Source organism: Vulpes vulpes, chromosome 10, assembly GCF_048418805.1.
Source record: "Vulpes vulpes isolate BD-2025 chromosome 10, VulVul3, whole genome shotgun sequence".
Lineage (NCBI taxonomy): Eukaryota > Metazoa > Chordata > Mammalia > Carnivora > Canidae > Vulpes > Vulpes vulpes.
The window spans coordinates 18,180,468-18,324,646 of NC_132789.1; the positions used below are offsets into that span (position 1 = coordinate 18,180,468).

General features: G+C 47.5%; 1 protein-coding gene across 2 annotated transcripts; it reads right to left on the minus strand.

Annotated features, from left to right (window-relative positions):
* Window positions 1-23,138: 23,138 nt before the first annotated feature.
* CMKLR1 (chemerin chemokine-like receptor 1) lies at window positions 23,139-71,330 on the minus strand. Of its 2 annotated transcripts, XM_072723011.1 has the most exons (4): window positions 70,916-71,330; window positions 70,662-70,796; window positions 27,335-27,410; window positions 23,139-26,777 (listed from the first exon to the last, which is right to left on the minus strand). In XM_072723011.1, the coding sequence occupies exon 4, from the start codon at window positions 26,772-26,774 to the stop codon at window positions 25,677-25,679; it is 1,098 nt and encodes a 365-aa protein (XP_072579112.1). In that variant the 5' UTR covers window positions 26,775-26,777; window positions 27,335-27,410; window positions 70,662-70,796; window positions 70,916-71,330; the 3' UTR covers window positions 23,139-25,676. The 2 variants fall into 2 exon arrangements, with proteins under 2 accessions (XP_072579112.1, XP_025842433.1); XM_025986648.2 differs by lacking the exons at window positions 70,662-70,796; window positions 70,916-71,330 and adding an exon at window positions 58,782-58,965.
* Between the last annotated feature and the right edge of the window lie 72,849 nt (window positions 71,331-144,179).

The following is a 144,179-nucleotide window of genomic DNA, read 5'->3' on the forward strand; positions in this document are numbered from 1 at the left end:
TAAAAAAAAGAAGCCCAATCTCTACGCTACCCACAAAAGACTCATATCAGACTAAAGATACATGCAGATTGAAAGTGAGAGAATGGAAAAACATTGATCATGCAAATGGAAGTGAAAAGAAAGCTGGGGTAGCAACACTTTTATCAGACAAAATGGACTTTATTTTTTTTTAAAGATTTATTTGTTTATTTTGGGGGGTAGGGGCAGAGGGTGAGGGAGAGAGAGCCCTAAGCAGACTCCACACTAAGCAGGAAACCCAATGCAGGGCTTGATCTCACCACTCTTAGATCACAACATGAGCCGAAACCAAGAGTGGATGCTCAACTGACTGCACCACCCAGGGGCCCCAGACAAAACAGACTTTAAAACAAAGACTGTAGCAAAGAAGGACATTACATACTCATAAAGGGAAAAATCCAATGAAAAGATATAACAATTGTAAATATTTATGCACTCGACATGGGAGCACCCAAAACGTAACGCAGCTATTAACAAACATAAAGGAAGAAACTCATAGGGATATTATAATAGTAGGGGACTTTGACATCCCACTTACACCAATAGATAGATAATCCAAACAGAAAAATCAACAAACAGTGGCTTTTAATGACAAATTGGACCAGATGGATCTAACAGATATATTCAGAACATTCCATCCCCAAACAATGGAATATATATTCTTTTCAAGTACACATGGAGCATTCTCCAGAAAACATCACATTAGGCCACAAAACAAATTTCAACAAATTCAAAAAAGGTTAAAATTATATCATGTATCTCTTCTGACCACAACACTATGAGACTAGAAACTACTTTCTATGAAACTAGAAATCAACCACAAGAAAAAAATCCGGAAAAAAACACAAATACATGGAGGCTAAATAACATGCTATTAAACAATTAATGGATTAAGAAATCAAGGACAAAATAAAGGAGGAGGAAAGAAATCAAGGAGAAAATAAAAAGTACATGGATACAAAAGAAAATGAAAACACAAGAGTCTAAAATCTTTGGGATACAGCAAAATTTGTTCTAAGATGGGAGATGAGAGTAATACAGGCCTACTTTAAGAAGAAACAGCTCAAAAGAAAAAAGAAAAGAAAAGAAACAGCTCAAGTAAACCTAACCTTATACCTAAAGGAGGTAGGAAAAGAAAAACAAAACCCAAAGCCAGTAGAAGGAAGAAAATAATAAAGATATGAGTAGAAACAAATGAAATAGAAACTAAAAGAATAATAGAACAATGAAACCAGGAGCTGATTCTTTGAAAACAAAATTAATAAATCTCTAGCCAGAGTCAAAAGAAAAAACTCAAAATCAGAAATTAAAGCAGAGAAATAACAACCAACACCAAAGAAATATAAAGGGTCATAAGAGAATATCATGAAAAATTATATACCAACAAATTGGGCAAAATAGAAGAAATAAACTCCTAGAAACATATGTCCCCAAACTGAATCATTAACAGACCATTTAAACAGATGATTACCAGCAATGATATTGAATGGGTAATAATAATAATAAAAACTCCCAACGAACAAAAGTTCAGGATCAGACGACTTCACGGTGAATTCCACCAAACATTAAAGACTTTATACCTATTCTTCTCAAACTAGTCCCAAAAATAGAAGAGGAATGAAAGCTTCCAAATTCATTCTAACAAAGCCAGCATTACCCTGATACCAAAAATCAGATACACTACACTACACTACATTACACACACACACACATACACACTCTACAGGCCAATATCTCTGATGAACATAGATACAAAAATCCTCATAAAATATTACCAAACCAAATCCAACAATACATTTAAAAAAATCATTCATCACAATCAAGTGGGATTTATTCTTGGGCTGCAAGTGTGGCTCAATATCCACAAATCAATCAAGGATAAAAACATCCTTGAAGGATAAAAACATCACATCAAGGATAAAAACCATAGGATTATTTTAATAGATGCAGAGAAAGAATTTGATGAAGTATAATATACATTCATGATAAAAACCTTCAACAAAACAGGTTTAGAGAAAACCTATCTCAACATAATAAAGGTCATATATGAAAAATCCAGATATTCAATGGTGAAAAACAGAGCTTTTCCCTAAGATGAGGAACAAGAAAAGGATGTCCACTCTTACCACTTTTCTTTAACATGGTACTGGAGCTTTTAGCCACAGCAATCAGACAAGAAATAAAAGGCATCCAAATTGTCAAGGAAGAAGTAAAACTCCATTTTCAGAGGACATGATACTATATATACAAGACTTCACCAAAAAAGTACTAGAACTGAATTCAGTAAAGTTGCAGGATACAAAGTGAATACACAGAAATTGGTTGTATTTCTATATGCTAATAACGAAGTAGCAGAAAAAGAAATTAACAATCCCATCTACAATTGCACCAAAAATAAGATACCATGGAATGAACTTAACCAAGGTGAAAGACCTATACTCTGGAAACTATAAAACACTGATAAAAGAAATTGAAGATGATACAAACATGGGACACCTGGGTGGGTCAGTGGTTGAGCATCTGCCGTTGGCTCGGGTCATGATCCTGGGATCAAGTCCCACAATGGGCTCCCTGCAGTAATCCTGCTTCTCCCTCTGCCTGCATCTCTGCCTCTCTCTCTCTCTGTGTGTGTGTGTGTGTGTGTGTGTGTGTGTGTGTGTGTCTCAGGAATAAGTAAATAAAATCTTTTTTAAAAAATGAAGATCACACAAACAAATGGAAAGATATATCATGCTCGTGGATTGGGAGAACAAATATTGTTAAAACGTCTATACTACCCAAAACAATCTACAGATTTAATGTAATCCCTATCAAAATTCTAACAAAATTTTTCACAGAATTAGAATTATCCTAAAATTTGTATGGAACTATAAAGATGTCCAATAGTCAAAGCAGTCTTGAAAAAGAACAAAAATTGGAGGCATCATAATACTGGATTTTAAGATATACTTCAAAGCTGTAGTAATCAAAACAGTATGGAACTGGCACAAAAATAGACACATAGATCAATGAAACAGAATAGTGAGTCCAGAAATGAACCCACAATTATATGGTCAATTAATCTTCGACAGAAGTAGCAAGAATATGCAATGGTTAAAGTCTCTTCAACAAATGGCGTTGGGAAAACTGGTCAGCTACATGCAAAAGAATGAAACTGGACCATTTTCTTATACCATACACAAAAATAAAATCAAAACAGATTAAAGACCTAAATGTGTAAACTGAAACCATAAAAATCCTAAAAGAGAGCACAGGCAATAATTTCTCTGAAATTGGCCATAGAAACTTTTTTCTAGATAGGTCTCCTAAGGCAAGAGAAACAAAAGATAAACTATTGGGACTACATCAAAATCAAAAGCTTCTGCATAGCAAGGGAAACCTATCAACAAAATAAAATGACAACCTACTGAATAGAAGAAGATATTTGCAAATGATGTATCTGAGAAGGGGTTATTATGCAAAATATATAAAGAACTTATACAACTCAGCACCAAAAATCAATTAAAAATGGACAGAAGACATGAACATATACTTCTCCAAAGAAGACCTACAGATGGCCAACAGATACATGAAAAGATGTTCAACATCACTAATCATCAGAGAAATGCAAATCAAAACCACAATGAAACATTCTCACATGTGTCAGAATGGCTAAAATATAAAACATAAGAAACAACAAGTTTTGATGGGGATGTGAAGAAAAAGGAATCCTTGTTAACTGTTGGTGGGAACGCAAACTGGTGCAGCCACTGAGGAAAACAGTATGGGGGTTCCTCAAAAAAAAAAGTATCACTGTATGATCTAGTAATTCCACTACTGGGTATTTAAGCAAATAAAGTGAAAATACTAATTCAAAAAGATATATACACCCCTGTGCTTATTGCAGCATTGTTTACAATAGCCAAGGTATGAAAGCAACTCAAATGGCCATTCATAGATCAATGGATAAAGAAGTTATGGTACGTACACACACACACACACACACACACACACACGAATATTACCCATAAAAAAGAATAAAATCTTGTCATTTGCACCAACATGAATGGATCTAGAGGATATAATGCTAAGTGAAATAAGTCAGAGAAATACAAATACCATATGATATCACTCATGTGGAATTTAAGATACAAAACATAAAAAGCAGACCCTTAACTATAGAGAATAAACTGGTGTTTGTCAGGGGGGAGGAGGGGAGATGGTTGATACAAACAAAGGGGATTGTGAGTAGATTTATCATGACGAGCATTGAGTACTGTATGAACTTGTTGAATCACTATATTGTACACCTGTAACTAATGTAACACTATGTGTTATACTAGAATTTAAAATAAAAATATTCTACCCCTTAAAAAATTGTGTTATCTTCTTATGAATTAGAGCATTCTTTATATATTCTAGGAATAAGGGTTTTACTGCAAGTCTGTGACTTTCCTTTTCATTTTCCCAACATTATCTTTGAAGAGGAAGAATTGTTCATTTTAACAAAGCCCAACTTATCAGTTCTTCTGTTTCAGTTTGTACTTCTTGTATCCTATTGAAGAAATCTTTGTGTAAATTTCACATACAAACTCAGGCATATTGAGGCCTAATTCCTACCACCTTCCACGAACACCACTGTTTCTTCCATCGTTCTCCCTCCAGTTCCTCCTCCTTGACCTGACTTCATGCTTTGTGTTTTGTCCCTCCAGCCCACCATCAAAAGACATCTACACTCATCTCATTCCCTCTCCCAGTTGGCAGACAGTTTGCTAATCTGTTGCTGGACGTGTAACTCTCATTGTGTCTTTGTTCCTAGTAACTTAAACACTTTTTCAAGGGGATCTGCAAAAGGAAGTGCCTTACTTCAAGAGAATGGTGCTCATGGAAGCATTTTTGCCCAGCCATCACAAGACACTGGTGGGAGCTACTTGGATCATCTCCTGATGCTAAGTTACACAATGTGGGTTACTCATCAGGCCTTCTGATGAGGCCTGACACTGTACTTGGGAATTAGTGTCAGATCAGTAGAAAGTGTAGTGTTGACAATTTAAAACTAGTACCTTCTTGATTTCATGGCTGTTGCTTCCATTGTTACTACTGTGTCTTCAGACTGGATATCACAAACTGAGGGTTGTTTCTAACACACAGGATGTGTTAGAAGCACCTGATCACATTGCCTTCATTGTTGACCAATGGAGAGTTTCCAATACTGTTTTAGGTTCATGCCTCTTTTGATGATTTCAGACATACTCAGAAGGGGGATTCCTAGCTTCACTTTGTACATGAGCAGAGTGAGGACCAGTGTGGTTAAATGACCTGCCCAGGCTCAGACAGCCAGATCTAAGTAATATACCACTGATCTTCACATCTCCTCCTGACAATGACGACCTCGAGATCCAAAAGGAATGGTACCCATACTTCACACAGGCAGTTTTAAATGTCTTACATGATTTGTTCTACTTCTATTGGTCAGCTACTGCCTCAATAATACCACATAGAAGATACCCCTAAAACTCAGTGATTCAGTCTATCAATCATGTATTCTCATTGAGTTTAGGTGTGGGCTGAAACTTGGTAGGGATAGACTGGACTCCAGGCTCTATCCTCCAGACTGAGGGTTGAGTTCAAATGTGTTCCCATATGTGTATTCCAGGGCCTAAGCTGAGGAGGCAGCAACTCCCTGGGGGAAGCTTTGCCCATGGTAATGACAGAAGCGCAAGAGAGTATTTCCAAGCATATTTGTGGTCACTGTTTACAACACATCTGCAAACATCCTACAGGCTGAGCAAGCCATACAGCCAAGGTCAAGTGGCAGGCTTTGACTCTTGACTCTTGCAGAATTAGCTGCCAAGTTACATAGCCTGCAACTCAGTAGGGATGAAGGATTGGGGCCAATAATTCAATGTACCATTCCATTTAATCCTGACAACTCGAGGAGTTGACACCATTAATGATTTCTATTTTACAGATGAGAAACAACTGCCGAGTCACACAGGAAGAGAGGGGAATGCTGACAGAATTACACTCAGATATTCTAACCCCAGATTCAAGCTGTTAACCACCGAACAATCTTTGGATGAGATGGTACCCTACACAGAGGAAAATTAAACAACAGGTTTGCTCTCTACGGGCTGCATTGTAGGCATACCATATCTAGAGTGGGCGGTGCTCTGTCCGTGGTTCTGAAACATCATTTATGCCTAAGGAACAACTGTTCCTCTCAAGACTCCCATAACTTCAAGCCAACCCTCCTGGGAATTTTAATCCAGGTAAAAGAGAGAATGAGAGACATGAATAAAAATAAGATCCATAAATGCACAGAGGCAGACAGTTCCCTTAAAAGACCAATGAAGGGAAGATAGATTTTTGTTTGGACAAATCTTTCAAGTGGCAGCAGCTCCCAGGCAAGAAACCACATGGGAGCAGGTCTAGAAAATCAAGTATATGAAGCAGAGTAAGAACACATGCACCCAGGGGCACAAAGCTGTGTGGGTGCCACACAAAGAAGTCCCTGGGGGCAGGAAAGTAAACCAAGCCCCACACCAAGAGCGCATAATTGCTGTGCCAGCCTCTGTTAGTTATACAAGCATGCTTGGAGTTTTCCTTTTCATCTTGATGAAATTATGCATCACAGAACAAGTCGAACTGTGCCTTAAGTTTCACTATTTTATATGGCTGGTTTCATGAATGTTCGATAGTCCTTCCATGTGTCTGAACTACAAGTCACCTCCCTCCACTCGAGGTAATTTGAACAGAGGTCACAAGCTCTTTGATCTCCCTAGAGCAATGCTTCTAGTCTTCTGCTTAGAGATACAGATGGTGAATAGGTCATATTTATAGTCATACAAATAGGGGAACTGATCAACAACTAGCTGGCCTGAGCATCTGAGAGCTCATAATTTTTGCAGCACAAGCCCTAAGAAATAACCCCCAAAACCATGTGGCCCAGCCAGTGAAATAGAAAAAGCTGTCTTTTTAAGGTAGAGTTTAATGGAGCTTTCAAGGTCATGTGCTTAAAATCAGGAGGATTTAACTGGAATAGGGCTAGTTTTCTTTTTACGTGTTGAAGTTTTGTGCAGGGTTTCATATGACAAAACAATTACCTGCCTTATCCGTTTGGAATGCTTTGGACAGTAAGTACTAGAATATCTAACTCATAGCATATGTGTGTTTGTATATATATATATAGTAACACATATCTTTATATGTATATCTGTATTATATATTATATATTTAAAAGGCAAAAAAAATCTCATAGAGCTAACTGCCTTGAGGTGCCAACTAACTTATTTCTAGGAATTTGGTGATTCTCATTGGTAATGATGGCTTTTATTATATTTTTCATTTCTCTCTTTAGCTCAGTTACCATAGAATCCTTCTGAGCTTTACTATTTCCCATATAGTTCACGTCAAATATGCCAAGATATTTGATGATTCACAGCAGCTCTACAAGGGAAGTTTTATTCTTATCCCATTTTACAGACTGGGAACGAAAACCTAATACCCAGGTGGAGGAGGGTGACTTGCCCAAAGTCACACAGCTTGGAGGTACATGGAATTCAACCTTGCTCTGACCCCCAAAGCCTAGGCTTGCAATACTTTATACAATAACTATTATCCCATTTAACAAGAGGGCCGGAGGTAGAGAGTTTCAGGTCCAATTCAATGTTTCAATGAGACCAAGGATTCGAATTTCTTTGTTTTCTTTCTTTCCTTTCTTCCTTCTGCCATTCGTAGTGTGTTCATCTTTTAATAAACTCATGTATGTTGCCTCATGGCCTCAAGATGGCTACCACAGCCCAAAGCATCAATGCCTGCATTTAGGGCAGGAAGAAGGTGGAAAGGGGCTGCCAGCCAACTCTTCTTTCTCTCATATCTGTTCCTTTTAATCAGAAAACAAGCTATCTTTCCTAGGATCACATTGCTCTGTCCTTGCAGGCTTCCTCTTATCCTCTATTGGCCAGATCTAGACTCAGGTAAACCCTGCTGGCTGTAAAGGAGGCTGAAAAGAGTAAATATGTAGTACAGGAAAAAGGGAGAGGGATGAGAGGCTTAACAGGTCAAGAAGCATCCCAGGGGCTGGACGTGTTGCTGCCCCAAACAAAATCAAGAGTCTATAGACAAGGAAGAGGTCAAGAACAGCTGTGGGGTAGGGAGGACTCTGGAATCTGCTGCCTCCCTTCAATACACTCTTTCAGTAAAGGCCATGACCTCAGCTATTAGCCCCTTTAAGGACTGATTCAGCTGCAGAGAGCCACCTTGCCTAAGGCCACACATCCCCTTCCTGGGGTAGCCCACATCCAACAAAACTGACTAATGTTGGGTTTAAAGGTTTGAACACCTTAGCCCAACTTGGGACAACCCCCAAAGGCTATCTGATCTTTCTATGGGGTCAGCTGGCTGTCACTGAACCTGGCATGCAGATTGACCTCTTTCTGCTTCCTTCCCCACCTTCCCCAAGTGGTGATCCAAAAGCATGCTTTAAAGAATGTCCTGCACATTCAGCTCCATCTCAGAGCCTGCTTTTCTGAAAACCCAAGGTGTAACAGAACATGTCCCCTATATCAGCTAATTAGAGTTTTCACTGCACTGGAGTAGATCAGTAAACATTTTATGTGAAGGGTCAGATAGCAAATATATGAGGCCTTATGGCCATAAGGTCTCTGTTGAGACTGCTCACCTCAGTCTTTGTAGCATGGAAGCAACCAGACAGCACATAAAGGAATGGGTATGGTTGTCAGCCAATAAAACTGTACAGTTGATGCTTGAACAACACGGATTTGAACTATAAGGGTCCACTTATGTGTAGATTTTTTATAGCACAGTAGAGTAAATGTAGTTTCTCTTGTGATTTCCCTAATAACATTTTCTTTTCTCTAGCTTACTTTATTGTGAGGATACAGAGTATCATACGTATAACATACAAATGTGTGAATCACTATTTATATTATCACTGAGGCTTTTGACAAAGTTATGTTCAAACTGTGATAATATGTTCAATGAACACTTAAAATGAGCAGGTGTATGTTCATTCTTGCATCCCCCTTTTTCACTTAGGCCTCATAACAGAGCTCCAATTGACTGACAAGGTCAAAGGCACAGTGGGGCACCTGGGTGGCTCAGTGAGTTAAATGTCCTACTCTTGATTTTGGCTCAGGTCATGATCTCAGGGTTGTGAGACTCCTCCCACAACCTCCTCTCCCAGCGAGGAGTCTGCTTAAGTGTCTCCCTCTCTCCCTCCCTCTCTCCACACCTTCCATGTCTCATCACTCTCTCCTCCCCTCTCTAAAAAAACAAAGACACAAATTTTCCATCAGAGGCATGGTGCTGGGATTTTCCTATAGAACATCCTCCCAATGCTAGATTCCTGAATTAACAAAGCCTACCACATGTGTCTCAGGATACATGCCTCTAGGAGTTAATATAGTCAGGCTGAGATGGGGCCCAGGGAAGACCATACAGGCCCAGGAAGAGCCAGTAAAGAAGTGCCTACCCAGCAATCACACATGACCATCACTCATCAGAGGAACTGTATGGTGGAGTTGCTGCTTCCTGGAGCATCGATTTTACTAAAATATAAGAATCTTCATGGAGGGGACTGTGATTTTTGGTTCTAGGTACTTTTGCCAACAGCATCTTTGCCACAAATGTTCTCGCTGCATAATTCATTAGCTGTAAGGCAATTTTGCTGTAAAAGATTTAAAAAAAAAAATAGTTGGTGGACAGTTTCTTGGTTTCTCCACCGACACAGTGCTCCCATTTGTATATTCTGTAAATCTCAGCTCTCCTAATGGTCTACACACTGGCACTGAGTTTGGAACCCACATTTCCCACAGAACTTTAAAAGATCTATCAAGGAACATGTGACAATGTACCAAGAAACAAACAATGGTGTAGATGGCTTTCACAACGCAAACAAAGCTCAGTTACAAATACGTATCCTGATATTTGGAAGGTGATACCTCTCTTAACGAAGGAAGAAATTTTAGTGAGAAAAGAAAAAGCATGATGTGGAACATGACAAACCCAGGGGAAAAAAGTATAATACTATTAATGAAAGACTTTGAAGTCAAGTGCTTAGGTACAGCCCTTTAAATAAAATTCGTCGTTTCCATAGCATTGCCACGAATCTACACACACTTGAAATGCACTCACATATTTTGTTATTCCACAATAGAGCAGTTTTAATTTTGTTATTCATTTTTTATGTTTCATGATGTCTTTTTTAATGAATGCCCTCTTTTATTTCTCGTGATTTTATCTTTTACGGCAAAATTGTGCTATGGCCAATTAGTTACATGGAAAAAAAAATGCTTGCAGCAAAAACATCGGGCATGGTTCTTTTTATACCAGAAGAGGCTCGATCGCAGCACAGAGTCAAATGTAAAACAGCCATAGAAGATAAAATAAAGAAAATAAAGAGAAAATAAAGAAATGCCAGTGAAGGCTCCTAGACTACAGCATCCCTGGCCCACCTCCCCTGCCAGATGCCCCCACATACCTGTTCTCCGTCCTCCTGCTGGGCTCAAGAGAAGGCAGGTTTTGAGGTCAGACTGACCCCAAAGCTGGCCCCCATCAACCCTCTGGCCTCTAGCTATTCAAGATGTGGTCCTCAGAACAGCCTCAAAGCATCACCTGGGAGCCAATCAGAAATGTGAAATCAATCTCAGGTTCTATACCTCCAACCCATGGAATCGGAATCTACATTCTAACAAGAAGACCCCAGGGATTTGCACCTGCCATCAAGTCTGGGAAGCATGGTTGCAGGCAGCTCCTATTCATTCCTCAAGACCCACCTGGAAGCTGTGAAAAGCAAAATAAAGCAGGGTCACTTATGTCAAAGGTCTTTAAAACAGAGCCAGGGAGGCCATAAGGATGTGGGCCTTATGGCATGTCCTCCCCCATTGGTGCCATGAACTTTTGAACCAGGTCAAACCATATACCTGCATCTTGCTACCATAAGAGACTTGGCTTTGAAACTGATTATAGTCAGCCACGATTAGCTTTCTGCCACCAACACCAATCAGAATTCCTTATAAACAACATACCCCAAAACCAGCATTCCCTTTTATCTTTAAAAAGCCTTGATTTTTGTTCTGGAGGTGGGTGGGAAGAAACACTATTTGGGAAGCTTCCTAAATCTGTGCTCCCCAAATTGCAATTCTGAGACCCCAAATAAAACCCTTTTTGTTTCAGCTCTGCCTCTTTTCTCCATCGACAAAGCTGTCCTCTGGGTCTCCTAAGCTGCGTTAGGTGAGCCGCTACTTAGCAAGTGTCATACCCGCTGGCAGCTGCTCCTTTCCTTGGACTGTGATCCCTCCCTCATCCTGACTCTGGTTATCAGCGGCTGCCATTTTGGTGAACGTTTTATGTAGCAGGTAATTAACCAGCACGTAATTCTCGCACTAACCCTACAGGATAGAAACCACTATGATCCCCTTTTATATAAAGCTGAGGAAATCGGCCTCACCAGATTAAATTAATTGCTCAGGATGAGCATGGAAACAGGCAGGGCAGGACTTGAGCTTCAGTGGGTCTGAGGCCAAGCCAGAGGTTTGCACCACCTGTCACACAGCACACAGCACAGCAGGTGAGGAAGGAGGTGGAGGAGAGACTCCTGTACAATGTGTGGGACAAGGCAGGGACACAAACACACTGGCACACAGTTCCTGGGAAGGAAATCAGTGCCTTGCTCAGAGTGCTATGGGGGTCCAGGGAAGCAGAAAATCTGAAATCTGAGACCCTTTTTCTCCAGTTCCTCCATGGTTTGCAGTCCCCAAGCCAAGGCTTCCCTTAATCCAATTAAAACGGACTTGTTTATGCTTATCGGCTCTTTATTTGGTTTGTTAGAAACGTGCAAATTACCCAGAAGCCTCTTTGTCCCCTGAACCAAAAGGCATCAATAAAACTATTAAGTTAAATCCAATTAAATGCAACTGCTGGAACTTGAGTGTGGCAGAGCAGAACAGAAATGAGGGAGGGGAGGGCGGGATTTCACTGGGAGAGACGGACTCCTCTGGCTTCCTGGCTTTAGTGTGGCTCCTCTAAAGCATCCCCTGAATGCGGGCAAGGACAAGGGCAGAAGGTGCCACCACTTTGAGCCTGAGTGTGGACTTGTAGCGGATTATTGAATTATCCCAGTAACTCTGTAGAGTGGCCCCGATGAACCCATTTTGCAGATGAAGGAACTGAGGTTTAGGGAGGCGTTGTCCAGAACGTCACACAGCTGGGAAGCGGCAGAGGCAGGATTGAAACCCTGATCGGTCTAAACCCTCTGCCTGAAATCTTGGAAAACCAGAGCTTATAGGGTCCTTAGAGGCAGTCCTGCCAAGAGCAGGTCTTTGCAAACCCACAGACCTGAGTCTCCGCACCCAGAAAATGTGTATAACCATGCTGGCCCACCAACCAGGGCTTGGAGAGGGGTCTGTGAAATGTTGTGTGTCTTAAATGCCTGGCACATAGTAGGTACTTGGTATATGCTAACTTCTGATCTCTGCACTCTTGTCAAAGCCCATCTCCTGCTTTTCAGAAGGGAAGGCTGAGACCCAGAAAGGGAACAGGACCTCAAGGTTACACCAGAGACCCTGTAACAGAGCTGGAACTCAAACACAAGTCTCCTGTCCCCTGTTGGCTTCTCATTTCAGAACCTGAGCTGCCTCTCCATTTTGCAGATGAAAAAACTGAGGCACATAGGGTAGCGGCCACGCAGTGGCCAAAGTCACCCAGTTGGGGGCTGAGCACAGCAGCTCCACAACCACCATGTCCTGGACTCGGGTCTTGGCACCACCATTCTGTGGCACTGCTTGGGCACATACCTTGACCTCGTTGAGCACCTGGCCCCTCCTCTTTAAAAGTGGGCCTCATTACGCCATCCCAATGGACATCTGGGGTGGTGTGAGGTCAGCAGGTGATGTGAGAGCCCCATGTAAGCCAGAACAACTACCTGGAGACAGCACAGCACGTTTGAGGAATGGCTGGAGCATCTGTTCCCTTTCCCGTAGCCTGCAAAGGGCCAGCGTGGGTTCCTCATTCCTGGCAACCCTCAGACCCAGGAGACACAGACTGCTCAGGAAGGGAGGGCAGATGCCCAGCATTCCAGGCAATGCTAATCCTATTACAGATGCATTATGAACCTTAGGGGATCCAACGAAGCACCACCCTCCCCATGGAGCTTTTCCAATCCTGTTGCTGGCCCATCCCCAGCTTCTTAGAAGTCTAAGCAATTTGATACAAGTGAGCAGAAACATGATGTGCAACTGTGCACAGGAGCTACTCACAGCCGTGCCAACACCCCACCGGGATGCCATGATGCAGCCTTGAGGTGAGAAGATAAGCAGTTTGACATCAAGACAAAAGTGGCTCCCACGCCCATGGCCACCGCAGCTCCCAGCTGGCGTACCTTGGGCAGGTGACTCACCTCTTTGAGGCTCCACGTCCCCATCTGGAAAGTGTGGAATCCTCATCAGTAATCATTAAAGGATGGTTAATAATCATCTTAATAGTATCATTCTGACTTTTTCATTTCAATGTTTAAGCCCCAAAGCCTGTTGGGAGCAGCACAAGAGTAGAGAAAGAATGGTAATGGGTGGCTTTTCTGGATATTATGAGGAAGCTGTTCTTATTAGTGTTCTGATCTGGCCAGCTGGCCCCGAGAGCTGGGGAGGAGGGCAGGCTCTGCTACAGAAGAGGAACTACAAGGATGGGGCGGGGGGGGGGGGGGGGGGGGGGGGGGGCGAGGTACTCAAGTCAGACCACTGTCTCCAGGGCAGATTTTTCCAATTCCTTTTATTCTCCTTTAACACACAAAAGCAGTGCCTGGAAGGCCAGCTCCTGGATCCTGCCTGAGTGAGCAGCAGACCCCCTTCCCAGAACAACTCTGAGGCTTACCACAGGACAATGGGAAAGCACAATGCAGACAGAGGAGAAGAAAAGCTGCTGCTTCTCCAGAACCAGGATTTGTAGAAAGGGGAGAAGGATTCTGGAGAGAGGCCTTTGCTTGGCGTTCCCTCTAGCAGCTGTTCTCCTGGTACATGCAGGATGCCTCATCCTCATCCCAGCTGGGAGGAAGGCAGAGCCGGGGCATGGGCGGGGGCGGTGGAGTTTGCATGAGAGGGGCGCCCAAGGGGAAACTAGTCAGCCATGCTCAGAGCCAGACCCCCGTTCCACGGGTTTCCACTTGCCTATGCAGAATATCTCTCTGCACTAGGAGGCAGAGGGCCCCAGTGAATTCTATGCCAGGCTCCAGAGAGATCATACCAAACCCTGCCCATGTGCCCCAGCTACCCCAGGAGAAAAGCAGGGGAGGGCAGCACCTGGGAGAGAATGAGTATGTTTATCTAGGAGTGTCTTAGCTTAGGAACCTGTAAAACCGACATTTGAACTAAAATGTTAAAACTGGTTATATTAGTTTGCAGGGGCTGCTGTAACAAAGCATCACAGATGGGTAGGGTGGAGGGTGGGCTTAAGCAACAGGAATGTCCCGTCTCACAATTCTAGAGGCTGGGAGTCCAAGGTCCTGCGCTGGCAGAAAGGTTGGCCCCTTTCTGAGGCCCCTCTCCTTGGCTTGTCCATGGCTTTCCTCTGTCGGTGTCTCTTCATATCTCCTTGTACGTGTCTGCACTCAAATATCCCCTTTCTCTAAGGACATCAGTCATACTGGGTTAGGACCCACCCTAATGACCTGATTTTAACTCAATTACATCTATAAATGTAGATTTACATCTACATTTATAAAGGGTCTGTCTCCAAAGCAGGTCACATTCTGAGGTGCTGGGGGTTAGGATGTCAACACATGAATGAGGGGGGCAATGCAATGCATAACATAGGTGAAGCTTAATTTTTTTTGTTTTGTTTTGTTTTCTGCCAAGGTGGGGTGAGGGGTGGGAGGGGTTGGGAGAGATCTCGCAAGTCAGACTATGTGAGCTACAAAGAAATTACACTTTCTTCACATAGCCACATAGCCAGACTGTAGCAAGCATTCAGTGTGCAACCCCAACATATAATTTAGGCAGATTTGTGCAGCCTACCGAATCACTGGCCTGGATTAAGCATGGCCCCCAGAGATAACAAAGCAAATGCTGTCTTGTAGTCCCAGTAAGGGGGAAAACTGGAATCGAACATTGCAACAGCGAGCTCTAACAACTTTTTAAGCACATAATATTTTCTGAGTGCCGTGGTAAGCTCTTTGCATGGATTATTTTACTGAATCCTCCTGCAACCCGACAAGGCTTTTTCTATTAGACTCCCGATCTTTCAAATGGGTAAACTGGGGTTCAGAGAACAACAGTTATTTTTGCCTGATCCAACTGGCCCGATTCCAGAGCCTGCATGTGCGATCACTGCCCACTCCACCAGCCGCTCTTTCCTGAGCTGGGTGATGTCTTCTTAAAGCCTCAAGAACACTTCCCTTTGCTTTGAGGGGAGAAGGGCATACAGGGAGGGACCCAGAGGCTGAGATAGTGGGCAGCGAGCTCAGGTTAGATCTGTGGGCTACCCAAGGCTTGAGCTCTAAAGAAGCTTTTCCTGGGAGAAACCATCAGGGGATCACAAAAACAACAAAAATATTTCTGAAAAGGAAGTAACCTACATTTCCATCAATAGGGGATTGACTAAATTAACTGTGGCACTTCGGCTGGGTCTGCCTGGCAATCAATCAATATTATGTAGGGAAACATTGGATGACCTGATTTAAAAAAAAAAAAAAAACAGACAAAAATGTTATAGAACAGAATATATACACACAAATCTTTTTGCTAGATTGATATTGTCAAGATAAAAATAGACTAGACTGTAGACCATCAACCGAAAGGCTAGTAGTGATTATACGTGGGTGATCTCGGGGATCATAAATGATTTTCCTTTCATTTTTCTTTTCCTTTTGCTCATTCATATATTTTAATACTTTTTGCCAACGATCATGCATTACTTAATATAAAGAACAGGAGGAGCTCATTACTTGCAAGGAATAAAGCATTCTGATTTTCTGAGAAAATATTTAATTTCTAAGAGCTGCCCTCCCTCCCTAACCCCCTCTGTAGTTTTAAAACACTCAGATCTGAAAATTTCTGGTTCCTCAAGACAGGAAGTCAAATCTGCAGGCTGATCAATTTACATCTCCTGTCTTCTCTGTGGGAGACGCCACTGGATGCCTGCCCCTAATCCCTTCCCCTTCTTGGGGGTAGAACATGATTGCATTTGAATGTCCTCTTCTCTCCTATGTGGTTCCTGGGTGGATCCTGATTGGTCTGAGCCATCTCCTTTGCCTGCCACTGATTGGTCCAGCAGCAGCGTGTGAACCAATTCTGGCCAAAGAGATGTGAAGTTTGCTTGCTGGCGGCTCTTGGAACATTCTGAAACCTTCTCTCCCTTCTGGGTGATGTCATGTGCATGGAAACTATCTTATGACCAAGAGAGATACCATCCTGGGGACAAACCCTAACCTCTGAAGATAGCAGAGCAGAGAGTAGGAAACACATTGTGCCCTTGACGTTATCACTTAGCAGCTGAATTCCCAACCTATAGGTGTTCCCATCGCATGAAGAACACGCCAGACGTTTTGAGTTGAGGTTTCTGTTACTTGCAGCCAAATGCAACCTGACTGATATAATTTTATTTCTTTCAACCTTCACTTGGTTTATTTCACACAGGGAGTCTGAAAATGAATGCCAACCAGCATGGATTATTAGGACTTTTATTTGTGTTATTTGTATATACAGAAAACCAGATACACTGATTTTGTTTCTCTCCTTCTCAAGTTTACAGGAATTGATGTGTCTGAACCAAAATGTGACAAAAGACCAAGCTGTTAAAGGGCGCATATGGTCACGTGTGAGAGCAAGGAACAAAATCACTGGGCATGGGGACTACTGGGTTCTTGCCCTGGCTCACCTCCAATGGATGTGGGACTAACTTCCCTCCCCTGGGCAGAGGTTTGGCTCAACTGACTGCAAGGGCATGATCATCTGCCATATTAAGATTAAATAAGCCGTTTCCATCGATCTATCTGCATCCTTAAAGATGCCATGGCCAGGGGATCAAGACGATGGTTACAATCCAGGATCTAGAAAAGGTGACATTTCAGATTAAAAACCTATTGATCCTATAGTGAGTCTGGAAGGCGACCATGGAACCCCCTCCATCCCAAATTTCTTGTTCTGCCAATCTGCCCGGTTCCTGCAATTCCACCTTGAGCATGCCATTGTCTTGGGTTAAGCATTGCTGTCTCCCTGCTGGTCTTTCAAAGGAGGCAAAGAGCTGTGGGGATCAATCACTGTCCTATTTTGAGGAGTCAGGGAGGGGAGAGCAGTTGCTGACAGCTGCATCCTGGTTCCCAGAATCGATCTCAATTCCCAGCCAAGATGTGAGTTTTCTCTCTCTAATTCCCGAGAGGTTTGAGGCGTTACAACAGAAAGCCCTTCTCTCCATTCTGTACTGATTGCTCTGCACCTAGGTTCTGTAACTCAAAAAGCAGCATACCTAGTGGAGGAGCATAAGAAGCCACAAGGCAACCCAGACGTGGGTTCCAATCCTAGCTCTTATACGTACTAATATGTCATAAGATTTGTGAACATTAGGGCAGTGGCTACTGATGTATCCCCAGAACCCAGCACAGTCCCTGGCACATAGCAGATGCTCAATAAAAATCAATGTGAGGCTATCAGTGTGTTTTTGGGAAATGTCTTCAACCCCTTTGAACTTCAGCATCTTCGTCTCTAAAGTGAAGATGGTTTTACCCAGCAGGTTTTTATGGAGGATGAAACAAGATGATGGATGTGACATCGCTTCTGGCTGCTTGTCACTGTGCCTGAAAGGCCATCACACATCATTCCTTCCCAATCAAGCACCAGGGTCTGGGCCATCACCGGTGCATAGCAAACTGCCTGCCATCGACTAGAAACTCACCAGCTGTTACCACCCACCAGCCACGGCTGAAACTCCACCCTTTCCCAGCTCCCCATGTGTATGTGACCTTGGTCCACAGCTCCAACATCTGGGAGCCAACCAGAAACTCATTCAGTTATCCAGATATTTGCTGTATGGGCGCCAAACATCTGCACAGTGGGAACCATGGAAAAGATAATCCTGGGATCCACCTCTCCCAGAACTAGGCATCTGGGTTGTGGGGGTATTCGGGCATCAGGTGTCACTGGACTTTCTGCCCTTAGCATCGCCCAGTGCCCACCACAGACCTGGCGCCCAGTTCCTTGCTCCCTCCAGGATTTCTAAGTGGAAGGATAAACACAGGAAGTTTGTGGTCACGGTCCTACCAGCCAAATCCTTAACAGAGTCCTGGTCCGGAAAAGAACTACAAAACAATGCAGGGGCGTGTGGTGGGTGGGAGGGGAGGCATCTGGTTCCTTTATTTTCAGGCTGCAATTAATCAGACAAAGAGGAAAGGGGGAAAAGGCCAGGGGAGATAAAAGCACTGAATGGAAACCTCCTTGGTTTGGGAGTGCTTCTGATGGTGCCAGGGCAAGAGCTACATAGGGGCTTTTCCAAGTGAGCTGGGGGCCTCAGTATCCACATCTGTTAAATGGGGATTGTCTTCTCCCACACATTTCATCAGGATAGGAAAAAAAGTGTGAGAACACTTTGGAAACCGTGTACTGCAAATAGTGATTGTCTTTAAACTCGATGATGATGATGATGATTTGAGAAAACCAATGTTAGCTTATGGTAATTTCTCCATGTGCCCAACAAAGGATCATGAGCACGGTTCCTGGGCTGAGCACCGCTCTGGGTGCCGAGGATACAGAGGGGCACCAGACACACAAGGACTCCTCCACCCTGATGGAGCTCCCGGCCCCATAAAGGGACAGACTTAAGGCAGCTAACACAAATACATAAAGGTCCAGATGGCAGGAAGTAGTGTAATGGATGGAAAAGGGGGTCTGGTAGTGAATAGGGATGGGGCTGCTTTACCTGCAGGGAGGGCTCAGGAAAGGGCTCACTCAGGAAGGCTGGGACCTGAAGGAGGAGGGGGATCCGGCCATGCCATCAGCAGTCTGGGAACAGCCAACGCAAAGGCAGGGCGGGGTGCCTCAGTGGGGAGCAGTAGATGCTGAGGATGGAGGAGGCAGTGCCGAGCCTCTAGGGTTTTGTAAGCCCCTATTAAGGGGTTTGGCTTGGTGTGCTCTGTGACGGAAGCTCACTCTGGCTGCTTCATGGAGCGTGGGTCATGGGGCGTGAGGCTAGAAGCGTGGAGACCAGTGGGGAGGCTGATGTACTTCCATATGAAAGTGGGTGATGTATGCGAGCCCTACACTTGCTAAGTGCTTATGTGCCACATCTCACTGAATCCTCACAACAGCCTTGTGAGCTCCAGATTCTTCTTATACCCATCTTACAGATGAGAAAATGGAAGCTTTGGAGATGTTGAGCTTCTTGTCCAAGTCATAAGGCATTAACCCTAGCTGATGTAAGTGGTGGAGCTGGGATCCAAGCCCGAGCATTCTGACGCCTGAGCCCACGTGACCCTGTGTCATAGCCATCAAAAGCCTGTTGAGTCAGGCGACAGGGCTGGGGTGACCCCTGGGAGTCCTTCCTGAGATGCTGCCTTTCTACTTCCCTCTGAGTTGTTCTCTTGAATCAGATTGAAGCCCCCAGACTTGATTCTGTCCAGAGCACCAAAGGAGGTGGGGAGCCACTCCTGCAGACACTGTGAGCTAGCTAATTCATGAATTTTAAATTTTATTTAAGAATTTACTTTTCAAAATACTTTTATTAAGGCATAACTTACTGCAGTAAAGTGCAATAATCATATATGTATAGACAAATGAGGTTTGATGTATAAAGATAGCCACATCACAACCACTACCACCTAGATCCAGATAGCATCGTCACCCATCTGTAGGACGACTGTGAGGGATAACATTTATGCCCCAAACATGGCATGTTTCTGCCTTGTACCAGGGTTTTCCAAGGCCTCCTGCCTTCCCTTTACAGGATCCTGCTGGAAATACCCCCAGTGCCCCTCAGATCCTGGGCAGGGGTGGTTTCAGGGTAGATTAGCACCAAACTATGAAAAGAGTAGCTCAGTGAATGCCCAGGTCTCTAGAATAGTGGGTGGTATGGGATCTCGCGTCCCAGCAGTGAGTGAGCTGGGAGGTCCTGCTCCGATCTGCAAAGAGCCTCAGTTTCACCATCTGTAAATGGCGGGGCGGTGGGGGGATGAGAAGGGATGTGGTTTTTAAGATTCCCAGGGCTGTGAGGAAATGACAAGCCCATCCAGACACCATTTCCTTCCTCCGAGAGGAAAAAGCAATCCGTCAAATCCCCCCACTCCCATCTCCTTAAGATCCAACACTGGATGGGGAGCATATACTTGCCTTCCTCTCTCCAGGGAGGGATCTCATTAGAGGATAGTTTGTGTTTGCAAGTTGCTTTCGAGTCAAACACACTTGGGTCTGTCACTTACTAGCTGTGTGACGCCAGGCAAGACGTCACACCTCTCTGAACCTTCATTTCCTCATTTGGAAGTGGGGAGAGGAATGGCTCCTACCACAAAGGTGGTCGTAAGGATTCATCGAGTTAATATAACCAAACACTTGGAAGATACCCAACCCCTGGGCATGCTCCATTAATATGACCTATTATTATTGTGAGTATTGCTTTCTTGAAGCTTTGGGCACAAAGTAAGCATCCTATACACCTGTGCTTCTTCCATCCTTTACCACCTTTTCTCTTTGCCCCCTCCTGCCGGTTAACCAGGACTCTAGAGCAATAGCTGGCAGCCTTCCAGGGGGCAGTGGCGGGGGCGGGTGGGGTAGGAAGAGACTTCTGGAAGATCCCCAGGACAGAGCTCGGGTGACCTCCAAAGTCAAACCCTAGTCCAAGCACTCAGAGTCTTGTCTGCATAAATTCCCCACAGCCACCACCCGCAAAGTGCAGCATTAATGTGCCTCCGATCTTCTTAGGTTAATATATGTATTATTTATAGGGCTTTATTATGTGCTCAGAGGACTCCCCTGAGAAATGTAATTGTGCATTGGGAGGTAAATTTGAATAATATTTACAATTAATTTCCATCAATAAAGCAATGCACCGAGGCCTTTGTGCAGCTGAAACGGCCCTGGGTTGGCTTCCCGCTAACCGCTCCCCTGAGAAAGCTTGGGTAGCTTGTAAGCATCTCTAGGATAGTCCACTTCTCTTGAGCTCTACCTCTGCTCCCACTGCACTCACCTGGAGCTGCCCCAGCCTCCCAGCTTCCCCTTCTCCCCTGCCCCAGCCTGTCCTGCCCAGAGCAGCCCCCCACCAGCTGCCCGCATTGGGCATCATTGCAACATGCGGATCTGAGTAGGTCACTGCCCTGCATGTGGCCTCTGCTGCCCTCCTCCCCATCCTGTCTGCTCTGTGCTCTTCTTACACCCTCTGCTGCGGCCCCAACCCCCTTCAGTCCCTCGCCATCACTGTCCCCTTCCATGCTGTTCCCACCCCCTGGAACACCCTATCCGGCACCCCTCCCCACTGCCCACCATTGAATCAGCACCTACCTGTCCTACACATCTCAACTCAAGCGTTGCTTGCCCGAAGAGGTTTCCCTGGTCTATGGACAGGGTCAGATCTCTCTATAATATGTGCTGCTTAGTGTGGTGGTTTCCCATCGAGGGTGCGGTTTTAAAAAAATTATTGGCTGTCTCTCCCACTAAGCAATGAATGAGCTCTTAAGGACAGAGACTGTGCATGCCCTGATCATCCTTGCATTCCCAGGGGCCTGGCAAACAGAAGTTATTAAATAGATTTTTATGGAATAGGTGAACGGGTGGATATAGAATCATTATGTAAATCGGATGGGTGGGTGGATGGTTGTTGGGTGGGTGGGTGGGTGAGTGGATGGATGTTGGTGTGAATGGGTGGATGCTATCTTGAGCCAGTTACTAACAATCTACTGCCTTCGGTTGCTAAGAAATTGAAATAAGTGAAGGGAATGCTTTTTAAAATGCAGATTCTTTGATGTCCTAAATTTGGGGAATGGTAGGGAATTTGGGGCTTCCTCCTGCTGTCTCACAAGACTGCTGTGTGACTTTGGATAGCGCACTACACGTCTCTGAGCCTCACCTGCTGCTCTGTGAGGTGAATGAGGAAGGCAAGAGTGTTTTGGGGGGGCAGGAACATCTGGCATGGAGCCCCACTCTTGCCTCAGTCTCTTTATTCAAAAGCAACTTTGTCCTCAAAGGGAGAAAGCAAGCCCCCTCCTGAGTTATTTCATGGTGGGATAAGTAGCTTCGTGGTTCCCCCTGGTCCTGGGTACCACCTGCAGCAGCAATTTTCCAAATCCAGGGTTTGGCAGCCACAGGACCAGGGCACCCTGGCTCCAGCCAGAGCCCAGCATGCCAGGGAGGAACAGGAGAGGGAAGGGCTGGGGAATCAGGGGCCACCTCCATCCAAGCCAATACCAACTCTGTTTGCAGCAAAGGGCAGCTCTCGGTTCCCTCATCTGTGGAAGGGAAATGCCCTCATGGCTCTCACTGTTGGATTCCCTCCTCTCCACCCAGCCTGGCCCCTGAGCCCTCCAGAGCTGACTTCAGGGGTAGGCTTAAGCCAGACTCTTTCCTCTGACTTCAGCCAACACCACATCCAGGTCACTGTCCCCTCCTGAGCTCCTCCTCCATCCTTTTGCTCCCTCTCCCCCCATCCCGTCCCTCTCTCTCTCCTTCCTCCCACAGGCTGAAGAAGCAGGGAGCTCAGGCAGCTGCACAGACGGGTTCAAAGCCTGGCTCTGCTGTTTACTAGCTGTATGACCCTGAACAGGTGGGGTCTGCAATCCCAGCCTTCCTTTCTGCATCACCCATGTGGCTCTGCTGGTCCTCTTCTCATTTTGGGGTCTGATGAGATTGTGAGCACCTGACACACAGTAGATGCTTAATAAATGCCAGACTCTTGCTTTCTCTCTATTCTGCATTTCCTCTGTGCTTCCCGCTCTCCGGCCTCCCAAACACCACCTTCACTTCTTGTCTTTATGCCTGCTTCCCCCGTGAGCCCTCAGTGCCCCCCCCCCGAAGCAGCACTGACACCAAAGGGGGCCTCTCAGGCACAAAGCACGTTGGCTGCCTGTGGAGTGAACCACAGGACTTTTGTATGAATGACCTGTGAGATCCTCGGAAGAAGCTGCAGGGAAAAGATTCAGGAGGATATCATGGTTGCATTTAAGTATTTAATGGGAAACTCCTGGTGGGGCAGCCAGAAAGAGGCCTGACCCCAAGGAGGAAACAGCTGGTTTGGATTTCACTCCTGTTCATCAACTTCTCCAACGACAAAATGATTTCCTGGCTCCGGGATCTGGCCTGGCCTGCACGCAGCCCAGGAGGAGTGGGGGACCCAGCCAGAGCAAGTAGCACCCGGGGGATCAGAGCCTGAGTGGCTGATGACCATCTCTGGGGCCTGGAACCTGTCCTACACTGTCTTGTGCCTTACTTGCTTTACCTGTGAAGTTGGGGAGGGGGTGACAAGGGGCCCCGGGCAATATTTCAAGCTCCCTTTTTGCTCTCAGATGGTCCAAGCTCAGATTTCTTAAAGCCGTTGGTCGCCCTTCTTGGGGTTAATTCAGAGCTGCCTCATCATAAGCACAATGACCCAAGGAGGGAAGGAACAGTCTGTCTCTTAATGAGGTGTGATTACCAAACAGCTCACGGCCTTGGGAAGTTGTCCAGAGCTGTGTAGACATTACATCTGTTCATTGCATCTTGTCAGGGAATCAGCTTCACAACAGCAGCACTTGGAAGGGAAGAGGATGTGGACACTTGGAGGCTACACGGCCTCGGGCCCACCAGTGACTGCCTCCGGCCTGGCTGCTTTGCCCCCACTGCCCTCCCTGGAGCTCTCAGGGGGTTCAGGAGATGGAAACCCTGGTGGGCACGTGTGGAGGGATGTCGGGGAACTAGAGGCCAAGTGTGCTTTCTTTGCCATGTTGGGTCATTTTGGAAAACCATTTGCAAAGCTGGCTTATAAGTCATGAAGATATTTATAAGAATCTGCTGAGGAATCAATATTTATAGTCAAACCCCCAAGCTTCTCTTCAGACCCTGATTCTGTAGCCTTATTCGAGCCAGACAGACCTCGTTTCAAATCCAGGTTCTGGCAGAGATCAGCTGGACGCCCTCAGGGAAGTAACTCAACCTCTCTGAGCTTCAGCTATACCTCATATGTAAAAGGGAAGTAATAACTGTACCTAACTCAGGGCTGCCGGGAGGAATAAATGAGATAACGCATCAAAGTGTTTAGCATAGGGGGTGCTAAATAAATGTAAGCTATCATGACATTCTAGAATATTCTCAATAGATACATTTGCCATTAAAAAAAAACCAACAACAAAAAAGGTTCTGGAGCCAGAGCTGGGTTCACATGTTAACTCTTCTACTGCGAGTCTCTGAGTGAGTTACTTACTTCCTATCCTCCCCCCGCCCCGAACTGAGCCTCAGCTTTGTCATTTGTATATGGGACAGTGACACCCTGGCATAGGAAGGTATTGGTCCTAGTTGATAAAAGGCAACAGGGCTGCACCAGGAGAGGCTCCACACGGCTGCAGCACCCCACGGCCTGCATCTCGGGAGCACAGCACAAGGCGTTAGTCTCCAGGCCCTGCTGAGTTCAGAGACTGAGCACTGGGACACGCTCTTCAACCTGCGTGGCACTCCCAGGTTGATTCCCGAAGCTGGTTTGAGCAAGGCTTTGAGGAAGCTGAGGAGCAAGAGAGGCCCTCCTCTGGGCCTCCGCCCTGGAGAGTTTTATTCTGAGCCCTTGTAGCCAGAGTCAGTGGACCAGGGAAGGGACAGTCCCCATGATGGGGTGGAAGCTACAGGTGTTGCTGACCACTGTGACCCAGCCCTGAGGTGACAAATGCCAGGTGAGAGCAGGGCTGGCGGGGAGGGGCTGGCACCACCCGGATCCCTGAAATAGCTGTGTCCCAAAGCACCATGACCCTGGGAAGTTCTAAGGTGAGCACCTGCAGGCTGCCTTCTTTGAGGGCCTTAGCCCTCTCCCTCCTCTGCTTCCCCAGGCCCCAAGTCCTTATGGTGACCCCACGTGTCTTGCCTTCATGGAGAGCCCGCATGGCCTCTCAGGACCTGTTCTCTGTGTTCCCAGCTGATCCGAAAGCCAAATCCATGGTTCTGGCCATGCACAAGCTCATATGTCCCTTTCCCCTCCCTCCCTGGTAACCTGTGCATCTTCACTTTCCCGGCCCAGAGCAATGGTGTGGGTGGTGGGATTTCTGGCTGGTTGGTGATAGAGGCAAATGGGCTGAGGTGTGATTGGCATCACACAGAGTCTGCTCCGACCTCCCCTTGCTCCTACCAGGAGAAGACACCTTGCAGAGTGTTTGACATTCCAGGGGAGCACACAGTAGGTAGCTTTATCCCTCTGTCTTATTCTCATCCCAGTTCATGGCAGTGACTTTGAGAATTCTCCTGTTTTTGCTTTGTGTTGGCCAAGGCTGGTCTCCCGAGAAGTATGGGATGCTGGTGTAAGTTGGAGAGCGTCATGGCATGCCCTGCCCACCTTGCCTCTTGAAGAAAGGAGTTCGAAGCTCTGGACTCCCAGCTCAAAACACTGGTCAGCCCCCTGCAGACTACAGCGGGCATGGGTGGATATTGAAGATGTTTCTGCCCTGGTCTTGAGAAGCCAGAGCTTTGGGCCTTCAAGGCTGGAATGTCTGTCCATCAGGGGTTCCCAGCAGAGCTTCAAAGCATGCTGGTCTCCCTGTCATTCATTGATGACATCTTGGTAAAGCTCCTGTGGCTGGGGTAGGAGGAGTGGACTGTGTCCTCGCTCAGAGCATTGACCAAGCGGGAGAAGAGGGCCACCTTGAACTTCTTGAAGTCCTGGCCCATGAAGACATACAGAATGGGGTTCATGCAGCTGTTGGCAATGGCAATGGCCGTGGCCAGGGGCAAGCCCAGGCTGAAGACAGAGCCGGGCATGGCGGCGTGGTGTAGCTCCAGCAGGTAGAGCATGTGGTAGGGGCACCAGCAGAGGAAGAAGGTGGTGATGATGGTCACGATGACCTTGAAGGGCTTCCTGGTCTTGGCCAGGCGGTTGCGCCGCAGCTTGCAGACGATGGTGAAGTAGCAGGCTGTGATGATGAGCACGGGGACCAGGAAGCCACAGAGGAAGCGGGTGACGGTCACCACCATGTGCCGGCTGAAGCCCACGGGGTCCAGGCGGGAGTGGGCAGGCCACGGCGCGGAGCCGGACGCAGACAGGCTGAAGTTGTTAAAGCAGGATATTTTCTCGTGCACGAGGGCTGTGTCCCGGAAGATGAGGGACGGGGAGCTCAGGAAGAAAGCCAGGACCCAGATAAGCGCGCAGGCCACGGAGGCCAGCCGCACGCTGCGGTGGTTCTGGGACCAGACGGGGAGGAGCACGGAGATGCAGCGGTCGAAGCTGATGGCGGTCAGCAGGAAGACGCTGGTGTACATGTTGTGGATGAGCAGGAAGTTGCTGATCTTGCACATGGCCGTCCCAAAAACCCAGTGGTAGTCCATGGCGGCGTAGGCGATGTGGATTGGGAGGAAGATGTTGAACAGGAAGTCCGCCACGGCCAGGTTGAGGAACCAGACGGCGTTCACCGTCTTCTTCATCTTGAAGGTAGCGATGACGATCACCAGCCCGTTGCCCAGGATCCCGAGGAAGCAGACGATGCTGTAGACCACCACCAGGAAGATCCTGGCCACCTTGCCTTCCAGGGGAGAAGACTCATCCAAAACCATGATGGGGTCAAAATCATCCGAGTACTCATCGTCGTAGGTGAGGGAGGTGTTGTAATCCTCGTCCCCCATTCTCTGCAAGGGGAGACAGGGGTCAGTAGGGGGACCGTGACTGGAACTGGCTCCAAGAGCTTGGCCAATACCAGCCGGGTTGACATCTGCTCTGCCTGACTCTGAGCAAGGCCGGTTCGGTATCCTGACAGCTTAACTACTTACTTAACTACAAACCCCATTTTACAGATGGGGAAGCTGAGGTCTGGAGCCAGTTACTTGCCCAAGGTTATGCAGTGGGCAAGACGTGGAGCCAGGAGCCACACCCCTGCTTCAGAGTCTCTCCTCCTGACAACCCTGTTTGCTGCCTGTCTGGGGCCCCCCTACTAACCCCCCCTGTCTGCTAACGCCCCCACTCTAGCGAGGGAGACAAGCATTTGTCAGATTCCTCAAATCATGGTAACATCACAATGATGCTCGGTGTCATGAAAGAGGGGTACATAGTGCTGGGAACTTGGTTCCGAGCATGTTTCCCAAACCCAGGAAGTGGCCATGCTGGCATTCTCTGATGCCCCACCTCATCATGGGTCCCACATTGGTGCCCTTTGGAGGCATTTGTTCAGCCCGCAAAAGCCCCTCACCGTTCACTGTTAGGATGTCCGAGGCTCTCCGATGGGGGTCCTTGGCCAGTCAGTGCCTGGGCACAGCTAGAAACACCTGCAGGAAAGGATGAAGAGGCAGCGGTTGGATCCAGGTCTGAGTCAACGGGCGGGGGGACTCAGAGCGAAAGAGAAGATCTGTGGTCGTCACCCCCGATTTACAGAGTTGAGGAAGCAGAGGTTCAGAAAGGCTAAGTGATGCCCAAGGGTGGAGGCTGGGAAGTGGTGGAGCACCTCGAACCCAGATGAACTGCCAGGCCCTTCGTCCCCAGCCCCACCCCAGCACACCCACAGATGGGGGCCTGAGTCACGGGCGGGTGCCGGGGAAGGCACAGGGCAGAGTGTGCAGATGGCTCGATGCAAGTGTGCTGCCAGGGCAGACCCAGAAAACACCATTCCAGTTGCCTGGAAGACAGAAGAGGAACAGCCCTGAATACCCACTATGTGCCAAGAACTATATAATTCCTTCATTTTGTCTTCCCAGGTCTCTTTGAGGCAGGTGTGGTGCCTCTTGCTTCGGATCTGGGGAACGGAGACCCAGAGAGAGAGAAGCGTCCTTCTCACTGGGTGTTCCCCGAGCCCCCTGGATCACACACAGACCCGCTGTCACAACAGTCTGGGGAGGAGACAGACATGAACACATTCGCTAACCACCTACCATGTGCCAGACAACTTAAGTGGCACTTTGGCCAATTCCCATAACAACTCTGTTGGGGATTTTCCCAATCTAAGGAAGAACAAGCTGAGATTCAGGGGAGTCATCAAGCTTGGGACGTCTTGGAGGCGGGCTCATAGGCACGGTTCAAACCCAAGCACTGGGAAATCGGTTCGGTGTTGGCACACAGTAAACGCTCAAAGAATATTAATGATTCCATTAGGGCTCCGGGGGTAAACCACTGAATTCCAAGCCGGGATTTGAACCCAGGGCTCTGGGTTCCAGCCCATGCACCTTCCACCAGCCCATCCTGACACATGGGCTCCAAGCTGGCCAGACTGCCAATCGATGCTCCGTTATAGATAACTCCAACCTTCCACCGTGTGCATGGATTGCTGGTCCTTTAATGGGCTCAAGGTTGTATTTTATTTCAGAGAAGTCATCTTCCGCTTTTATTAAATAAAAGCCACTTGGACAATCCCCTTGAGAATCGCGGGTTCAAGGGACTCAGAATTCAAGTATCACCCCACTTGGGTGTCCTCCTCCTCTGCAGGTTGGTGGGATATTCTAGAGGTGCCCAGTGAGGGGTCCCCCAGGGATTCCTGTGGTCCTGGAATGCAGAGGGAAGGTGGGAACCGTGTGTGTCTCCCGCCCTCGCCCGTGACTGGGGGCAATGTGACTGGTGTTCGTGACAACGTCTGCCAGGGACTGTGCCCAGCGTTTACCATAGCCGGCCTTGCCCTGAGGGGGGCCAATGAGGCTGAAGGTGATGAAGACTCTGGGCAGGGGGAAGGCAGTCAGAATGTGAACCAGGTCTGCAGAACCAGGGCTCTCACCATCGCCTTATGCTGCCCCCCAAATCACGGTCTGATGACTGCCACCAAGTGTGTCCTTGAGGATGAAATGACTGTGTCCACACTCCCTGTGCCGCGCTGTGCAGGCCCCAGGGGCGAGAAAATGGCTTTCCTGGGGTCCCATCCCACAGGGGCTCACGGCCAGTCACAAGGCACAAGACAGAGGCGCTCTGGGGCTGGTGCTAGGCCAGGAAGCCTGAAGACCCCTGGAGGGGGGCGTTCCCCAGCCTGGGCATTGGTCCTATGCTGCTTGGGGCAAGCGGAGTCTGAGCTGAGTTTTAAAGGACAGCCCTGAGCTCAGAGGCTGAGGGGACATGCCAGGCCGCTCCCTGCCCTCGTTGGCAGTGGGGGGCGGGGGAGCCCCAAGAGGAGGGTGAAGAGGAGTGGGGATCCAGCGCTTTGCACAGCATCTACAGAGATGCCCTGGACACAGATAACGTCATGTCTGGCTCTCCGGCGGGGCTGGGAGCAGCTTGGGGTCACAGGCCATGTCTCCTCGTCTTGGAGCAGGGATGGGGCTTGGCAGGCTGAGGCGGTACAGGGTGGTGCTGACATCCTCTGGGCATGTCCATCCATCCACCCCCTCAGCCTGCTAGGAATTGGGTGAGTCAGTGTCCCCAGTTGGTGTGTGCCCTCGCCCCGAACCCCTCGGCCCTCCCAGGAGAGTGTTTCAACACAGGCCTGCCCTCCGCCTGTCCCAACACACATCCCCCTGCCCTGAGCCCGTTTCTGCGCAGCCTGGGCACTACAGGGAAGGGGTCAAGGACATAGACTCAGAAGCCCTGCCAGGCTGCCAGCTCCCAAAGCCTGGGTCTGCATGAACCTCCTGTGACCTCGTGCAAGTCTGTTAGCTTCACTGCACCTCAGTTGTCCTATCTCTAAAATGGGTGTGATGGTCACAGTTTCTAATTCATGGAATGGCTGTGAGGCTTGAATGTCCCATGTAAAGTTCTTAGAACAGGGAAGTCACTATGCTGTGACAGTTGCTGCTGTGTCCCAGGATTCCACCCTTAAGTGTCTCCTAAAATGGCCTTTACCTGGGACGGTAGGAGGGGCCGGGAAGGCTGCAGGACCACTGTGGTCCTGCCCACCTGTCTCCCCATTTCTGGGCTCAAGGGCAGATCAAGGGCAACACAGGCCAGGATTTTGCTTCTCTAAGCTCCAATCTCTTGGTCTCTCAAATAAAGGTAAGAAAGCCTCCCTCATGTTGTTGGGTCAGGCGAGGCGACCGTGAACCCTTGGCCAATTGTAAACTATAAAGAGCTATAAAATTCTAGTTATTTGTATTTCTTAAACAAATACTCAGGAGGCATCTGAAGACAGTGCATGCAACCATAGCTCCCGATCCATCGTAGGCGTATACCAACACGCCAACGTCACTTGAGCCCTCAGTACATGCCAAACGCTGCTCTGCCAGGCTCCATGCAATGCTCCCAACAGCCCTGAGGGGGTGACTCTAATTTGCAGGTGCAAAAATGGAGGTTCAGAGAGGTGAGCAACCCGCCCAAGGCCACACAGCTGGGAAGTCAGATCTCCAGGGACCCCCAGTGAGCAGTGTCTGGGGCTCCCCCTGCTTCCCTGAGGGATTAGCAGTCCCCAGTCCTGCCACTCACCCCTCGGAGCTCTCTAAGCCTTAGCTTTGAATCCAGAGGGCTCAGATCCCCATCACATGTTTTATTCTCCTCTGGAGCTGCCTTCCCCGGAGCTACCTTGCCAGGTTTCCCTTCACTTTTCCTTCAAGGTGTCTGGAAGGGGCTCCACTTGAGAATCACACTTGCGATGCCATGTGTATCTTGGTCTGTGACCCACTACCCACCCACTGCCCACCGCCTCTCTCGGGTGCCCTTTCTGAAGCCCCCTGCTCAGTGAGAAATGCCCAGGAGAATTTAGGGTAAAGAACATTGCTTCCCCTGAGGAACTGGGCTGTTTCCTCATTCCTAATAATCCATATTCTACAACTGATCACATTTCCCTTTTCGATGTGGCCACAGGGAAGCTCAGAATCATATTTGCAGGTCAAAAGCAGCAGCCACATTAACCCTGCTGGTCCTCAACCTTCCGAATTGGTTTTGGTTTCTTCTTATGTCTATATCCAGCTATTCTTTCTATTGCTTTTAGATCCTGGTGATAAATAATCATTGATTGGGTGCACACAATAGCCTGAACACTGTATAAATGCTTTCATTGCATTAGCTCATACATCCCCAGGAAGCCCCGGGAGTCGTTCTGCTGTCACTCCCAACGTAAAGGCGAGGAAGTGAGGCTATTGTCACCCAGTTGGAAAGTGGCCAATTCACACCAGGATGATCAGACTTTGAGCCCTGCTCCTAACCACTTTGCTTTCCAGAAGAGAGAGCACCTCTTTCCACATCTTTTCCCACCCCTCCTTGTGCTTTAGGGCATCCAGCTCCATCTTCTGGGGCACCTCCTCATTGCTCCCCTTTCCCTAGCCCCCCAAGGAATCCACATTCCTCAGTCTCAGGACATCTGGTGGAGGTCCAGGGCACATCGTTCATCATAGCCTAGGCAGGCAGGTGAGCCTGTGGCCAGCTCCCCCTTTCCACCCTCAGCTCCCCAGAGTGACCAGGGAGCAAACGAGCTGCTCTGGCTCGCTCCCACATTCAGCCTGTGAGCCTGAACATACATGCATTTGGAACTGGACTTTGAACTGGGCTGCTCTGAGGCCCCTGGGACAGACTCTTGAGGCCACTGTCCCGAGACATGTACGGGACATGTACGAAGGAAAGGATAGTTTTTGTTTTGTTTTGGTTTTTTTTGGCCTTAGCTCACCTCCCCCCAGCAGCCCTGAGAAACAGGCAGGGCAAGTGTTATCATCATCCCCATTTTGCAGGTTATGAAACAGAGGCCCAGAGAGGAGAAGCAACATGTTCAGGTGTGATCTTGGACCTTCCGGCCTCCAGACCAGTGAGAATGACTGTTGTTCAGCCTGGTAGCCTCTGGCATTCTGCTACAGTAGCAGCCTGGACCGGGCCCGGGCCCTCTCTAGGGCTCCACTGCGATCCCAGTGTAGTGGGGCAGGCCTGAGGACCAATGCTGGGGCTGCTGTGAGGCTTGAGTAGGTGGAGTATGTTCCAGTGCTTGGGCACTACCTGGGGCGCAGAAGCTCCCCACTAGTAACTAACAGAGCACCTCCCATGTGTTGGACAGTGGGCCGCACACTTCACACACACCTCACCTACCCCCTACGACAGTCCTGCGGGGGCTGAGACATGATTACACCCATTTACAGATGGGGACACTGAGGCACAGGGAGGCAAAATAAAGTCTGTGAAGCACTGTACACCTCTGTAGAGCCTAAAGCCACTGTTGTCTTTGTCACTGTTGCTGTTGTGTGTGGGGGCAGCCAGAATCAGCATCCACTAGAGTTTTCTGTCCATACCTGCTTCTGACACCACTGCTCCCTTCATCTCCACTCTGGCCAGCAACAAGGCATCTCCCTGTGATGCTGACCATGTCCTACCCGATGCCACCTAATACCCCCAAAAGGTCCACAGGACAACAGACGCTCATTCTTCACCAACTCCTAGCTCAGTGCCTGGCACACAGTGAGCACTTAAGAAGCATATGTGGCATTAATTGCTGGCATCGTAATTTACTAGACACTTCTGTGTGGCAGGTGCCAAGCCATTAGAAATATCACAGGTGGGATGCCTGGATGGCTCAGCGGTTGAGAGTCTGTCTGCCTTCAACTCAGGTCGTGATCCCAGGGTCCTGGGATTGAGTCCTGCAACAGGCTCCCCCTCTGCCTGTGTCTCTGCCTCTCTCTGTGTGTCTCTCGTGAATAAATGAATGAAATCTTTACAAAAAAGAAAGAAAAAAGAAATGTCATAGGAAGAGTCCTGCAGGGGTGGGGGTGTCCTTCTCCCCCGAAGCTTTGTTAACAGGGAGCGGCATGCCTACTGTAGCGGTCAGCTCGGCCTGCTCTGCTGAAGGACCACGGGCTGGACAGTTCACACAAAAGATGTTGATTTCCTTACAGTTCTGGGGGCTCTAAGTCCAGGATCAAGGTGTTGGCAGGACTGGCTTCTTGGAGGGTCCCCCTCCCTGGCCCATACACAGCCACCTCCTCCCTGTGTCCTACGTGGTCTTCTCTCTGTGTGTGTCTGCACCCTGATCTCTTCTTATAAGGAGCACAGTCATGAGGGATTAGGGCCCACCCTCATTTTACCCTAACCACCTCTTTTGAGACCCTGTCTCCAAATACAGTCACATTATGAGGTACTGGAGTTTACAGTCAACATATGAATTGGTGGGAGGGGGGGCGATATAATTCAATCTATAACACCTATGTGTTGTCATTATTGTTAGAAACCTAGCATTGCTATTTGTGGTTCCCTCAGATGGCTTACTCTGAACTTGGGGGGTCTTATCCCCAGCTCTCTGCCCCATGGCCTCACCCATGCTGGGGCCCAAGTCCCCTCCTTACAATGGGTTATACACACAAATGCAGACATAGACACACACATGCACAGAAGCCCTGCCTCCAGGGCTGCCTGCCTCCAACATACTAATAATCTCCAAACCCATCAAGGGATTGCCATCTACAACGTACAAGAAACCCCTTCCTTCAAAGCCGAAAAGACAGCAATCCCAACAGAACATGGGGAAATGATACGAGCAGGTAATTTATAAGAGGGAAACCTCCAAACGTCATTGGGATATGACAGATTTATGCTCAAAGACATGCAGAGGAGAACCACAGCCAGATAACGCTTGGCGCCTACTAGACTGTGGTAAGAATACAAAGCTGGTGTGGCTGCCCCTCGGGCTGGCAGGGTGGGGGCACAAGCTCTCATGCCACACCGCGGGTAGCCGTGAACCCCTGTGTACCTTCCAACCCTGGAAGGCACCGAGCACCAGAACGCTCATGTGCAGTGTTTGTAGGGGCATGTCTTAGCTTTGGCTCTCCAGAAGCAAACCTCAAATGAGGATCCCTACAAAAGTGATTTATCGAGGAAATGTTCCAGGAAAAATCGGTAAGGGAGTGGAGAAATGGGATCGGGAAGGGAGGAGGCCAGGCAAGGGTGAAGAAGGCGCCCTTGGCCTTGCTTGTGCTCAGTGAACAATGGAGGTCACGGTCCAGGAGGCTGAGTATTTGTATTCCTTTGCCCTGCCCATGCATTCCCAGGCACTCCCAGCCCCTGAGGTTGGTCCTCCAACAAAGAGCTGAAGGTGTTGGCTGTCAGGGGCAAGAGACCCCTGGGAGATTGTGTGTACTCAAAGAGTCAAGGTTCCAGAAGATCAGGGGGTGGGGGACAGCACACAGATGTGTCTACTGATGGCAGAAAGCTGGGGACCCCTCAATGTCCACTGCAGGAGAGGGGACCAGTGAATGCTATACAGCCGGTAGGAGCAACAGATCATCCAGTGTACACACAGCAGCAGCATCCGGAGCATCTTAAAACCACCTAACCATAATAGCACTTAAGTGCCCTGAAAACATGCACGTAAAAAAGCAGCAATGCACACAAAGCAGTAACAAACATTTTGCAAGAACACCACCAAATAACAAGATACACACTGGATGGATTATCATGGCCCCATGGGAGCAGTGGTGGGAGGGAGAAGGATAGAAAACGAGGCTAAGAGGAAATGAGCACCAAGAAGAAAGAGAGGTCAAGTGTGGGGGCTTCCGGAGGAGGCTGGGGATGCGAATGAGGATGGATGCAGGGATGCCATTGTGTCAGTCCTCTTTCGTCTCCTGAGGTCTGGAAAAACCCAGAGAAAACAAACAGACACCCCAGATCCCTGGCTAGGGTTCATGCTTGGGCAGTGCCCAGCCCACGCCTGTGTCCCTGAATCCCCGATGGAGCCCTGCTCGGCCGGCCGAGGGCCAAGCAGGCAGCCTGGGCCCTGCCCCGGGCCCTTCAGTGCTCCGCCCAGCAGCCTCCTCAGACTGAGAATGGACTTGGATGAGCCAGTGGAAGCCCTGGCCCAGCTGAAGCTGGTTCTGTGGCACCCAATACCTTGTACCTCCTTAGTGAGCCCAGCCCAGCCCCTGCCCAGGACGGATGGGGGCCCCAGTTTACATCTGGTTCCTCCTGCCACAAAGCACAAAAACCTCAGGCAGATGTTATTGGCTTCGTTTTTATTAGACAAACATGTATCTGGCCCTCATTACATTCTAGCCACTGTTCTAGGCACTGGCACGAAGAGGAAGCCGAGGCCCAGAGAGGGTAAGTAATGTGCCCAAGGTCACATAGCTAGCTCAGGTAAGCAAGGAAGGTCAAATGAGTCATTGTGGATGGAGGAGGAAGCTCAGGCAGGTAGGTGTCATGTTGGGCTTCAAACTCAGCCTGCCACACTGCCAAACCCACTCTCTCCTTTTTCACCAGTTTGCCTCCCCAGAATATTCTGGAATTCTCTGGTCTTTGCTCCAGTGGAACCTCCCAAAACCCCCATGAGATCAGTCTGGCAGGGTTCATGGTGTGGATTTTATAGACGGGGCAAGACGAGGTTCCAGGTCCCCAGTGATTTTTTTGCCAGCCCCCCTCCCCAGGCCACCCCCAGGCCCGCCTCTAGGTAATGGCCCAAAAGGGAATGTATCCTGATCCCAGGCGCTGCGGGGAAACGCCTTTTGGAGACGGAGACTCATTCACGCATCCAGCCCACAAGCCTGTGTGGAACCTGCTGCTCCCGGGCCTTGGCTTGGAGGCACCACGTGGCCCTGTGCCCACCTGGGCCTGCCCTGACCACCACAAGGGTGGCTGTCACCAACCCTGCTTTCTCAAGGGGATGGCTGAGGCCAGAAGGGGTGCGGGTGGGGTCACTTGCCGGAGGTCACACATCTGGTTAGTGGCAGGGCAGAGATTTGAATCTGGGCGTCCGAGTCCAAGCCCCACCTTCTCCAGCTGCTGCCCACTGGCTTGCAGCCCCACGGGCTCTGGGGACAGCAGGGCTGAGAGGCATCTGGGCCGCAGCTGTGTGCCCCCTGCCTCCCCTTGGCGCCCTAAGTCTGCAAAGGTCACAGCTCCCTTTCTCTTTTGAGGTCTCTCTCTGCTCCTTGTCTGTGCCTGTGTTTCTGTGTCTCACTCTCCAGCCCTCCTAGTCTTCTGTCTCCCTGCCCGCCCCCCCTCCCCATCCCCGTCTCTTCCTCCCCTCGAAGAGGCTCAGGGGCCCCTCACCTGCCCTCACTCACCTCTGTGCCCACCTGCCCATGGCCGCCAGCAGCCCCTTCCCCTCCCAGCCCGGCGCCTCTCGGGTCTCGGCAGGCCTGCCCCTCACCCTCTGGCCACAGGCCCAGCACAGGGGCCTTATCAGGGCCTGTGGGTGTGGGAGCCCATCAGAGAAGCTGGAAGTGCTTCCCTTGGTGTTTGGCCGCAGCGGCCTCCCCCACGGCCCACCCTGACAGTCCAGATGGGCAGCCCAGGTGGGAGGCCTCTCCTCCCACCCCCTCCAACCTCAGAAAGGGGCTGCCTCTCCCCCCAAGGGCAGCCCGGTGCATGGCTGCACAGACTGAGGTCCAGACCGAGGCAGTGACCCTGCCTCCGCCACAGAGGAGAGGGGGCTCTCCTGCAGGTAGTGCGTCCCCAGAGCCTAGAACCCTGCCTGGCCGTCACGTGCCTCATGCCTCACCCCTCTGTGGCCTCACTGTGGAGATCTGCAAATGGAGGCTCACTCAGAGGGATGAAGTGGCCAAGCCAGGCTCACATGGCCTTTAAGCCTCGGCCTAGGGTGTGAACCAAGGACTCTCTGACCCCAAAATCTTGGCTATTTCTACTTGCCCAGGATCACAGCCTCGACCCGCAGCTGAAATGTAATGCAAACCTTCTGGATACCTTTCTTCCTTCTCAAACAGCCCTCCTCAGCAGCATCCCCGCCTCCCCCCACAGACAGCCTTTGGAGGGTCTGGCGTCTGCTACAGAATTCCCTGCCTGCTCTCACCTACCATTCCCCGCCCTTCAGGGCAGAGAGCAGGGCCTCTGGGCCCCAACAGATTGCTCCCCCCACAGATCGCTCCAAGAGACACCTTAGGGGTTACAATCCCTGGATCCCCAGCTCTGAGGGACTCAGGAACCTCAAAACCACACTGCACCGCAGATCTTCCAGCCGCAGGCTGGCCGCCAGCCCTGGGACAGAATTAGCTCTGTGTCGGGAGAGAGTTTCCTCCCTGGTCCCACGCCCACACGAAGAAGCTCACGCTGAGTCACTGCAGTGAAGCTGGAAAGTGCTTGGCTGCCTAACAGCCTGTCCCATTTTCTTTTGGTTTTGGATGGGGCCCTGGTTGAGCTTAGGATTCTGTAGGAGCAGGCCAAAGCAAGGAGCATCCAGCCCTGGACCTGGACAACTCCCTTTGCTCAGAGACCAGAAATCTCCAACAGCGGAGGCACAGAAGCAGGGGACCCCCCAGAGTATCCCTTCTCCTGCCTGGTATCTGCCCCCCCCATTACATCACAGCTCCTTCCTCCCCAGCGTGCTCTGTCTGTTGCCCAGGTCCATCCCCTGCTGCTCTGTGTCCTACAGATCCCCCGTGACATCACAAAGCTCTTTGCCCTCTGACTTCTAGTTGGGCTTGATCAAGGAGAGTCCAGCTGGGAGAAGAGGGCAGGAAGAGATGGAGGTCAGGCTACCCCCACCCCACCCCCGCAGGGTCTCCTGGGTCAGCTGCAGCTATATGACCTGGATGGAAGTACAGATCTCTCCTCTGGCCCCCAGCCTGGGGCAGCAAGGTCCCCTGGCAGGGCTGGACCTTGGCCTCTGCATGTCTCTTAGACTGCACCCATCTCCCCCCATCCTGAGCCCTCCGTGCCTAGGCTGTCATGTCTCCTGTCTGAGCTGGGAGCTATCTGTTTCCTGCTATGACCCTAACCAGGCTCCCTGCCACCCCACATCTGTCAGATCCTACCCATTTTGCCCCTAGACAGCTCCCAAATCTGCCCATGACTTCTGCCCACCAGACGCTGTCCTTACCGGACCGTGAAGTGTGGCCACTGCCTAACCAGCCTCTTGTTTCCATTGTGATTTCATGTTCCACTTGGTAGCCAGAGAGATCTCTTCAAAACTCAAACCACAGGGCAACAGTCTCTGCTTAAGAGCTCTTCTTAAAAGCAGTCCCTAAGGCCCCCGCCTCCCTGGGGACTGAGCCTCGGCTGGCCCCCCACCCCAGATAAGAACCTGACTTGGCATCAGGTTCTGGGACCTAGTGAGAGCACAGACACTTCCTTGCAAACCCAGCCCCACTATTTTCTTGTAGACCCAGCGGTCATGCCCCCAGCAAGAGGGTTTGGGTGGACGTCTCTCCTTCCCTGCTGAGAAGCCACTCTGGCCCCATTGGTGTGTCCAATGTACAAATAGTGTGGGTCCTCCAATTATTCAGCTTGTGTCCAAAGCCACCAGGCAGATAGCTTGTGCCTCTTTCCATAAACACTGCCCCAGATCCTGGAGGGGGCCTGTAAACAAAGTCCCGCCCTGCTTATATCCCCCTAGACTCCGGGCCCCAACACCCGACCTGCCTAATCCCCTGAAGTCTGCCTCAAGTCCACTCACGTAAGCAATCCCTGAGCTGTGTACACAGCTCATCTGGAAGGCAGCAGGCACTGGGGTGTTGACATGAGCTGCTCAGGATGTGGTCTGAGAGGTCTGTCAATGGTTGTCGCCCTCTTCACAGGCCAGGCACCAGCCCGTGACATGTGCTTGGGGTCCTGCTCACAGCATGGGCTTGGAGCCTAGACCCCGAGGGGCTGCTGGGTGCTCCCCAGGAAGTCATCGTCCCAGCCCCCCAGCCCTGCCCCAAGTCCAGGCCAGCACAGCCCACTGTCAGCCCCAAGGACCAGGCTGCACCTGATACTGCCCCCAAGCATGGCTTCACCCCTGCCACCTGGAGACACCTGGGCGCTGGCAGCCGAAGGAACTTTCTCCATCAGCAGGGCCCCCCCTCCTGCTGTGGGAGAGAAAAGCAAGCAAGCCAAGCACCAGGCTCCTGTTTCTGGAGCCATTGTTTCCAACCCCTTGGCTCTGCTCCCTCCTTTCCTCTGCTGCTGCACTGATGAATGAGAACCAAACCTTACCAGACCCTAGAAACTCAGAGCAGAGCCCCAGGGTGGGTATCTGAGACCCAATGGACCATCCTGGAAAGGAGCTCTGGAGCCCAGGAGGTCAGGATTAAATAGGGTTAATAATAATCACCTTAATAACTATGTCTTACCGAGTCCTACTATGCGTGCCAGGATGCCAAGAAGCACTTTATGTACATCCCGTCACACAAACCCCATGGGATGGTGGTCACTATTATGGCCATCTTAGAGTTGAAGAAGCAGAGGCCCAGCAAGAGTGCGTCTTACTCAAGGTCACGGGGCTACTGGGAGGCAGAGGTCTTCACACTTTCACAGGCTCTATGTGGCAGATGTCCTTAGATAAATCCCTGACCCTTTGGGGCCCTTAGCTTCCCCATCTGTAGAAGAAGGAGGTTGGAGTTGACGGTATCAAAGGCTCCCTTCCAGCTTTAAAAAAATGCCATAGTTGAATGAGTCATGTGTCTGTCTATTGCCAGCCTCATGCCAATAAAAAAGAAGTACGGCTCAGCTCCATGCTGTGAGACCCTGAGCAAATTACTTTACGTCTCTGAGGAGCCATGGTTGAGCTCTGTGCTCGGCACGGAGACCGCTCAAGACTCTCTCTCCCTCTCTGTCCCTCCCCACTTCTCTCCCCTCCCCCCACCGCCAAAATAAATAAATAAATAAACCTTTAAAAAAATAATAATGCCTTCCTTCCAGAAAATCAGGGAGTCTGGATAAAGTGATCTCTTGGGACCCCTTACAGTTCTAAGATTTCTGGATCAGGGGTTAAAGTTTGATTTAGAAACCTCCGCTTCTTCACCCCTTGAGCAAGTCTGGGGTCCTTGTCGACTGTGACAAGGTTGTCTCGGCTTATTTCCCCACTCCAGGCTACCCATCGGCTAGGCCACCAGCTTCAAAGGCCCTTCCTAGTCAAGCAACCAAGAACAGATTCTCCTTTCCAAGGCTCAGTGTTCCTGTTTGTAAAATGGGGGTGATATGACCTCACCTCCTAGAGTTCTCATGAGCATGTCATGAAGCAATGATGTGGGTGGACAGTGGCCCCTGCAACAGCAGGTGCTCAGCAAACATTTGTAGAGAAAAATCAGATGGTGACTTCTCTGGGAGAACCAGCAGCATCCCTGCCCCCCCCACCACACCCCCACTCCCGGTGAGGAGAGAGCTGGGCTGAATCCAGCTAACAGATTCTGAACCAAAGCAAAGAGCTGCGCTTCCAGAAACCAAAGGAACTCAAAGACGAGCCTGGAATGTGTCTGGAGGCAGAGGAAGGATGGGAGCCAGGCCGCAGCCAGCGGTTCCTCCGAGCCTCCTCCTCCCAGACCAGACACTGCCCGGGCCGGACGACGACGTGTGGCCACTGCCGTGCCTGCCCTGGGCTCGGCCCCATCTCCCTCCCCGCGTGCCCACATCCTCTGCAAGAGCTTCGGCAACGCATTCTTCTACTTGGAGAAATCCCTCAGCTGAACCCAAATGTTGTCCTGCTCCATCTACACAGAGCCGCACGGCATAACCAGGAGACGGCCCCGGCTGGGAGAGCTCAGCCCCGTTCTCCACGGCTCTGACCTTCCGCTTCTGTTTCTAGGACGTGGAGGTTGTCCAACGGGCTGTGAAGATGTAGGAGAACAACCGATGGGATGCACCTCGCACAACGGCCAGCCCCTCGCAGGGTCTCACACGATGCCGATTCCCCCCAATTCCCACTTGACAGATGGGAAAACCGAAATTCAAACAAGTTTTGTGATCCCCCCCCGCCCCCCGCCAGGCTATCCCCACAAGCAATGGGTAGAACCTGGCTTCTCTCCTGGTTTTCTCCTGGAGCCTGATTCCGCAGCACTTAGAGCTAGGACTGAATCCCAGCCTTGGCCCTTGCAGGCCGCGTGCCCTGGCGTAGGCTACCTCACCCCTCCGAGCCTCAGGCTCCTCATCCCTAGCATCTGGCCCCAGGAGCTGTGAGCATTCAGTGAAATAAGTCTGGCGAAGCCCTGGGCAGAGTGCCCGTCACAATCATAAGGACTTAGGAAATTTATAGACACGGTATGGCTGGGAAAATAATTCTCACTGCCCCCTCACAGAGCTACTGTTTGAGGGTCCAGAGAGAAGTTGGCAGGGCATGGGCCATCTCAGAACAGGGTCCGACGTCAGGGAGCGTTGGCTGCAGTGTCGGAACCCTGGGCCCCATTCCAGCCTTCTCTCGTCCTGTGTGCTTGTCCCCTGAGCAGTACTGAGGCTCCCGGCACATCTGGCCAAGGACAGCCCTGCCCTGGCCTCTCCCTGGCCGCCCAACAGCCCCGCTCACTCCAGGCCACCTTGTTTCCGAGACTTCCTCTGCCTCCGGCCTGGAACCTTCTCCTCCGTGGCCTTGTCACAGGAGGAAGTGTGCTCAGCGTGAGCCTGGAGTTCCAGGAGTGCGGTTTGGCACCTTTGCCTGGGAGAGGTCAGAAAACAGAGGCCTTGTTGGAGGGTGAGGGAGGGGGGCTGGGGCCTCTCCCAGACAGGCTGACTCAAACCCTCCGGGAGGCTGAGAAGCTTCCGGCAAGATGGCCTTGACATTGGGCTAATGGAAAGCTCTGAAGGCCAAGGATTCTTCCCTCCAGTTCTCTGATCCTCCTGTCTCCCTTGCTCTATCCTTCCAAGAAATATTTATTAAACATCTATTAGGCTCCAGGCCTGGATCTGGGTACTGGGGAGATAGCACTTCCCTCGAGATGCTGGCATTCTCGAGGAGGGGTGGGTAATGGAAACATAAATAAATGGTGATGAAGTAGGCAAACACCCCTGGAGCCAGACCGCCTGGGTTTGGGTCCCTGCTCTGCCACTCAGCTATGTGACCTTGGGCAAGCACCTCTCTGTGCTTCAGCTTCCCCATCTGAAAAATAGCAGTGATAGTAGCTCCTCCCTCACAGGGTTGTTCTAAGGATCAAAAAGGTTTACACTGGTAATGTTTTAGAAGCAGGCTTGGTTCATTGGAAGCATTATGTAAATGCCAGGGGAAAAAGTGATCACAATAGCAGGTGGTGATATGGGCTACAGATAAAAGGGAAAGAAGAACAGGCATAGAGATGGGAGAAAAGGTATTATTTTAGGTTGCGTGCTCAGAGAAGGCCTCTCTGAGAAGGGGACCTTTGAACAGAAACCTGAGAATAGGAAGAAGGAGACATGTGACTTCAGTCATGAAGGCAGTACAAACAGCAAATGCAAAGGCCCTGTGGCAGGAGCACATTCCACAGGTTCAGGAAACAGCACAGACCTGCGCATTCAAACATCTATTCAAAAGGCTGCCAGTGAACACTTTCTAAGTGCCATACTCCCTGCTAGAAACTCTGGGTATGAGATGGCCCAGTCTCCGCCATCATGTAGGGAAGGTGGGCACAGGGGGATTGTTGATGTTCCTCAGAGCACCTAAAGTCCAGACTTCCAGTGAACTGGCCAAATTGGCCTGCATTATGGACAGGATAGGGTTCTCTACAGTCTCTACCCCTCCCTATTACGCCCTTGACTTTGTGGCAATGAGTCAGCTGCAGTTCACCACAGAGCTTGCCCTGGGTCCTGCTGGTGTAGAAATAAGAGCGATCTGGTGTGAAAGATGGCCCAAGTCATTCTCACTTTCAGCTATAGGGGGGGAGTGCCGATCCCTCTGCAGAAGTGACAACATAGTCCCATTGTTACTCATCATGTCCCCTTCCTGGCCCTGTTGGTGGCCAAATTTGTGACCCTGACTCCGTACATAGCAAAGGGAGGTTGGTCAGGGAAATCAGGGGAAGCTTCTTGGTGGAGGTGACATTTGGGCTGAGCCTTCGAAAGTACAGAGCCTATACTAAGTGGAGCTGTGGAGGGAGGAGGCATCCCTGCAGAGAGAGCTGTGTGCAAAGGCACAGAGGCTTGATCAAGTGTGGTGAGAGTGTGTGGAGTGGGATGGCAAGAAACAAGGCCATAAGAAGAAGACCCCTGCAGGGTGCCAACTTTACCCTGGGGGCAATAGGGAGCTATGGATGGTTTCAGATCAGAGATGTGTCCATCTTTCTGAAATAACCCCAGTTCAAACTCATATGGCTGATATGGGGGCTGTGCTGGAGGAGGGGAGACTGGAGACAGGAAACCAGCAAGGGGCCCTGGAAACTGGGTGAGGATCCTCCTGCTGGTTCCAGGTCCACTGAGAAGTAGCAGTCTTTGGAGGCTCTAGGAATTGGGGCCCCTCAGAGAGCTGGGGAATCTGGCAATCTCTCCATTTTCTCGAGGATATTGTCCTCAGCCCACATGGACAATTTTGCCTCAAAAGCTGTTTCCATGGCAACTGCCAATGCTCTAAGAAAGGTCTTAGATAAACAGACATGGGGGGACCAGAGATACCCAGCTGAGGCTTCATGAGAGATGCCAGGTCACAGAGAAGGCCCACACTGGCCAGTCCCAGGGTCCCTGAAGACATAGACAAAATCTGGTCACCATGACAATGCTGATTCCTCATCCCTGGATCTCATTGACCTGAGGCCTTTTAACATGAGAGCTGGGGGAGAGAGAGAGAGGTAATGCCAACGGGCAGCCAGAACCAGCGACTTATGAAATATGCACATCTTAGGACAGGTGTGAGCCAGGTGGATCTGAAGACCCCCCAGGAGATGAGCACAGATGCAGAGGAAGGAGCTGTCTCTGGGTCTGTTTTTGGATTCCAGAAAGGCATCTTCCAACTCCCAAAAGTCTGGTAAACCCTGCTGTGATGCCTTGAATTCTATCATAAGTGTCCTACCTTCTATCGCCTTCCGCCAATTAATTGTGGTAAAAGTAGTAATGATGATAATGAGTGGCATGAACAGAATGTACCCCCTCTCTCCCCCAGTTCATATATTGGAACCTCATCCCTAATGTGAGGTCATGAGAAAGTGGGGCTTCGGGAAAGTGATTAGGTCTTGAGGGTGGAGCCCCATGAATGGGATGAGTGCTTTCATAAGAAATCCCACAGAGAGATCCCCAGCTCCACTGTCTGAAGACCTGGCAAGAAGACAGCATCTATGAACCAGGTGGCAGGCCCTCACCACCCACCACATCTGCCAACACACTGATCTTGGACTTCCCAGCCTCCAGAACTGTGAGAAATCGATTTCTGTTGTTTATAAGCCACCCAGTTTATATTTTTGTTATGGCCACCAAGATAGGCTACAACAATGACTAACATTCACCGGAAGTTTACAATGCACCAGACATTGTTCTAATACTTCAACTCACTAGCTCATGTAATCTAGACAGTAACAGCAGGGTATTACTGCTCTCATCTTAAGATGAAGAAGCTGAGGCACAGAGAGGTCAAGCAACCTGCCTGAGGCCACAGAGTTAGGAAGGGGCAGAATGAGGATTTGGGATGTGGGCATCCAGTCTATTCCTCCTTCCAAAACCCATGCTTGCTTGTGGCCCACAGTAGGGGACCGGCAGTGTCTGTTCCCTTCCTCCTTCCTGGTGTATGATCCCAGAAAGGAATCCAAATATAAATCAAAATTGTGCACTCACTCCCCTAACAGCAGAAATGTTGGCCTTCTCTCCAGAAGTGCTCTTCCTGGTAGCCTTCAGCAAACCCCAAGCTTTTGATGAGCAGCCTCTGGAATCCAAGGACACTTTCTGGAGTTCCACTTGCTTCCAGGCAGGGCCCGTTCATGTGTCCCTCTGGGAGTGGCCTGAACATCTCTTCTTTGTGGAAAGCCACCCCAACCTGCCCCTCATCAGGCTGAGGAGCTGGGAAGAAGATGACCCCACCCCCTGCTCTAAGCCTGGCCAGTGAGAACACTCCATTCCCCTAGCCACCAATGATTGCTTCAGGAATTGGGCACAGGGCCTAATGTGGGCCAATGAGAGCTTTCCCTGGGACTCTTGCCACCATAGGAGCAGATTCTGACAGGGAAGGACACCAACACAAAAGAAAATAGGCCTCAAAAATCGAGAGAGACCCAGCATGCCTGAAACCCTTGCTGGACAGAGGAGTTCCCCCAACCAATGAATTTCCTTTACTGCTTTAGCCAGTCTGAGTTGGGATTCTGTCCCCGGCAACCAAGCGAACCCTGCCTCACACGCAGCTGTCCCAGCTCTGATATCCCAAAGTTGAGGGGGGACCTCACCTGCAACAGTGCCCTGGCCCTTCAAAATGGCAGGCAGCAGCTTGAGAGCGAGACTGAGGGCCTCGCAGACTCACCTGCCTGACCCTACAGTGTCCACTGCTGCAGGAAGGGGGCATCCTTAGGTGCAGCAAACTCTCCAGGGAAGTCAGGAAGGCCCAGGGAACCCCCACATCAGAGACCGCTTCTTCACTTGGCAAGCAAGACCAGGCCCTGAGCTGGGTGTCTGATGTGCACACGAACTAGACACCATCCCCACCCTTGTGGGGAGGCAGGCGGAGCAGTCGTGCAAATAGATGCATCAGTCAGAGCTGACATTTACTGAGGGCAGAGGCTGTGGTCTGTTTTGGTCACTGATGCATCCCCAACCCCTTAAATTGTGTGTGACCCATGGTGGGTGCTCCATAAGATTCATTAAATAAATTTGAGAGCTTCAGATTGTGTAGCATTTACATGTCACTAGCTCAGACTCCACAGTCAGTCTTGGGAGGTTAGAACTACTATTAGCCCCATTTACAGATGAAGCAGGAGAAGCTCAGTGAGGTTAAGTCACCTCCCAGAGGCTGCCCAGCCCGGAAGCAAGCGGCAGAAGTGCGATTTGAATGGGGCTGTTTGGACAATACGGGGCAGTATCTGTATGGGATGCGGCAGGAGCAGGGAAGTGGAAGGGAGCAGTTGCAGCCCAGGGGAACATCCTGGAGGGAAGTCAGGGAGGGGGGACACAGTGAGAGCCAGCAGGTCCGTCTGCAGGGAGTGCTATGTGTTCATGAGGTTCCGAGGTGGGGGGGATGCTGGGGACGTTGAGGGAGGCAGCACAGAACAGGGGGCCAAGTGGAGACAAGCCACAAAGAGAGGAAGGCCCTTGACTGTGAGCACCGGTATCTGTTCACCTTGACCAGCCTGGATAATATCAGCACCCGAGGGTCACTGACTCAGGACAGGGTTGCAGGGCCCAGGGTCAGAGGGGGCTACTGCAGGGTCGGGGGTCAGGGGGAGCTCAGAGCCCAAGTCCTTCCAAACCTGCCTGCTCCCTTGTGCACCAGGAGCCCAGTGCCCCCTAGCATGGTGTTCCCGGCCTCTGGGCCCTTCCCCAGGAGGCTCCCTCTGCCTGGGGTGCCCCTGTCTCTTTCCCTCTGCTCCTCCCAGCCCCACTGGGCATTCTGGAGGAATCTGGGCAGAGCACTCGGCAATGATAATGAGAAGAAAGAATACTTTTGCTGGGACAGCTGGGCGTCTGGCTGGGCTTGGGTTTCCTTATCTCCCAGTCTCCAGACAAGGCCCCCAGAGGAGGGGGCTTACTATCCTCCCTTAGCAGGTGTTGAAACTAGGACTTTGAAAGGAACCGGATCACCATCACCAGCCATGCCTGGAACTTGGGTCTGTGCTAGTGGACCCCAGTGGCATCCATGTGGCTGGTTAACATGTCCCTCTGTCCCGTCACAGCGCATCCAAGCATCCCCAGGTGTAGACAGCCCTTCCACGGCAGGACTGTGACGAGCCTTTCCTGTCCATCAGACTTCCCTCACGTCTCACTAGCCAGCATCCCCCTGGGGACCAGAGGCCCTCTCCTGTCACGGGGTCTCGGGGCACAGCCCTGGGCCGAGAGTAACAGAATCCAAGAGGCTGCCATGATGATATTAACTCCTACTTCTCAGGTGCCAACTGTGTGCCCAGTACCTGGACTCAGAACAACCCCTCAAGGTGGGCTTTTTTGTTCCCATCTTGCAGATGTGGAAACTAAGGCAAAAAGAAGCAAGACCACCTACCTGCCCAAGATCCCACAGCGAGGAAGGGGCAGAGATAGGATTTGAATTGGGCTGCCTTGTATTCAGTCCCTGTGACTGTCCCTGATGGTCCATGACCTGCCTGCTAGAGACCCCTCTGGGCACAGAGCCTTGGCTTATGCCTGTCAACCCCACCCATGGCCAGGCCTGACAGGGTCACAGCGTCTCACACGTCCACAACCCTACCTCCAAGAGCCCCTGATGACCGGACTCACCCACCTCCAGACAGCACAGTTGCCCCTGGCCCAGCAGGGGCTGTAGAGGCCCGTCCAGCCTGGGGGAGCCCTGAGAGATCCTGGAGCCTCGGGCTGTCCAGCTGCACCCTGCCCTGGGCTGTCAGCCCTGGGCACAGGGGCCCTGGGGCATCTAGGCAGGTTCTGGCCCCTTGAAATTCTCTGGCTCCAGCCCAGGCGGCTGACAAAAGGGCCTGGCGCTGCTGCCAGCAATCAGGACGGTGGAGTATGAGATCCCACCCTGTTCCCAGGCGTGGGGGGGTGGAGGGCCAGGCTGCCCTCCCCCTCGACCCCGTCACTGTGCCGTCACCTTTCCCAAGGCGAAGCTCAGGCCTTGCCCTAAGGAAGGGTCTTGCTGGGAAAGCTGCCCCTCCACCCTCAACGGAAAAAACAGCTGGTTGAAGCCCAGAGGAAATTCCAGAATCTCCAAAGCTGTTGCAGGAGAGGCTTTAGGATGGAGGGGTCTGTCACCCTCAGGTTAGAGCTTAAGCCTCACCAGGCAGCAGCAAGGCCAGGTGCCCGCAGGAGCCTGGCCCCGTACCTGCCGCGCAGCCTTGGGCCACGGAGCCATCTCCTCGTCTGCAAGGTGGGTCAAAGTAACAGCTACATGGGGTCCCAAATGCAGGGCATACAGGAGACCAGTCTTCCAGTTTGGGGGGATGCTCTATGAGGCAGGACTTCCAGAACGTTCCCGACAAATCAGGATGGGTCGGTCAGTCTACGTAGGTAAAGATCCTTGACTCTAACACACGTGCCCCTTGGCTGTTATGTTTACAGACAGAGATTTCGGGAGGCAGCCGATACCGAGCTGGAATTCCAGCTCTGCCACCAGAAGCTGTTTTCCTCATTCGATTAATGTGACAAATGTCTGCGGTGTGCCAGGCGCAGGGCTAGGTGTGGAGATGCCGCAGAGAGCAAAGAGCGCGAGGACTCATGTCATTCTTCTTTCCCCTCCCCACCTCCACTGGCAGGACTTCTAGACAAACCCATCAAGTCATTAGAAAGCGCTTCCTTTTTTGGACTAAGCTGAAGTCGGAGCAATCTGCCGTATTCACCTCAAGCCTGGTTCAGCAGCCCCCCGTGTCCAGAGTCACACAGGATAAGCTGGCCTACCTCCTTCCCCCCTGACAAGGGCCACTTCCTTGCTTTTAATGTGGGCCCGCACTTCCTCTGCATCATTCTTAACCCCTTGCCTTCTGGCCCCCACCAGCTGGGACCGTTCTCTCTCTCCCAGGCAGAAGGAGGAATGCTACAGGATGTTTTTGCTTGCAGGTTTGTCTGTTTGTTTGCTTAGATTTTGGCTTGGTCCAGAAGGGAGGGGGAAAAAAATCTCAAAAGAGACTCACGTATACAGAGGAACATAAATTAAAAGTGAGAGTGTAAGGAGGAAGGGACCGTGGGTGGAGACAGAGAACAGAGCCAGGGCTGAGGGGAAAAAATGCAGACGATAAGTAATGTCCTACATGCTTAGCTTGGGTGGGCCACACAGCGGACTCCCAGACTCTTAGTTAGGACAGGAAAACCCGGTCCCAGCTGTCACGTGCCCCTGGCTAAAAACAAACCCACTCTGGGGAACGGCAGGCCTTCCTGGGGCCAGGGAGCAGAAGGGCTTTGTGCGGAGGTCCCTGCAGAGAGGGCAAGGTGTGATGTGGTGATCACTGTCCTCACCGGCGCCCTGACTGCGGGCACAGCCTCAAGGCTCTGCACCTTTTAGGACCGACATCCAAATGCTTGTGGCCTGGAGACAGTGCCCTCCCTCTAAGCTGGTGGTCCTGCTCCAAAGTACAGTTTGGGAAGAGCCCCCTTTCCCAGCCTGGCCGGGAAGGAGTGTCTAGACATCCAGGTTTACGCATCGCTGGCTTAATCTGAAGACATTTCTAGAATATTTGGGAGAGGGACTGAACTGTGTGGCCTTCAAGGCCTTCTCCCTGACTCTGCTTCTCCCTGAACTGATGTCTTGATATTGTTGGCTAGAGCCAACACTCCCAACGCCGGGACACTGTTCTCTGTGGCAAATGCTAGAACCCAGCCGTGCTCTCTACCAGCTAGGGGCAGGCCTGGGGTGTGATTATGCTCGGGATGCTGACCAAGACACTCACAATGCCTGTGTAGTGGCCCCACATCCCAGCTTGTGCCTCTTATCTCAATATACTTACTAAGAGTGCTTCTTTTGCTCTCGACGTGCCCCAGTTTGGACAATCTGGTTTTCCTATTGAAAAATCAGCCCCTCCTCTGCCTCAGAGGGCAGGGGGGCCAGAAGTTTCTGAGTGCTGACCTTGTCTGCCCACCTCAGCTGGGCCCTGTGCTGCATCATTAACCTTCCTGTGATCCCCATTTGGCAGAGGGGAAAACAGGGGTTTTGAGAGGCTGGGGCTACCATGGAAAAAGACACATGCCAGGCACCTGTATGAGGAATATTCTGAGATTTAGGTACCTGTTGGCTCTGCACAGGGACGGCTACTGTCATCACTTCCATTTCACAGATGGAATGACCGAGGCTCCGCTCACAGACAGAAGGGGATCTTCTGAAGGGGTCTTGCAGGCTCAGACGGATGTCTGAATGTGAGAGGCAGGTCTCCCCAATCCGGGCTCTCAAGCTGTGGGCCCTGGGGCAAGTGATCTGGCCTCTCTGAGCCCTGGCTTGTCTCATCTGTAAAATGGGAGTGAATCCAGCAAGTACCTCCTGTTGTTGCAGGACAACTGCATGGTGGGAGTGCCTTGGAGGCTGGACGCATATCCAGATGTAGTTACTAGGGGGGCAGGTAAGGAGCAGCAGCATGACCGGAAACTGGACCCTCCCAGGAAGTCCACATCCCTCAGCAGAACAGGCTGTATACCTTGGGGAGTCCTGTGCAAAGGGACCACACAGGCCCCTTATGCAGAGAGTACTCAGGTTTTCAAGACAGCCACTTTGGTGTGTTAAACCAGGCTCAGGCTCTTCTGAGTCCCTGTGGCCACCGTGGTGGCACACCCATGAAGCTGGCCCTGACCTTCCGCCCTGGGGGGGATTTGGTGAGCAGAGTTCTCCCCACCACAGATCTAGCAGGGTAGCAGTTTGTGGGGTAGACGATGTCAATGGGGGGGTGGGGAGGAGCAGGGGATGACACTGCCATGGACACTGAAGGAGATGGGAGGAGGTAGGGCAGCTGAGTAGATCCAGAGGGAACAGGACACAGAGAAGCAGGGAGGAGGGGAGGAAGTGTCTGACAGGGAGAGGCAGGAGTGGGGAGACAGAGAATTGATGGAGAGGGAACAGAAGCAGCTAAAAGGTGAAAACAGGGAAAAAAGACCAAGGCAGACCAAATACAGACATTCAGAGTCAAGACAGAAGGGCAAAGGCTGAAAGCAACCTTTCTGCCTGAATCCTAAGAAGATCCAGGAAAGCCTTTTGTACCCACCTCAGAGTGGGCCGAGAAGGGGCCCCATGAGCGGCCATCCTTCCAGGGGGTGGTCCAAAGCAGCTTGGAGAGTAGAGAGCATGCAGGTGTTTTCTGGTATACTTAGGCACATGCTTAAGAGCATAATAAGGGCAGCCTTGGGCTCTTCCCAAAATTCCCCAAGACCTGAGAGCTAGGAGGAGCAAGGCATGAGCCCTGTAGAAATGTGAGGGGCCTCTGCTTTGGGGCGGAAAGCTGGAGCCACAAGGCAACCGGGTACCACATGCTGATCAGAATGTGCAGTGGGAGTTTGTCAGTGTCTTTGGCTAATTTTAATAGGAAATAGCAAGTATCATTTAACATGCCAGCTGATTGGTGGTGGGGTGGATGCAGTGTTTGCGGAGGTCCTGGCAGAGAAAAGACCAGCTAAAAGCCCTATTGTGTTTTCTCAATTGAGTATATGGGTTTCTAGTCATTATCTTTTCTAGAGAGTCTGTCCATTGGTTATCAGCATCGGGGAGAGTCTACAGGACATGTTTTTTTTTTTTTTTTTTCCTACAAGCATTTCACCAAGGGTTTAAGACTTCAAAGGTTCCCATGGAATGAGACAAGCAAGTCTAATGACTCGACCACCCATGGCCTCAGGGGGCTACCAGGTGACGTGGGTGTTAGAGGGAAGAGTGAGCCCTGCAAAAAACCCAAATAGGACCCATCCAGGCTAGGTTCAAAGTAAGCCAGAAGGAACCCTCTGCTTGGGATATTGAGGAAGCTGGAATCAGGCAAAGCTAGCCTTAAAAACCCCCAAATGTTCATATGATGGTCAAGAGGATAACGGTGGTAAAAGTCACAGTCATTGCAGTTTAAATAATACTTCATAATAACTCTTATTATTAGTTTAAGATTCTCACTTGGCTTTTGTGAGAAACTTAAATTTTTGATTAGGCAACACAATAACCACCTAATTGGTAATGTTCGAAACCATCTAAAATAATTAAAAAGTTAGAATACAAATCCTTGTTCCCACCCACTCCCCCCTGTACCTATCAGCTTTTGTTTCTCATGTCCCCTTTCAGGGTTTCTTTATGCAAATACAAAGATATATTCCAATTTCTCTCTTGTTTTACATGAAAGGCAGTATACTACACACTCTACTTTGCCTTTCTTACCTAACAATACACCCTGGAGATCATTTCACATCAGTATGTGTAAAAAAAAAAAAAAAAAACAGAAAAACAAAAAAACAAAAAACAACAAAACCTATCCTTTTTGATGATTGCATGGTATTCTGTTTGGGGATTTACCATCACTTACTGAGCCAGCCTCCTGGGGTTGAGTACTTGACTTGTTTCCAGTCTCTTACTACTACAATTCATTACTGTATATGTGTTACAATATTATGATCAATCATGTTGTGTATATATCATTTCCTACTTATTCTTAATACTGTCTGGGGATCTCAAACCCTGGCCTTTTTTTTTTAAGATTTTATTTATTCATTCATGAGAGACACAGAGAGAGAGAGGCAGAGACACAGGCAGAGGGAGAAGCAGGCTCCATGCAGGGAGCCCAACGTGGGACTCAATCCTGGGTCTCCAGGATCACGCCCTGGGCCGAAGGCGGCGCTAAACCACTGAGCCACTTGGGCTGCCCCAAACCCTGGTCTTTTATGATGAGCTAACAAGTCTGCAGCCCTCACTTTGCACTGGCTATGCTGTGTTTTAATCTGGCAAGAAAATGCTTCAGATCCACATGGACTGTCAGCCCAAGCCATGTCTGTGGTGTGAGCTGTCACAGGAAGTCAGGAAATCTTGGTTTTTATCCCAACTGTCCCAGCTGTTCCAACTTCTGGTCCTCAGTTTCCAGATTTATCAGAGGGAGAGAGCAGTCATTCACGGGGCCACTGTGGGGATCAGGGATCGGGAATGGCTTCTGCAGACGCATGAAGCTATCTGCAGTATGAGTGAGACAGATTTGTACCCAGGGCCCCCTTGCTAACTCCAAAGGGTATATCTGGGTCCTGTAGGTTCCCAGAAAAAAAGCCAGTCAGGCTGGAGGAGGCAGGCTCCATAGAGAACAGGGGAGCGACAGGCCAGTTGGCCTTTTTCCAGCGCTGTCCCCATCTCAGAGGCTGGAGCCTGAGCTCCTGAGGAGTGTTCTGAGCCTGGCTGGGCAGCTGTTAGCAGCCACAAACCACGATCAACTGAAAGTTGTTTTCTGCTTTTATTCTGTTTTAAAATAAATCAGTGATCACATTCCTGGGGTGTAGAGAAACCTCTCCCCCCTCCATGGACTGGCCCTAGTCTTCCTGTCCCCTCAGGAAAGAATCCAAGGTTATTTTCCACCCATTGCTCATGAAGAACAAATCCTGGCAGGCAAGATGATGCCTGTCCCACTTCCAGGCAGGAGTCCTCCTCTCCCTCTATGGAGCTCTCGCTTCTTCCCAACTCACCTCCCAGAGGGAGGGCCCCAAGTGGCTGACAGAAGGGCCTTTGTCTCCCTCCTCCATGCTTCCTCACTCTTCTGCCAAGAACCCTGGCAATGTCTCCACCAGTGCAGGTTTCCAAGGGCCCCCGCAGTGTGTAGCCACGAGCAAGCCGTGGGAACCATCACTGTCAGCCCTCAGGATCCTTCCCATCCTTTACTTTGCTCCAGCCTTCCAATGGCCCTGATTACCACCCCCATCTCCCAGTTGAGGGAACAGAAACTCAGAGGGGCCAAGCAACTTGCCCGAGGTCACACAGATACAAGATGGAGGAACTAGGACTTGAACCCAAACCCATGTTCAACATGTCATGGTGAAGAAGACAGGCTCTGGAGCCAGAACATCTGTGTTCAAATTCCAGCTCTGCCACTCACTACTTAGTTTGTGGTGCTTTCTCCTGAGTTCCACCAAGAAGCCCAACTGTCTCCAGGAATCTGAGACTCAGGACTAGATATCCCAGGCCTCATACTGCTCCTTCAGCTTCTGAGCTTAAATGCTCTGTGCCTCACTTTCCCTATCTGCAAAATGGAGCAGGAATAGTACATACCTCAGAGAGTTGGCATTAGGATTAAATAAGAGAAGGAGTAGGTTATTGAATAGTATTATGATCTTATGATTCCATGACATATGATTATATTGCCCCAGATATATAGTACAGTGATAAGGGAGTATGATTATAAAACAAACAAACATACCAAAAAACCCCCCACAAGTCTTCTCAGAGCTTCTTTCACACTAATGTATGAATATCTAATGGCACAATACACATTTCTCGTTCATACATTCAATAAGTATTACTGAGCACCCATGATCTTCCAGGTACCAGGCAAAGAGCTGGGAATACAAACACAGTTCTCACTCCTAGGAACCCCAAGCCCGGTGGGGGAGGCGCACAGTGAGTGAAGCACAATGCAGCAGGCCCTGTCTGCTGGGAGCACACGCGGCCGTGGTACCAACTCCAGCTACTAAGTCGGGAAGGCTGCCTAGGAGAAGTGAGTCTGGAAGGACAAGTGAGAGCTGGCCAAGGCACAGCGCATGTCAAGGCTCAGAGAGACAAGAACTTTGCACATCAAAGTAACATGGCGGGAGTAGGAGGTTATGGGGTGAGTTCAGGTTCAAAGTTTTGATGGTGTAAATGTAGGCACTATATGCGGCAGAGGCAGAATTTTAGCAAGAACATATGGACCCTGGTGTCCCCCTAGAATCCCAAAGGGAAGGTTTGGTTAGGGAGCAAACCTGCGCCTCTCTCCCTAAGCCCTGGGACAGACACATGTCACACCTAGTTTGTGGTGCTTTCTCCTGAGTTCCACCAAGAAGCCCAGTTGTCTCCAGGAATCTGAGACTCAGGACGAAATATCTCAGGCCTCATACCGCTCCTTCAGCTTCCGAGCTTAGGAAGAGCCAGGCCACCTCCCAGGACCCTCACTGCATGCCTGCTTTCCCAGGGACAAAGTCTTCTCCTTCCTTCCTCCTCCTTCTGCTTTTGCTTCCTGGGCCAGAATCACACTTAATGCACGTGGGCTATCCTCTCCCCTGATCCCACCCTCCCAGGAAAGGAGCCAGCAGCTGAAACAAGCTCAACACTGAGGCCATGCCCATAGCCATGCCAGCGCCATCCACCTTCCTTTCCCCAACCCAGGACACCTTCCCTGCTCCAAAGCATTCATATATTCACCCATCCTTTAATAGCAACAGAAGCTGGGGCCTGGAAGCTTTAGCACAGTCATAGCCAAAGAAACATAGTCCAACAGCTAAAAGCACTTATAAATGATTTTTTTTTCCTGCCATCTCTCAAAGAAAAACAGAGTATTGTGGTGGATGTTGGTGCCCAGCTCAGATCCCCTTTCCTGGCTGAGGGCACCCAGCCCACAGCAGCAGAGAATACTAGACACTCACAGCTCATAGCTGCCCCCTTCTCCTGCCAATTGCCCTGAGCTAAGCAGGGGCTGCCTCTCCCCAACTAACATGGAGTACAGTTCAGCCTCCAGAGCTCCGCATGGGACCAGGCTGAGGCTAGTCTCTACCTGAGACCACATCCTTGCTGAGTTCCTCTTTGAATGCAAATTTAAGATTGTGCCCCAAAATTCACTAACAAAAATAAATAATATTTTAGTTCCATATTTGTAAAAATTTATTTATTCATTTATTTACTTATTTATTTATTTAAGAGGGATAGAGAGAGAGTGCCTGAGAGCGGAGGGCAATGGGCAGAGGGAGAGGAGAGAGAAAATCCTAAGCAGGCTCCATGCCCAGTTCAGCTAGGAGCCCAATACAGGGGTCCAACTTGCAACCTCAAGATCATGACCTGAGGCAAAACCAAAGGTCAGACGCTTAACAGACAGAGCCACCCAGGCATGCCTACTTCCATATTAAAAAAAAAATCAAAACTAATATGTAAAATGCATGAGTGAAAGATCAAAATTTTAAATAACAATGGAATCCAACTCTAAACTTGCATAACCCTGTCTCACTTGCCTCCCCCTAATCCCATCCCTACCTGTAAGCACATCCTCAATACCTCATATATACCCAAATCCTTGCCTCAGGCTCTGCTTTGGGGAAACCCTGCCTAAGACAGACATTCAACTCAGAACCCAGTCCTTTCTCTCCCCACCCACTGCCCTGGCTCTGAGTTATGTGCTGAGCACTCACATGGTAACCATTTCATCCTGCTGCCTGAGTTGGGCAACTATTATGTGCCAGGTATATTCTCTGCTCTGCAGTCTGGCCCTAGTTCTAGCTGCTGGAACCTTCCCCTCCATGCCCAGGGCCTGGACTCTCAGTACTTTCCAATCACATGACCTCAGCCATAACTTTGCCTACCTGGGTATCCCTAAGCTCAAAGGAGCCCGAGAGACTGTGTTAGCTCCATGAACACCAAACTTTGGTGTTTCATGAACCAGTTACACTTCCCAGTCTTGAGACTGTCCTAGAGCTTCCACCTATCTATGTTTGCCAAGTAAGGGTGTTGCAAAAATAAAATTGTCCTTTACCACTCCCACCATTTCAGAAAAGAAACAGGGTATTAATACCACCAAAAATTGGTAGACCAAGACATCTTTCTCAGCTGAAAACATCTTACTTTATGAAAAGACTCATTCTATTGTCTATATCCTCTTTCTCTCTCTCTGTTTCTCGGCAGACTGGTAAAAACTTGACCATATACAGGTTCTGGTGGGCTGGGGTTGTCAGTCTCCCTGTTTGACATCAGGGGAAACTGAGGCCCAAAGAGTGGCTCTGTCTTTCCCATCCAGACCCTGGGCATTGGACTTTCCCCTGGGGGAAACAGGAATGAACGAGGTGCTGGAGGATGCAAGAGACACGGCTTCCAGTCCCGCTCTGCTCCTAATTTTCCAAGAACCTACACAAATTTCTTTCCCTCTCTGAGCCATGAGCATGTGGATTTTTCCAGATGACCCTGAGCTGGAAGGCACTCTCTGGTCCAGCAGGGAAGGCTCGGGGCACAGGCCCTGCCTGAGCAAATGAGCCAGCTTGGCTGGAGAAACGGGACTGGACATCAAGCTTCTTTCTCTGACATCATGTTTGGGCCTCAGTTTCCTCTTCTGGAAACGAGTTCCCTCACCAACTGACAGTTGGCTCACAGCAGCATAGGAGCCAAGGGCTGGACACTTGGCAAAAGCCAAACCACCTGGAGAAAGAGGCTGGCCTAGTGCCTCAAACGAAAGGCACACAGGCTATTTCCTCCAGGGGGACCCCGCCCAGGCCAGAGGTGCAGAACTCCAACTGGGGAATCCTAATACTTGCATCCTTGTGCCAAACCTTCCCTGTCCGGTGGGAGGGCCCTTGTGGCCCTGGGAGCCAGCTGGGTTCTTGGTGATTCTTCTCTCTGGTTGCTGACTGTGATTAGGGGCGATGCTATGGAAGGAAGTGCGTTTTAAGTGTCTAGGAAATTGCCCCAGCTGCCCCGCCACAGATACAGCAGGGTCGAGGGAAACGGGGCTCAACAAAGTGGCATCTTTGCAAGTGTAGTTAAAGCTGTCGATGCGACTTAGAGCAAGTCACTTAACCTCTCTGTGCCTATTTCCTCAATACACAGGTAGGGGTGGGGAAGAAGACTCAATTGTCTCTCAGCATTCCCCTCAAACCTGACAATCTATGCATTTTCTACCCCAGATGTCTCTGAATGAGCCACAGAGACAGGAAACCAGAACACAGATGAAGGTCCCCTCTATGGAGCTGGCCCAAAGATTTCTGGGGGCCACAGTTTTTGACTTTGAACGCAGGGGAATATTATGGCACTGAATGCAAAATTCCCATGCTTTTTTTTTTTTTTAAACAAAGCATATGCACTCAAAATACTTTTATGTTTTAAAAATAAGCACACAACCCCAAAATAACTTTAGTGAGGGTTTGGTTTTCCCTAAGGGAAGGAGGGGTCTTCAGGCAATGCTCCCGATCCTGGTACCCAGGGTGTGCGAGTGTGCCCCTCTGCTGTGGGGGTTCATTTGTTCATCCCCTAACTCCTGTTGAGTGCCCACCATGCATGGGGTACAGGGGTGTTGGGTGCCCAGGGCATGTTTCCTGGACAACTGAGGCCTGCTTCTTTTCATGGCACCTTAACTCAGCCCTCTCCAAGAGAAAAGCAGCCGCCAAGAACCCAGCCAGTACCTGGAGCCTTGAGGATCCTCCTTACCTTGAGCTAAGTGCTGGCTTTTGCCCAGAGATGTTCCACTCAACCTCTGGAAGACTTAGAGCACTGGCTACAGAAGAAAGAAGAGAGGAGGGAGGAGAGATGGGAAGAGGAGGAAGAGGAGGAAGAGGAGGAGGAGGAGGAGGAAGAGGAGGAGGAAAGGGGTGAAGCAGTCACAGAGCAGCAAGGTACACTGAGAAGACAGGGGCCAGCCCGCCTTTAACCTGGCTCCTCACAGTGGTCTTGCTCTACACCCCACGTCTGGGGACAGAGCCCAGAAACCCACGAGTTCTAGAGCCCCTCAGGAATTTGAGTGTCCCGAGACCCCTGCAGCATTTCCATAGGACATCGAGAGGAGAGACCAGCCAGCCCCCATCACCCCTGAAGGAGCCAGATGATGCCCAGAGAAGCCTTTCAGATGGTTCCAGAAGCCCTGGAGCTCTTCTGACTTCACCCCTGCACCTTCTCAACCACCCTTGCAGGGTACCCTGAGTTTTTGAGAACATGGATCTCAGCGAGGTAAAGCAACTTGCTCAAAGCCCCACCGCGAAGAAAGGGGCAGAGCTTTCTACCAAGTCCACTCCATCGTGAGGGACACAGACTAGACTAGACCATTGGTGGCAAAATTGCAAATGCTGCACACTAATTGAGCACGGGCCCCTGAGCTTGTGCACACCCATTGTGTGGATGTCTGATTCCAGATTCTTGCCTTTAAATAGCTGATTGTGGCAAAGGAAGGAAGGAAGGAAGGAAGGAAGGAAGGAAGGAAGGAAAAGAATGAATAAGGGCCACCTGGGTGGCTCAGTGTTGAGCATCTGTCTTTGACTCAGGTAGTGATCCTGGGATCCTGGGATCAAGTCCTACATCAGGCTCCCTCCAGGAGCCTGCTTCTCCCTCTGCCTGTGTCTCGGCCTCTCTCTCTGGGTCTCTCATGAATAAATAAATAAAATCTTAAAAAAAAAAAAACAGAAAGAATAAAACATGTCCTCCCCTACCCCAAAAACCCTATGAGGCAGTGTCATCCTTGCCCCTGTTTTACAGATAAGGAAACCAAGGCCTCATAGCTAGGAAAACAAGGAATGTGAAAGTACGTACTGGGATTCCAGAAGTGCCCCCAGCCACACCACCCTGACCCTCCAGACACATCTGAACCAGACGGGCTTCTCCCCACACCAGCCCAGCCAATGCCACCTGGACTCTCCCTGCTGCCCCCCTGCCCTGCCCCCACCCCGCCCAGTGCCCTTACAGGGGAAGACAGTTTTACCAGTTCAGTGAGGGTGACAAGGACACCAGGCTCCTTATCCAGGACCCAGGACACGGCCGTGGCAACCACCTCTGGCCGCAGGCTCTGTGAGAAAGAAAGTTGGCAGGCGGGCAGCAGTGTAGACATGGGGGTGTGCCAAGATTGCAACACTTGTCCCCATGGCCTCCCACGCTGGCTCTGTTTCTCTGAGCTCTGCTAAAGTGCAGTTTTGTGACGTTTAAAAAAGAAAAAAAAAAAAGAAAGTCAGCCCAATTCTGGTCACTCTGCCTACAGGACACGTCCTCCCTGGAGGTGTGAGGAAGTTGGAAATGCGCACTTCTGTGGACTTGACTCTGTAACTGCCTGGCCTCAGGTCTCTGTAGCAGGGCAGGGCTGCTGCTTGCTTGCCTCTGGAGAAAATCCCTGGCCTAAAAGCTCCCCTCACCCTGAGACCACAGCACCTGAATGCCCACCAGCCCAGACATTCTCCGCTGACATAAGTCGTCGTGCTCACAAACCCCCACTCCCGCAAGCTGTCATCCGCTGCAAATACCTCAGTGGGAAGGAGTTGACTGCTTTGGTTTTCAACTAGACATCTGGATGAGAACAGGCTTCTGAAGGAATGGGGCATTTGATTAAAAAAAAAAAATGAAAGAAGAGATATGACATAGCCCTAATTTGGAATAGGGAGGATCTGAGACAGTTAAGACAGAAAGGCCTAGAAATCACAAAGGAGGAGGCTATGAAGATTCTGGACAAAGGGGCCAGGAAAACAGGAAGAGCCCTTGGGGTGTACAGTCAAGTGTACAGGCAGGTGGAGGAGGAGGTGTCAGCAGCCAGTCCCCCTTGGTCAGCTGCTGTGTGTCCTGAGGCAGCCGACCAACCTCTCTGAGCCTCGCCCTGGACAGGAACGTATGGCTGCAAACAGGTGAGGGGCTCGAGCAAAACGACGCACTTAAAAATTCAGTCTCATTTCAAAAGTATTTACTGAGGACCTCCAGGCACTCATTTGGTTTTAACTCCCTTTACAGGGACCTACTAAGTGCAGGGCCCAGTGCCAAGCCCTTTACGTGGATCATCTCTTTGAATCGTCCCCATGCACGTTTCAAAGGCAGGCAGGGAAGCCGGCAACAAATATCGGGTGAAGTAGAGGTGGAAGGGGCCGCTGGGCACACATCCTCTCTCTGGGCCTCAGTTTTCATGGCTGTAAAATGGGACCCCCGTGCCCCACCTCCATATTTCCGAGGAGTCTGTGATTACCGGCCCCAGAAAACGATCTGCAAGGTGGGAAGTGGGACAGGCCAGAAGTGCAGCAGGGACTCAGCCAGTGGAAGCTGCCTGTCCCCCGGGGGACACAGAAAACTCTTAGGAGGGGGAACTTTGGGTGATGTTGGCATCCCGGGAAACTCGAGATGCCAGAGCTGGGAGAGGGCCGAGAATGTGGAACAAACAGAAAAGGGAGGCCGGGGCCAGCTGGGCTGGACAGGGGGCAGGCCCAGGCCCCAGCCGGCCGAGGGCCCCACCACCAGGCCTGCCAGGAATGGGTGAGCGCAAGGTGAGAGCATCGCCCAGCTAGGCTCCGGGAAGCCGCCCTGCCCTTCCCCAAGCCCTGTTTCGGATTTCCTTCATGGCTGAGGGTTTTCACAGGAGGGGAGGGAAAAACCAGACAAAGAAAGGCCCATTGAGGCCAGAAAGGCCCATTGAGGCCAGACAGGCCCTGCGCTCCCCAGAAGAGGAGAGGCTGGCGATTCAAGGTCCCCACCCAGTCCTGTCTTTTCGGGCCAAGGGAGGAAATGGAGGGTGAGCATGCGGCGAAGCATGACCTTGGCACAGTCCACACTTGGCATTTCTCGGCCTCTCCTGGCTCAGGACTTCCGGGCCCGCCCCCTTTCTGTACTCTTGGAGCCAGGCGCCCTCACCAGAGGCCACAGCCATTTTCAGCAACCCCCCCCCCCCAGCCATACATGATCTCATGGAAGCTGCATAAACCCCCAGCGGCCCCCAATTTACAATGGAGGAAACTGAGGCACAGAGCAGTTACGCGATCTTCCCTGGGTTTCACAGCCAGGCAGAAAAGGGTTTCAAAACAGGTCTGGATGCTGGCAAAACTCCTATTCTACCCACCAGGTGGCCGTCCCATTCTTACTCCAGGGATACCCTTTTTCTACATGAGCCAAATCCCTGACAGCTGCAGAGGCCCCCTGTGTGTCAAGTCTACCATAAAAGAGACAGCAAATTGCCCACAGTCCCCAAAGACTGTCTTTTGACGCCACTCGGCTCGACCTCCCTGCCGCTGGGAGGCCAGTGGACCCTCCAGCGCCCAGCCTGGCTCAGTCTGGCTCCAACAGGGCAGTGGCAAAGTGTCCCCGCAGTAAATGAGTGACAGGCCGACCACGGAGGCCAGCCTAAGACAACTTCCTTTAGCCCTTGAGGAAACACCTCGTCTTCCCTAAGCTCCAGGTCTACATCTGTCAGCAAGTCCTGGGTACAGGAGGAGAGGGGACCCATCATTCAGTCACGAAAGCCACCAAAGCAAAGAAATATTCTCTCCTCCAAGCTGGTTTCTGGACCAGACGACCTGGGACATAGAGCCACAAACCCACATGCCCTCTGCCAAGTTGGAATTTCAAACTCAATTAGCTTGGGGTTGTCTGGAATCTTCGATTGTTCAAGCGTTCAAGCTTGAGCATGGAGTTTGGAGAGAGTATGCCTCAAGGACAACAGGATGCTGCTCTGGTGAAGTGGGGCAGCATGGACCACCCAGAAAATTGGGTGTGATCTTCCAAGATCCTGCAGGGCATCCAAACTCCCTCCAGCCACTCCCTGCTTCCACCCACCACACCAGATACCCCTGGCTCATGAAGCCTCCAAATCTCTGTTCATGCTGCCCTCCCTACCTTAAGTATCTTTTATTTCTGGCCAACTTCTGCTCCAGCCAACTAGAGGCCTCCTCATCCAAAGCCAGCTCATCCTTGGAGCCAGCTCAAATCCACACCTCCTTCTCGAGGCGCTATTTCCAGATATTGCCCGGCAAAGCAAAGCTCCCTGTCCTTGCAGCACTTTGCACACTGAGTGCAGCAGTCAGGCACTAATGCGAGTGTATTTAATGTGATCCGCTTCCTCAGGGCACCTGACTCTTGGTCAGGTTCTAGGGCGGGACCTCTTCCGGGCTGCAAATGGCCGACTTCACGCTGTGTCTCCACACGGTAGAGGGAGGCAGGGGAGCTCCCTAGAGTTTCTTATAAGAACATGACCTGAGCCTTGGTATTGGCTCAGGTCATGATCTCAGGGTTGTGGGATAGACCCCCAAGTCAGGCTAGGCACTAAGTCTGCTTGTCCCTTTCCCTCTGCCCCTCCCCACTAGCTCTCTCTCTCTCTCTCAAACAAACAAACAAATAAAATCTGTTTAAAAAAAAGAAGAAGAAGAAGAAGAAAGAAAGAAAGGAAAGAAAGCTCAACAATATGCTTTTAGTCAAATGGCCAGGGTTCACCCACTGATGGTGGGTGAAAATGTAACCGGTGATTGTGACCCAGGAGCAGTTGGCCCCTTGCACCTTCCCATTAAAGCCAACCTTCTGGCTAGAAGGACTCCACTCTGTTTACATACCTGTCTTCCCCCTTGACTGGGAGCCCCCTCCCCCAAGGCCTGGTTTGTCTCATCCTGGATCCCATGCTCCTGGCACACAGTAAGTGCTCAGTCAATACTGGTGGGATGCATGGAGGCTCTATCCTGGCTCTCTCGCTACCTTCATGGGCTCCTTTAGACATGTCCCTCTCCCTTTCTCAAGCTTGTTTCTCCATCTGAGAAGTGAAAGGGTAGATTAACTCACTCCAGGCTGTGGTCTGAATGTTTGGGCCACCACCACCCGCAACAACCCAATTCATATGTTGATGTGCTAACACCCAATGGCATAGCATTGAGAGGTGGGGTCTTGGAGAGGTGAGGAGGTCATGAGGGTAGAGCCCTCCTGAGTGGGATTACTGCTCTTATAAGAAACTCTAGGAAGCTGCCCTGCCTCCCTCTACTGTGTGGAGACACAGCGTGAAGTCGGCCATTTGCAGCCCAGAAGTGGTCCCGCACTAGAACCTGACCATGCTGGCACCCTGATCCTGAACTTCCAGCCTTCAGAACTATAAACCATGAGTTTCTGCTGCTTAGAGTCAGTCTTTGGCATTTTGTGAGACTAAGACACCCAGAAATGACACATGGTTATCTCAGATGACCACTGTCATCCATTGAATTTTAAGGTCAAATTTGGTTGATAGGCTGTCATCACAGATGAGCCCTAACATCACCACCACCCCCCCATACATGCATGTCACTCCCCCCCATCAAGAGGCGGACTCTGTTCTGTTTCCCTTAGAGTCTGGGTTGGGTTGGTGACATGCTGTGACCAATGGAAAGTGGCAGAGGTGATGCTGTGCCAACCCTAGGCCTAGATCTCAAGAGGCCTGGCAGCTTTGCCTTTCACACTTCCAGAGCCCCGAGGCTCCATATAGAGAAGTCCAGGCAGTGCTGCCATGTGAGGAGAGGCAGCCCAAGTCCCAGCAGGATGTGAGGCCATCTTAAGTGGCCCTGCCGTAGTCAAGCTCCCAGTTGAATGCAGCTCATGAGTGACCCAACTGATACCACATAGAACAAACATGGGCCATCCCTGCAGAACTCTGCCCAGCTACAGAACTGTGAACAAATAAGTCATTTCAAGCCACCATATTTTAGAGTGGTTTGAACCACAGAGATAAATAACTGAAACCTTTGGGTTCAAATAGAGGGAGAGGCATGACTGGATTTCATGTCTGCCGTGGCTTGTAAGTGAGGATTATGGAACTCCATCCCTGGACTAGACAATGTCAATTCAACTCAGTGTCAGTTCGAGAAATTTCTTGGGCCTACTGGATATGAACGTTCCAAACCGAGAGGGGATTAACCCATCAGAGAGAAACCTGAACCCCACTAGGATTAAATGAATCCAGTGGTCCCTCTTGGGATGTTTAAACAGACAACTCAGAGAGGGTGGAGCAATCAGGAGCAGAACTAGGAACAGAAAGAGAAACTCAGAGACAGAATTGGAGGAAACTGAGCCATATGGGTAGAAGAGCAGAACAGGGAGCTGCAGGGGATGAGATAGCCCCTCCCTTGAGCCACTTCAGAACCTGAGAACCTTCTAGTTGAACACAAGCCTGGCTGGGCACCTGGTACCACCCCCACGTTGGCACGCACATTCCCAACAATGAACCCCCTTTCCTCAAGATACACATAGCCCATGACCCACGCTAGCACTTTTCCCCAGCATGGGGCAGAAACAGAAGGGTTCTCCTTTCTAGAAATCACCAGTGCCTGACATAGAAGCCCAGCCACCTTGAGGTTCATGTTGAGTCCTTTACCAGGTTCTAGACACTATGCTCCACACATGGGCACCTTCATTTCTTCCTAACCATCACCCTTATCAAGGGCACATTGCCATCCCCTTTTACAAATGAGAAGACTCATTTGCTCACAGCCACAGGGTTTGTAGAAATTTGAATCCAGCATGAATGATGACAAAGCCTGGGGCCTCAGGCAGGCTTGATGATCACCCATACACCTCGGTACAGCCCCATGGGCTGCTCACACCCACATCTGTTCTGACTGGTCAGTGCCCTCCTGAGCCAGCTGTAACTGTAAGACAGTGGCCATCTGAACTCTCAATTTCCAAATTCAGGAAACAAAGAGATGCGGATCAGTGTTCAAGATGTCCCTCACTGTGGTGAGCAGAATAATGCCTCCTCCCTCCAAAGATGCCCATGTCCTAACCCCCAGAACCTGAGAATGAGTTACCTGACAAAAAGGACTTTGCAGATGGGATTGAGTCAAGGGTCTTGAGATGGGAGAGATTATCCTAGATTATCCAGGTGGGCCCAGTGTCATCACACAGGTCTTTGTAAATGAAAAAGGGAGCCAGGAAAGTCAGAGCAATCCCATGTAGAAGGACTCAACCACTTCTGCTGGCTTTGGAGATGGAGAAAGGGACCATGGACCCAGCAGTGTGAACAGCCTCTCAAAGCTGGGAAAGGCAAGGGGGTAGAGTCTCCCCTGAAGCCTCTGAAAGGAGCACAGTCCTGCCAATACCTTGTGTCGAGCCCAGTGCAACTTGTTTTGGGACTTCTGACCTCCAGAACTGTAAGATAAGACATGTGTGTGGTTTTAAGCCACTGAGCATGCGGCGATTGTTACACCAGCAACGGGAAACTCCTACACTGGCTGTCTGAGCTCTTCCTCTCATCCTCAAGAATTCATAGATTCTGACAACTGTTCAAACAAATGCAGATAACAAGGGATGGGTATATTTCGAATGTTCCGCTGCCCTTAATTGCCACCCCTGACCATTTCCTGAGTGCAGATGTGCTTTCCACGACTCTGAGACATGAAGAAACTGAGGCTCAAGAGGTATGGGTTTACCTGAGCTCACCCAGGTGGCTGGCGCCAAACCCAATTCTTTTGTCTTCTGGTCCCTGAGTCCCAGAAGGAAAACCTGAACAAGCTAGCCATTGTCTCTTACACCAATTGCTTTACCCAACCATCTCCTTGCATAAGAGTTGTCCTCAGGGCTGGGATTAGAGGACCCGAGTCATGAACCTCAAGAAAGCAGAACCGATTCTGACACGCTGTCTGCGTAGCAGCTGACCCCCTGCTGAGTCAGCTGCTGGCACTTCCAAGCTTGCAGAGCAGCCGGAGTGGAACAAGGCCTGAGCCACCCCACCACCCCAGCCCAGAACTTTTCCACGGGGTGAAGCATAAAGCCAGGAGATGTGGCAAAATGACCTTTTCCAGCCTGGGGATCCAAGATCACAAGGTGCCAGACTTCCACATCAACCCAGACGTGCGAAGGCAAATTTCAATGCCTGCTTTCCTAAGAATAAAAATAGAAATGTCTTCATTGAGCTGACAATGTGCTGTGTTGTGCTTTATGTATACTAACTTGTGTTACCCTGCAAGGATGCTGTGAAGGAGGCATTAAAAGTACACCCACCTTGCAAAGGAGGACACTGAGGTGACAGGAGATTAGGGGGCAGAGATGGGCTCTAAACTCTACAGCAAGTGGCTGTAGAGTTGTGACTATATTACACCATCAACTGATGCCAATCATGTATTATTTTTTTCTTTCTATGTAGAATTACTACCTCTTCGTTCCACCCAGCAGGGGAAGGAAATTCTACTTTGTCTATCCTGTTGCGTCCATCACTGCAAAACTATAGAAGTTCCAAAAGAGAAGTAAATTAACCTGTTTCCTAATTTTGCCTGGAACCAGCATGTCCTGATGCCCACAGGCAGTACAAAGTGACTGCCAACCAGAAGGCACCTTCCCTGCTTCCCTCTCCCTCAGCCAGGGAAACAAGGATGATCTGGACTGAGAACCAGGAGCCCAGGTCCTACTCCCATCAAGTGACCTTGAACCAATCAGGGCCTCACCTTCCCCCTGTCTACAATGGGGGCAAAAGCAAGGACCCCCATAGGCCCCTCCAAAGTTCCATGAGGGCAGGAAGAGTCCTGTCTTTTTCATCATTCTGCCTCGCGGAGTGTCAGACACATAGCAGCTGCTAGTTAATGTTTGTTGGGTGAATAAATGAAAGTACATGCTACTAATTTGCCTCCCCTCCCCGAGGGCCTTGAGAACAGAGATTAGGTCCAATTCATTTTAAGTCCTCACATTGGTGCAACTTCCATTTCTCTATCAGCTTATTCATGCAGGAAAATGTTCCCAACCACCCATGATGTGCCTGACGCAGCCTAGCATCAGTGTCATCCAGACACCCTGGGTCTGTGTCCTCACACACCATCCCCTTCCCTTTTGTCTGATGAGTGGCTGTAATACTTAGACACACTGAGCACCTCCAGGCCAGGACAACCACCCAGCTGCCTTATGACTGACAAGTGTAGCCCATTCTAGGGATATGGACGATGATTCCTGCACTTCCACTTCCTCAAGCCCAGCCCTGGGGGAACACAGCCTGAGGAAAATCCCTACCCTAAGCACAAACATGCACATGCACGCACGCACATGCACACATATATGCTTGCACACACACATCCAATGTGCGATGCCACCCTAGGACAGGACAAGGACTTTCTGAGTTCAAATCCCAGCTCTTTTGTCTATAAGGTATGTGACCTTGGGCAAGTCCCTTTGCCTCTCTGATCCTCATTCTCTTCACCTATAAAATGGGGATGATAATCACGAAGTCTTTCCAGGTATATAGGGAGATACTGGCTAGGAAAGCCTTGGGCCCAGGAAGTTTGCTGTGCTCAATAAAATTGTTATGCTTGTTTCCTTTCTCCAGGAGGGAAAGAGAATAGCAGTTTCCTAAGTTCCAGGGAAACCCATGTTGACAGGTCTGGAACATGGGCATTTACTCAGTATATCTGATAGGGATTTTCCTGAGGATAGGAAAGTATTTGCAGATTCAACATCACCTTGTTAACTCTATGTTAATGAAAGTTTAGACTTAAAATCAAGAGAATGGGAGAGACCCAAGAGGATACCATATCTGTGGCAGAGACAACTAGCTGTCCACAAAAATCCATTCTTCCCTTCCACAGCATACAACTGAGAAGGAGCCACCCTGTCCAGAACTCCATTTCCCAGTCTCCTTTGGAACTAGACTGGCCACATGACTAGCTCTCCCCTGTGGCAGAAGGCAGTGAAGAAGCAGATGTGCCACCCCCATGCTGTCTTTCATCAGTGGTGATGTCCAAGAGGACAGTAGGGACAGGCATGGAAGAGGACCTCCCCCATGCAGAAATACCTGCCTTATAATAAACGTCTGTTTCGTTTGAGCCGTTGTACATGTTTGGGTGTATTTGTTACTGCAGCTACTACCCTGAGTAATATAACATCCGACCTCTTTGTCCACAAAGATGATGATTATGACCAGAGAGTGAGAACACCCTGCCTAAGCTCCCATAGCAAATTCCACAAAGCTCAAGAATTTTGGTCTCTTACCAATCTGGAGTATATTTGTCATTTTCAACCTGCCCCACTGAGCTGTAAGAGTGAGGTTCTGTGAACTGTGGCCCAGGGTCCTCTACTTCCATTTCCATTAGAATAACATACCTTTTATCTGTTTTCCAATTGCAGCCCTCCATATATTTTCATTGGAGGAAAGAGCTCTGTTTCTTAAAATAATTCCAAAGCCCACACACTGGGTAATGGCTACCACACTCTGACTTTCAAGATAAAGTTTCACTTCTGCACCATGCCTCCTGGCCTCAACTGCTGACACAGGACATGTAGACTCACAGAAGTACATAGATACTTGCTTAGAAAGGAAAAAAAATAAACCTCAGTGTGCAATAAACAACCCAGAAACCTGGACAAAAGGCAAAAAGAAAAGATGTTCATATGCGCTAGCTGCATGGCCCTCAAGTTTTGGGGCACATCAGAATCAACTGGGGAGCTGGTGCAACATGCAGACTCCCACACCTCATCTCAGAGATTCTGGTTCAAAAAACTGAAGCTTTAGGAAATACTCATGATTATTCGGCATGAATAATATTATTCATGCTTATTCTGATGTCAGCAATCCCATGACTGCGCTTTGAGAAGCCCCAGGTCTACCTTGTAGCCTTGAAGCTGGCAGTAATTACTGGCAGTAATAACCACATTCGTGCAGTGTAGCTCAAAGCAAGTGAAATAGGCTTTTAGGTTTTTCTGGACTCTGATGGGAACCCGAGCACTAATAACACACTGTTAAAGAAATTAATAATACTTTCTATTTGGCTCAGATGGGTGTCGAAGGTACAGACAGCAGGTGGTATAGAAATGATAATAGAATCATAGCTCGTGTTTATAGAGCTCCTTATGACACGACAAGCCCTCTGTTAAGTGCTCCACGTGTGTGATCTCATTTAATCTTTATGACATTCCCATTTTACAGATGAGGAAATTGGAACATACAGATAACTTATTTTATGTCATTCGGTGGCAGGGAGCAGACTGGGTTCAAATCTACCCAAACGAACTAACTCTGGCCATGATGTACCAGTGCCTCTTGTGGAGGTCTAATGTTGGGACCCCTCCCTGGGGCTCAGTTTCCAAATCTGTAAAATGGGCATATTAAGAATACCTTTATCACACAACCATAGATTCAAGAAAATCATGGCAGTAAAGTGGTCTGCAAACTGAGAGGAGTTAATTAAAGAAACACCTAAGGGGTGAGATTTTTTTTCCAACTCTCCCATCCCATCTTACAGATAGTAGAACCAAGGTCTGGTTCCTTTATTTATTCATTAAATATTTACCAAGCACCTACCTACTGAGGATACAGAGAGAATAGTAAATCCCCCAAATCTGGCCTCAAGGAGCCCCCAGCCTAGCAGAAGAGACAGTCAAGACTGGGTACCCAGAGAAAGACCTCTCCAAAGGGCTCAAACCAGAGAAGGGAGTGCCTCGCCCAAGATAAGGTTTACCTATTCCCTGAAGTTTTGGTAGAGTCCAGAGAAGGTCCCTGGGTACCAGAGAGAACTCTTCCTTCGGCTTCTCGGGGCCTGACACCCCACCACCTGAGCATCCCTGGTTTAAGTTAAGCCTTCTTTCTTGAGGAAATGCCAAGCTGCCCTCCTCCCACCACCGGAGGCCAATCACATTCATCTCGGCAACCCAGGCATATGAAAGTGTCTCTCCTCTGAGCGAGTTCGGAGGAAGGAGAAAAGATAGCAAGAACCACAGGTATGATCAGTCTTCAAAAGGAAGTAAGGGCTGCCAAAAGGGAAGCTGAGGATCAGGCCTCTTAATGGAAAAAAATAAGACAGACCCTCAAACCTGGCCACTTCCTCGCTGGCCTATCTGAACCACAAGATGGTCGGAGTGATCAGACTTATATGGAGCAGCAGTTATGATTATGATGATTTGGCAGCCAGCACTGCCAAAGGGTTCCCATCCTTCATATACAAAGAACTCTTAAAAATCAACAAAAGATAAACATGCCGACAGAAAAAAGTGGGAGCGGACTTGACCGGCATAATCATAAAAGAAAAATGAACAGTAAGACTACAAGGGATAATCAGCAGTAATAACGAAATGGCGAGAGAAACAGCCAGAAGCCTCACAAACCTTAAGAACAGCACTCAGTGTTCCGACTCAGTGATTTAGCCTTTGGAAAGGTATCCATAGGCCAGACGTGCAAAGATGAGGTACAAGAGCGGTCATCACAGCACTGTTTGCAGTCATGGGGAAAAAAGGAAAAAAGTAAGAAGGAAACCACCACAGTGAGGAAGGGTTAAATAAACCCCAGGAGAGCCTTTCTGTGCAGCCGTTAAAATGTGTCCTGGAGGAATATAGATAGAAGTTCCCAGTCTGCGGGGAAGGACGAGGTGGGGGTGCCAACAAGACGTTAGAAACCTGTGCGTGAGTCCACACCTACATACTTCTACACGCCTGCCACATCTAGGAGGCACTCAACAAACATCAGAGATAAATCAGTGAGCAAGCGAGCGTGTGAGCGATGGAGAGGGCCCCCCGAAGGGCCACCTCGGGGAGAGGACCTCTCTGTACTGAGCTGCAGCCCAGGGGCGAGGGCGGCGGGCTGCGCTGCCGCTGGCTTCATGCCAGTCTTGCCACCTCCCCCGCCGACCCGGTTTGTGGTCTCTGCAGCTCTGGGCCAGTGCCTCCCCCCCTCTGAGCCCGCTTCGCTCACCTGTAAAATGAGGACACCTGTAAGATGGAAGCACCTGCCTCGGAGAAGGAAAACACTGAGCTTTTAACAGTAGGGTGGCCCTTATTAGCATGCACGACTTCGGAAACCTGCAAATGATGTGTTCATCCTGACAAACATTAAATGTTAAGCAGAACCCCGGGCCTCCTCTCTCTACTGGTATCCCCCGTTCCTGGCCCCTCCGGGCGATGTCAAAGCCGAGCGTGATACCTTGTGGCTGGTCTCCGCTTAGGTCTTCCCAGGGGTTCCCCTGGACTTCGGGCCGCTGGAGGCTGTGCAGGGGGCCCCCTGTTGCCCGACTTCTTTCTCGAGGTCACGGTCACACCGTTCTTCGGCTGCGGCTGTCTGTCCAGAAGGCAATGTGTCCATTCATTCAAGATGCCCTGGAACCCCCGCTCCCCACCAGATTGCAGCCTCCCCTAGAACCCCCTCAACCCTCACTCAGGGGGGGCTCTGCGGGAGACCTCGTGCTGTCCTGAGCTCCTCGAGCGAGCAAGGCTGCTGTCCTGAATGGGACAGGACTCTGCCAGAGAAACAGCTGGAGGGAGGAGAGAGAGGGAGGGCGGGGCAGGAAACTGGGTTGGCCGAGGCTGGGGGCGGCCAGCTGCGTGGAGTGGGGGCCGCGGGGGAGGCTGCCCCTGCCTGCCAGCCCGGCCGGGTGTGTGGGTGGTGGCTGGTGGCTGGTGCCTGGTGCCTGGTGGCAGGGCCTGCTGAGGACGACCCGCCCCTCTGGCGGCAGAGCCCAGCTGGGAGCCTTGCCCACCATCCGGGCGCAAACCAGGAGCACATGCGAGCCCCAGGCAGCTGTGGGAAGCGGCCGCTCCCCGCCAGGGCCTCCGGAGCAGCCGGATGTCCCAGCACCCTGGGCCACCACCTCTCTCCCCGCCGCCCGCTGGGATGCCCTTCCTGGCCGCCTAGGTGCGGCTCCGTGACCTCCTGCTCCCTTCTTCCTTTCTTTGCAAATTAAAACAGCAATGAGATTTATTTTTCTTGAAGTATCAAATGAACAAAGATTAAAACGTCTCATAACGTTTGGTTTTAGTAAATGTCACCGGGAAGCAAAAATCTTATGCATAATTGGAATATACATTGATAGACCGTTTCTGGAGAGCTGTCTGACAAAATACATCAAAACCTTTAACTACATTCAGACCCTGTGTTGTTTAAATATAAATCCTGCTTTCTTCCCAAACTCTGCTCCCCGGAGGGAAATATCATTAACACTTTGGTATGAACACACACACACATTCTATATATAAATGGAAAATAGCACAGTCATACTTCGTGTACCATAGTGTAACCTGCTTTTTCATTCAGTGATAGGTGTGTGTGTGTGTGTGTGTGTGTGCGCGCACGCGGACACACCTTACCCTGTTTTAACAGCTGCTCATGATTTCAATGAATCGATGCACTGGTTTGTTTGTTTATTTAATTTTTGTTTCCCAAATGGATACAGACAGTTTATCACTTACATAGGCAGCAAGCTCTGGATTATTGAATTCGCACTTTCCTGGTGATTGGTTAGTTTCATTTCATCTTTTTAACTGTAAGATACACCCCATGGCACACTTGTCCAATTATTTTCTTATGCAAAATTCCTATGAATATATATTTATTATTCAGAGAGTCTCCTGCTACCTTTTCAAATCTCAGCTTGGGGACCACCTCCCCAGAAGCCTTCCCCACCGCTGGGGGTTCTGCTCTCGGCCCCTGGGGCTCTATCACAGCCACAGGAGTGTCCCCTCCTGTTAGAGCATCTCTCTCCCTTGCACTGGAAACTCTGTTGGGAAGGGAACTGTCCCCTGCTCTGGCCCCAGCACGAAGCCTGGTGCCTGGCTCGCTGTCCGCATGATTGCATCAGCAGCAGAATAAACACAAGAGCTGACACCCAGACAGTGTGCTGGCTCCTTGCTCCTTAATTCTCAGGGCGACCCTGCAAAGTTGGTACCATTTCTGCCCTCATTTTACCAATGACGAAGTTGGGACACAGAAAGGTTATGTCAGGTGCCCTAAGCCACACAGCTGTTAGGTGGGAGAGCTGTGATTCCACCCAGACTGTCTTGCTCCAGAGCCCAGCCCTCGGCCTCCAGACGAAAGAAGTAACAGCAAGTACCCACTGTGTGCATGGCCCTGTGCCAGGGGCTTTCCACGGAATAAGTCAAGTGAGCCCCCAACGACACTGAGGAGATGTGGTTCACCTGTTTTACTGATGAGAATGCTGGGGCCGTGGGGGAGAAGCTGTTTTGCCAAGGGCACCCAGATGGGGCTACAGAGACAGAGCCTGGCTGAACCCAGGTCTGTCTCATTCGAAAGCTAAGGCTGCCAAAAATAACTTGTGTAGGATGGAAAAGAAGAAGGGGAGGAGGGAAAGGAGGGGAGAAGGTGAGAGAGAGAGAGAGGGGAGGGAGGGAGGGAGGGAGGGAGGGGGAGAGAAGGACTGGGAAAGAGAAAGAGGGGGGGAAGGAAGGGAGAAGGGAAGATGGAGAGAGGATGGGGGGATTGCTCTTTAGACCTCTAGGCTTGGGCAGGTGTGGGAATATGTCCTTCACCACCCTGACCAGTCTTAGAACCTCTCCTTCCTCTCCCCACCATCCTCAGCTGTTAGTTCAGTGTCATTGACACTCAGAAACTATCATCTCTTTCATTTTCTGGATACTAAGTAGAAGCACAGAGAGGTTAAGTCATTGTCCAAGGTCACACAGCTCCCTAGAGACCGAAGTCAGACCCAGCCTGACTCTAGACCCCTCCCATCCCTGCTCTGCCAGGCTTGCCCAGGGGACCAAGAGAATCTCATCCCACCCTTCCTGTACAGATGGGAACACTGGACCCAGAGAAGGCAAGGGACACATCCCAGGTCACCCAGCAGTTAGCAGCAGGGCAGCAGCCCCAGAGTGTCCTGGTCCTAAGATGAGGATATTTCCACAATGCGATAGAGGCCCTGTGCACCGTGTACACCACCATCTAAAGGTGTGTCATTAATAGAGCCCAGTGGCTCTCAAAGCATGGGTTCTGGGCCCGCTGCTGCCCCTTGCTGGGGAGGGGGTTAAAAATTCAAGCTCTCAAGCCAGGTCTGTCCACAGACCTTGGGAACCAGACCTCTGCAGGCAGGCCCAGTGAGCTGTGTGTTCAAAAGTTGCCAGGGGATTCTGATGCTTGCTCAAGTTTAGAAACCACTGATACAGACATATCCATTAGGAATAAATCCTGGATCCAGAACACGTAACCCTGTCAGTCCATGGAGTAGCCATCAGGGGCAGGGGCTCGGAAACCAGCGCAGAGTGGACCCAATGCCTGTTTCCACTACTGTGAGCTGGGCGGCTGGGGCAAGTCCTCTGGCCTCTCTGAGCCAGTTTCCTTATCTGCTGGAGATTGAGGAGGATTGGGTGGGGAGGGGGAAGAGAAGGGGGGGAGGAGTGAGGGAGGAGGGGGAGGGGAGGAGGAAGTGTAGGAGGGAGAGGAGAGGAGGGGAGGAGGAGGGAATGAAGGGGGAGGGGATGAGAAAGAGGAGGAGGAGAGGAGGAGATGGAGGAGGGGAGGAGGGGGGAAAAGTGAGGAGGGAGAAGAGATGGGAAGAGGACAAGGGGAGGAGGAAGGGATGGAGGAGGGGGAAGAGAAAAAGGAGGAAGATGGAGGAAAGGGAAGAGGAGGGGAGGAGGGGGGAAAGGGGAAGAGGGAGAAGAGATGGGAAGAGGAGGAAGGGATGGAGGAGGAGGAAAAAGAAAAAGGAAGAGGGGAGAGGAGGAGTGGGAGGGGGGAGAGGAGAGAAAAAGGAAGGGAGGGGGAGGAAGAGATGGAGGGTGAGGGGAAGAGAAGGAGGAGGGGAGGAGGAGGCAGAGGAGACAGGGAGGTAACCTCTGAGGAAGATCTCACACACTCAGGATATCCTGGCAGGGGAGCCTAGAGGGGTGAACCCAGGTCTAGATGGATTTCTGGGAATCTCCCCTTCCTCCCTCTTGGAGTAGGTCTCCCACAGCCCGCCCCCTCCCCTGCGCAGCATCCAAAGCCCACCCAAGGCTGTAATGAGGTTTCTGTTTTATCCTCTGACATAGATCTGACAGTGTAAGGCCTCGGGGCTCCAGGGCAGCGGAGGGGCCCCTGGGTGCCCAAGGTAGAGGGCAGAGCACCCAGCCCTACCCGGTCCCTGGTGAGGAACAGAAGAGGCCAGCTGCTCCGGCCAGTCAGAAGTCGGTGACAGGTCTTTCTTTGGCCACTGTTCTGAACATAGCTGAGAAGTTTGGCTTTTTCTTCCTTGGTATAGAAAGGGTTGCAGGTGGGGTCGGGGGAGTTGCTATTTTTTTCAAATAGGATTCTGAAATCTGAGGCCTAGCACTGGGACACTGGGACCTCTCTGAGGGAGGTGGTGGCCAAGAAGCCTGTGTTTATTTCCTTGGAAACTCCGTGTAGCTCCAAGATGGCAGATCAAGCTTTAGCTTATACTCAAATCTAGTTGGTTGGTTCTGAATCCTGGAGCTCTGTGCTAAAGGGAATGTGAGGCCACATCCAGATCTGGCTGGAAAGAGCACCGTGACCCATTAGCAAGGCCTGCCTTGTACCCAAAGGAGGGGCTTTGCCTGTTTCATCCCACTCTGTTCTCCAATAAAAGCCCATCCCATTGGCCTAGGAGACTAGGGGGCCCATGTCAGCCTGTCAGCTCTGCTTCATCCTGTCCCACGTATTGGCCAACCCTAGTGTAGATAAACTTGTCTTAGCTCCCACACCCCTTGGTATCTGTCTCTGGTTTTTAGTGTTCACAGATTCCCAACACTCTAGCTTAAAGCAAATGGTTTCCTCGTTCTCCTTGATTATCAGTTGTGAAACAAGGTTCACCAGAGAGGCTCTCAAACCACAGAAAGCCTGGGAGGATACTTTCTGTGACATGAAAGATTCCCTGTAAATCCAAAGTGTGCCTACTTTGGCCTGTACTTAAAATGTGGACAGACCACACTGGAATGAGCTCCATTTCAACCGATGACTGGCTCTGTGGCCTTGGGCAAGTCATTCGATGCTCATGTGATTAAGTCGTGGATGTGAGGAAATTGTGCCCTTTGAGATGGGGAGATTATCCTCGGTTGTCCAGGTGAGCCCAGGGTAATTGAGGGGGGAAGGCAGGTAGTCAGAGGAGGGAGAAGGCAGTAGGATGAGGCAGGAAGCGGTCGTCTCAGTGATGTGGCCACAAGCCAAGGAATACAAGCAGCCTCCACCCTGGAAGGTGCAAGGAGTGGATTCTCCCTGACGCCTCCAGCAGGAATCAGCCTTGCCGATATCACATCTTGATTGTAGCCCCTTCAGACTCATTCTGAAATTCTAACCTCCAGAACTGTAGGAGTATAAATATATATTGTTTTAAACCACAAGATTTGTGGTAATTTGTGGAGCAGCAATAAAGGAAATGATTGCAAGAGACTCAGAGCACTGACCTTGGTGGCAGACAGATGAAGGTTTGAGCCCCTGCTCCACCTGCTAGCTGTGTGACCTTGCACAATCTCCTATCCTCTCTGCATCAGAGAGGAAGACTTTCTTTCTCATCTGCACATGGGAGTAATAAAAGACCTACCTCAGACCATTGCTGGAAAGATGAAAAGAACTGACACACGTGTGTTCAGAACAGAGTCTGGCATGCAGCGCTCAGTGAATGTTGGAGCATTTTCCTGTCCTAGGAAAGGCTGACATTCCCAAATGCAGGCCCTCTAATCATCACTGAGGCCATACCAGAGCCACCTTCCTGCCGTTCCATTTTGTTCAAGATCACACCCCTGCTCAGTAACATTCCATGGCTCCCCAGTACATAACCTCATCTCCCAGGAAGGAGAAAATTAAAGGGATGGCAAAGCTGAAAGATGGCTTGAAGGCCCAAACCTTCAAATGTTGATTGAAATGTCACTTTCTCTGGACTCCCAAGATAGGTCAGTGCCCCTGTCATTCATCCCTGTAGCACCTTTCCTGCACTATAGCAGCAACCTCAATTGTGATGCAACGATCATTCATATTGTGAATATACCATCCATCTCCGTATCCACACATAAAGCTCCACAGGGGCCAGGACTGGTGCTAGGCACCTAGTACCCAGTCAATAAACATTTGTTAAATGAATGAACAGATGGATGACCAACCTCCTTGGACCATCTGGGCCATGTTCCCAAAGACTTCCTCTTGACGGCCAAGTTCTGGCTCCGTACCACTGAGAGGCCTGCAGGGTTACCAAGATGGGAGAATTGAACACTGTGCCAAGCGCCATCAGACATTTGTAAAGCCCTCAGCCAAAAATGTTATTGGAAACAGGATGTGTGTCTGTGCAGTATGTGTTCAGGTAATGATGAGACTTAACACTCCTGTCCTGCAGACCAGACTCAGGGAGGGAAGGGGAAGGAGGGTTCCTCCCACAGCCTGGAGGTTGTCTGAGGTGGAGGGAAGGAGCACAGAAGTGGGAAGTTGACTTTTAGGAACTGAGAAGGAGGAAGGGGTAGGAGGATGCTGGCAGCCCAGTTGATTTTGCCTGCTTGGCAAGAATCCAGGCCCCTGGGCTTCTGTCCAGGCTGGGAAGGGTTAACATCATTGAGAGGGAGTTGGAGGGCGGGTGTGAGACCAGGGGGAAGGATGTCCTAACTGGGGGTGGGTGGGGGGGCAGTGGATAAGGCCCATTGCTCCCCTGTGTGCAGGACCCTGCCCACCCAGCCCAGGTCGTCCTACTGGAACAGAGATTTGCAGGGGTGGGGGGAGACCACCCTGGATGCTTGGGAGCAGTGGGGGCACCAATAGGTTGCTCCAGGATGGGGATGGGAGGAGCTTAGAGCTGGCTTGAGACCCCTTCTCAAACCCAAGCTGGCCAGTTCCCCAGGTCTGGGAAAGCTTCCATTTTCCAGGGGCTAGAACAGAGGCCCAGAGAGGGTTAGCAGCTGCTCAAAGCTACACAGCAAGTCCCGAGCAACCAATCCTCCCAGTTCCCAGAGAACTTCTCCACTTCTGCTACCCCCCCACACACACGTATTCCGTAGCCTTGCCCTGCCCATCTCTCCAGCTTCATGGCCACCCCTTCCCCTCCTTCTACTCTGACCCCACCATGCAGCTCCAAATCTCTGCACCTGTGCTCAAGCTGCCCCTTCTGCCAGAAACACCCTATCTCACCATCCTGTATCCGGCTGCCCAGTAACCTGGTCATCTTTCAAAGCCGGCTGCTGATGTCCTCTCCCCCAGTCAGCCTTCCAGGGTTGCCTCTCTCCTTCCCACCTACATGAGAAGATTGATCACCCCTTCTGCCAGGGGAGTTTGTACTTGGCTAACATTCATCCTTTCTCAAATCACACTGCCTTTTCATTTTGTCATGTACACATCTGTCTCCACCCCCGGTCGTCCCAATTACCAGCACTGGACCTGACCCGGCACTGGAAATGTTTGATGAACTAAGCCAGCCTCCATGCCTGCACCTCCCTCCCCAGGGCCAGCTTTCTGTGAACTACTGGAAACAGATCGGAAGCACCAAAGCCATTGCATTTTCGTGGTTCAGCCTGGTGGTCAGGAGCACAGACTTTTGCATCTGCCTTTGTTTTTTGTTTGTTTGTTTTGGTTTTTGTTGTTGTTTTCTTTTTATTTTTTTAATATGCATATTTTTTATTGGAGTTCGATTTGCCAACATATAGTATAACACCCAGTGCTCATCCCATCAAGTACCCCCCTCAGTCCCCATCACCCAGTCACCTTGTCCCCCCGCCCACTTCCCCTTCCACTACCCCTTGTTCATTTCCCAGAGTTAGGAGTTTCTCATGTTTTGTCACTCTCTCTGATTTTCCCCACTCATTTTCTCTCCTTTCCCCTATGATCCCTTTCTCTATTTTTTATATTCCCCATATGAATGAAACCATATGTTTGTCCTTCTTCGATTGACTTACTTCACTCAACATAATTCCCTCCAGTTCCATCCACGTCTAAGCAAATGGTGGGTATTCGTCGTGTCTAATGGCTGAGAAGTATTCCATTGTATACATAGACCACATCATCTTTATCCAGTCATCTTTCGATGGGCCCCGAGGCTCCTTCCACAGTTTGGCTATTGTGGACATTGCTGCTAGAAACATTGGGGTGCAGGTATCTCTCAGCTTTTCACTACATCTGTATCTTTGGGGTAAATCCCCAGCAGTGCAATTGTTGGGTCATAGGGTAGCTCTATTTTTAACTCTTTGAGGAACCTCCACACAGTTTTCCAGAGTGGCTGCACCAGTTCACATTCCCACCTACAGTGCAAGAGGGGTCCCCTTTCTCCAAATCCTCTCCAACATTTGTGGTTTCCTGTCTTGTTAATTTTCCCCATTCTCACTAGTGTGAGGTGGTATCTCATGGTGGTTTGGATCTGTAGTTCCCTGATGGCCAGTGATGCGGGGCATGTTCTCATGTGCTTGTTGGCCATGTCTGCGTCTTCCTCTGTGAGATTTCTGTTCATGTCTTTTGCCCATTTCATGATTGGATTGTTTGTTTCCTTGCTGTTGAGTTGAATAAGTTATTTATAGACCGTGATACTACTGATATGTCATTTGCAAGTATCTTCTCCCATTCTGTAGGTTGTCTTTTAGTTTTGTTGACTGTTTCTTTTGCTGTGCAGAAGCTTTTGATCTGGCTGAAGTCCCAATAGTTCATTTTTGCTTTTGTTTCTCTTGCCTTTGTGGATGTATCTTGCAAGAAGTTGCTGTGGCCAAGTTGAAAAAGGGTGTTGCCTCTGTTCGCCTCTAGGATTTGGATGGATTCTTGTCTCACATTTAGATCTTTCATCCATTTTGAGTTTATCGTTGTGTGTGGTGTCAGAGAATGGTCTCGTTTCCTTCTTCTGCATGTGGATGTCCAATTTTCGCAGCACCATTTATTGAAGAGACTGTCCTTTTTCCAGTGGATAGTCTTTCCTGCTTTGTCAAATATTAGTTGACCATAGAGTTGAGGGCCCATTTCTGGATTCTCTATTCTGTTCCGTTGATCTATGGGTCTGTCTTTGTGCCAGTACCACACTGTCTTGATGGCCACAGCTTTGTAGTACAACTTGAAATCCGGCATTGTGATGCTCCCAGCTCTGGTTTTCTTTTTCAATATTCTCCTGGCTATTCAGGGTCTTTTCTGATTCCACACAAATCTTAAGATTATTTGTTCCAACTTTCTGAAGAAATTCCATGGTATTTTGATAGGGATTGCATGAAATGTGTAAATTGCCCTGGGTAGCATAAACATTTTCGTAATATTAATTCTTCCAATCCATGAGCATGGAGTATCTTTCCATCTCTTTGTGTCTTCCTCAATTTCTTTGAAGTGTTCTGTAGTTTGAAGTGTTTCAAATTAGTTTGAAGTGTTCTGTAGTTTTTATGGTATAGATCCTTCACCTCTTTGGTTCGGTTTATTCCTAGGTACCTTATGCCTTTGGGTGCAATTGTAAATGGAATTGCCTAAGATTAGGAACATGACAGAGATGTCCACTCTCACCACTGCTATTCAACATAGTAGTACTAGAAGTCCTAGCCTCAGCAATCAAGCAAAAAAAAAAAAAAAAAAAAGGCATTCAAATTGGCAAAAAAGAAGTCAAACTCTCCCTCTTCGCAGATGACATGATAGTGTAAATAGAAAACCCAAAAGAAGGCAGCCCCGGTGGCGCAGCGGTTTAGTGCCGCCTGCAGCCCGGGGTGTGGTCCTGGGGACCTGGGATCGAGTCCCATGTCAGGTTCCCTGCATGGAGCCCGCTTCTCCCTCTGCCTGTGTCTCTCTTCTCACTCTCTGTGTCTCTATGAATAAATAAATAAAAATTAAAAAAAAGAAAAAAGAAAACCCAAAAGACTCCACCCCAAGATTGCTAGAACTCATACAGGAGTTCTAGCAGGATACAAAATCAATGCCCAGAAATCAGTGGCATTTCTATACACTCACAATGAGACTGTGTCTGCCTTTGGCTCAGGTCATGATCTTAGCGTCCTGGGATCAAGCCCTGCATCAGGCTCCCTGCTCTCCCTTTGCCCATTTTCCCCAGCTCATACTCTCTCTCTCTCTAACAAATAAATAAAATCTTTAGAGAGAGAAAGAGAGAGAGAATACTGACTTTTCAGGTCAGAAAAAACTGGATTTGAATCCCAGCTCTGCCACTTGCTATGTGAACTTGAGTAAGATACTGGCCCTCTCTGGGCTTCACTTACTCTTTCTTCAAAATGGAAAATGGTAATTCCACCCTTGCAGAGCTGCATTGGAGGATCCTCTGAGATGATGCATGTAGTGTGTATGGGCGAAGGCTCAGAGTAAGTGCTTAATATATGGTGTTGCCATAACTCCGTGGGTCATTTCTAAAAGCCCATCTCCTTCCGCCCTCGCTCCTGGCTCTGGCCCTGCACCATTCACCAAAGTCCCTGTTCCGGCTGTGTTGTTAACACGGAGGAAGTAAAGCCACACTAACCAGGTGTCCAGGTGTGCATCCTAGCTCTTCCACTCCCTGGCTGCGTGACCTTGAGAGAGTGACTTCACCTCTCTGAGTCTTGGTTTCTTCCTCTGTAACATGCAGACAGTAACAGTACCTGCTGGCAGGGTATTGTGGGATTAGTGTTAGTGCTTGTAAAGCTCCTAGAGCAGCAGCTGGCAAGTGCTGAGTGTTGGCTTGTGAGGTAGCAGTAGTAAGAGTTTAATTTGCCATCTGGGCCACTTCTTCTCCCCCGCCCCCCACTTCCCTCCCACCGCCCACCTCCCCTTTCCTCCTCACCCACCAATTTACAACCAGGGACCTGGCCTCTTTTGCCTTCACTGTTAGAAAAGCCCAAGGCAGAGGATGGCTCAGTGGGTTAAGAGTCTGCCTTCAGTTTGGGTCATGATTCTGGGGTCCGGATATGGAGCCCCGAGTCAGAGTCATTGTCATCATGCTCCCGGCTCATTAAGGAGTCTGTTTCTCCCTCTCCCTCTGCCCCTTACTCTACGCATGCTTTTTCTTTCTCTCTCAAATCAATGAATGAAATCAAAAGAAAGAAAGAAAGAAAGAAAGAAAGAAAGAAAGAAAGAAAGAAGAAAGAAAGAAAGAAAGAAAGAAAGAAAGAAAGAAAGAAAGAAAGAAAGAAATAGAAAAGAAGGAAGGAAAAACCCAAGGCCTCCAGCATCAATGGACTCAGATTCTTTAAGTCCTTAGACCTGCCTTTGTCCTCCAGTACTTCCACGGCCACAGGTCTTCAGCTTCCTTTTTATTTTTTATTTTTAATGATTTTATTTATTTATTCATGAGAGACACAGAGAGAGGCAGAGACATAGGTAGAGGGAGAAGCAGGCTCCCTGCAGGGAGCCCGATGTGGGACTTGATCCCAGGACCCCAGGATCATGACCTGACCCCGGGATCACGACCCTAGGCAAAGGCAGACGCTCAACCACTGAGCCACCCATGCGTCCCTCAGTTTCCTTTACAGAAGACCCCTTTTTTCCAGAAGGCTTGATAGGGATCCCCTAAAATATAAAGACATATGAAAAAGCACCTGCTCAGCTGGAGAGGATGAGGAACATGGAGCCACACCCCTCAAGCCCCTGCTGCCCCTCCTGGACTCTATCTGAGCCAGTTGGAAAGCTTTGCCTTAATCTGTTGATCCCTCACCCACTGCCACCACCTAAGCAGGGCTGGGTGGGGGTGGGGGGACACTTTTCCTTTTTTTTTAAGATTTATTTATTTATTTATTTGAGAGAGAGAGACAGAGCACAAGCAGGGGGAGGGGTAGAGGGAGAGGGAGAAGCAGGCTCTCCATTGAGCAGGGAGCCTGACTCAGGGCTCAATCCCAGGACCCCAGGATGATGACCTGAGCTGAAGGCAGACACTTGACCATCTGAGCCAGCCAGGTGCCCCCAGACGTTTTCATTTTTAATTTTGATATCATTTTAAAATCACAGAAAGGAAGCAACAGTAAGTAGTACAAGGAACTCTCTTATACCATCACCCAAAGTCACTGATTACTGCTGTTTTGTCCCATTTGCTCTATCATCCTCTCCCTCCCCAACCCCTTTCTGCACGTCTCCTCCTGAACTGCTCCCATTTCGCATAAGGCCCAGAACTAGAAGTCCATGAGCTCCTCGAGGGCCTCCCTAGATATTTGGAACCTGAAACTGCAAACGCACTGATTCCAGAGTCCTGAAAGGCAGCTGAAAATTCCAAATTAATAGATGTCTGCTGAGCTATCTACCGTACGCTAGTAAGTGCTGCTAGTCCACAGCGCCTGTGTCTTTAGAAATAGAAAAGCCCAAATCACAAGAACACACTGAATAATTTATTCTTTAAAAAAAGAGGAAAATCCTGATTGTATGAATTCTTTTAAAGCCTTTTCAAGCATTTTTTATAAGAAATGCATATGTGTAATGGGATCTGTAGGGACATTTTGAGGTTTGCCATGATGTGGGGTGGGCTTCCCCCAAATGTCAGAGCTCCAGAAGCCTTCAAAGCCTTTACAACAAGGTCTCCTGGCCCCAAAGCTCCCTGAATCTCACTCAGATCAGGCATAAGATGGAGATTTTCCCATGTATTTTTATAAGGAGCCTGTATGTACCTTTTTATGTGGGTCATAAAAAAAATGTAAAAATTTCAAAAACATGGAGCAACACAAGAAATTCGTCATAGCAACAGAGCTGCCTCTCCTATTTTTGAAAAGTGAGCTGCTCCCTCCTCTCCTTAGTACAGAAAGTTTATTTTCCTGCCTGGGCCTCTGACTCAGAGGCAAGCCCAGAACTCAGCCAGCCGCCTCTGAGGAGAGACAGGAGGCGTGGGGGCTGTAGCCCCGGCACGGGTGGGTGATACCCAGCGGTCCCAGGCTTCAGATCCCCCTCAACTGACAGGTCTTCCAGGCACCCTGGGGCCCCTGGCGTTTCCCCCACGGGCTACCCAGTCTGTGCTCATCCACCTACTCCCACCCAACGTGCCTCTTCAGAGCAGCCCCACCTTGTAGGGCCACAGCTGGGGACCCACAACCCTAATTGGGCCTTGACGGTAACAGCTCTGCAAATATCTGAGCAGCTGGTAAACCCTAGCTAAACAAGAGTCTCCTAAGACCATGCTGCCACCATCAACTGGGGCTAATGAGGTAACAACTGACAAGTAGGGGGCCCAGAAGTCTGACCCAGGACTGTTTTCTCATTGGGGATGTCCTACCAGATGCTGGAGGGAATATTATTGCAGCCTGAGAGCTTCAACATAGCAACCAGAGGTGACTGTGGTGAGGGTGGTTTTGAGAGCACAGCATGGGTTTGAATCCTGCCCCACCCCATCCCCCTGCCGCCAATTACCAGCTGTGTGACCTAAGGCAAGTGGCTCAACCTCTCTGTGCCTCAGTTCCCTCTCATAGGTAATATTAGTCACAGTGAGTTGTGGTGGGCATAACTGGTGTTAACCCATATGAGGCACTTAGCATAGCACCTGGCATAGAGCAGAATCTCAATAAAGGTCTATCATCATCTCCTGTCCCCAATCCTTCATAACACTTTTTGTGACCGTCTTACACAATCAAAGCAATGAAATCGGAATCCAGGCTCCATCAGTTACCAGCTGAGTGACGTTGAGCAGTTACGAAATGTCCCTAACATTGATTTCTCATCTGTAAAATGGGGGTAATAATACAAACACATAGCTCAGCTCCTGGCTCGTGGTTAAGTATTCCTAAGCACTGGCTATTATTATTATTATCAGGGCTCAGAAAACTATAGCCCACGAGACAAATTTGGCCCACTGCTTGTTTTTGTAAATAAAGTCTTATTGGAACACAGCCACGCCAATTCATTTACATCTTGCGACAATTGGCAGAGCTGAGTAGTTTTGATGATGATGAGTCACTGTAAGGCTCATGAAGCCTAAAATATTGACTATCTGGCCCTTTAAGAAACAATTTGCCTGATTTTTATCATTATGGCCTTTAATGGCAATGATTACAGTACAGAGACTTTTCATCTCTCTCGGTGGACCACCCAAGTTAAGATGCGCTTTCCAGGAACCCCTTGCAACCCACAGTTGAACTCTAATGGTTCCAAAGCTTCTTCAAGTGATTTGCAATAGTAGTGTACAGAGAGAGGGTCCGTAGCTTCCCTTGGCTTCCCAGAGGTACCCAGGACTCATGAGACGTCCACAGTCATAGGAGCAGAAACATTGCAGGAGCTGGCCTGCATCCAAATCAAAGCCCTCCTCTGTTTTCCCAGGCTTGCCTGTTCTTGGACAGCCCCACTCCAGGGCACTGAGACATTGGGGGTTCCTTGATGAGATTTCTCTCTGTGCCTCTTTAGCATCTGCCCCATAGCAGGTGGCTGCCTCCTGGTTCAGCATGCTTCATATTCCCTTTGTGCGGTGTTGGGGCAATAGAAAGGACATGGGGGGCGGGGGGCAAGAGCTGATCTGGAATTCAGCAAAGGACACCTGTGAATTATTCACCCCAGAAAGAAAGATGTCTTCTGGTCTGGTCCTCTCCTTCCTTCCTCCTTGGCCTGGTGGGGTTTTGGTTGGGTGGTATGGAAAACAGTGCAAAAAGGGATTTACAGACCTCCCAAATCCTGAGGATCTTGGTGGCCACACCCCTTGGTTTCTTCATTCCATGCCTACAGATGTCTGCCCTGGCTTCCACCACTATACCAGGAGTACTTGTTCCCAAAACCCTAATTGGGCCTTGACGTCATCTAATGAATGGGCTGGACTCAGCCCCCCACAGTCCCTGTCAAGACTGGGGGTCACCAAGACTGGCGACATCCAGGCACCCTGATGCCACCGCCACCTGCCTGTCTCTTCAGCCTGTCCACTCTTATTTCTTCCCGACACGCTGTCAGGGAGAGCCAGAGGACGAATGTCGTGCTGAGATTGGGCAAATGTCCCCATGGTAGGCCAGATCAAGTAAGGACAGGAGTTCCTCCTTAGATTGCAAGGTCCATGAGGACTGGGACCAGGCCTGTGGGACTTTCTGCTGAAGCTGCAAATCTTCAAATAGCCCACACATAGAAACCAACGTCAAAGTCTACAAATCAATCCTGCAGCAAGAGGAAGGAAATCCTCTTGGGAGGCGAGCTTCAAGGTATTACATAATTGTAATGACACAAACATGAGAATGGCATCTTTCCTTCATTTATTAGAAGATAAATAATGGTTCTGAGCACCCCCCACACACCCAAGGAATCCACGGATGATCTGTGAGGTGGGCTATACACACAAGATTATATGTGTGAGTGTACAAGGTTTTCTTAGGAGGGTGTCCAACATTTTCACTTTCCAAAGACCTCCAGAACCTCAAATGGTTATAAATATGAGACCGCAAATCTGATCCATATCTATGTCCCTAATGCCTAGTACAATGGCAGGGGCACGATAGGTTCTCGAGGTTTCTGGATTAATCGATCACCGAATGACTCTTCGAAGCTACAGACTGCCAGACTGCCTGATGATCAGATTTCCTGGATGGTCAGACCCCCACTAAGCTGGAGTTTGCAGATAACTTGAACGGTGTCTTTTTTTGTTAACAGGAAGGGAGAAGTAAATGAATGGTACAGGCCAGAAAGAGTGGCCACTGACACTCAAGGGTGTCCACTGCTAGCCAGCCGTGTTCTCAGAATTGCCTTTCCCACCGTATGCACTGAAGCAGCTTCCCTGAGGAACTGCACAAAGGAGATAGATGTTTTCTTCTCCCAGACAGCTGTTGTCTGCACACAAATACTGAAACTGCTTCTCCTGGAAGATATTCTGAGATTGAATTAGCCATCCCTTCTCCCTGGACTTACTTACCTCTTGTGGACCTTAAAATTCTCTCCCCAAACAAGTGCAGCTGAGCCCAGACCGGCTAGAAAACACATACATCTTATAATTCAGTGAAATTCAGTGAATGCAGTAAAGGAGTCTCCTTCATAAATAATAGGACCAGAGGACACAGTGAACAGGCACTTAAATGCATGGTAGGGGAGGGTGGTGGGCAGAGGAGGGCACATGGGGACAGGAGCTTTTTGGAAAGGCAACTGGCCAAGAGTCGTAAAAGAATTCACACCCTTGTACAGGGTAGTTACACTTCTAAAAGTCTGTCCTAAGGAGACCGTAAGAATTGTGCACAAAGATTTATTCCTACAGATATATAACTTAACATGATGGATAATAACAAAGAAGCTGAAAACAATTTGAGGGTTCAACGACAGGTTGAACCTGGTAAGGAAATCATGGCACACGCGTATGAAACTTAAATCGTATCATAAAACGATTTCTTGAAAATCTTCTTGAAACTTCATAAACATTTAAAAATTCTGTGCTTCAGAGGGTATCATCAAGAAAGTGAAAAGACCATCCACAGAATGGGAGAAAAGATTTGCAAGTTGCATATCTGATAAGGGGCTTGTATCTAGTATATAAAAGAACTTTGGTAACTCAATAAAAAAAAAATTCAATAACTCATTTAAAAGTGGGCAAATGAAGGGTGCCTGGGTGGCTCAGTTGCATCTGACTCTTGATTTCAGCTTACGTCATGATCTTAGGGTCCTGGGATCAAGCCCCATGTTGAGCTCTGTGCTCAATGGAGCTTGAGGATTCTCTCCCTCTCCGTCTGCCCCTCCCTCAGCTTGTGCTCTCTCTCTCTCAGATAAATAGATATTTTTTAAAAAATTTTTAAAAAGCACGCAACTGATCTAAGCAGACATTTCTCCAAAAAAGATATACAAATGGCCAATAAGCACATGAAAAGATGCTTAACATCATTAGTCATTAGGGAAATGCAAATCAAAACCACAGTGAAATACCACTTCACACCCACTAGGATGGCTGTAATAACAAGTGCTAGAGAGGATGTGGAGCAATGGGAGCCTTCTTAGGCTGCCGGTGGGAATGCAAAATGACGCAGCCACTCTGGAAAGCCAGTCTGGCAGTTCCTCAAAAGAAGAAAACAGAGTTACCATATGACCCAGCATTCCACTCTCAGCACACACCCAAGAGAAATGAAAATATACATCCACGCAAAAATGTATACACAAATGTTCATAGCGCTGTTACTCATAATGGCCAAGAAGTAGAATAAACGAAACTTGGTAGTCGTGTAACAAATTATTCGGCTATAGAACAGAAAAGACGTACTGACACACACTACGACAAGGATGAACTTTGAAAATATGATGCTATGTGGAAGAAGCCAGACACGAAAGACCATATAGCATACTTCCACTTGTATGAAATATCAAGAAGCAGCAAATCTACAGACAGAAACTAGATTAGTGGTTGTCGGGGGTTGGAGGGAAATGAAGAATGGCTGCTAATGCATAAAGGATTTATTTTTTATTTTTTATTTTTTTAAGATTTTATTCACTTATTCATGACACAGAGAGAGAGAGAATGAAAGGGAGAAGCAGGCTCCATGCAGGGAGCCCGACATGGGACTCGATCCCGGGTCTCCAGGGTCAGACCCTGGGCTGAAGGGCAGCGCTAAACTGCTGAGCCATCCGGGCTGCCCAAGATTTTATTTTTGCGGCAATGAAGATGCTGTACAATTGGTTGTGGTAATAGTTGCACACTTTTGTGAACATCTCCCTCTGCACCTCCCCCTGCTTGTGCTCTCTCTCTCTCTCTCAAACAAATAAATAAACTCTTTTAAAACAAACAAATAAATAAACTCTTTTAAAACAAACAAATAAATAAATAAATAAAATAAAAGCCAGGGAAATGTACACTTGAAATGGGTAAATTGTATGGTGTAAATTATATGTCAATAAAGCTATCTTACATATATTATTATAGAATAAATGTTATATATTAAGATATATGTAAATACATTATATGTGTATATATTAAGTATATATGTGTGTAACATGTTATATATATTGTGTATATACGTTGTCATATATGTTATATATATAGTAAATGATGCTCAATGAGTATTATATTTTAAAAATCCCTCAGAAAAGACTAATACTTCTCATAGTTACCCACCAAATGGCAAAGAATGAATGAATGCCTAACTCCAAGGGTCTGGGGTAGAGCCTAAGTCATGAGTGACACTTTTCTTTGAATCTTCACGCAGTTACAAAATTCAGGCACATTTTGCCTTCCGTTTTAAAGTACGATCGTGTTAATTATAATATAAAAAATTAATTTTCTCCAAATCCAGGAATTAAATTGATGCTCTAGGAGAAAAGAAAAATATTTACCAACTTGGGGAAATGGCCATAACATGATAGTATGTGGACATAACATAATGAGAAGCAGGCATAAGCTGTTTGTAGGATGAGTCTTCTATGGGGTGGAGGAAAGGAAATGAAATTACATATATACGCAGGGCAAAAAGACTAAAAGTTTATATGTCAAGAGATTATCAGGAGTTATCTTTAGGTTGTGGGATTGTGATTTTTTTTTTAACTTCTTGATACTTTTTTTCCTTTTCCATATTTTAAAAGCATGTTGCATAATATTAAGGAATAAACATTTTTTAGTCCAACAGAGAAGACCCAGGAGGGAAGACATCAGGCGATGTTTTTCTGGAGATGATTTAGCGTGGCCCTGCCTGTGGTGTGAGTGTGCTCATGCCCTTGGGATCACAGCTGGGCCCTACATGGAATGACATGTGCACACATGGAGGCTCCCAGCATCCCCTGCTTTCTGTGGGTGCGGGTGGGGAATGTAGATTTATTCCCAGAGGGGAGATGAGGCCAGAGGTTTTGCAAAGTTCCAGGAAGAAAGACAAGCAGATCATCACTATATGACAACAGCAAATAAGGACTGGATATGATGTGGGGGATAGGGCTCTGGACTGGGTGAGCATCAGGAGACATGCGTTCAAGCCTGGGCTTTGCTTCCAGCCAGCAGGATGACCTTAGTCAAACCACCTCCTTTCTCAGGCCTTAGATTCCCCTCTGATATGGGGACACTCAGTTCTTCTACTTCTGATGGTTTATGATTCTGTGATCTCACATCTACTGCCTTTGTTTCCACCATCCCCATAACAGTTTGTAGCTCATCATAGTGACTGCCTGGCACAGCCCTGACCCCAGGAATCTCAAGAGCCATTCTGCCCCCAAAAGTAATCTCTGAATAATTGACATGTGACACTTTTCAACCCACCTAATCAGAGAAGACTTTCTGAAGAAGGCAGAGTGAGCAAACAGCATTCCCCACCCTCTGCACCCCTGAACCTGGTCAAGCATGAGGATATTTACTAAACATTGACCAGGGACCAGCCACTCATGCTGTGGCACAAGTAAGACACTGTCCTGCTTTTTTGAAACTTACAGTTTGACAGTGGAATTCACATACATTACTTTTTAATTTTAAGATTTTATTTATTTGAGAGAGAGAGTGAGAGAATATAAACAGGGGGAGCAGACTTCCCATTTAGCAAGGACCCCAATGCAGGGCTTGATCCCAGGACCCCGGGGATCACGACCCAAGCTAAAGGCAGACTGCTCAATTGACGGAGCCACCCAGGCACACCTACACTACTTGTTTATAAGCCACACATGAGTACTTTGAGGTTAATGGCACTATTCACGTTTTACAGCCAAGAAATTGTAGACTAAGAGAAGTGCCCAAGGTCACAGAGCAAACAAGTGGTAAAATCAGGATTCCAACCTGGATTCCAATCAGGATCCAACCATCAGTGACTCCTCCAAGTCACCTATGATTTGTCTGTGGTTCTTAACTTTCCAGTCGAGGCAGAACAAAAGACCTCAAGACCCACCCAATTTCTACCCTTTTTGATTTGGCTGTAGGAAAGAACTAGAGAAAAACATTATTAGTTGTTGTAAACTTGATACTGAGACATCAAACTTGCGTTGACTTTTTAAGAGCAAACTATGAGCTCATACAAACGAATGTATATGATAAAACATATCCCTTTAATATGGACAATACACTAAATAGGTAGAAGTCACAATGTGAGAAAATCATTCTCTTTTAATCCCCCCCCATCCTTCTGATTACACCCAGAAAAAGGTCTTGATTTGGTGCTAACAAATCTTTTACCACCTTCTCCAATACTTGCACATCTTCCTTTATAACAAAGAAAGAGCAAGCATCAGGCTCAGAGCCTTGGTATCTAGCTAACAGTATCTGGCTAATATTTAATAACATTTATTTTCATTGTTTATTGGGCATGATGTTTAGTGGGTATATTCTATCTGAAGAAAGTGAAAACTGATTTTCCATTTACGGTGGTCATGTGAATTTCCCTTTTGAGCTATATTTACTGATATTTAAGGAATACATTCACTGGAATTTTTAACGAGTAAATTTTAAAGAAAAAATATTAAATTCATAACAACATAGAGGTGGCAGAGAAGCAGGGCACAGATAAAAAAAAAAAAAAAAAGTGGTGCTGGAATGACCCAGCCTTGAGAAATGCTGCCCGATGAAATTAAAAATAACCCAGCCATGTAATTATATTGTCCTGGAAGTATATTGCAAGTTACCTAAATAGCGCACATTCACAGTAGCCCATCACTGTTAAAGCACATTTTTGAGGGTTTACGTATGCGGTTACTTTAGCAACAGAGATATAACTGAATCATATTTGCACTGCAAGACATACGTGCCTGAAGGTCTAATTATTGGAAAATTATAGACCTAAGAAATAGAGCTATGCCTCACTGCACACTACAGGGTTGAAAGAACACCTCGCAGTAATTGGATAAACCACGTCTACACAGAAGATGTGTGGAAAGGAAGAACCTTTCCCCAACTGTCGCACCTCCGACCACGTGTGAATGCAGGATTGCATACATTCATCCTTTCACCCATTCAGTCATTGACCATGATGTTTATTTTATCATGTGCACTGGAAATACAATGAACTCCATCGAGCCTCTGGTCCAGAAAGGGGCGCCAGACATCATGCCCAACCTCACCGCAAGGCTCTGAAAAGAGCCCCATTCTTTGCAAACTCCTAACAAAGCAACCTGCCTACCCTGGGTGTGGTCAGAGAAGGCTTCCTGGAGGAAGTGGCCGTTATGTTTGAGAGCTAAAGAAGTGACGGTAATAACCAGAGGACGTGAGACAGGAGAAGGAGGTAGAAAGGCAGGTGCATCCACCTAAGTGGATGGGCTCTCCTGTCCTGTGCACCTCTCCTAAAGGAGCGTCTCACCCTTGTGCCATCACCCAAGTGTGACCTTTGCATTCAAAACTGCACTCATTCATATGTCTTGGTCCCTCGATGCAAGCCAGCACCGGTGTCAGTTCTTCAGTTATCTGATCCCAACACTGAGGGAAGATGGAGATGGTGGGTAGGTCTCCAACATCGGCCTCCCCTGGGATTTCAAAGACTGATTTTGACCATGAGCTTCTGTCGTAGGCACCAACATAGAGGTCCTCGGCCAGGGACCACGCTTCGGACTCTGGGGAGCTTCCAAGCCTCAATGTCCAGGCTTCACCAAGACCACAACCAACCACTGAGTTAGGCTCTCTGGAGGTGGGGCCGGTCACTAGGAATGTCTAAAGCTCCCCAGAGGAGTGCAGTGTATAGCCGGGGCTGACAACTACACAGGGTCTCTAACCCTGGTGGAAGATTCAAGTCTACAAAAACTTACTGAGGGACGCCTGGGTGGCTCAGCGGTTGAGCATCTGGCTCAGGGCGTGATCCCGAAGTCCTGGGATTGAGTCCCACATTGAGCTCCCTGTGGGGAGCCTGCTTCTCCCTTTGTCTGTGTCTCTGCCTCTCTCTCTCTGTGTCTTTCATGAATAAATAAATAAAATCTTAACAAAACAAAACAAAACAAAACACTGAGCACCTGCTCTGCACCAGGCAGCAGGCTGGGGGCAGGGGTGGTGAGCATAAGATCCCATGGTCATTTACAGAAGGCTGCACCCACTACCAATAAATGTACTGGAGCCCAGGTAAAGATGAAAAGTGTCTTAGTCCCACAAATCGCCTGGGGAAATCTCAGCAGGTATGGGTTGCTGTGCAAAGAGCCTGCATGTCTAACGAGTTCCCCAAGTGTCAATGAGCAGCCAAGAATTGCATGTGGATGGCAAGGTTCTCCAGGAAATCTTTCAGACTAGGGCTGCTGCTTCTCACCATTTCTCCACCCCCTGACAGTCCTGAGCATCTCCTGGAGGTGATAACAAAGTGTAAGGAAAGAACAAAATGCACACTGGCAGCCAGCCAGGTGTGCACCTGCATCTTCTCGGGGCTCCATAGCCCCAGGACAGCACCCCATTCCTACCCTACACACACCCATAGAGCATGGAGCAGATCACAGGAAGAAAGAGCAGGGGCTGGGATGGAAGACGGGGTGCTGGGTAGGTGGTTGTCATAAATAGCAAACCATCTGCACGCCCCCGCTGCCTAAGGAGTCCCCCATCTGGGGCCAGAACAAAGATAGCAAAATTCAAGAGGCATCGGAGATCAAAACGGCCTCTGAGGCTTTTCTTGCAGTGAGTCTTCGCTTCTAATTAATCACTCGTCCTTGGCAAATCAATTGTGCCTGTTTTAAAATCTGTGCTCCAAGGGTAAGGGATAGGATGGAAGCTGGCAGCAAGGAAGTCTTTGGAACTGATACTCAGGGCAGTGAGTTGTTGGGGAGGGGACACTGAGGTTAGCCCTGACCCGTTCAGCAGGGCCAGGAATGAACAGATGAGGAGGCATGAATGCTTGCAGAGGCCAGGCCAGTCACAGGAACTGATGCATGGGCTGGGGGTTAGTAGAGGAAGCCCTGGGAACTGGGGCCAAGCGGAGACCACGTGCCCTGACCCAATGGCACCCTCTCAGTCCTCGTCCCTTACTGTCCAGCAGAGATGCAGGCCTGTTTCTGCATTTCTGGAAGATTGGCCAGATCTTCCTTTTTGTTTTTGAAAATGCCAGGAAAGGGGGCACCTGAGTGGCACAGCTCGTTGGGCATCCAACTCTTGGTTTTGGCTCAGGTCGTGATCTCAGGGTTTTGAGATCAAGGCCCTTGTTGGGCTCTGTGCACAGCGGGGAGTCTGCTTGAGATTCTCTCTCCCTCGCCCTCTGCCCCCACCCCCTGTTTGTGCGCTCTCTTTCTCAAAATAAATACATGAATCTTGAAAATATTTCTTTAAATATGAAATCTCCTGGCTTATAGAAGTCAGCTGAAATTTTTTTTGAAACACCATGCCGTCCATCAAAATATGTCTGAGAACCACATACGCAGTGCAGGCTGCCCATATGTGAGGTCTGGAGTAGAGACTGGTCTGTAGGAATTATCTAGAAAATTAGATGGCCTGTGGGCAGCAACTTCCTCGGGGAGCTCAGAGGAGGGAAATGTGGGTAGACAACTTTCTGAACACAAGGGAGGTGTCCCGAAGACCTCCAGAAATCCCAGGGGGGAGATATTTAAGGGGAAGTAGGGCCTGCAAGTAGGGGCTGACAGCCATTGTAATTAGGGCAAGAGTGTCCCTGCAGCCCCGTGTGTATAATGCCAGAAGCATTCACTCCAGTTACATGGTAAAAGCAACAATACTTATTGAACACATACTATATGCCGGTACCGTGCTAAGTGCTTTATGTGTATTAACTCACTTAATCCTCGCAACAACCCTATTACCCCACTTTACAGATGAGGAAACCGACCTGGGCAGTCTGGCTCCAGAATGCATTCTCCTAATGGCATGCAGCCCTGTCCCTCTTAACTCCCACAATGCCTTTCACGGAGCTCAGCACAGGGTAGGTGCTCAGGAAATATCTGCTCTGTTGAAAGAATGTCTCCATAAATTAGATCCACTAGAATTTGGCACTATTGTTTCAACCAATTTTGTGTGCTATGTCAAGAACTGGCTCACGGTTTCTGTTGGGGCTGGGTCCTCACCCAGGTAATGTCCTCATCATCATGTTCAGCACTAAATCACCCAGACACTGTCAGCAAAGACAAGGAGCCCCCAGTGCCTGGGCCTTTCCTTCCAGGACTCTGCAACCTCCGGCTTCTGTCTGTCTGGTTGCCTTCTGTCCTTGTCCAGCTCTCGGGCTCATGCCTCCCTCCTGGGACCTATTTCCGATGTCTCCCCAGAATCTGCCTTAGTGTTGCAACCCTCGGGGGGAACATCTTCATGCCTTCCTGAAAGGGGAGGGCAGGGTTAGCTCCCCAAAGCTAAGCACTGCAGGGGGCTGTTTAACCCTTCCCTGCCTTGGGACTTTTAAAGCCTCTAGAAGAAATTTCCCACTGTCTGGGAGACAGAGCTTTCACTTGTGGGAATTCCAGTTCCCACCTGCAGCTCGTTACTGTGGGGGAAGTACACGAAATGGGACAGACTCTGTGGCCTGTTTTGGTAACAGCAGAAACTGGTGGCTGAGCCCAAAAGCAGGCTTTAAATCACATGGTTCTCATTCCAGATCTGCTGATAAACAATCATTCATTTGTCCATTCATTCATTCGACAAATATGTATTGTATGTATTGCCCCTGTTATATTCTAAACACTGACACAGATGCCAGAGAAGCAGCACAAAACTGAGGTGGTCCCTGTGAGATCATCAGGAGGTCAGGTGTCCTCTCTGAATCTCAGCCTCTTTTTCTGTAAAGTGGGGGTGCTTATGAAGATGCAAGATCCCCTGCAAAGTCCTAATCCCCACCTCTAGCTGAGAAAAAATGCTGGTGCCACAAAAGGAACACTGGATAGAGTCAGGATGCACCCTTCTGGCTGAGTGCCCCTGAATTGGTCATTTCTCTGGGACTGATTTCTTGGTTGGGAGATTGAGATGGCTGCTCAGCAGGATTTCAAAAACCCGCCTAACTGTGTGACACATTCTATGATTCCAGGATAAGGATAGCCTGTGACTCCAGGAACGAACATCCTCCCATTCTGGATGCAAATCTCCTTTCTGGGATGCTTTCCATCATGCAGCAGAAAGGAACTTGCTTCTTGTCAGGTGAGAATGGAAGGGTAGGGGGCACTTCCCAGGAGCTGCTCTCCCAGGATTCCCAGAGTCACTCCATTTACCTTCCCCATCTTGCTCTTAATCTCTGCAAATTTAATGGCATGACCATAAGCCGCCTAGAGAACATAGCTGACCCATCACCAATAAATCAGAAGCTCTCAGTGATACTTCTGAATAAATGGTAGTCCCTTAAATAGGTAGGAAGGTGGGCTGGGGATGTTTACGGTGTCTCAGGAGAGATTTAAACCCGCATCCTGCTCGGGTGGGGAGACAGGGAGTGTGGGGAGGTCAAGAAGCCACTGGAGTAACTCCTGGGTGTTTGGGCAGAACCAGACTTTAGCCTTCCCAGTCAGGGCTGGCTCTATTTTGCATGAAAGGAAAACATCCCCCAGAGAGAGGGAAGAAAAGATGTCCCAGAGTGAAAGAAAGAGATGTCACCTCAGAAACCTCAATTAGAATCCCTACTGTTTTGAAAATCCCCTGCTTGGCCAGTTTTCCCATGTATAAAATGGGGATCCCAGTAAATGGAGACATTTCCTACTCCATTTTTGCTTTTTTTTTTTTTTTTTAGTAGGCTCCATGCCCAGCGTGGAGCCCAGTGCAGGGCTTGAACTCATGACCCTGAGATCAAGACCAGAGCTGAGGTAAAGAGTCAGATACTTATCCGACTGAACCAACCAGGCATCCCAACATGTCCTACTCTTAACCTTGCACTTTTTGTGGTAATCATGGACTGGCCTTTTCTTACACAGAAAAGGAAACAGGCTCAGAATGGTGAAGTGACTTGCCCAAGGTCTTGTAGAGAATAGCGGTTCAACCCAAGGCCTTACCCCCCAACACTGTGCCTTCTTTCCTGCAGTGGGAACTCTGGGTCCTATCTGGCTGCCTTTCCATTCAGGGGAGCTGAAACCCACAAGGAGAGCCCAGCTGCCCCTCTGAGGGCCAGGGGCAGTGGGACAATGTCTTCCTACACACCTCCAGGCTCTGCATTCCATCCCCTTTGGAGACTCCAATAAACAGGCAGATGGGCAACCCCAGGTGCAGTTGAAATCAGTTTCTAGTCGGTACGGTATCCTAGGATATCCCATGCCCTGCCAGGAGCTGTTTGGAAATTCTAGCTGACCCTGGGTCATGGGAAGCAGGCTCTGCTTGGAAATAGGTGAGGAATTGCAGTTAGGGGCTACTTATATTGGACCTCTCACTCACATGGGGTCTCTGACAGCTTCTAAGCATATTAGGCTCCCAACTGCTCTGCCTCAGAACTCAAGGGTCCCATGTCCTAGGATACACAGATGGCCATCTCAGGACTTTTCACAACACTCTACCCAGAGCCCAGGGTTTCCTTCATGTCTCCCCACAAAGGCAAAATCATTGGTCCTTAGAGCTGAAAAGATGACCCAGTGCAATGGGTTTTCAATATTCAAAAATGGGTTTTAAGACATCAGAGCCTTTCTTCAAAGTATTACTCAAAATCCCAATTATGCAGAACAGATAAAAGGAGAACACCATTGATGACTCTCTCAGTCCCCACCCATCCTTCTGCCTCCTGCCTTCCAAGCCAGCCCCGAGGCCCTTCCCCAGAACCCTGGGTCCTAAGGAACCCAGTTTGAAAACCAGGGCTTAATCTAATGGGGAAATGGGCCCAGAAGGGAAAATGTGTGGCCAGGGTTATATAAGGACATAGTGCAAGGGTGAGGCCCTTCCAGGAGGGCTGCTGAAAGCCCAAATAGGAAGCAGACAAACCCTTTCCCTTAGCTAAGTCAAAATCTGCTTGTGTGAATTTGCCCCAAACTCATATATATTTCAGCTGCTTTGTTGATTAGTGGTTATTTGATTGGTTAGTTGGTCTGTGTTTTGGTTGGGTGATTTATTAGTTGCTCACTGAATGGTTGAGTAGTTAGTTGGCTGATTGATTGGGTAGTAGATTAGCTGGCTATTTGGACGATTAGTTGGTTGGTCTGTTGGTTCATGGCTAGTTGGTGTTCAGTTACTTGACTGAGTGGTTAGTTGACTAGTTGGATGGTGGGTTCACTCACTGGCTACCTAGTCGATTACATGGTTCATTGTTTCTTAATTGTTTGGTTGAACAAATGAGTGAGTAGTTGCATACAGTAGTGCTTTGTAAAGGCTCTGAGATGTGAGGTGCACATCTGTTGGAAGGGGCACGAAGCAGATGGCCTGAAGAGGGAAGAGTGAGATCCACTCACAGACCTCAGTAAAAGTAGCAAAGTTGCTGTTGCCAGGGCGGGTTTGTCCACTTCTTGACCTGGGAGGCAAGTAGCTGAGCCCACTTGTGCCTCCCAGGGTTCCCAGTGCCCCCTGCTTCCTTCCACCCTTTCCGCCAAGCAAACCTGCTCTTTGGTCCTTTACTACCCTGGGGTGTTGGTGATGGAAAACAGCTCAGTGTCTTTGAATATATATATATGTATATATACATATATATATATATATATGTATATATATATATATATATATAATTTTTTTTTTTTTGAGAAGGCTCATTCATGGGAGTATTTCAGCCATCCTACAGCAGATGGCATTGGGGTTGGAAGGAAAGATTCTTCTAGGACCTGGTGGTTACATTCCATGAGCAGCTTTGATATAAAGATAATGGCATAGGTCATGTAACCTTCACAGTAAACTACGGTACTAAGCATCACTATAATCTCCATTTCAAAGATGAGGAACCTGAGACTCAGGGAGGGGCAGTGACCCAAGTTTCAACAGGTGGAGGGCGAGGGGCCCAGACTTGAACCCTGTCCCCCAAGTACAAGTATGGCCCCAAGATCATTCAGGTGTTGGAGCCATAATGGGTCCTCCATAGCCTGCCCTTCTCCAACCCTAAAACTCCTTCTTGCCCCCCTTGGGGTTCTGGATGCCAATCCAGGTGCCAGTGGGGAGCCCCAATTATCACCCAACAAGCCGGGACTGCATGCACCACCTGATCGCCACCACCACAAAATGAGCACAGTGGGTCCATGGTTCCCAACCCTGCCAAATGAGCTCTGAACTCACTTCTGAGGCCCAATAAGATCTCCTAGCTGTGGCCATTTTGTGCATTTATTTGCTAGATTAATGGCAGATACAAAATTGCTTCTTCACCTTGGGACAGTCAGGGAAATCTGGAGACACCTGTGTGACAGCCCTATACATATTCCTCGATGTCAATACTGCCTTTTGCTACACTTTTTGTTATCATAATGCAGTGTTTTCTTGCCCGTGCTTTGCAAGGCCAAGGGGGACAGGCCACGAATGCATAGGTGAGAGGAATTTTAGGCCTCCTCCCTCCTTTCCTCTCCATTTGTCCTTCCCAGGGATGTGGGAAGAGAAGATGCTTCAGGTGGGGCCACAGGTCAATTTCTTCAGAGATCAGCTCTCAAGATTTAATAATAATAATACATTAACTTGCTCATATTGGGTTATGAGCTCCCATATGGGGTTATGGCTCCCTTTGAGCCAAGCCCTTCATATCATCTCACTTTGTCTTGGCATCAGCACTGTGAGCATGGAATGGTTATTATTCCCATTTTGCAGACGAGAAAGCCTGAGGCACAAGATCACATAGCAATTTAGTGGAGGAGCCCAGACTTGGGCCAGCACTGTCTGACACCACAGCCTGAACTCTTCACCAGAATCCACATAATATGCTCCATGAACCTGACTGACCCTTCCCTAGGGTACAAGGTGGTCCCTGGTCGGGACTAAATGAGGGAAATAGGTCTTGGGAGTCTCCAGGGCCTGAACCCTTTAAAACATCCCCTGCCTTTAGGGCCCCCCATTCCTGTTCGAGTCCTGTCTCAGCTGCCCAGTGGTGGAGACCTCAAGCTCCAGGTCAGGCAGGAGGTCCCAGCCTCAGGCCCCCACTTTACAGCCCTGTGGCCTTGGATCTTCTCTGAGGCTCAGTTTCTCCTGTATAAAAATGTCAAGTGAGGTGTGCTTGTTTGCGTGTTCTGCTAAGTCATAGATGTTCATGAAAAAAAAAAAAAGTTCCAAACATACAGGAGAGGAAAGTCTTTCTCAAAGCCCTGTCCTGGCCATCTTCCACGTTCTCCTCCCCAGACATAATCGCTATTACCAGTTTCTTACACATCCTTCTCCAGCAGGTCAAACAGAAATTCCAATGATGGAGACTTTCCACAACTGTGCTCTCTAAAACCCTAGAAATGTGGTTAATGGGATGAGGTACTAAATTCTGGGTACTACTGGATGTTAGCTCATTTAAGTAGCTGCACGTGGAGAGCTGGCTGCCATATTTGAGAGCACAAGTCTAGAGACTCTTATGACTAACATCCATGGAGCAATGACTATGTGGCAGACCCTATCCTAAGCACATCCCATGTAAATTCCTAGTTTGAGTAGGAACCCCACGAGTGAGTACTGTATCACCTTTTTTCCCTCTCGAGATACTGAGGCACAACGAGATTAAATTCTCAAGAGGTCACTCTCCCAGGATGCAAAGGAGCTGTGATCTGAGCCCAGGCCGTTTGACTCCAGAGCCTAGGATCTTAGCCGCTATAGCTTGAGAGCCATCATAATCACATGAGCAGCTTAAATGGAGCGTGGGCAATGAGCTTGGCGTGTTGCCTGGCACGGAACAGGTGCTCAGGAACATACCCCAGCCTACCCTAAATTTCCCACCTCTGGGCCCTTGCTCATGCTTATGCCTCCTTTTCAGAATACCACTTCCTTCAATCCTTCCACTTCACTAAATCCCACCCAATGATCAGGGACCAAGGACGGGATAAAGTGGATCAGAAGCGTGAGTTGGCCTGGGCAAGACCTGAAGAAGTGGGGACGTGGGGGAATGGGTCACAGAACTCAGAGCAGACTATGAAACAGTCCAAGCCACCCCCAGCAGGACAATGAGAAGACAGATATCATCTGTAGACAGTGAGTTGCATCTTGGGGAGCAGTGGGAAAGGTGGTTAGGTAAGCATGGCTGGGAGAGGACATAAGAGTTTCAATTACCAAATATTAATTTAGATCTGATTTAATAAGTGGCAAGGCGGTGGTATTGCTGTAATCATGCATTTAACATTTATTAAGCACCTACTTAATTAGTCAATAATCATTGGAGGCCACCTTAGAGTTTGCCCCCCATGGGCCCGTCCTGAAGACAAACTGGACTTTCTGGTATACCTCCTCAGTGTCAACTTTTCCAAGTAGGAGAACATTTAAGGGGCAAATCTTTAAGTTCTCTACCTTTGTCCTGCTAACATGTTCTTTCTTTGTATATGAATCCACTCAACACCCCAATTAAAAAAAAAAAAAAGAAGTAAAAACAGTACCATGATCCCATTTTACAGATGGTAAAGCAGAGGCTGGGGAAGTTGGAGACAATTTGTCCAGGGTCACTTGACCTGTTAGTGGATGGGCTGGAATGAGCATGCAGGCCCCAGTCTGGGTGTCTTCATCCTGTGTCTAACTGTTCCCTTGCAGGGCACGGAGGTCTGTAAATTCCATCTGCCAGGAGGGGGCTTGCCAGCAAGAGGCATCTGGCATCCCTGGCACCAACTCAAAGGGCTGCCTTCCCACTGCAGTGGGAAGAAATCCTTTTGCTTGGCATTCCACTTGCCATTTTCCACCTGGGTGGGTTTTAATCTCACAGACAACAGATATCTAAGCATCCCACCACCCTGGGGGAAAGCAAAACCTCAAAGTGGCCCAGGAAGAAGGGGCTGAGGGCTGTACTCTGTGCCTAGGCACAAAGGGGCAGCTGTCATGCTCAGGATCCAGTGACTGAGAGACAGAGCATCCCACACAGAGCCTCTGGGGTGGGGAGAGCAGAAGCAGAGAGGGCAGCTCCTAGATCCGATCTGTTTGCCCAATGGGGAAGGAGAGTGGGTCATCCCTTGGTGTCCAGGAAGAACCGCCTGCTGTCTTGCTTCCCCTGCACCTGTCTTCCCTCCTAACAGTGCCTCTTCCTTCCCTGGCTCAGCTCTGTGTCTCAGGGGCTGTTTCCCAGGCTCCTGGGTCCACTGGATTCTGTCTAGATTCCACCAGTGAGAGCTTGGGCAGATTTGAGGACATGGGAAAAGGAGGACCCAGGTCATTTCTCCCCCATCCTTCTCTGATATGGGTGTGAGTCTGACAGTGCTGGACTCCTTGGTGGCATCAGTTTCCCCTGTAATTCCAACTTACACCAGGTGGCCCCAGGCCCTGGGTGCCAATGGCACCACCCCTTCCCTGTGTTTCTCCAGCCCTGGGGGAGGTAGCAGCTTCCCGCTCTTGCTAATCTCTGACATGCCTCTTGTCTTAGTTTGCAGTACCCTCAAAGCGGATCCTGAAACAAAGACTGGGGTGCATGCAGTTTATTTGGGAAGTGGTGCCGGAAAACAAGTCAGGGAGGGAGTGGGGAAGTGAGATGGGGAAGGGATATAAGCTAAGGAAGGGTGTGTGAATGAGCTGGCCACTTCCATGGGCAAATGGGCTCAGTCCCACTGGAGAGCTTGTTGGGTTTTTTAAATGTTTTAATTTAAATTCAATTAATTAACATATAATGTATTATTGTTTTCAGAGATAGAGGTCAACGACTCATCAGTTTTATATAACACCCAATGCTAATTACATGATGTGCCTTCCTAATGCCCATCACCCAGTTTCTCCATACCCCACCCCCAGCCACCCTCAGATTGTTTCCTATGATTAAGAGTCTCTTATGGTTTGTCTCCCTCTCTGATTTCATCTTGTTTTATATTTCCCTCCCTTCCCCTATGATCCTGTTTCATTTCTTAAATTCCACATATCAGTGAGATCATATAATTATCTTTCTCTGACTTATTTCACTTAGCGTAATTCCATCCATGTTGTTGCAAATGGCAAGATTTCATTTTTGATGGCTGAGTAGCATTCCATTGTGTATATATATCTACTTATCACATCTTCTTTATCCATTCATCTGTCAATGAACACCTGGGCTCTTTCCATAGTTTGGCTATTGTGGGCATTGCTGCTATAAACATTGGGGTGCAGGTGCCCCTTCAGATCATTATATTTGTATCTTTGGGGTAAATCCCCAGTAGTGCAATTGCTAGGTCATAGGGTAGCTCTATTTTCAACTTTTTAAGGAACCTCCACACTGTTTTCCAGAGTGGCTGCATTCCCACCAACAGTGTATGAGGGTTCCCCTTTCTCCACATCCTCACCAACATCTGTCATTTCCTGACTTGTTAAGTTTAGCCATTCTGACTGGTGTGACATTGTATTTCATTGTGCTTTTGATTTGTGTTTCCCTGATGCCAAGTGATATTAAGCATTTTTTCATGCGTCTGTTGGCCATGTGTATGTCTTCTCAAGAGAAATGTCTGTTCATGTCTTCTGCCCATTTCATGATTGGATTATTTGTCTTTGCTGTTCAGTTTGATAAGCTCTTTATAGATTTTGGGTACTAGTCCTTAATCTGATAAGGCATTTGCAAATATCTTCTCCCATTCTGTCAGTTGTCTTTTGGTTTTGTCAACTATTTCCTTTGCTGTGCAGAAGCTTTTTAGCTTGATGAAGTCCCAATAGTTCATTTTTTTTTGCCTTTGTTTGCCTTGTCTTTGAAGATGTGTCTAGTAAGAAGTTGCTGCAGCCAAGGTTAGAGGATGTTGCTTGTGTTCTCTAGGATTTTGATGGATTCCTGTCTCACATTTAGGTCTTTCATCCGTTTTGAGTCTATTTTTGTGTATGGTGTGAGGAAGTGGTCCAATCTCATTCTGCATGTGGCTGTCCAATTTTCCCAATACCATTTGTTGAAGTGAGTGTGTTTTTTCTATTGAATATTCTTTTCTGCTTTGTTGAAGATTAGTTGACTGTGGAGTTGAGGGTCCATTTCCGGGTTCTCTATTCTGTTCCATTGATCTAAATGTCTATTTTTGTGCCATTACAATAGTACTGTCTTGATTATTACAGCTTTGTAATAGAGCTTGAAGTGCAGAATTGTGATACCATCAGTTTTGGCTTTCTTTTCCAACATTGCTTTGGCTATGGAGGTCTTCTCTGGCTCTATACAAATTATAGGATTATTTGTTCCAACTCTGGGAAATAAGTTGATGGCATTTTGATAGTGATTACATTGAATGTATAGATTGCTCCAGGTAGCATAGACATTTTAACAATTTTTTTTCCTCCCAATACAAAAGCATGGAACATTTTTCCATTTCTTTGTGTCTTCCTCAATTTCTTTCATGAGTGTTCTATTGTTTTCTGAATACAGATCCTTTACCTCTTTGCTTAGGTTTATTCCTAGATATCTTATGGTTTTGAGTGCAATTATAAATGGGATTGACTACTTAATTTCTCTTTCTTCTGCCTCATTATTTGTGTATAGAAATGCAACTGATTTCTGTGCATTGATTTTATATCCTGCCACTTTGCTGAATTGCTGTATGACGTCTAGCAATTTTGGGGTGGAGTCTTTTGGGTTTTCCACATAAAGTATAATGTAATCTGCAGAGTGAGAGTTTGACTTCTTTTTTGCCAATTAGGATGCCTCTTATTTCTTTTTGTTGTCTGATTGCAGAGTCTAGGACTTCTACTATGTTGAACAGCAGTATGAGAGTAGATATACCTGCTGTATTCCTGACCTTAGGGGAAAAGCTCTTAGTTCTTCCCTGTTAAGAATGATATTCAGGGATCCCTGGGTGGCGCAGTGGTTTAGCGCCTGCCTTTGGCCCAGGGCGCGATCCTGGAGACCCGGGATCAAATCCCACATCAGGCTCCCGGTGCATGGAGCCTGCTTCTCCCTCTGCCTGTGTCTCTGCCTCTCTCTCTCTCTTTCTGTGACTATCATAAAAAAATAAAAATAAAGAATGATATTCATTGTGGACTTTTTGTAGATGGCTTTTATGATATTGAAGTATGTTCCCTCTATCCCTACACCGTGGAGAGTTTTAATCAAGGAAGGATGCTATACTTTGTCAAATGCTTTTTCTGCATCTACTGAGAGGATCATATGGTTCTTGTCCTTTTATTAATTAATGTGGTGTATCACATTGATTGATTTGTGGATGTGGAAACCATCCTTGCAGCCCAGGAATAAATCCCACTTGGTGATGTCGAATAATCTCTTTAATGTACTTTTGGATCCTATTGGCTAGTATTTTGGTGAAAATTTTTGCATCTGTGTTCATCAGGGATATTGGTCTGTAATTCTCCTTTTCGGTGGGGTCTTTGGTTTGGGGATCAAGGTAATCCTGACCTCATAGAATGAGTTTGGAAGTTTTCCTTCCATTCCTATTCTTTGAACCAGCTTCAGAAAAATAGGTATTAATTCTTCTTTAAATGTTTGGTAGAATTCCCCTGGGATGCCATCTAGCCCTGGATTCTTGTTTTTGGGAGATTTTTTTTTTATTACTGCTTCAATTTCCTTGCTAGTTATGGGTCTGTTCAGGTTTTCTTTTTCTTCCTGTTTCAGTTTTGGTAGTTTAAACATCTCTAGGAATGCAACCATTTCTTCCAGATTGTTTAGTTTGTTGGCATATAGTTGCTCATAATACATTCTTAAAATAGTTTGCATTTCTTTGGTGTTCATTGTGGTCTCTCCTCTTTCATTCATAATTTCATTTATTTGGGTCCTTTCTCTTTTCTTTTTGATAAGTCTAGCCAGGGCTTTATCAATCTTATTAACTCTTTCAAAGATCCAGCTCTTAATTTTGTTGATCTGTTATACTATTCTTTTGGTTTCTAGTTCATTGATTTCTGCTCTAATCTTTATTATTTCTCTCCTCCTGCTGGGTTTAGGCTTTATTTGCTCTTCTTTCTCCAGCTCCTTTAGGTGTGAGGTAAGGTTATGTATTTGAGACCTTTCTTGTTTCTTAAGAAAGGCTTGTATTGCTATGTACTTCCCTCTTAGGGCTGCCTTAGCTGGAACCCAAAGGTTTTGAACAGTTGTGTTTTCATTTTCATTTTCATTTGTTTCCATAAATTTTTTAAATTCTTCTTTAATTTTCTGGTTGACTCATTCTTCCTTTAGTAGGATGCTCTTTAGCCTCCATGTATTTTAGTTCTTTCCAAAATCCTCCTGTGATTGAGTTCCAATTTCAAAACATTGTGGTCCAAAAATGTGCAGGGAATGATCCCAGTCTTTTGATACCAGTTAAGACTTGATTTGTGGCCCAGTTTGTGATCTATTCTGGAGAATGTTCCATGTGCACTTGAAAAGAATGTGTGTTTTGTTGCTTTAGAATGGAATGTTCTGAATATATCTGTGAAGTCCATTTGGTCCAGTGTGTCACTTCAAGCCTTTGTTTCCTTGTTGATCTTCTGCTTGAGTGATCTGTCCATTGCAGTGAGTGGGGTAAAGTCCCCTACTATTATTGTATTATTATGGATGTGTTTCTTTAATTTTGTTATTAATTGGCTTATATAATTGGCTGCTCCCATGTTAGGGGCATAAACTTTTACAATTGTTAGATCTTGCTGGATAGACCCTTTAATTATGATATAATGTCCTTCTCATGTCTTATTACAGTCTTTGATTTAAAATCTAATTTGTCTAATACAAGAATTTCCACCTCCACTTTCTTTTGATGTCCATTAGTATGATAAATGGTTTTCTACCCCCCTCATTTTCAATATGGATATGTCTTTGGGTCTAAAACAAGTCTCTTGAGGACTGCATATTGATGGATCTTGCTTTTTTACCCAATCTGATACTCTGTGTCTTTTGATTGGGGCATTTAGGTTTCAAATCAAAAAGGCCTCATTAAGCTCTTTTAGTCCATTTACATTCAGAGTAACCATTGAAAGATCTTAATTTGGCGCCGTTGTATTACCTGTAAAGTCACTGTTTCTGTATATTGTCCCTGTTCCTTTCTGGTCTATGTTATTTTTGGGTTCTCTCTTAGCTTAAAGGATCCCTTTTAATATTTCTTAAAGGGCTGGTTTGGTGATCACTTATTCTTGTAGTTTGTCTTGGAAGCTTTTTATCTTTCTTTCTATTTTGAAAGACATCCCATCTGGATAAAGTATTCTTTGCTTTTTCATTTAGCATCCTGAATATATCATGCCATCTTTTCTGGCCTGCCAGGTCTCTGTGGGTAGGCCTGCTACCAGGCTAATGTTTCTACCCTTGTAGGTTATGGACCTCTTGTCTCAAGCTGCTTTCAGAATTTTCTCTTTGTCTCTGAGATTTGCCAGTTTCACTTTTATATGTTGGGGTGTTGACCTATTTTATTGATTTTGAGGAGGGTTCTCTCTGCCTCCTGGACTTGATGCCTGTTTCCTTCCCCAGATTAGGGAAGTTCCCTGCTAAAATTTGCCCCAATATATCTTCTGCCCTCCCCCCTTTTTCTCTTCTTCTGGGATCCCAATTATTCTAATATTTTTTTTTGCTTTATTGTATCACTTATCTCTCAAATTCTCCCCTCCTAAAACAGTAGTTATTTATTTCTCTTTCTCAGCTTCTTTATTCTCCATCATTTTGTCTTTTATATCGCTAATTCTCTCTTCTGCCTCATTTATCCTAGCAGTTAGAGCCTCCACTTTTTACTGCATCTCATTAATAGCCTTTTTAATTTCAACTTGATTAGATTTTTGTTCTTCTATATCTCCAAAAAGGGATTCTCTAATGTCTTCTATGCTTTCTTTCAAGCCCAGCTAGCATCTTTATAATAATTATTCTGAACTCTAGTTCCAACATCTTACATATGTCCATACTGATTAGGTCCCTGGCAGTCAGTACTGCCTCCTATTCTCTTTTTTTAAGGTGAGTTTTTCCATCTTGTCATTCTTTCAGAAAGTGGTCACTTTTCTATTTATAGAGTTGCAGCTAGTCTTTTCTTAGACCTCTGGTTGAGTTCACAGGTGTTCAGAATGATTTAATAGCTATCAAGCTGAATTCCTGGGACCAGATAAAACTAAGGTCTCCTACTCCTCTGCCATCTTGGACTCTCTCCCAAAGTGAAGTCCTTCTAAAAAGGGATGTTTCCTTGGGAAACATACCTCAGAATCAACCCACTGGAGGAATGAGAAGCTATGTCATTTACTTAATTCTATCTCCCTTGTCTGAGGGCTGACTCTGGGGTGTTAACTGTCTCATACCTCCAGACTATACCTGCAAGCTCCCCAGTCCAGAAGAAAGACCTCATTCAGAGAAGTAGAGTTAAATGCGCTGGAAGTGGAATGGAAAAGACACTGCATGAAAGAAGATGGACAAGTGACCAACGAGCACATGAAAGATGCTCAACAGCATTAGCCACACAACAATAAAACCACAATGAGATAACACCACCCACCCACCAGAATGGCTAAAGCTGAACAGGCTGATAATAACAAGTATGAGTGAAGATGTAGGACAACTGGAACTCTTATCCACTCCCAGTGGCAATTATAAAAATGATACAACCACTTTGTGTAAATATCTGTTTCTTATCAAACTAAACAAGCACTTCCTCGAAGGTGCAGCCATCACTCTCCTAGGTACATACTCAAGAAACATAAAAGCACATGTCCACACAAAGACTGGTATGCAAATGTTTTCAGTGCTCTGTTTATACTAAACAAAGACTGGAGACATTCCAGATATCTATCAGCAGGTGAATGGATAAAGAAATGGTGACATATTCATATTCAATGGAACACACTACTCAACCATAAAAATGAACAAATTTTTAATGTATGCAATAACAGGGATGAATCTCAAAATTTAAAATGTTCATGGAGAAGCCAGGTACCAGCTATATGATTCCATTTGTGTGAATGGGAACATAATTCACATAAGGAATTATGTGGAATCTTCCCACTAGGGAAGATATAACCAATCTATGATGCTGGTGGTCAGAATGGGCATTGTCTGGGAGCAGAGATGGTACTGGCTGGAAAGGGAGATGAGGGAAACTCCCAGAATAAGACTGTTTCATATCTTGATCTTAGTGATTGGTCATACCATGCTCTCAAATGTAAAAATTCATACACTTTGGATTTTGTGCCTTATGTAAAGCATACACCTTTATTTTTAAAAGTATAAAATATAATAAATGAGGAGTTCCATTCTTAAAAGTTCTGCTCCAAACCCTTACCTGGTTACTGAGGATGACTGTAGTTGGGGTCTCCAGCCTCATTAGGGAAAGGTGAGGGAGGGCTCAGGACAGGCTGAGGCTTTGGAGCTGCCAGTGCAGAAAACACACTCGCTCCCGTCAGTGACTTATGATTAAGAATTTTCCTCCTGGCCTCTGAGTGTTTTACTGGCTCATCCATCAATCTGTCACAGCGGCCGTCAAGGCAAGAGCAGCAGAAAACTAACAGCTCACACCCAAACAGCCTGAATAATTCAACACCTGCCACAGCCTCTGGACACTAGGAGCATGAAGCTAATTTTTTATTTATTTCTCAGGCTCTGCAGTTTATTTTCATGCCCCTGGAGCATGCCCCTGGAGGCTCAGAGAGTGGGCATGGGACTTCCACGGATCTAGAGAGGATGAGCCAAAGCCATAGACCTGGGGTATTCCACCCTGATGTCTGGGGCAGGACAATGGACCCAAAGCAGGGGCACTGTCAAATGAGGGCCTCTAAACAGTGGACAGAAAGAGCAGACACTGGAGTCTCAAGATTTTAGATCTGGGTGAGCTACTTCTCAGCTGTGTGGTCTTAAGCAAATCACTTACATGGTGCTTACTTTGTGCCCCTGGCCCGGGGCCAGGCACCTGAATAAAGGGTGCCATTAACATTGGTCCTAGAAGTTCATGTCTCCCACCATCATTTTTGCAAAGGATCGTAGAAGATTAGGGGCTGGACTGAAAAATAGGAAGGTCTGCCCAGCTCCCTTATCCCCAATCTAGGAAAGATTTGTGACCTTCAGGAAGGGATGAGCTGCCACCACAAACCCTCTGGGCTCTTTGGAGAAGGAAAACAGTGGGAAACTCCTTGATTTATGCAACATTTCAAGGGCCTGAGAAATGCTTACCCAGTCCTGGCAATGTGTCACATGGGTGGCACTTTCAGGATTTCTGAGTCAGAAACCATTTTGATAGGGAACAAATATTCTTGTGGTTGCAGCCCCTTGAGTCCCCAGGGGTTCCCTGTATCTGTTAGCTACTTATTGAACTTTGAGGGTGAGCAACATCCAGTAGTGGACAAGTCAGACCAGGAAGTTCCCAGGCACCAGGGAGCTCAGGCATGGGCTCCTTTTCTTCAGAAGCTAATCGCTTTGGGTCACCTGGGTGGCTCAGTCAGTTAAGCATCTGACTCTTGATGTCAGCTCAGGTCATGATCTCAGGATCCTGAGACTGAGCCCTGCGTTTATCTCTGCACTTAGCGAGGACTCTGCTTGTCTCTCTCCCTCTACTCCTCCCCCTATTTGTGCTTTCTTTCTCTAAAATAAAATAAATAACTAAATCTTTTTTTTTAAAAAAAGAAGTTAATCACTTTGGGGAAACCAAGGCAGCTCAGTAGCTCTAAGGCTTCTCTCTCAGGGCAAGGTGGAGAAGGCTGATTCCCAATAATCTTCTGGGAAGAAAATGATCAAACCCTCCTGCCTCAGGAAATACCAGATGATTCCTCATTACCAGCTCCTTACTTCCCCAGCAGAAAGTTCTGATGAGGAGTAAAAGGAAAGAATCTCTGCATCAGTGGTTCTCAAACTTGAATTAACATCAGAATCAACAGGGAGGGCTTTTTAAAACACAGATTGCCAGGTTCACCTCAAAGTTTCTCATTCAGTAAGTGTGGGGAAGCACCTGGAAATGTGCCTTTCCAACAATTTCCTACAAATACTGCTTCTGCTGCCCTGGTGACCACACTTTGAGAACAAGTCTGGATGAAAGATGGGGAAAATGGAGTTAAAATTGTAGCCCTGCCGTATCCTGGCAGGGTGACCTTACACAATCTACTTGGCCTCTCTGAGACTCAGTTTCTTCATCTTGACAGGGTTAAGATCAGAGACAATAAACACTGACACTTAGTAGGCCCTCAATAGAACACCCCCAGGTGACAATTCCTTCAAGATAGATTTTTATATATATATATAGAGAGAGAAAGAATGTGTGTAAGTGGGGACGGGAAGTGCAAAGGAAAAGAGAGAGAATCCTAAGTAGGCTCCATGCTGAGTGTAGAGCCCAATGAGGGGCTTTGATCTCATAACTCTGAGATCATGATCTGCACCAAAATCAAGAGTTGGACATTCAACTTGACTGAGCCACCCACATGCTTGCACCCCCCACAATAGATTAAAAATAATATATTATTTTTGCTTTCAATGTAGACCACTGCAGCAAAATAGCCTCCTTGAATTCATTTTTTTGGACCAATGGTTTCACAGAAAAATCAGTGGCTTCACAGAGCAGAGTTCCATGAAGTCAGAAGTTAGAGCCAGGGACTGTAGAACTCACAGGAAACTCCCGGCATCACATTAAGCAGAATGGATGCCCAGATTTGTCTGTGCACACAAAACAGTGTTAACCTAAAGAATCAATTAACTCCTTGGCAGACAGGCCATCTAACCCCAGGGCACCCAGTGAGGGCTTGCTCACCCCAGCTGCCCTGAGCGCCACAGAAGCAAATCTTCTAAGTCCTTTTCTTTCTAGTGTCCACATGATTAAGGACAAGATGCGTCACGGAGCTTCTCAATCAGGGGGCAACTCCATTAACAATCCTCAGATGGCAAAATGTCATTGGCCATGTTGTCCTGGGCAGGGAGGGCCCAAGGTAAATGATACCTGCACTTCATAAGCTGCAAGTAATGATGTTCTATTGCAAGGTATTCTTTTATTGCAATGCTAAACCTGAGCTCTGAGGCCTCGGTTTGATATTCCCACTCTGATGTTGCATAATGCTAAGTACAATAGTCTGAGGTGAAATCAGGAACAGGGATCAAAGTGGGATCGAGAGAGACTGCGATTTGGACAGGCTATAAGGGCCGAGCTAGGAGGACGGGTCCACTTCAGCACCACAGACAGCACCACGCAGCAGCGCTTCTCTGGGGGGAAATTGCTTGAATCTGTGTGAAGACAAAGGTACATATGATAGTAACATTCACATTGTGGTCTAAATCAGGGTTTCCCAGCCCTGGCGCTATTGACATTTTGGGCCAGATAATTGTGGAGGGCTCTCCTATGCATTATAGGGTGTTTAGAAACATCCTTGGGCTCTACTCACTCCACCCCCAATAGAAAAATAGCCATTGCCCGATGTCCTCAAGGGGACAAACTCATTCCTACTTGAGAACTACTGACCTAAGTGAATAGCACTTTCTGGAGTTGTAGAGTGTACGTCTATGTACATCTATGAGATTACTCTCATAGCCCAACCTTCAAACGGCTTCAAATAGTACTTAAGGAGCCCTCTTCTTGATTCTGGTAGGAAGGACTAAGTGTGTTAAAAAAAAAAAAAAACAGGCAAACAAGTAAAATAAGTAAATAAAATAAAGACTGTAATAAGTGCCATGAAAAAAACAGAGGGATGTGATCAGAAGATAATGGGAGAACATGTGCGCTAGACAAGGGAATCCTGGTATGCTGTTGGTGGAATGCAAACTAGTACAGCCACTGTGGAAAACAGTATGGAGGGTCCTCAAAAATTAAAAAGAGCTACCATATGACCCAGAAATTCCACTTCTGGGTATTTATCCAAAGAAACTGAAAACACTAGCTTGAAAAGACATATATACCCTCATGTTCATTGCAGCTTTATTTATAAGAGCCAAGACATGGAAACAACCTAAGTGTCCATTAATTTTCATTGCCTTTGTCAAAGTCTGAAGCTATGTCCATTTCTTCCTTCACTGGGAATCAAGCCTTGACTTTTCCATATATATTTTTTTTTCTAGGCAGTGGTGAACACAGATGTGCATTTAGGAGAGGGCAGATGGCTAGGATTTCTTTTTCATATGTGGGCTTTGAGAACTCCTCAGAAGACCTCACTATCCCCCAGTGCTCCATAAACAGGAAAGTCAGAGATGTCCTGAGTGTCCCCTTGGGAGGGTAGGAGGAGGTTGTTCTTAAAGTGCTGAAATCATTGACTTTTGAAGGACACTTGGGGGAAGAGACAAAATTAAATCTCAGGAAAGGGAATTATAATGGCAACATCCATGCACTGGAGCTCTGGAATCAAACAGAGGTGGGTTTAAAACCCACCTCCCCCACTTATTAGCTGTGAGACCCTAGGCAATTGACTTTACCCTTCTGAACTTCAGTTTCCTTATAGGCAAAATGGAATTAATAATAATACCTATTTCGTAGGGTTCCAGAAGGGCAAGGAACAAAATAAGATTCAAATAAAACGTAAGCGTCACAAGAATGCAAACATAGTAGGGTCCTGAAATTGTGTTGGTATTATAACCACATATCTTTTATATATACATATTAGTTAAGTTAATGATTTGATGATGGGTGAGTGCCTGGGTCAATAAATAATAAACCAGAGAGAAGGGATGCTTGTTACATAATAGCAGAGAGTTTAGTAACACTTTTCCCTGGAGTGATATGGAAATTGAATAATGTATATAATCTAGTGGGTGATCTAGATAAAAAGATCTCCAGGCAGAATGTTGTGGATGACACCTGTTCTTCTTTTCTTTTCTTTTCTATTCTTTTCTTTTCTTTTCTTTTCTTTTCTTTTCTTTTCTTTTCTTTTCTTTTCTTTCTTTTATTTTTCTTTTCTTTCTGCCTGTTTCTTCTAGATGCTTATAGTAATATGCAAGAGGAGAGAGATAAATTAAAGAAATGACCATCAAACAAAAAGGAGACAGACCTTGATAGTTTTGGAAGTTGCCCATATCTCCAGATGGTAAATGTTAAAACTACATGTTTCCAGACAGAGATCAAATCCAGGGCACTGTCAGGAAGTAGGGGATAAAGATGAAGTTGGGGTATGACTGTAAAATCCCTTATTAATGCCCCAAAAGACCTAAGCTAGTGCTGCAAATAACCAATCAGTCGAACCACACAGATTTAGTAAATTTAAGAGTACTGTGCTTCAGCTGCCTTGGGATTTTTCAGCAGATGCTCAAGGAAGACAAGAATTTATCTCAATGACATTCACAGGTGTGGAGGCCTTTTTTTTTTTTTAATGGAATGAACCTGTAATAAGATCACAAAAATTTTAATAGAAATGTATTGGCAACAACACAGCCAGCTTAGATTGAAAGAGACAAGAACTACAGGGATTAAAAAGGGGCCTTTTGGACTCTCACGCCTCTACAGAGGGAAAGTAGGATGAGAAAATAGCTCATCTGCAAACACAGACTTCCTGTGTTTCATGCAGAAAGATGAATCAGAGAGTGAAACCAGGAGCCATAGAGATTTATTCCCAGACTTTGAGTTCCAATTTTAAAAACTGCTAACTTGTGCCTGCTGTATTTAAGAATTGTAATGGACCAGTAACCTGTGTGCCTCTTTTATCCACCTCGCCTTTACTTTGAAATAGGAGTGTCTATAGCTTTTGTCCCCTGCTTTCCTCTATGAATGTGTATATAGGAATCCAGATAACTTTGTTCACAGGTCTCAGAAAGAGGGGAGCAATACTTAATTAAGGAGCTCTACCAAAGACACCACATCTGAGGATCTTCATCCAGACATACACTTGAGTTAAATGATGAGATTCTGACTTTGAGCTGATGCTATAATGGGATGCAACTCTTAGGGGCTGTTGGTGGGGAGGCAGGGGCAAGTGAGGGGGGTAAGGAATGTATTTTACACATTGGAGGGATACGAGCCACTGGGACCAGAGGGCAAACTGTGCTAGCCACTCTCCAAGATGGGCCTTGTGTAGTCCTCTTCTATGCTGACCTGTGTAACCACTAGGATATTACAAAAATGACATTGTGTGAGTTCTAAGATTATGTCATTTAAAAAGTTGCAGTTTCCATCTTGCTCTCTTCTGGTCCACTCTTGGAAGGCAAGCTACTCTGTGGTGAGGGTCCTGAAGCAATCCTGTGGAAAAGTACTGATGGCAAGGAACTGAAGTCTTCTGCCATTACCCATAACCAATGTGCCAGTGACACAAATGACCCATTTTGAAACTAAATCCTCCCACCCCGGTCAAGCCTTTAGAGGACTACCAACCCCAGCTGACATCATGACTGCAACCTCATGAGAGACCCCAATCCAGGAACCACTTAGCTAAACTGCTCCTAAATTTCCAACCTATAGAAGCTGTGAGATAATAAACATCCATTGTCATTTTAAGGCTAAGTTTTGGGATGATTTATTGAGTGGCAGTAGAGAACTAATACAAATGCCCAATGTTATTATTAATAGAAAGGTAATAGAAAGGGGATTTGCCCTTGAATAATACAAGACTTATCATCCTCCTCTTGCATATTGCTATACATATCAAGAAGAAACAGGTTTCATCTGCAACATTCTATCTGAAAAGCTCCTTATCCTTACCCAGTTGACTACATACATTATCTAATTTCTGTGTTACCCTAGGAGAAAGTGTTACTAAGCTATCTACTGCTATGTAACAGGCACCCCCTTCCGCCTGATTTATCATTTATTCCTGCTTGCACTCACTCATCAAATCATTAACACTATTCCTGGCAGAGGGAACAGCATGTGCAAAAATCTCGAGGTGACAGTGAGTAAATGTTAGTCAAACTGAAGACGCTCTGTTTGCCCGCATAAGGGACTGCACAGAGGTAGAGAGGAGGGGCCAGATCCTAAAGGGCCTCGTTGAGCTTTAGCAGAAGTCTGGGCTTTATCCAGGGCAGTGGGGAGCCATGGAAGAGAATAAACAGAGGAGAGATAAATGTGCATCTTAGGAGTTCACTCTGGTGACAGCATGGAACATGGTTGCAAGGGAGCAACAGTACAGAGAGCATGACCAGGTAAAGGTGGTCAGCTTGGAATGGTGAATGGCTTGAGGGATATGACGAGGTGGACAGAGGATCCCACTTTTAACAGCCATAGAGGGAGAATCAATCAAATTCCTGGCCATAATTGTTTTTATAAACGAAAGCATAAGCAATAGGGAGGTTGGAATTGAGGACTTTGCCTTATGTCCGTTTTCTTGTGTTCCCCCTCCTCCCTATGCCTGGAGAGCCCTGGGGACAGGCTGGCCTGGGTCACCCAACTCCCTCCAGCCACACGGCCAGGAAATAATTGCATTTGCCTGCTCCCCAAGGTAGCCGACCCAGATGAGGAAGACACGGAGGCGGGGCAGCCGCAGCGCTGGGGGTACTCCTGAGTTAATTGAGAGCACACGGGATGAGCCGCTGCTCTGTTTTCATCTCAATGGATCTAATTAGACAAGCAGCAATTGTGCTAAATGGACTGGCCCAGCAGACCAAGGCCACAGCTGGATGCCTAGGGACCCAGGCACGAGTCAAAGCAATCTCTGCCAAGATAATTGTCTTTCTTGAAAGAGATGGGGCCAGGGGTAGTGTGGCCGGGGCTTGTTGGACATATGCAACCTAGAGAAATCAGATTTCCATGGACACAATTACAAAGTCATGCCATAATTCACTAAGATCTACTGAGTCTCTCCAGAGCTCCCACTACAGGCCAGACACTGCCCAGCACTGGGGACACAGCTATGAATAAGACGGACCTGTCCCTGCCCTCCTAGAGATTACATTCTAGCAGAGTAACATGTCACAGCCAAATGATCACACATGAGATGAAATAATCACGGCCAAGCAGCAAGGGAGATTCCCAGGGCTGTGAGGAGTGTGGTAAGTAAGAACCAACACTGACCGAGTGACTATTACGCACACATTTTAACTCATTTAATCATTACAACAACCCCCACGTAGAAGGTTTTATTCTTGGCAGTTCCATTTGGCAGATGAGGTAATTGAGGCCCAGAGACAGGAAGTGACTTTCTCAAGGTGACCTGGAAGGGAAGTAGCAGAGCTGGGATTTGAATCAGGTGCTCCGGCTCTAGCATCCAGATGCCTTGCTGCCACCAGGCAGAGGGTTGTACAAAGGTCCTGTGGTGGGAAGGAGGGTTGAGTGTTAGAGGAACTGCCAAGAGGCAAGGGAACTGGACGGTAGAGACGGGGGAGAGGAGGAGGATACAAGCTGATGTCTGGAGGAGGGCAGGTGGAAGTTAGGGCCAGACCCCACAAGATGTGAGTCGTGTCAGGGACATATGTCTTTATTTTAAGGGCAATAGGGACCACAGAAGGGTTTTCAGCAAGGAAGGGATATAACCAACTTTGATTCTTACCCACCCAGCAGCAACAGGAGGTCAGGAGCAGAACACACATTTGACAGATGAGGAATCTGAGGCCAGAGAGATAGGGTGCCTCAACAGAATAGGATGGGAGGATCTAGAAGGGCACATCGACTGGGTAACCTTGGGCAAGCTTCTTGACCCCTCTGGGCCTCTACTTCCCCATCTGTAAAATGGGGACATAAGGTGATCATCAAAGACCATTTTAGCTCTGACCTGCTAATATCACTGGGCTGTTTCTTTTTTCTGTGTGTTCTTCCTCCAATCTAACGCCATATAAAATCCCCACTAAGCATTAGGCGCTATGCTGGTTCCAGTCCCAACACTGGAGGAAGATTACCGAGCATCACCTGCTGCTTTCACATCCCTGCATTATGCCCCAAATTCAGGGGGTACCCTGTACCTGCCAAACTCACCCAGGACTCCCACCTAACGCCAGCCCCGTGCCACCCGCTCCAACAGCTGTGGCCACAGCAGGCCTTCCGTCTCCACTCAGGATCATTTTTCCCTCTGATGAAAACAGATGGAGAGACTTGGAAGGAAACACAGCCCAGCCCCTACCCCAGGGCTCATGGCTCTGGGATGGGAGGAGCGCCAGAGCTAATTTCAACACCAGCTGCCTCACTTGGGCTCCAGGTTCCAAGGCCAGCTCCCCGGAGACTTTTCCTGCCTCTCTGCAGGCCATGGGAGCTCAGATTTCATTTCCTTGAGCTCTGGTTGCTCCAAGCCCAGCTCCTCCTTCTGCTGGCACAGCACCATCTCCCTGGCAGCACCTCTCCCTGGAGAGGACTCCACTCAGCTCTTTCTCCAAGGACTTCAGGAGGTGGACAAGGCCCCACTGCTATCCCTGTCCCCCACCCCCACCCCCGCCAGCAGACCTCCATCCACCCAGGGATCTAGGAGCCATGGCCTCCACTTTCTATGTAGACCCAGTTCAGAACTAATGCTTCTCAGAGGACAGTTGGGGACAGGAATTGATAAATAATTATAAAAAGTTTAGAAATGTACAAGCTCCTCATCCCAGCAGCACCTTTTCTAGAAATGTCTCTTACAAAAATATTTGCTCTTGTATCATCAGGTATTTATCTGTAACTCAAAAATCCAAGAGGCTTTGGAAACTGAACGTGTTTCCTAAGTCTGGAGCCAACACCCGCTTGACAGCAAAATCCCATCCTCACCTCATGGGAGGTTATTTATGGTGCTCATTTTATCCCCCTTAGTGGGAATGTTTATGGGTTTCACTGAAGAATTTCTTAGTAGGTTTGATTATAAGGTGCCACCTGAGCCCCCCCTAGGGGTATCATGTGGTGTGTGCTATATGTACCCTATAACCTATCTCAAATCCAAAACTCCTGAGGACCAAAAGACGGCTAGCCCCAGGCAGTTTGGATAACGGATGTAGACCTGCACTGGCCAAGAGTAGAGATAACCTAGAAATCTGCTCACGGGGGACTTATGACCACGTTGGTATGCATCTCCACACTGGAATAGCAGTAACAATAGCAAGATCACAGCAAAACTTTCAGACAGGACCCGTCATTACCCGTCATTTTGCAGATAAGAATACCGAGGCTCAGTGAGGACAGGTCACTTTCTCATGGAAGATGACCCTGATGTAGAAAGAATAAGGTGGTGCTGGCAAAGAATAAGGAGATACCGCCAAACTGCACAGTTGATTTAAAAAAAAAAAATAGGCAAGTTGTCTGACAATAGTGTAAATCCATCACGTATGTGTGTGCACATAATCTATACATATACAATATATGACGTTCGAGAGCAGTTTTATGTGTCAGTTTGGCCAGGCTACACTACCTCGTTATTCAAAACCAAATCTGGCAGCAATCTAGGTGCTATTGTGAAGGCATTTGCTTGTTTCATTTTCTCTTTTCTCTATGTATCCATAGTGAAATAAGGGCTCTGAGAATAATTTCTTTTGTCTTTTAGTAGCAGAACTCTTTTTTGTTTGTTTGTTGCTCCAAATTTAATCTAATGTGGGATTCCTGTGTTGGCCCTTGTTTTTCAAGATGGCTCTCCCCATTTCGCGTCCTTTGGGGAGCCTATCAATCAAGAGACCCTCTCCCTCCCTAGTGCCAGGCTGGCAGGTGTCCCAAGCTCAGCCTGTTTCTATGAAGGTATTTTGTAGATGTCACTGATGTGTCCATAATCAGTCGATTTACTTAAGTAAAAGGGATTATCCTGCATAGTCCTGACACAACTAACAGAAAGGCTTCCAGAAGAGAACTGAGATTTCCCAGAAGAAGAAATTCTACCCATGGACTACAGTTTCAGCTCCTTCTGGAGAGTTCCAGCCTACTCTTTTCAATGGCCCACTCTAAGGAGTTCAGACCCACCTAGCCAGTCCGCACAATCATATGACCAGTTCCTTGCAATAAAGCTCTTTTTTGTAGATCTCCCACTGGCTGTTTCTCTGGATGAACCCTGACAGATACTCTGTGTAACCGAACATTTTCTTGCGTAACTCCACTCCTCCCACCAGTGGGTATATCCTGCCTTTGTCTGTTCTCACTACCACCCTGTGTGTGAGGTGGGTACTATCATCAGTCCCACCTTCCAAAGGAGGAAGCTGAGTCTCAGAGACATTAAGCAATTTCCCCAAGCACACACAAAGACACCTATGACTCTCCTCTGCCTGACTTCAACATGTATGCTCTTTAACTGCCAATTCGCCAGCTCAGAAACATCTCCCTAGACAAAACAGGGAGGAAGAAAGAGGGATTTTGACTGTCCCCTCCAAGTAGGTGATTTGTAGACAAGCTGAAAACAAGGCAGATGACCAGGGCTTGTATTTCAAGGTGGGGGCAGTAGCTACCTTCATCAACTAGCTTTGTCTCCTGCCTGCCCTGCCCTTCAGTCTCCAAAGAGGGCCACACTAATGGCCATGTGTCCAAAATTGTAAAACTGACCCCTCTCCCCCAACAGGCAGCAGCAATGCCAAAACAAATGAATTGGCAAAACAAATTGAATTGTTCCACACAGCACCAGCCTCTGATGGATTAATGAAGGGCCAGAAGCCCTTGTATGGGAGAATGAAAGCTGGATAAGAATCTGGGACACCTGGCTTCTAGCCTGATCCAACACAAAGACTTGTGTGACCTTGGTCATGTCACCAAACCTCTCAGAGGCCAAGATTGGGAGAAGGCAAGAACCAAGCACTTTTATCCTATTAATTCTTAAGACGATAGATACCACCTCCATCTCATAAATGAAGAACTGGGCTGGAGGTCACATGACTTGTTCTCTTCACTCAACCAGGAATTGGCAAAGCTGAAATGCAAACCTCAATCCACTGACTCCAGAGCCCAACTTTACAGGGCCCCTTTGCAATTCCATGGGCCCCGGAGGAGCTTCTAGGCAGCAGGAATTCTGGGCATATGTGAGCCAGCTTGGCTCATTTCCCTCTGAGTGGAGGGTTTATTGATCTTATTGCGGCTACAGAATGGTCCACAGTTGGGGAATTACTAAACAAGAAAGCACAGCAGCCTCTGATTTATGAGATGCACGAAGTGTACCAGGCAAGCCAATCAACTGGCAGGCATTTGCATATTAATAAAATCTCATAAATAATGCAGAATATGACAAGCAGAGTTGATGTTTGCCACGGGACAGCAAGTCCTGGCCCTTCTGAGCAGAGGATCTCAAATTTGAGTGTGGGAACCGCCCATAGAGCTTATTACAATGACATTTTCAGAGTGTCTATTCAGACAACTTGGGGTAACACTCAAAAAGTCACCTTTCAAACCAGTTTCCAGGCGGTGCTGGTGCTGCTGCTGGTCCAGGAACCACATTTTGGGAATCACTATTCTAACTTGCTGCTGCTGACCCCACCTTCCCTCTGCATCAGGAAAAGACTGGCCCCCACCTCCCAACCCCGAGATGCCAAGTGGAATCCTAGATCTGCTACCCACTAGCTGAGTGACTCCAGGCAAGTTCTTTAAGTCTTTGGTCCTTAGTCTCTTTGTCTGTAAAATGGGACAACAGTACTCACCTCAAGGAGCTTCTGTGAGAAATGAAGAAGAGGTACAGAAAGTGCTGGCTGGCCCAGGGCCTGGAAGGTAATAAGAATTAAAAAAAAAAAAAAAAAGACAGCTTTTACAAAGGAAATGTCTGGCCATGACTCAGTATTTTGACTATTATATTACTGTTTTAAGTTTTTTGAGAAAATAATTTTAGACATACAAAACAGTTGCAAAAGCAGCACCTACAATTCCTGTGTACTTGGCAGATACCAAGTGCTCAAAACTAATTCAAGGACAGGTCAGCATCATGCACATCTTCATAGGATATGCTGAGAAGGATATAATGTCATTCCATGATATTTCCCCCAAACGTACAACAATTTTAATCTAATCACAAGAAAACAACAGACAAATCCACACAGAGATGTTTTGTAAAGCAGCTGGCCTGAAGTCTTCCAAAATGTCAAGGTCATGAAAGACAAAAAACTGAGAAACTGTACCAGGCTGAAAGAGCCCAAAGAAGCATCAGGAAAGTAATACTATACATAGGGATGCCTGGGTGGCTTTCTTAGTGAAGCACCCAACTCTTGATCTCAGCTCAGGTTTTGATCTCAAGGTTGTGAGTTCAAGCCTCATGTTGGGCTCTGTGCTGGGTGTAGAGCCTACTCAAAAAAAAGGAAAGTAATACTGTACATATGTGTATATTTACTTATACACGTATACCTTGAGAGAGAGAGAAAGCCTATATGGGAAAATATTAACCTTTGGGGAATTTGGATAGAAGAGCATGTGGAATTTGTCGCAAAACATAGTGATGACAAGTCGCCATGGACCTGAAGTTACTATAGAGTGAATCCTGAGGTCAAGAAAAGCCAGATGCATGGGAATGCATGGGTAATGCTGAGTGCTGCTCTCATGTCTTTATGGTTCTTTTTTTTTTTTTTTAAAGATCTATTTATTTATTTTAGAAGGAGAGAGAGCAGGTGGGTAGCAGCAGAAGGAGAGGGAGAGGGGATCCCTGGGTGGCGCAGCGGTTTGGCGCCTGCCTTTGGCCCAGGGCACGATCCTGGAGACCCGGGATCGAATCCCACGTCGGGCTCCCGGTGCATGGAGCCTGCTTCTCCCTCTGTCGGTGTCTCTGCCTCTCTCTCTCTCTGTGACTATCATAAAAAAAAATTAAAAAAATAAAAAAAAATAAAGAAGGAGAGGGAGAGAGACAATTTACGCAGACTCCCTCCCTGCTGAGCACAGAGCCCAACATGGGGCTCGATCTCACAACCTTGAGATCATGACCTAAGCTGAAATCAAGAGTCAGAGGCTTAACTGACCAACCCACCCAGGCACCCCTCATGTCTTTACGGTTCTTATACATGGGCTATTGTCTCATGGTATTGTCAGCTCAGCCATATCAGCGACAGCATCTATGCATCTAACACAGCCCCAGGTAGACAGCAAATACTCACTGAAGGCAATTCAGTTAAACTGGTATTTATAGAGCAGGTGCTCCCCTGGATGCTAGGTGAACAATGGTGCTGAGGACAGACACTGCACCCCTGTGTGCCACCCATGGGCTAGAGGGGACATTCTTCAATTGATAACCTATCTCTGATCACTCTGTTTAGACTGTGGTCACTCCAGTAACCAGAGAATTGGAGGGTGGAGTATGTCACTGTTTTCTAAGATTTAAAGGTCCTTTTGATTGGGTGTATGGAGGAAGAGACATAACACATTGACAGTCGGATAGATGAAAGGCAGAAGTGTATGTTATTACATCACCAAACAGGGAGAGGCCATTATACAGGGCCATGTGGGAAATTGCAACCCAGAGGCAGGGTAACAACAAGCTGGAGCTATAGGAGCTTACATGTAGCAAGGAGGGTTGAAGGTAGTTAGTTTCCAGGCTCCCTATGGGTTGTCTGATATAAATAATTTTGTGGGCTCTGGGGCATAGAGTCTGTCGCTAGTTGTCTGGTACCTGGTTCTGGCATGATCAGTGCAGGTGCATGGTGACCCCAGGGCATGAAGACCAATAAGGCAACTGGTTGGAGTGTGAATTTAATTATCTGCTCACAAGGTGAGATGTTACTCTGAGAGTATCACAGAGCCTGAAGGAATAGCCATGCCCTATCTCCATTCCTTCCTTACCATGAAGCACTTGCTATGAGTGGATTTCAATCTCTTTCTCTCTCTCTTTCTCTGTCTGTCCCTCTCTCCCTCCCTCTCTTTCTTTCTCCCGCCTCACTCCAATCAATACCTAATGAACACTTGCCATCAAAAGGAGAAAGAGAAGGAGAAGGAGAGAGAGCAGGGGGGAGCAGCAGCATCTAGGCACTACTTGTTTGAAGAAACACCAAGACATGGTGGCTGAGCCACACCTCCCACTACAAAAACTTAAAGATGGAGGATAGTTCCTCTCCAACTGGCACATACCTACATCAGGACTGAGGCACTTAGCATGGCTGATCATTTGGCCTTGCCTCGTTTTGAATCTTGGGAGAGAGGCACTACTGTCCCAAGAGGCAGTTGGGTCAAGAGCCCATTGGTTGCATTGTATATCCACGGTATTTGCCCCATGTGTGCCCCTCTCCCCAAACACATCATCTCCATGGCTTATCTTTGGCTGCTTTGTCTCTCTTCTTGTCTGGACCTGCAACCTTCCCACCAATTCAGGGAGCAACCCAATGTCCTTCCAATAAATTTATTTTCTTGTTTAAGGTAACAAAAGTCAACTTCTGTCTCTCGCAATCAAGATGCATAGCTTTCCCACACAAAGAGTTGAATTTCTGGAGGTTAAATATAGAGGGTAACTCCAGTAAAAGCCATGGAGGAACCCCTCCCTCAGGGTGTTGGGAAGTCTAGGGTGAAGTTTTCTCCACTTTGCCTTTTCTTTTCCCATAGCAACACTTGTTCATGAGCCCCATGAGCCATCTATTTTCCAGCTGTTAATAATTTTTGGAAACCTTTATGATTACTTAATTATGCCAAGCACTATCATAGTTGATCCTCATTATTCATAGATTCTGTATTTGAGAATTTGCCTACTTGTTAAAATGTATTTGTAACCCCAAAATCAATATTTGCAGTGCTTCTGTGGGCATGCATGGAGTAGCAAAAAATTTAAGTCACCCAACATGCATGTTCCCAGTTGAGTTGAACAAGGTGACACTCTGCCTTCTTGTTTCAGTTCTCATGCCATAAACAAGTATCCTTTACACAGTCTGTTTACTGTGACGTTTTTGCATTGTGCTTTTTGTTGGTGTTTTTGCTGTTCTAAATGGCAAAAAGTGTAGTGTTGAAGTGCTGTGCCGGGTGACTCAGTGCAAGAAGGCTGGGATGTACTGCAGGAAGAAAACACGTGTTGGATAAGCATCATTCAGGTGTGAGTTGTAGTGTTGTTGGCCATGAGTCCAATGTGAATGAAATCACCACCATATATTAAATAAGGTATCATTAAACAGAAACACACATAAAAGGTTATGTCCTAATTGATTGATGAAAATGTTGTGACCAGGGGCTTGCAGGAACCTAATCCTGTATTTCCCCCAGGAGCAATGATTCAGTGTCTGAGTGTTCATAATGACTTACAGAACATAACTACTGCGAAGTGCATGAGAACATATGTTTGAGAAAACTTGGAATGCACAATTCTGACCTTCCAGAAGAGATTGAGAAATTTGCACACAGTTAGTGGTTTACAAGACACCAAGGGAAATGTGAAGAGGAAGCCCCAGACTATAGACCAGCACCATCAAAGAGGAGACTAAAAAGAGCTGAGGCCCCTTGAGTCCCTGGGATATCTGAGCCCCTAAAGAAAGCTCCACCCAGAGGATACATTTGCCACAAACACAAATACAAGGAGCCACTGACATTAGGGTCTTTATCTGTTTTAAGAGCAGCCTCCAAACCAAATGTCCATCTGTTATTTATGGTCCCAATGATCCCTAGCATTATCCATACTGCCAGGTTTGTGTTGTGGAGCTCTCTAGGGGGAAGATCACTTCCAATTTTCTCCAGATGCTCCCAACTTTTTCCCCTGCTGCTGTAATACCACACAGATGCCCATTTCCTACCCGCCTGCTATGTCATCTGCTCTAAAACCCCTAGCAATGGAGTCTTCCTGCCAACATCAAGAATTATTTCTGACCCACACCCAAAACACCACATCTTCTTCTAAGCTCTAGTTCATCCAATTTTTGTTGGTTGGATCAGGACTGGGATTAAACATCTGGCTCCACCCATTAATAGCTGTGTGATCTGAATGAAGACATTTACCTTCTCTTGGCCTCCATTCCTCATCTACAAATTGAGATGGCACTAGAGCAGATACTTTATAAAGTCATTGCCAGTCCAGTTCTACAACTCGTCTTTTTCCATTGATCATAGATGTTACTTAAATACTGTTGCAGATGGACTGTAAATATTGCCCTTCTGTCGAGGACAGAAACTTTGAGTAGGGCTGGAAAAAAGAGATAACATGACTGCTGACATATTTCATGCCTTCAAAACATTTCTTTGGCTGATGGATTGGCCCACTACACAGAAAACTGCAAACAACAAGCCTTCTTTAAGTCTGCCAGTTAGGATGTGGAATGCAAAAGAAGAGGGGAATCATCTAGAATACAAAAGTCCTCTTTGCTTGGAAGGCATGGATCAGTTTAGAGCTCCTTGAAATGATGAGAATGCAGGCTAATTCAGTTCAATTAATGCTTAATGTTTTATTTTGTGAGCAAATCACTTGTATCAACTAATAAATGACATAGATCTCCAACTTGAATTTTTCAAGATCCCAGGATTGATATCACCTTCTGCCAGATTTTGTGACTCAAAAATACCAAATCCCAATAATCCAGGACCAAGCAAAGATTGATGAGTGAATGAGATAGGTCTCACTCCAATTTTGTGATGAGTCCTCTGTTTCCCAGTAACTTATAGCCTCCTTGTTGTTGCCTCTTTGATCTCTCAATTCCCATCACACTTCAAAGTAGTATGAAGCCCACCCATATCTAGAGGAGGAGAAGGTCTACAACATGTGGGCAAGCTCTGGAGTCAGACTCCTGAGGGGTTTGAGTCCCATCTCTCCTCATCCACTCTGTGGCCTTAGCCATTTTAAGAAACTTTCTAAAGCCTCAGTTTTCTCATCTGTAAAATGAAAATAAGAGAAGTCCTTCTCCCCCTAGGGTGTAGAGTGGTGTTTCTCAACTGCACCTGAATCATTTGGGGATCTTGCTAAACATGAAGATTCTGGTTCAATAAGGCCAGATATGTAGGAGTTGTAACTTCTGATATGTAAGAGTTATATCTTAAGAGACTAACCATGCCACAAATAACAACTATAAACTCTGAGAAAAATACAAAGAGCAATTACCTCAGGTCTCTAGAGAGTGGGGGGGAAAGCAGGTAGATTTCAGAGGGAAGTCAAATCTTGGGAAAAGGGGGATAGCCTTGGAGGAGTTTCTCATCTTTGCTACAAGGGCAGTTCAGAGCTGTGGTCCAGTGCAGGGCAGCTAAAACAGTCATAGAAATCTTGACAACTTTCCAACCTGAGGAACCAGCAGATACAGCACAAAGCAACCATAGTCATAAGGAAGGATAATCCTAGAAAGGAGAAATCAGAGAAGGGGGACCCCAAGTTCTGAGCATAGGCTCAGTCCAAATCTCTAGCTGACCTCTAGACCATGCATGTACAAGAGAAACTGAAAGCAGCCTATAGCTAAATATTAAAGGCCTCAACTGAGATTTTTAACTGCTGCCCACACAGGTAAGACAGTTTGTAGTGTAACATGTTTCATTACCTGCTAAAACAAAAACAGCAACACTCTTTGAAGCAGTAATAGAAGTCATAAACTCTACGACAACAAAACATTCACAATATGCAGGATAAAATCCAAAATGATTCGACATACAGAGAACCAGGAAGATGTGACCCATTTTCAATGAGAGACAGTCAATAAAAATCAGCTCTGAGATGACCCACATGTTGAAACTACATGACAAGGATTTGAAACAATTATTATAAATACGTACTCTTGTATAAAGAAAAATCTGCTCATAATGAATGAAGAGATGAAGGATAGGGGAATCTGAGTAGAAGAGTAGAAAATATGAGAAAGAATCAAAAGGAAATTTAAAAACTGGAATACATGAAAAAGAGTCAGTTAATTTGAAGATCGATAAATGGAAATTATCCATTTTTTTCCTTTTTAAAAAATATTTTATTTATTTATTTGAGAGGGAGAGAGAGAGCACACATGAGCAGGGGGAGGGAGAAGCAAACTCCCAGCTGAGCAGGGAGCCTGCCATGGGGCTCAATTCAAGGACCTTGGATCATGACCTGAGCCTAAGGCATACACTTAACCAACTAAGCCACCCAAGTACCCTAAAATTATCCATTCTTAAAAAGTGGGGGAAGATACAAAGAAAATGAATAGAGCTTCAGAGGCCTGTGGAACAATATGAAAAGATCTAAAATAAGAGGAACTAGAATCTCAGAAGAAAAAGAGAGATTAAAGCAGAAAATATATATATATATAATTTGACAAAATAATGTCCCAAATCTTCCCAAATAGATGATTCAGTAGAGCTATAGAAAGAGCTGAGATTCCCTCTTTCTAACAGAAAATTTCTCCTAGTTGATACTGATGGTCCTCCCTTTGAGTGGACAGGGTCTAAAGCTTTAGACCTAAAGGGTCTAAAGCTGCACTATCTAATAGAATGTGCAATGATGAGAATATTCTACTTCTTCACTGTCCAATGTGGTAGCCACTAGCCACATGTGGCTATTGAAAACTTGAAATGTGACTAGTGTAATTGCACAACTTAATTTTAATTTTAGTTAATATAATCCTAAATTTAAAAGCCACCTGTGGCTCAGGATCATGCCTGCTTTTCCCCTAACAGCAGGGGCCGGGGCACTGCTTCTCATGGCCCACAACTCCTTCTACCACCTGGCATAGTTTTTTTTCAGTCTCTTCTACCATTTTCATCTGGTATGTGTTCTGCTTACAATGTTAGCCTCCTTGGAATGAGCTGGGACCACCCACTATATATACTCCTTGTACTTTAAATGACTCTTTAGCCCTGCTGCTGAAATGGCCTGAGGTTTTTATTCTTTGCTCAAAGATTTGTGAAACATGACCACGCTCAGGCTTTGGGGAGCACTCCAGTTCCATCTCTGCCGTGCTCTTGTCAGGTCTCACACCCACTCAGCCTGCATGCTCATGAGGATCAAGCGTGAATGGATGTGAATGTCTATTAGCTTTGTGGGAGGAGAGAATATCATCATAATCAAGCCATTTCTGTACAACATTGGAGCGACAACTGCTGGGAGTGCCTCTAATTGGCATGTTCCCACTCCAGCTGGAAAGAGTGTAGAAGGAAGGAGGGAATGCAGAGTAGCCATATTCCCCTTCCCCTAGAATGAGAATGGGAGGTTACTTTCTGGTTCTAAGTAAGCTAAAAGCAGAGGAGGGCCTGCCGGAGCCCTGGACCAGGCTTCATAAGACTGCCCTGTAAAATCTGTGGGACCTCAGGCAAGTTCCTTCACTTCTATGAGTCTCAATTTCTTTTATGGTCAGTGAAGGTAATAACAATACCTATCACACAGAGATGTTTTGAGGCTTTAAATATGGCAATGGGTGTAGTCCCAAAGAGAAAAGTCAACATAAGCATCCCCGCCATCCTACAGAATGATTTTTAAAGCTCCTTTGATCAGAAATATTTCCCTGTCTCAGTACCTAAAATGTTACCACTAAACGCCCTGGTTTAAGGCTACAGAGGACAATCACCCTCACCGAGGGCCCTAGCCACAGAATTGCCTAGTCTAAGGCTTCTCAAACTTTAAAGCATGCGCAGGTTACCTGGGGATCATGTTAAAATGCAGATTTGGGTTTACAGGCCTGAGGTGGGGCTGGAGATTCTGAATTTCTAACAATTTCAGATGCTGCTGTTGCACAGACTGGCCTTCAGGGAGCGAGGCCTGAGAGATTTTGCTGTATATCATAAATCCCGTTTCCCCCATGAGGTTATCTTGTTCATAGTGATGCACCAAAGATCTAAATATTCAGATAAAAAATTGGAAATGCTGAATAATATTAATAATAACATCAGCCACAACTAACATTTATTGAGGGCTTATTCTGTACCGGGCATCACGCCAAGGGCTTTATAGTCCCTGGCCGCTTTAATCCTAATGGCATCCTTATAAAGGAGGTTCTATTATTAACCTGACTTTATAGACAAAGAAGCTATACCTTGGGGAGTTTAAGACATTTGCCCAAAAGCACACAGCTAGTGAAAGGAAGATCTGGGATTTGAACCCTAGGCTGTCCCAGAGCTCTATATGCAAACACCACCGTGAAGGACTTCCAAAGGACCATGACAAGGCTTTTCTCCTAGAATCTTCATATTACTATGTGCAGGCTACCCAGTAGCCTAAAGTGCTAACCCATAACGTGTCAGGGGTTTCATTCCTGGCTGCACACTAGAATTACTTGAAGAGACTTTTAAACATATCAGTGTCCCAAGTCCACCACAGACCAATTAAATTAGAATCTCTCAGGGAGGGACCCCAGATCTCAGTATTTTAAAGCACCCCAAAGCATTTCCAATTTGCAGCCAAGGAAGATCATCATTGGCTTATAGCCTGAGCTCTAACTGCTAAGGGGGAAGGTACAAAGGGCCAAATGACCCAGCAGAGAAGAAGCCAACATGAGACAGGTATGATGAGGCCAAAAAAGCAGTTGCCAACCCAGCTTGATTCCAGAAGCCACTCTCCCGGGTTCATCAACATCATCATTGTAAAATCCCAACGTCTCTTTATTATCCGTGCATAATGGAGCCTGACGAGGATAAAGATGGGGATGGGGATAATGGAGGGAAGGTGGGAAGAGGCTTGCTATGGGTGCATAATTATTGTCACTAAATGTCTAATGTTAAAAATCCTCTTCCTGCATCTCATCAAGATGTTTAAGAAACAAAAGGAGAGGGGAAGTCCTAGGTGACAGCTGCGGTCATGTTTCCCACGACTGTACCTGGGCAGAAGTCTAGGAAACCAGCACTCCTAGGTGGGGTGCTGAGCGTTCAGGGAAGGAAGGATTCAAAGGGCCTTAGTTGCAGGAGTGGGAGATGGGACAGAGACCCTTAGAGTCTGTGTATTATAATATGATCATTCTGCAGATGGGGAGAACAGCAATCACTATCCAAGCTCCTAAAATAGCTGCCCTAGACCCCCAGGGCACCCTGTCCATCCCCAGGAAGGCCTCTATGGTGGACCTCTGCTGCATTTTGCCCAGCTAGCACCTTTCTTCTTCATCTGCTACCAGCATCTTCATTTATTTTTTAAGATTTTATTTATTTATTTTGAGAGAGAGAGAGAGAGAAGGGGAGAGGCAGAGGGAGAGAAAGAATCTCAAGCAGACTCCACAAGTAGCATGGAACCCAACTAGGGCCTTAATCTCATCACCCTGGGATCATGACCTGAACTGAAATTAAGAGCCGGACACTTAACCAACTGAGCCACCCCGGCACCCCTCCATCTTCATTTTGATGCAGGGATCTCTTCCTGCCCCTGCCCCCATCCATAGTCCTTTGGGAGCTGTACATCAAAGTGCTCTATCTTCTCTTGGTTGAGGGGCAGGCATGTCACCCAATCTGGACCAGTCAGCTCTCTCCTAGGGATCTGAATCTTAAGCAGAGTGAAGGCACATGGGAAGAAAGTGGAGCTGATAGATCATCACCACCAAGCCCTTGATTGGTTTCTAATGCTGCTTGAATCCCCTGAATGCCAAAGCGCACTCTTTCTCTCACATTCTCTCTCTCTAAATATATGTATATTTAGATATAAATATATACATATATGTATATGAGTGTGTGCGCTCGAGTGGGGAGAGGAGCACAGGGAGAGGGAGAGAAGCAGACTGCCCACTGAGTGCAGAGCCCAATGTGGGGTTCCATCTCATGAGCCTGAGATCATGATCTGAGCCTAAACCAAGTCAGACACTGAACCGACTGAGCCACCCAGGCACCCCATCAAAGCTCTTTGCATTCCTGGAAACTGTTGCTCACCTATTGCTTAGTTCTATGAGTTCTTCCTATCAATCAGTTTTTGCCCAAGCTGGCCAGGAGCCCAATGATACCGTGTCTAATATTTCATAAGCCAGAATCTGCTAACAAAGCAACAGAGTAGCCAACAAGGCTTTCCTTCCATTGTCCCAGGACTTTGAACTCATAGCACATGAGGAAAGGAGATTTTACCGACCAGCTCCCTCCCGGCTAGATTAATCCTGTAGTCTCTGTCAAGTCATTGTCCCTTTCTACTGGGAAGTCCTCTGCCTCCTGATGAGTCTGCTTTCATGGGTTTTGACCAGCTCTGCTGCTTAGCGGCTGTGTGATTTCAGACAAACCACTTAACTCCTCTGAGCCTCAGTGTGTGCGTTATATCGTGGTATGTTCTAAATGAGATAATATACAGACGATGCTTTGCACAGTGAGTCACAATTAAAGGCAGTCACCATAACGTGTATGGAAATGAAGTCTACCTAGCCGCAGAGCCACCACTTATTTCATAGAACCAAAGGTCTTTGACAAGGGAAACACCTCTGGTTCTGTATGTTACTAAGAAAACAGGCCCAGAGAACCTCAAGAAATAACCCCACCTCACACAGCAAATGGCCGTAGTGCAGGGCTTGCATTTCATGGTCTCTTGCCAGCTGGCTGGTCTTTGAGCCACACCTGTTATCTCTAGGGACTGAAGAAAGTACTGAAAACACCAAGACAGTCAATAGTCAACAAACAGAAAATTGTTTCTTGTGGCAGGAGAAAGAAAAGAGGAAATTACTTGGTCCAATGCTTCCAGATCCCATCTTGAATGTGTCCATCACCCATCACCTCACTGGGTAATTGCACACGCAAGTTACTAAGCTACAGCTTAAATTAGATGCTGTGGCCTACATTTGGGAAACAAAATAATTCACTCTGTTAAATTTGGCATTGGGATTCTGCGTTTATAAATTCACCCCAGCATGGGATCCAGGACAAATAAAACTCTATTCCCTGGACAGGTTCAGATGAGGCATCCATTCTTATTAGCAACTCAATTAGCATCACAAGATTTGTGTAGGGGTGCTGAGGCATGTCAGAGATCTCAGACTCAAATGCCAGCAGAGGCCAGGCAAGTAATAGCGCTGGATGAGGACTGCCAAGCGGTACTGTGGTGAACCAAAGGGTCCACGCTTCCTCTGGAGAAGGCAACTACTACTTGGCCAGTAATTGCCCCTGAGGGGTCTGGGCCTGGGGCTGTCAGTCTCCGCTCCATGCTCTCTTGGCTGTGTAACCTCAGTTTAGTCACCTAACTTTTCTGTGACTCAATTTTCTCATCCACAAAATGGAGATGATTAGAATAGTGTCTACTTCTTCAGGTGATTTTAAAAATTAAAGAGTCAATACATCAGAGTACTTAGCACACTATCCATCCCATAGTAAGAGCTCAATAGTGCTGGCTGCTAAGATGAAGTGGATGGTTTTAAACAAGGAATTCTTGTGGCAAACAGTGAGAGCAAGAGTATCCAAGCTATTCTCAATATAGAGAGGCTAAGAGTATGGGATAAGAAGAGGTTGACAAATGAATCTCGTTTGGGCTGGAATGCTGGCAATCCGAAAGACTTACATTGGCACTCACTGTCTGATCATAACCTTGTTTGACTCTTGCTTTTGGCCTTAATTTGTTAAAATTTGGGCAACTAATTAGCTCTTATTGTGTGCAGTGGATTTAGTGAGCAAAATATTTGAGGATGAATTACCAAGATTCTTACTGACAGGAAACTTGGGTAATACTGTTCTAAAACCAGAATGTAGATCTAGCTTTGAAATTGAATATGCCTAAATCCTTGACTTCATAATGATATTCAAAAGGAAACTCAGTGGTCATGGATGGAAAATACTGATGAACAAACTATCCGTTGTGGAAACAGACAATAAAGAGAAAGAAGTAACCATCTATCCTGCCTCTCCTAAAATTAATTAATTAATTAATTAATTGCACTTCAAGCTAGCCAAATAGCAAATGATATTCTGTAGATATATTCCAGATAATAAATCAACATAGAATTAGAATTTCACCCTTTTGCAACTCATATAGAATTAATGTATTTAGGTATTAAGCACCAATAACTCTTTTTCTCTCTTTTTACACACACACACACACACACACACACACACATACACACACACACACACAACTGCCATGAAGTAGTCTTACAAAAAGCAATGAACATAAATCTGATAAAGCCTTTGGATCCAACCACCAATGCACAGAGAAAACAGAGAGCAGAAGGATACTTTAAAGAAACCATTAGAGTACAGCAAAATCAAGACTGGGAGAACCCCATAGGAAAAGGAACTGAGTTTCTTTAATAATAAACTGCAAGGCCAAAAAAAAAAAAAGTTAAAGCAGAGGGATCTATGGATTTAAAATGACTTAAGAGATATATCATCCAAACACAATATATGGATTTTACTCAGACCCTGCCATGGCAAAATAATGGCTTCCAAAGATGTCCATTTCCTGATCCCTATGACCTGTGAATATGTTACCTTATACGGCAAAAAAAAGACTTTGCAGATGGGATTAAGGCTAAAGCCTTTGAGATGGAGAGAGTATTCTGGATTATCCAGGTAGGTCCAATCTAATCATGAACCTTTGAAAGTGGAGTTTTTTTGGGCTATAGTCAGAATGAGATGTGACAACAGGAGAAAGGTCATATAAATAGGCAAGGAAACAGATTCACCCCTAGAGCCTCTAGAAAGGAGTACAGTCTTGATTTTAGCCTTGTGAAATCCATGTCTGATTCTGACTTCTGGAACCTTGAGATAATTAATTTATACTATTAAACCACCAACTTTATGGTGATTTGTTATAACATCAATACAAAAACTAATATAGACCCAAACAAATAAACTATATATTAAAATTATAATTCTTGGATCCCTAGGTGGCTCAGCGGTTTCGTGCCTGCCTTTGACCCAGAGCGGGATCCTGGAGTCCCGGGATTGAGTCCCGCGTCGGGCTCCCGGCATGGAGCCTGCTTCTCCCTCTGCTTGTGTCTCTGCCTCTCTCTCTCTCTCTCTCTCTATGTCTATCATGAATGAATAAATAAATAAATAATCTTTAAAAAATAGAATAAAATAAAATTATAATTCTTGGGAAATTTTTCACATGGATTGGCTATTTGATGATTTGAAGAAGTTATAGGAGATAAGGAATTCTTTGATAATACTAAAAAATTACCTGATGTGATCATGATATTTCATGTATCTGGTTAGATTAATTCCTAGATTTCTTTTGCCTCTTTTGGTTTTGAGAAAGAGTGGGGGCGGGGAGGGAGAGAGAAAGAAAATAAGCAGAGAGGGGCAGAGGGAAAAGGAAAGAGAGAATCCCAAGCAGGATCCACACTCAGCTTGGAGCCTGACATAGGCTTCATAGGGCTCAATCCCATGACCCTGAGATCACAACCTGAACTGAAATCAAGAGTTAGTTGCTTAACCAACTGAGCCACCCAGGTGCCCCTTGTTTGCTTCTTGGTGCTATTCTCATACAAGTGGCTTTTTGAGTGGGTACTCTTAGGAGAAAGGGGGTGAGGGAGGCAGGGCAGGGATAAAAACTAAACAAGGATGTGGTCTCAGCTATAAAGCTAGCCATCATCTGATAGTCTGATTGCACAGGGTGCTCTGAACATGAATTATGTCATAGAAATGGTCCCACCTAGAGGCAAGCAGCCTGGATTTTATTCCCCTATGTCAGCCTATCATAAGATGAGAGCTGTTCCCAGATGACAAAGGGATTCCTATTGGCTGGAGTTAACTGACCAGAGAATGAGGTGGCCATGAGCCACACAGCCAGCACTCACGGCATCTGGAAGATGGGTCCACCAGCGTGCTGGGTATGGATGAGGATGATGCCAGAGGTGAACTCTGCTCCCCACATAGCTCCAAGGGCTGCCATGATGTTTGACCAGGTTCCCTTGCCCTTTGCTTTCTTCCTCCAGGCCCTGACCCAAAGTCCATTCTTGAGCCTGTCTCAGACTATGAGCTCTTTAAGGAGGCAGATGGGGCCACTGCCAGCACACCCATTAAAAGGATCTGAGATGGATAGCAGCTCTGCCTGTAACAGTCCACCCCTTTGAACTGCTCTGATTCATTGCTTTTCACATTAAGCTCACTCCACGTAGGCATAGCCTCTATAGAACTCTGGTTGGTCACAATTTGGAGGAAATTTTAACAAGAGGGGCTGACATGTACTGACTGAGTCCTGTCCATATGGTTTTTTAGTGTCTCTTTTGCAACAGTTGACATTAGCATACATTATAAGAACTCACATGCCTTGTGCCCACTCTCACACCTCTATCTACACTATTCATAACACTCTTTACTCCATTTTCCAAAATTTCTCCTCCTGAGTCCTTGACCAATCAACCAAATTATTCATAATTTTCTATGGTCCTGTGTATATTCTCTGCTTGGGCCATTTATGTCTCCACACAGTCAATGCCATGGTGCATACCTGAAGACTATATCCACTGGAAGGATTTCCTCTCACCAGTCTTTTAGAACCAGACCTGAAAATGGCTATAATGCTGCCAATTGTCCATTTTTGGCTGGCACACAGAGACTAGGTAAACTGATTTGTGAACTAAGCCTATTCATCTTCCATCAGTTGAAGCTCTTCTTGTGGTCACAGATGAGAGCTGAGGGACAGATGCTGGTACAACAGTAGTGGATTAATGGGAGTCCTGGCCCCAAGCCCATGCAACTTATGTTCCCTGGACCTGTGTGAGCCCAATCCAGTATGTACGACCTTCACTTGTGGGTCTGATGGTACCCAGTTCACGATGAGACTAGCAGCTTCTGACTGCATGGCTATTTGATATCACATGGCCAGACACTCAGTTGTCACCAGAGCCCAGCAGCAAGCTATGTACTGTGTTGCAAATGGTGTACATTTCCATGTTTTAGATAGGGTACAATTTTATATTTTAGATGGTGTATTTGTTTTCAAGGGCTTCCATAACAAAGTACCACAAACTGGATGCTTAAGACAGCAGAAATTTATTCTCTCACTATTCTGGAAGCTAGGAATGCAAAATCAAGGTGTCAGTACAGTTGGTTCTTTCTGGGAGCTCTGAGGGAAAAACCATCCCTGTGTGTCTCCTAGTTTCTGGTGTTTGCTATCAGTCCTTGGTATTCCTGGGCTTATAGATGCATCCCTCCAATCTCTGCCTCTGTCCTCACATGGTATTCTCTCCCTGTGAGTTTGTAAATGTGCCTCCAAATATGCCTCTCCTTATAGACACAAGTCATTGGATTTAAGGTGTCCCCTAGTCTTGTACAACCTCATTTTAACCTGATTACATTGGAGAAGTTCATATTTTCAAATAAGGTCACATTCACAGGTACCAGGGGTTAGGACTGCAGCATGCCTTTTGCAGTGGTCCAATTCAACCCACTACCTATGCCAAGGCCCAACTCCATATCATATGGCTCAAACAGCAGCTTGGACCAACTTCAGAGCCCTTTCTTGCCCTGGGCTCTACTAAAAAACTAGCAGCCTTTTATATTATGCAATAAATGTGCTGGAGAATTATTCTCAACTGCAAAATATCCTGTCTTCAAATACCCAAAGGGGCCCACCAAGCATTGTGCTCCTTTTTCAGTGGTAGAAGGTACAAAGTGAAATAGCTTGTCCTCAACTTATGAGGGAATGTACTGGCCTATCTTGGATCACTGGACCCCTGAAAGCTTCACTGGTATGGCAAACTCCTGAATTTTAATAGGCTTTTCTTTCCCACTTTCTGAAGCAAATTTGTCTTTCCAAGGCATCTAGGGTATGTACCACTTTCTGTTCATCAGATCAGATAAACTAACACAAAGTCATCAATGTAGTAGACCAATGTGATGTTCTGAAGAATTTCTGGGGGTCCCAAGTCCCTTTGGACTATATCGTGGCAGAGAATTGGAGACTTCATGTAGCCCCAGGGAAAGGAATTCATCTGCTATCTGTCCCACATCAGTGGAGACTTCTTTAATCCTCATTCCTGACGTGTATTGAAAAGAAGGCATTCACCAGATCATTAGCTGCACATCTCCACAGCAGAGGCTGGGCTACTGTCCTCCAGCAAAGATCCTACAACTAGCACAGCAGTAAGATCAGGGCTACTACTTGATTGCATTTGAGATTATCCACTGTCATCTGCCATGACTGCCTGGTCTTTGAAGGGGCCAGCCAGGCCAGGCTAATTAATTAGAAAAGAATTGATGAGACCAACACTTGTGCTTTCTGTAATTGTGTGGGGTAAGTATTTATCTTTACCTCCCCCCTAGGATGGAATATTTTTTATTTACTCCTTTGGCTGAGAGAGAGCAGATTCAGGCGCTTCCACCTGGCCTTTCCTACCATGATAGCTCTTATTTCAATAGTCAAAAAACCAACATGAATGTGAGAGTCATGCCAACAATTAAGTACATTCATTTCCAATTGTATTTTTGGAAATAGGAATGACCAACAGATGGTCTGTAAGACATCACATTGGTCCATGTAAACTCTAGGACATGACGCGGGTAGAGGACTCCATGTATTACCTGGCCTTCATATGCCACTACTTTAACATGGGAGACACAGCAGTGTTTGAGGTCTTTGCATATCAGCATCAATTCATATCCAATATCCAACAACCCTCAATGGCCCTGTATTAATGTTATGTATTAAACACTGCCATAACAAATTACTACAAACTTGATGGCTTGGAATGACATCTACTTATTTCTCACAGTTGTGTAGGTCAGAAGTCTGGGTGTAGTATGACTCAACAGATCCTCTGCTTAGAGTCTCATAAGTGTGAAATCAAGGTGTTGGCTAGGCTGGATTTCTTTCTGGTGGCTCTGGGAATGAATCTGCTTCCAAGCTGATTCAAGTTTTTGACCAAACTCTGTTCCTTATGGTTGTACGATTGATGTCCTATTTACTTGCTGGATATCGGTCATCACCCCTGAGGCCACCTACATTTTTTTTCTCATGCTTTCATGTGTCCCCTTTCTTGGAATGGCACAAGGGGGCCACATGCCTTGAATCTCTCTGACATTTCCTTCTTCCTTCTTTCCTGCCTCCAGCTAGAGAAACCCTCAACTTTCAAGGGTTTATGTGATTAGTTTTGACCCACTTGGATAATCCAGGATTATCTCCCTATCTTAAAATCTGGAATCTTAAATACATCTTCAAAGACTCTTTTTTAATGTAATGTAATGTAATGTAATGTAATGTAATGTAATGTAATGTAATGTATTCCTAGGATCCAACGATTATGGCATGGACATCTTGGGGTGGGGGGGGTGGAGACCATTATTCTGCCTACCATCCCAGTATACAGATATCTGAGTAAATGGCCACAGGTCATTCTTCTGGGGAAGAACTAGGTTAATCACTACTATACAAACTGCCATGATGTTGCAATGTCCTTTCTCATAGAGACTCTGCCTTCTGTCTCAGTCTGTGGGAATTAGTTTGGGAACCAGTTTCAAGCATGGAAATGACAAACATGTTTTTCTTTTGGGATAACTGACTTAAGTCTTCTGCTCATCTATTCTTGATCTTTGATTATAAATACATAGCAACATACTTATTGGCTACCTATCTGTCCTGACAAGGAACACCATGCTCTATCAGCCATCTCCATAGATTCCAATAGGTCAAGCCACCTCAGCTGCCATTCTGACTTGCTACCCATGACAGTCGTTGTGCCCTCCTTGCTTCAATGACTAAGTGCTGCCATGTGGCCTCGTCACACCAAATCCCATCATTCCCATTGCTTTCAGATACCAGTTCTGAGGCAGCATCTCTGCTAGCCCATTCTCAGAGGACACCACACCACAGAGCTTCCCAATGACACTAGTGCTCTCTCATCAGCATATTCCTTATGGCCTTGATAAAAGGAGCGTCCACCAGACCTTTCTAAGGAATCTAGTTAGCTGATGATTTTCTGGTCTTAATAGATCCTCTTTAGCATTTCGACTTTTCTGAGTTTCTTGATCCCTTCCTCTAGTCTGCTATCTCTACTTCATTCAACATAAGCCAGTTTTCTAAGCCTCCCAGCAGTGAATCAGGACTGGCACCTGAGGCACTTAATAGGAAGTGAGATTTTATTTAACAAGCTGGGGAGAATGCCCCATACTAAACAAACTCTCTTTCTATCTTGCTCCCTTGATCTAGCATCCTCAGAAGCCACTCCAACCCATACTCTCCCAATTCCAGGTTCTGCAATTCCTTTGGAGTTTATTATCAGTCCTACCTTTAGCAGATCCAGCACTTTTGTGTGCTGGTACTTTACCCTTCTTACAGCTCTGATTTCCAAACGGGGAGGAGAGGCATATGTTGGGAAGGGAAAGCATTATCTTATAATTAGCTGTCTTGTTTGAGTTCTACATAATTTTCAAGCAAAGGGAAGCTGATGTCTTCTAACAAAGGGAGGTGCTGCTTCTGGAGGCTCAGAGGGCTCAGGAAAATCAGGGGATTTGAGGCTCTCCAGTGCATCTTCTCCAGATCCCAGGGTCTTCCACCCTCCCTATCAGGCACTGACTTTGACATAGCAGATCTATCAATGCTGAGAGGTCATCTTTCTCTGAGGTCAGTAAGACAAGTGAGTCTTTTGCCTGGTCTTCAACTAGGTCTGTTTCAATGTTCCCAAGGAGCTTCTCTGACTCTACACTGGGCTTTAAATTACAATGAATAGATCGGAGCCTGTTTTTTTCTCTGTTTCATGAACCTAGTGATTCAAGAGAACTTATTAACAGATACTCAACCTTTATAATTCCTCACAGTTATTATTTTCCCCCATGTCTTTTTTTAAGACTTTATTTTTGAGTAATCCTTACACCCAACATAGGGCTCGAACCCACAATCCCGAGATCAAAAGTCACATGTTCTACCAACTGAGCCAGCTGGGCACCCCTCTCCTATGTCTTTCAAATGCCAGAGATACTTCACAAGTTACTGCATCTCCTCCTGCCTTAATGTGTCCCAGGTCACCACAGTGTGTCTTAGCAACTATCCTGCCACACACCAAGCCAGATACCATCAATACTCCACCTACCCCCCAGTGATGGGTTCTTCTTTTCCCTTAAGGCAGCAAGTGCTCCAAGTCCAGAATCCCATGCTTAGAATTGGTTTCCTAGGGCTACTTCTAGTCCTAACTGTCCAGGGTGTATTCTTTAGAAGCAGAGCCTGAGCCAGGCATTTGTGCAAGGGATTTATTTGTTAAGGAAGTAAAGGGAGTGAAGGAGGCAGAATAGGGCAGGGTGAGGGGAAGTTAAGCAAAGGTGTGGTCTTAGCTGGGGTCTAGCTTCACACTAATCCCATGGGAAGCCTGAGAGCATCAGTTGAACCACAGCCTTTGTCCCACGTTGATCAGTTAGTCATTGCCTGTCAGCTGCCTCTGTGGGAGAGGGTAACCTCCCAGGGGAGGCAGTTCTTGTCCACATAGGCAATTCAGTGGAGTATGGGGCAGCTGTGAAGCATCAACTGCTAACACTCACAGCAATTGGGGATGAGCATACTGCAGGAGGTGATGAAAGGGGTTCACCAGGCAAGAAAGTGGGAAGGGGGATAGATGTTTTAGGCAGAACGTAGCTCAAGAATTATCCTGTATAGCAACTATGTTTCTTTCTTACTTAAAAAATATTCTTATGCCTATTACTTCATTTGGGCCTCACAAATATAAACTCTATGAAAGAGTGTTGGCATTATTACACACACCAGCATGGATGAATATCAAATAATTCTGTGGGGTGAAAGAAGGCAAACAAAAAGAGGCACATACTATATCATTATATTTACATAGCATTCCAGAAAATGCGAATCAGTCAATAGTGGTAAAAAGCAATCCAGTGGTTCCTTGGGAGGAAGTGGGGAACCTTTACTGGGGAGGGCAAAAAGAGGACAAAGGAGACACAAAGACACTTTTAGGGGATGATGGATACATGCTCACTATCTTGGTTATAATGATGGATTCATGGATATAAATGTGTCCAAATTCATGAAATCGTACACCTTAAATGTGAGCAATTAATTGTATATCGAGGGATCCCTGGGTGGCGCAGCGGTTTGGCGCCTGCCTTTGGCCCAGGGCGCGATCCTGGAGACCCGGGATCGAATCCCACGTCGGGCTCCCGGTGCATGGAGCCTGCTTCTCCCTCTGCCTGTGTCTCTGCCTCTCTCTCTATCTCTCTGTGACTATCATAAATAAATAAAAATTTAAAAAAAATTGTATATCGATTATACCTCAATATATCTTGAAATACCCACACTCTCGCCCCCTCCATTGAGGAGTTAAAGACAGGAATTCCTAATGAAATTATACTGGTCAGGGTCTCCTCCGGTAGCAAGTAACAAAACCAGTGTAAGCTAAAAGAGAATTAATTGGCCCAAATGTGGAGGAAGGGCAGGGGTAAGGCTTCATCATGCTGACTGAAAAGCAACATAAGGGGCTCAGTGCTCCAGTCTCTATTACTCTCTCCCTCCACCTTTCATAGCTGATTGCTTCTGCACTGATGGCTGAATTCTCAGGCTAGTTGTCTCCATCACGTTCACAGCATGCCTCTGGGTGCACAGCCCCTGTCACTATGAACCATGGAAGACTTTCTTCTCATACTTTCCTGCTCCTACACCAGTTCCAAGAGAAGAGCTCTGATTCACTGGCTTGGGTCATGTACCCACTCCCAGGCCAATCGTCAGCTGAGGATAGAAGAACATGACCTCCCCCTTGTCAACTCCATGTCAGTGGATGGAGTCAGGGAGAAAGAAGAAGAAAAGAACTCCCCAGAAAGCTCTGTCTGGGAAAAAAGAATACTAGTCAGACAAAAGAATAAATGTCCACTACAAGTGGGTGCAGACACCATGGCCAAAGAACCAGACAAAGTTCACATACCCAGTTGGGTTTCAAACCTCTGATCTTGACTGTATCCCACCTGGTCACCAAATCAATGAGCCAACAAGATAGGCTGCCAGCCTAGTGATCATGCTCTCTCTAGGCAGGAGGTCCCAGGACCCCTGAGAGATGGAAGAGAAAGCACTCGGCTTTGGGTCTTCCGAGAAGCAGATGCCAAGAAAGGGTTCGATGCGCAATTATTGAAGGTTGTGCCTGTCAAGGCTGAGGGAAGGGAAAGCAAGGCAGACAGGAGAGACTTCTGGCCAAACTCCACGTCTGATGCCTGTCAGAGGAGGCAGGACTCATCAGTAGATGCTTGTGCTGAAACAGTCTCAGCCAGAAAAAATGGAGAGTCCTTGAGCAAAAGTTGCCTGTTGTAGGTATAGGAAACTGAAAAACAGCCCTGTGAAAATGTCCACATCGAATCCCTGGAAGCTGTGAACATTATCTTACTTGGAAAAGGGGTCTTTGGAAATGTGATTAAGGATATTGAGATGGGGTTCTTATCCTGGATTTCTAGGTGGACCCTAAATCCAATGACAAGTGTCCTTATAAAAGAAAGATAGACGGAGGTTTGAGGCAGACAGGAGTAAAAACTGAAAGAAGAGATGGTGATGTGTACATGTGGGCAGAGCATGGAGTCATGTCAGCAAGGAATGCTGACAGCCATCAGAAGGCAGAGAGACAAGAAAGTCTTCTCCCCTAGAACCTCCTTAGGATGTATAGCCAAAACCTCAACTTTGGACTTCTGACCTCCAGAATTGTGAGGCAATACATTTCAGTTGTTTTAAGCCACAAGTTTGTGGCAATTTGTTATGGAAGCTTCAGGAAATGAATGCAGAGCATTCCGTGTTGAGCAGGACTGGCTGGGCTCTATTACCCCACATGCTCAGTCTTTGGCTGGGAGCATTTGGGAGAAGCACAGCCTGGCATGAACATCATGGTGAACCCACAGATGCAGCAGTGGAAGGCTGTTGGTCAATGAAGCTCCCTCAGGGGGAGGTCTGAGCAGGGAGCCTCTGTAGCCACGGCAGAAAGCCTGCACGATGTCTAGCACATAATAGCTACTCAGTGACTATTGTTAGATGTCGACTGTAGAATAAACGAATGCTCATTCTATCCAGGTTCCAAGGGCAGCCCAGTGGATGAGAAAATCAGGGAAGCAGATTTTGGCCTGGTATTACACCAGGCAGCCTACACTAGGTTGGAACTATTTGCCATGCACTGTTTTTGCATGTACTTATATACCATGCACATAAACATGGACACATGTATGTACCCATGAATATATATGTATGTACACATATACATGTACACACACGCACAGTTAAATCAGTTTAAACTTCATTTAAACTTTACAGCAGGGGTGCCTGGGTGGCTCAGTCAGTTAAGTGCCTGACTCTTGATTTCAGCTCAGGCCATGATCCCAGGGTCATGAGATCAAGCCCTGAGTCAGGCTCCACTCTCAGTGGAGAGTTTACTTGAGATTCTCTTTCCTTTTCCCTCTACCCCTCCCCCAGCATGCGCACACGCTCTCTCTCTCTCTCTCTCTCTCTCTCTCAAATAAATGGATAAATCTTTCAAAATAAATAAACTTTGCAGCAGCCCTTAGAGAGAGGAATTATAGTCACCTTTGAGTAAACTGAGGCAAGTATGGTATAGTTACCTGCCCAAGGTCACATGCAGCTTATAAGTGGTGGAAGATGAATTCACCACCACCCTACACTGCTCTTAAAAACATGATGGGAAGAGCATAAGGACTCAGTTAGCCAAGCAACAAAACTCTGTTACAATTCAGCAATTCAAAGAGCTTCTGTTGGGAGTCTGAACTAAATAACCATCTTGTTGAAATTGTTCAGTTAAATATCTGTTGAGTGGCCAGGACTGGTGGGGGGCAGAGGGGGGAATGGGTCAGGGATGAGCAAGAGGGGAGTGAGGCAGAGGGCAGAAGCAGATTCCCATGGCTGCTGTGTCTTAAGCATTTACGAAGTGCTGGGCACATTTCTAAGGCTGTCATCAGCACTCATTCATTAGGATTAATGGTGAGTGCTGTCACCTGACAAGGGCAGCCCTGGTGGTGCAGCGGTTTAGCGCTGCCTGCAACCCAGGGCGTGATCCTGGAGACCCTGGATCAAGTCCCACATCAGGCTCTCTGTATGATGCCTGCTTCTCCCTCTGCCTGTGTCTGCCTCTCTCTCTCTCTCTGTCTCTATGAATAAATAAATAAAATCTTTAAAAAAAAAAAAAAGGATTACCCGACAAGTCTACAAGAAAGGTGAGCATTATTGTTATTATTCTATACATAAAGAAACAAATTCTTATTTTATAAATAATCTCAAGTCACCCAGCTATGTCAACCCACTCCGCCTCCAGAGCCCTGCTCCTAACCAAGACCTTGTCCCTGCCTCCTATATACATATGATCATTCTATTCCAGGATCCCATGGGCCACAAGCCCACAGAGACACCAAATACACCTTTTTTCCCATTTCTCTTGCTGCCTTCTGTGTCTGAGATGGAAAGGCATGCCAGTCTCTTCTTGGGACAATTGAAGGGGCTTCAGAGAAATGCCCCCCCCACTCCATTCCAGCTATCTGGCCTGGACATGAGGCCACCACTGACACCATCTTCCAAAGCTGGCATGTTCTGACAATTTGCTGGTAATCGGACGCCACTGGCAAATCATTAGCCCCCTCCATTCCCGCCACACGCAGTCAGGCTTGGCTTGTTGCTGCTGAATGCCTGACACATTTCAGCTCTGACTGGAAATTGGATCCAATCTGGAAAATTACTCGACCACAGCGGGGGTCTGAAGGGAACAACTGAAACCCCCACCCCGACTCCTCCTTTTGTCCTTCCCTGGGGCTTTGAAGGGATTCCAGGCACAGTGAGATGGGCTTCAGTCT

Bases quoted from the DNA above. Each gene is read 5' to 3' on its own strand.
- CMKLR1 (XM_072723011.1), bottom strand. From the start codon at position 26,774: ATGGGGGACGAGGATTACAACACCTCCCTCACCTACGACGATGAGTAC.